Raw genomic sequence first — 108,318 nt, 5'->3', positions numbered from 1 at the left:
CCCTTACTTGCCATATGTTCTAACCTTCATGCACTACTATTTTTACAGCAGTTGTTATATTTACTGATTTAAATACTCAGCACAAAACAGAAAATACAATACATAAAAAGAAAGATGGTAGTCTTCTTTGCAGAAAGGTTTACAGAATTTTAAAGCTGCACAAGAAAAAAATTAAATATAGATAAAGTGTCATATTTCTCAGTCTAATTTGGAGGAGTTGTTTTGTGCTTTTTGATTTCAGTTTCCACTAAGTAAATTAAGGAAAGTCCATTTTTGTGTTAATTTCATTCATAATTAAACTGGGGCATCATGTCACTCCTCATCCCACCAAAATAAATATTTTTTTTCTCAGATTAACTGCTACATTAAAATGCCCTCATGCGTTTGCCTCACACATACAATAAATACGGACCTTGAATTAAAAAATAACATTTATTTACATGATGCTGTGCTCACTTCACTTAACGTTTATATTACAACTTCATTCATTCATTTCATTCATTCATTCATTTATTTGTTCCTTTCATGAAAATTATTGATTGTCCAATATGTTTACATGTTTGTCTTACAATATTGAACATTTTTATGATTAGATTGGAGCAGAATTGAAGAATACAATTCGTATAATTGTCTGCTCCCTTTTAAACATTGCATCATATTTACATTACTCACACCATCACCTGTGCTCAGATTTTACCATATACAGTTCAAATGAACACAGTAATTACTTTCCATTCATTTAGCAGATACATTCCAAACATTCCATTCAACAATCAAGTTTGTACAAACTAATTTGTTTTGCTTTATAAATCCGTTTAAATTGAATAATATTTTGACAACTTTTTAACTGATTCTCCTGGGAGTTCCACATTTTTACCCCTGCCATAGACAAACACTTTTGCTTTAGTGTTGTTCGAGCAATCTGTTGTTTGAGATCAAATTTTCTCCTATGATTTTCATCTCCTGTGGTCAAAATAAAAAGCTTTTCTAAGTCTTCAGGTAAATCTATGTTTCTGGCTTTAAACATAACTAATAAGGTCTGCAATTTGATTACATCTTTAAGTTTTAATAAACCTGACTTAATGAAAAGTTCATTTGTGTGATCTCTAAATTTAGCTTTGTGAATAATTCGAATAGCTCTCTTTTGTAATAGAATTAAGAGCATTATATTAGTTTCATAAGTATTTCCCCACTCTTCAATACAATATGTAAAATAAGGTAAAACTAAAGAGCAACGCAACATGTGCATAAAATGACAGGGTAAATAAATTTGGATTTGTTCAAAACAAAAAGGCTCTTGGCTACTTTATTTTTTACATTAAATATGTGAGATTTCCATGTTAATTTGTCATCAAACATAACCCCCAAAAATTTAAATTCAGACACCTGTTCTATGTTTATGTAGTCAATGGACAAAATCACTTGTTTTTTCTTTATTACCAAACACCATAAACTTTGTTTTTGTTAGATTCAAAGATAGTTTATTGTAGTCAAACCACATTTTGAGTTTTATCATTTCCATTTCAATACTTTTAGCTAAGTTGACTTCTAAATGTCTTATAACAGTGATTTCTGCAGCAATTCATTTTTAACGAATGGGGCATGTAGATTTTCCATGGTCCTCCTGTGCTGTATTGTATTTGATAAACCCATTTTCTGCATGAGTTCAGCCTCGCTGAGTAAACAAAAGCCAGAAGAGTGTGTCAGCAGCGCTCTCTAGCCGCCTTCAGTCCCGGTTCTTCCCCTCCTGCGAAAACAGTTTCGGGGGAAAAAAACAGAAAAGTTTGTTTTGGTTTTTCCTACATCGGACCTAGACTCAGCCAGTCTTCCAGCAGATATAAATTAGGAACGGCTCAGCAATGCCCGTACCACGTAGGATTCTGGGTAGAGCTTTGGCATTTTTCGTGTTGCTTGTGACGTTCGCCGATGCTCATCGATGTAAGTATGTTTGGGATTCTAAAAGTTTGCGAAAACAGCTGTCACAGTTGGATGAAATGATTAAGGCCCTATCAGGTCTCAAATGAGGTCACTTGGGAGGATTTGGCCGCCTTGTTACGGCGTGAATCAAAGCAAGATGAGGTGCTTTAGTAACAAACCGGGGGTTAACTTCTGGGAAATAACGGTTTCGCAATGAGCTCTGTTCAGGCCAATTCATCTGAGAGCAATTAGGCTGGTGGCATGAAAGCACCACCATCGTATGGAGTTAATTCAGTCTCAATAATCAGAAATGCACACAACCGGTTTTACAAATGCACACGCTCCGATTCACAAATGTCATTTTATGCAAACGTGAAAAATAAATTCGGAAATACACACCCTGTGTTTCACAAACACACAGATTGTGTTTCACAAATGCACACTAAATGTTTTACAAATGCACAATAACTCCATACCATCGAGACGAGTCTTCACATTTCAAATTGTTTTCAAAAAAAGTTTGCACAACAGTAATGTGAAGTAAGAAAGTATCTGCATGTGCATCCCAGTCCTGAGCCAAAACACAGCCTCGCAGTTCCTAAGGAGGCACAGGAGGGCCAACTCTGGGTTTGAGGAGACCAAGGCGGGCAACTTGGAAAGGGAGTGCATAGAGGAGCTATGCAACAAGGAGGAGGCCAGGGAGATCTTTGAGAACCAGCCTGAGACGGTGAAAACCTAGTTTACAAAAACCTTCAAGCTGAATCAGTGCTCCAGAGGATTGATTATAGTCTGCTGTTCTTTCTTTTAGGAATACTTCTACCCCAAATATGTTGGTATGTTGGCAAGTTCTACCAGATTTGATGATGTATCTTCTCCATAAACTCATCAAACTGGACCTTATCTTCTAGTGTGTCTGGGTTCCCACCGAGTTGGCATCAGCAATGGGAACTCGGGGTCAGACATCCCATCAAACCTTCGCACCTGTGTTAAGGGTGAGGGGCAGAATCTGAACCAAAAATCATGCTGGTTTGCTGATGTGATGCTTCCTCTTCAACCCGTTTAATTTCCTGTTTCTAACCAGAAATCAGTAACCAGTGCACCCCGTTTCCATGCTACAAGGAGGGTTCAGAGGGCTGTGTTGACGGCCAGGCTTCCTTCACATGCGTGTGTAAACCGGGCTGGAAGGGGCGGCTCTGTGAATATGGTAAATTGTGTTGCCTTTTTAATGTTGTCAAAATGAGATTCTATATGTATGGAAAGGGATTCGTGCAATAGAGGAAAAAAAAAAGGGCCAAAAAGAATTCTGAATTTTTTCTCACAATTGTAACTTTAATTTCACAATTCTGAATTTAATCTCAGAAATATAACTTTAATCTAAGAATTCTGAATTAAGTTTTAGAATTTTTACTTTAATCACAGAATTCCAATTTTCTTCAGAATTTAAACTTTTTGAGAAAAAATTAGGATTTAAAATTAAAATTAAAAAGTTAGAATTATTTTTGCCCTTTATGTTCTTTTTTCTCTCCAAGGCCCTAATCCTCTTCTGTATATGATATCCTGGCAGGAGTGCCTGACCTGCTTTTGCGTTGACTTTGCAGACATTGACGAATGTTCCGATCCAGATTTTCCAGCTGGATGCAAACACAAATGCAACAACATCCCCGGAAGTTTCTACTGCATGTGCGATGAAGGCTACTTCCTGAATGATAAAATCAACTGTGTGGGTAAGATGGCATGGAGTGGTGTAATAAATTCAGTCCCTCATTGAGGGCTCAGATAACTTAATTTTCTCAGCTGTGGAGCAAAACTGAAGACCTTTGAAACTGCGTTTCAAAGACTCGTGACAGATATTTCTGTCCGGATGATTCAGTTTTGCTCCACAGCTGAGAAAACATACTCCGATCACTGCACGCTCCAAAACACAGCCTCTGTCCCCTCAGCTGCTGACCTCCAGCAAACCTAAAATTTGACCTGAGATTACTCGTATGACAACAGAAAGTTGACAATTTCTCTTTTTTTTTTCATTAAAAGTTAATTTCTATCATTTGTAGCTGTTTGTCTGTTGGATCCGTGTCTGTATTCTCGTGCGTCCTACTTTGTGTGGGTAGATCTTTGTTTGTCTTTTAGAGTTCAGTACAAAGTCTTCAAAAACATGCACTCTGTTAGTTTGAGGAAGATGCTAGTCATTTGTCATTTTTTCATATTTCAAGGCTTGAGTTATCACAGATTTTAGGTATTTGGTATTTAAATGAAGCTATAAGTGCATCTACTTGTATTTTTTGCATTCAATTTAATTGTTTTTCTGGTTTGAATCTGTTCTGATACTACAGGTCTTCGTAAACTGTTTACTTATGTCTGATGTGCCTTTTTCCACAAAATAGCTTCATATTTGCAGTCCTAACAGAGGCCCGTTTGTACATACATTGTGTCCCTTGTGTTTCAGACATCAACGAATGTTTGTTGTATCGAAGTATCTGTGAAGAGCCAGCCAAATGCGTCAACACGCCTGGCATGTACGAGTGTCAATGTCCGCCGGGGTTTAAGTATAACTTCACCTCAAAGTCCTGCGATGGTGAGGCTCTACCAAATCCCCCAAACACACCTGAAACAAGGATGCATCCATACAATCCATTGAACGACTTCTGCACCCTTGAAACCCTGCAGACCCATTAACAAGCTCTTTGCATGACAAAATCAGTCCAGCTTGCTTCTGCTGAGAGACATGTAAATCTTGTAATGTGATCAGTGGGCTCCTTATTTCCAAATGTAATCTGCATCATCTTAACACAAGTGAAAGTTAATTGTGAATTCTTGACCCTTTGTTTTCTTGTCTGCTGCAGATGTGAATGAGTGTGAGCGCGTTTTGTGTGATGGGACATGTGTGAACACAGTAGGCAGCTACACGTGCATCTGCGATGGTCGCGCAGGATTGCGCCTGGCGGTGGATGACCGATACTGCGAGACAATTCCCATCTGCGTGGACCTGAACGACTACAAACATCCTGAGATGCTTTACCTGGGGGAGCTGTTTGCGGGTCGTCCCGTCATCTTGCTTCATTTCCGCCTACCTGAAAACACAAAGTAGGATTGCAATGTAGTTCTCTACTTTTTCACTGTGTGCATAGGGATTGGTTTTTGTTTTTTCGCATTCCACATGAGGACACACAAGCTGGTCTAAAACTAAGATCTTCTTCCTGTCTGCTCTCCCCTTCTAGGTTTGCAGCCGAGTTTGACTTCCGGACGTTTGACCCAGAGGGAGTTATTCTGTATGCGGAGTCTTCCAATCATTCATGGTTCATGTTAGGGCTAAGAGGAGGCCGCATTGAAGTACAGTTCAAAAACCACCATGCTTTCAAGGTTACCAGTGGAGGCAAATTCATAAATGATGGGGAGTGGCATGTGGTAAGATGGTTTTTCAGTCTAGGGTACTGCATCTTCAGCTCATTTTCTTCTTTAATAAGTAGAACAGATGGAATGTCCTGTTCTTCTAGGCTTGACTGTGTTTGGTTTGAAGCAAACGTTGTTAGGAGTTACAATGTGGTTGACTTCTTAACACACAGATCTCTGTCGATGAGCTGGAGAACAGCATCAGTGTGAAGATCAGCAATGAAGCTGTGATGAGCATCAACAGTCCAGAGAGTCTCTTTACTTCAGTCAACGGGAAGCTGGAGACCAAAGTCTACATAGCCGGTCTGCCAAACCGCACAAACAATGTCATCAAGCCGGTAAGATGATCGACTCAAAATGAATAAAGAAACTGACTTGGAACTGAAAAGGTCAACTATTGCACCCTCTATGTCAGATCAATCCTCGACTAGATGGCTGTATACGTGGCTGGAACTTTATGAAACAGGGGCCGTCTGGAGTTAAGGAGATCATCCAGGGGAAGCAGAGTAAACACTGCTTTGTGCATGTGGAACGAGGATCTTTCTTCTCTGGAGAAGGACTTGCCCACTTTGACATAGACTACAGTGAGTAAGTTAAGTCATAACTTGTTAAATTCCTGTAGGAAAATTGAAGGGCTCCATACTAAATGTCAAAGACTGACCGGATTCCATATAGGTTTGAAGTCGGTGTCTTTGTTTGGCACAAAGACCAGCTTCATTCCAGGTTCTGTCTGTTGTAACCTACAGTTCCGGCCAAAATTAGAATGCATGCCCTTTTTAGGATCACATCCATTGATTGTATTTGAGAACTGGACAGAATAGTGTGACATCACCCATAGAAGATGAGTGACATTACTTCTGCCTCCAACAAAACTTGAACTCCACTTTAGTTTACATTTTTTCCACAAAATGTCAGTAAGCAGCGAATGAGCTGAGACGGTCTGAGTCAACATTTCTATGGCAACCTCACTGGCCAATTAGGAGTGAGCTTGTTGGAAGTCCACACCCCTACTACCTAATAGCACGCTCAAGAGAATCTGTGAAATGTTTCAAACGTTAGACGTGAGACGACATATTTTACTGAGGCATCTGATTGCGTAGTTCATAACTTGAATAACTTGCACTTAACTTGCACTACAGAAAAAACATTTCGTGGAAAAAAAATAGGTTCAGCAAAGAACATGTTAAAAACAGGTAGTAGAGCAATAATGGTTATTCTGACAAATAGAAGGGATGAATAACAGCTGTTTATTTCTCAGTAGAAGTCTATGGGATTCTAGCTTCTCATAACCAGCAGGTACTTCCAATTTGTAATGCAGGGGGGGGGGTCACTCAGTCCATTTTTCACATACATGACCACATCCCATTCTTTCATAACAAATTGTTGGATCACATTTGAGTTAGTTGTTTTTCAATCTTGGAAAATGAACCTTGAACTCCTAGATCAGGGCTGGCCAACCCTGGTCCTCAAGAACCTGAACCCTGCCTGGTTTCCAGCTCTCCCTGGACTGCTTAATGCTGGCAACCTAAATCGGGTGTGTTCAGTCAATCAGCAACAAGCTGGTCAGGGAGGACTAGAAAACAGGCTAATGAGGACCAGGGTTGCCCAGCCCTCTCCTTGATTTTTGACAGAATTAAAATCTCTGCTCTGACACTCATTCTCGGACTTTGAATTTAGCTTGGTTTTGTTTTTGGACCTTTGGACCTTTGTCCACGTTCATTTTGGGACATTAGCATCCAGGATGATTTAGTGGCCTCTCACAGCGAGGCTTAGAACAAATTCATTTTAAAGCATTCCTGAAAATATTAGCATAAATCCAGAAAGACAAACTACAGTCATTATTTTTGGAGTCATACAGCAACTTTTGTTAAATGTGTTATTTTTCTTTATGTTTTGCCTTAATTTTCAATGACTTATGCAAGGTAATCTATTTTTTGCTCTATAGTAGTGTTAAAGAGAGAGAAATGCAAAAATCACCACAACATCTTAAAGATGAACACCTTCTTACTTCTGTCTGAGTTAAAGCTCAACCTCATTTTTGCATACTTTTTTGTTTTTCTCAAGAGGGAGTTGCTTTAAGAAGGTATTTCGGACAATCTAAAGAGTTTTTAATCAGAAAGTTTTCCTTGATGTCTTCAAATGGATTTTAAAACTAACTGATCAATCAGGTTTAGAGATGGCAAAAAAATCAATTTAATTTTCTAAATGCATGAAGAAAGCTTTACTTTCAATAGATGTTTCTATTGCTTTCCAGGTTCCTTTTCCATGTTAGTCTAACCTCAGTTATTTACCATAAACATTCCTCTAATATATGAAAACGTAAAACCTTCCTTTGGCATCCATCATTTTATCAGGTTTCAGATCCATGTCCCCAATCAATGGACCTCTATATGATTGGATTTGTCCAATTCGGCTGTCATTACAGTGGAAACCACTAATGTGTCCTGAGAGCCGTTTGAATTCCACATTTGTATCATCTATGCTTGGTTTCATGCTGTGAATTTCCATCAGATGATGCAAAGCTGTGATCATATGTGGTTAGATGTCAGATCAATATGTAATCATCAATGAGGGGTTTGATAGGATAACAAAATTGCTTCATATAAACAAGTTTGTACTGAATGGGTTATGTATTTGCAATAAAAGAAAACATTTTGAGTTTTTTTCTATAGGACAGGTGAGTGTGGATGAGCTTTATTTCCTTCTTGACAAATGCTGTGTGCATGTGTTTCACTGTGTTTAAGCAGGTAAATCTGGAAAGTGGAATGTGAATGTAGAGATGCGGATACGTCCATCTAAAAGTACAGGCGTCCTCTTTGCGCTTGTCTACAACAACACAGTCCCCCTGTCAGTTGCAGTGGTAGAGAAAGGAGAAGGAGATGCGGTGGGCTGATTGACACATTTTTAACTTTTCAAATATTTGTTTCTCTAGATATTTTTTCTTATTATTATTATTTTTTTTTTATCTCCAACCTTTAGAATTTACAAGTGTTCTTGGAAGGTGTTTCCGTGGCAACACTGGACTCATTGATGCTGTGCTACCCTGAACGGCTTGGGATTCAGCTCAATGTGACTCCCTCTGAAATCCAACTCTCAGCCAGTTCTTCCACTGTGAGCTACATCAAGTCTGATGTCCTCGAGAAGAAACTGGAAGTCCTCAACATCACCATGCAGAATCCTGTTGGCACATACATTGGAGGGATACCAGGTTAGAGAAAGCAGAATTTTAAGCATTTCTTTGTCTGGACAGATATCTGGAGTGCATAATGTATGTGTATACTCCATGGAATGCACGGTGCCTATGTTGCCTCACAGCAAGAAAGCCCTGGTTAAAATCCGCCTTGGCTTTTTGCGCGGGGACATTTGCATGTGTGGGTTCGGGGTCCCACAGTCTGGTTTTCTTTTAAAAACGTGTTTAATAGGTTGATTGATGACTGAAAAGTGACAAAGTGTTTAGGGTTATTTACCCACGTGGTGACCTGTCAAGGGTGTACCCCACCTTTGCGCTTTGCTATCTTAACCCTTAGTCACAGGCACCCATACGGGGGTTGACCACCACGGGTCGCCACGGGTGCTGCAGGTTTTTGGTTCTCCGGGCCAGTAGAGAATCATGGACATCCCAAGAGAAGTGCAGGTGTGTCTGCAGTTCCCTTGAGGCTCATGTGGCCAACTTAAGGGACATCGTGGAAATGGAATAAACCATTGTCGTATGTGTTTCGTGAAGTATTTGTAATTATAGTGTTAAGTTGCATGCACCAATGACATATGATTGGTGCTGTCATTTTCACCCACAACTTTAAAATTTGGTACGATCTACCTGTTTGCCCCGTACAGATTTGCCCATTTTTTTGCCCTGCAGACACCTCATATCCTGTAAGTGCAGTTGTGAGGGGAGTTGTGACTGAGACATAAGATAAGCTGCAGCAATAAATGTTACCCCTCCCAGGATGAATTAAATTTAGATAATGGAGGGTAAAAGGTGTTGTGGTCCCTGCTTTACATTTAATAGACAAACCCAAATGGAATTTGTTTTTTTTAGCACAGCTGAAGCTAATTTATGCTTTCTGAATAGATCAGAACTTTTCTTAGTCCCTTGCTTGCGCTCTTTTTATAATGGAAATTAAACAAAAAACTTTACACAAAAAACAATAAATTATTGCTGTATTTACTTGCATTTTTAAAAAATAAATATGACTGTCTTCCCTACGTTATTCTAACTGAATATCTTTCTTCCGTTTTGCCATAGGTAACATCCCATTAATAGCCACCCCTGTGTCTGCTTTTTACTACGGCTGCATGGAAATCACAATCAACGACCAGTGGCTGGACTTTGACGAGGCTCACAGGAAACATAACAGCATCAAATCCCACTCCTGCCCTCCTGTCTCCGCCTCGGAGCCTCACCCTATTGTATCACACCTGCACAGATAGGGACCTTAAACAGTAAAAGAATTCAAAGGCGGCGAGCAATCGGTCATTAGGGTAGACGTGTTCTAATATTTTTGTCTTTACTTTTCACATAAACAGCATCACTGCCTTGGATGTGTACCTTCAAAATAAAAGCAGTTTGAAACCTGGACAACAAACAGACCTGTTTGTTGGAGAGAATCTGAGCTGTACAGCACCAACATATGTGTGTTGAGCAACATGTGATTTGTATTTGTAAAAAAATAAACAAGTGGTTGCTTTTGGCCATTCTCTGATGACACCTGGTCCTTGTCCTTGCAGCTGGGTCACACAGTTATCTGAAATCTTTTTATAACTGGGGATGACTTATTTTTACTGTGGCCTTGGGAGTAAAACCTAGGAGGAGAATGCTGAGACGGCAGGCTCGATCCAGTTCTGTTGCATTGTCATATCATCACTGGCTAATGTAGGTCATCAGAAATCTGAACTGCAGTTCTGCTTCTGTTGTCATTTCCCGTGACCACTATTTGTATCTCACAGAAAACAGTCGTAATTATTTAAGTTAAACTTAGTTCTATGTTTTGTGTGTTGAACTGTTGTTTTAATAAAATTCCATCAAAATTGATTCCAGGATTTCTTTTTCCTGCTGCGTTTTGTCTGGTTTGTGTGAAAGACATCCGTTACAACCATTGTTGTCCTTGCACTAGTTAATTGCATTTATGATCCACATTTCACCTCCTTTGATATCCTGCCAAAGTTGAGACATTGTTGTTTTGTTTGGTGAGTGGAGTTAAAGATAAAGAAATAGGAATGGTATCTCTTTCAGTATTTCCCAATCACTGCATGTGTCATCAATTTCTGCTCACCAACACAAATTTAAAGAGAAAGCTGGTCCACCAAAGACATTTGTTTACTTTGTCAAAAGTTTATCATTTACACATTTAGGAGGCATTTTAACGTCTAATTTAAGCTTGCAAACAAAATGGAAATATTCTACATTTTTCTAAAATAAAACAAAAAATTAATTAAAAGCTTTGAATTGTAAACTGAACGGATTGGTTCCGATTTCAACAGTTTCTGTTCCTGCTCAAGCTTGTTCTGGTATTTTCTCCTGAAAAACCTTTAGTCCATTACTTAGTCTGCTCATCAAAGCAGAGAGCAAATAACTTGAGAATGCCTCCTTTATGTCTAATATTACTCTTAATAACTTGAATACCAAACCAGACAAGACAAGGGCTTAAACTGTCAGTGACCTGCAGAGAACAGAACATGATGGATTCCAGGAGAATGAAACAGAAAGAAAACTAAAACGTTTTAAAAAAATATCTGTGGGAGGTTTATGACTGCTGATTATTAATGAACAAAAAGGGTAAATGCAAAAAAGAGAGAAAATTTTACTTTAAAGTGTTAAACACTAGAAATTCAACTAGTTTATGTAGTACACAGTAAATACAGTCAAACAATGTTGGGTCATGTTTATGAAGGAGTTACACCATTTTTTGAGATTTTTTATTTAATGAAGGATGAAGGTTGTTTTTTTTTTTTTTAGATTAATTTGGATCTAAAGACATTTTCTAAAATTTCCGAAACCTCGGACAACAGTGCAAGCAGACATGTCAGCCCAAGCATCTACAATCCATTCACAAACTGTGGCGTAACTCGCCCGGTAAAAGTAGTGGAAGATCATGGACAGCTTTTCATTGAAATTCGCCGGGCAGTTGCTGCGCTCGAGTCAATCTTCCAACACAGGCAACCTCACCTTGTTTGCGCGGAAACTTAGCTGCGTCTTCTTGTCTTGTCGGAGTTTGTTTTCCAGCTTCCTCCACTTCTTGCGAACCATGGATTCATTCATCTTGAATTCTCTCACAGCTGCACCCATGTTCCTCCGCTTACTTTTCAAATTCTGCCTCATAATCGTGTCTCTTTGCAGGCGGCATTTTCAGGATTACCAAAACTATATTGTTCTGCATCATGCACATACCTTCACCTTTGCAATATTGGGTAATGTCTTCTTTCACGTCCTCACTTCCCTCCTTACTGTTCTCATGCTGTCCTCTCCTACGTCCTCTTTACCGAAGTAACACAACAACACATTAGGGCCGCACCACCAAATCATTTTGGAGAAAATTTAAGACATTTAAGTGCGCCTTATGGTCGTGAAAATATGGTTATATAGAAAATATTATAAGAGGCAAAGAGCCACATGCGTGTTAGCCAACCTGCTGCTATCAGGTAATATTACTGATGTTGACATGATAAAATGTTGAACAGGTTTAAAACATTAATAATTTATTAAGTACTAATTATTTGTGTGGATATATATCACACTTTTAGCTAATGGAGTGCCAGTTTGAGTCTTGAACATCACAACCAAAACAAAATCAAATATAAAAAAGTTTTCTTCTGCTGCTTTTGTCTTGGTGGAGTAATACACGATCAATGGTTTTCATTTGTTTTCAAAATGCTGCACCGTTTGGTTGAGTTGAGACTGTGACCGTGTTTTTAGAGTGTTTTTTTAGACTTCATTTGTCAGGCACTCGAGTAATTATTACTTGAGTAAAAGTACTTTTGTTATCACTGTAACTCTGCATCTTAAGAAAAGTTTTTAGATAGATAAATAAAAAATGGGTGATAAATGATGGAAGGGAAGGATCCGGGCGGTCACGCACTGAGTCAGCCACCCAGGAAAGGGGGGGGGGGGCAAGGTGAGCTGCATCCGTCCAAACTCGCGCGTGCACTCCTCAGAGCAACTCCCACTTTCGGAGGCAGCAGCTGAACAGCGCAGTCGTGTCTGTTTCACGGAGGATTAAAGGACCGTCATGGAAGCGGAGTGAGGCGCCTTGCTGGGCTCGGAGAGAACTGTCTCGCGCGCTCCGTTTTCGCAGTAGAGGTGGTGTGGAGGGGGGACGCCTGGCTCGTGACGCTCCGCTGCAGTAACTTCACGCCAACTGCTAACGGTCGCGGGGGGGTGGGGGCTGCTTCACCTGAACGCCGGCGGTGTTCCGCACCGACGCCGAGACCGAAGCGGGACGCAGGAAAGTTTTCAGGGCTTTGCGCCACCTCTGCGGTGTAAGAATGCGGCTGTCACGCACTCTGTCACGGACTGCACTGCTAACCCTGATGGTTGTCCGGTGGTCCCACAGCAGTAAGTCAACATTTTTATGCTAGGTGGCTAACTAGCTCGCGTTAAATTGGAGTTAACGCCGATGATAAATGTCTAAATCACTGACGAGTGGCTAAAAATGCTCTTTTAGGAGCCGTAATTCCATCTTTTCCACCTAATATCCGCTGTTTTCACCTCAGAGGGGGTTGACCTTCCGTCTGGACTCGTGTAGGTGAAACTTTTTTTATGCTCCCTTCTAGTTCTGGTGTCTCCCCAAGAGGCGAACCAGTTTCTGAACAGACAGAGGAGGGCGAACCAAGTGTTCGAGGAGACGAAGCAAGGACACTTGGAAAGGGAGTGTGTGGAGGAGAAGTGCACCAAAGAGGAGGCCAGAGAAGTGTTTGAGAACGACCCGGAGACGGTGAGAAGGAGAAAAAAAAAAGGGGTTTCTTCAATCTGTCAGGACTGCGAGCGCGCGCACTGTCACGAGGGACATCAAAACGCCCCCTTCCTAAATTACATTAAATCAGATAATAACCACATTTATGATCACAAAAGTACTCAAAATAATGCTGATAAAGCATTTATTCCTTTATTATTTTATATTGATTTATTATGTTTCTTTATGACAGTGAGTCAGCAGGATTTCTAATATATATATTTGAATGAAATGAAAACTACCCCCTCAATGCTTAGCACGCTACAACACTCTCACATGTGTTTTGAATTTCCCTGAAATCTGCTGGGCTTATGTTTTTGCCAAATGTGGAAGGACACCTGGATGTCCTCTGCCCCCCTCCCTGGAAGGGTTTACTCCAGCACACAAATCTCCAAACATACAGACCCTTAACTCTGTTTGGAATCTGTCTTCTTCCCTGAGACGGCATGAAGTGAGATTTATATGGTATGTTGTTGGAATACAGGCGTGTTTTCCCTTCACCCTTTTGTTTCTACTTGACATTTGAATAGAATCCAGATTTGGATTTTTTCAGCAGATTACGTTCCCTAAGCGTTTTTTTTACATTAATTTTGTTTTGGAAAAACAAGAGATTTAAATAACTAAAGATTAGGATGGAATCTATAATGGTTATGGTTTTTTTTTAGCAAGCGTTACTAAAGATTTTTACGTCATGTTAGTTTTTTGTCGTTTGACTACTTGAGGTGTAAATCTGAGATTAAGGATTGAAAAAGTGCAAGGAGTTAGTCTGGTGATCATTTGCCTTTCAATGAACCTTTTGGGGATTTTGTTGTGAATTCAGGAGGACTGAAGGTGGAAATCGTTGACCGGTGACTCAGAGATTCTTTGTAAGATTAGTTGAAGCAGAAAGACATTGAAGCTGAAGGACTGAGGGGGGATTAGAGGGACGCTGAGCTCGTCTCAGAGGAAGAAGGGAGGTCAGGTGATCTTTGAATCAGCAACACACACACGCAAAGTACAACGAATGTGTGCTGAAAGTTTGCAAAGCGTGTCACAAAACTGCAGTCTCATTCGTAAGCGGCATAATTTATTCACAAAAGTGCAGCGTGTTGCAGCATCATGACTATGCAGAAGCACACGGGAAGGGAGAATCCATCTCTTTGCTCACTTCACACCTTTCCAGGGCTTCTTATTCAAATATTTTTAAGATAATTAATAATCAGGTTAAACATGTTTAAGTTCGTCTTTTGGTAAATACTGTTTTCAATCTAAAATTGCTACATTTGTATCATCTACAGAAAATATATAAGAGAATCTTTTTAATCGTTGAGTATGTAAAAATCTCTGACCTGAATGTGTATTTGCACTGCAGGAAGGTAGTTTTCTCAGGATTTCCCTGCAGCATTGAGAGAAGAGCAGATAACTCATGCTTTTAAGTTTAATCTTTATTTCAACTATCTCTTGTTTTGATTTTATTCATTATTTCTTCAAAACCTTTCCTTGTTTTTTTGTCATTTCTCCCTAATGTAGGACTACTTCTACCCCAAGTATTTAGGTGAGTTTCCCCTCTGCCTAAAACCTCAACATTTCTACTTAATGCAGTCTGATTCATTAATGACAAATATTTTTGATATTTACGCTTTTGCAATGTTTTTTTTGTCCAGACTGTTTGCAGAAGTATGGTGATCCTGAAAAGAAAAAACAGGATCTGGTGACGTGTGTTCATAGTAAGTTTTTAATGCTTCTCGCATGCCTGACTCCTTCCTAGCATCTTAGTTGGAGTAGTGCTGCACTGCAGCATCATCATCAGCATTGCTCCCATTCTTATACTGGGTTCATGTAAAAAGGAGAAAGGATGTGCATACATTTCCTCTGTAAATGTAGGTCAGTTGGTGTTGCATCAAACACGGCCGTTTTTTTTATGGACGAGGAACTTTGAATGAGTACCACTGCAGCACTCCGCTACAGGGATGCTGCACATTGGTGAATGAGTGGCACACCCCTCGAGTCGTCACATACTCGCAGTCTGCAGCAGGCTTCTGCGTGAGCTCGCTCAGTGGAGGAGTGACGTCAAGAAAAAAAAAAAAAGAAAAAGTCTGATGTGAGTGGAGCGCTGGATTTCTGCTGCATCAGGATACAAGTGACCTGGCCCAACCCGGCTTCTCTGCCATTGGCCGAGTGCTTTCTGATAACGTTTCCATGACTCAGCTGCAGCATCCCGGTGCTTTGGGACTGTCAGCACGCAACGTCTCCTCCTCATTGCCATTCTCACTGCCCATCCTCTGACTCAGTGCAGAATACATCTCAGTGGTTTGGTTTGCCAGTAATTCTGTTTGAAGGATTTGCAGATGCAGCAGATTTGATCACAAAAACACAATCTGTGTCCTCATCTCACTTTTTTTTGTTTTATATATCTGCTTGCTTGTAAGTTACACAACTATAATAGCACTAACTTTCTTTTTATGATGGAAACAACTTCTTTATACTAAGATTTTCTAACCTCTGAGATCTTAACTAGGAAATTCAAAACCGTTTTATTTGTAATGCTGTTATTTTAGTTTAATTTCTCATTTCTGTGAGTCTGGACTCATTCTTCCTAAAAGTGTCAGCTTGTTCCATTTGCTGTGGTTATACAGGGTCTTGCATTTTTGGTTTATCACAAGTAAAACACCAGTAACTGTAAATATAGATTAGGCGTTGATAAGGGTTTCCAAAAATAGGAAAGTGGAAAAAATATAAATCTAGAATTGTTTTGGGGACTGCACTATAACTGAAAGATTATTCTTCTGTCCGTTTTTACAGTTTCTAAACCCTAAAACCATAAAGAAATTTAAATCTATGAGTTATATTTGACAAAGAACATTTTTTTACAACACTGAAAATGAACATTTAGTGTGGTTTCACTGAATGCTGCTTTCTAAACTCCAACTTCTGAGGGTTTTGCCTGGGCTTTTATCACTGCTGCTGGAATGAAGGCTTTAAATTCATAACCTTTTACACACGTTCAGTGTGTGTTTGCGATATTCCATGTAGATCTTGTGCTGTATGGCTCCACGTTTCTCTTTCATTCTTACATCTTTGTTTATCTCGCTCCTTTCGTTTTCTTTCAAGATTGACTTTTTCTGTCATTCTCTGAACTCCTTCAGACATGCCCAGACTCGCTCCGCATTCACGACCAGAAACAGGAAGCTGTTAGGGGAGAAAACATTTCCACTCTGGCTCAAGCTTAAAGAAAAAGTGGGGGCTGAGGGGAAAATATGGAAGATGAATTAAAAAGGAAGGAAAAGCAAAGCTTGGATTGTAGTGTGGTACTGTTGAAAGAAGGGGATGAGAGTGTCTACTGAAGGACAGCTATCCCAGCTTTAGGCTATTTATACTGAAGTGCAAATATGGAAGGCGGAATAGATGCCCTTCAACTATTAAAAAAAAGGCACATACCTACAATTGTGATGGTTAATTATTTGTATTTTACTTCTACTTGAGGGTAGTAACACATCTCCTTTTCTGTTTCCTCTGTCAGATATTCCGGATCAGTGCTCTCCTTCTCCCTGTAGCGCCATAGGAACGGTGCGCTGCGAGGACAAAAAGGGCGACTTCCTCTGTCACTGTTTTACAGGCTGGACAGGAGCAGCTTGTGAGGAAGGTAAGGTCGATGTTGCATAGATGGATGTTTTGTCCCAGAGCTTGACTGACAACAGATTTATTTGACACATTTTTTTGCAGTGTCACACAGAAATATCTGCCTGAATGTCAGCTTTCTGTTCTCGCTCCTGAAAGCAGTTTCATGTTCAAGGATGAAGAGTCATATGACTTCTAGGGCTAAAGTTTGGTAGCCTTTTTCTCATTTAACCATTTTTGATTGATCCGGGATTTATTGTTTAAGGTGAGAATTGCATGAAGAACAGCTTCCCCAAAAAGGAAATAATTTCTCTTTAAAGATCAAAGCACTATCTTGTGTTTGGAAGTGAAAGGTTTGTGCAGAAGTTTGTATAGAAACTGGACCAAAGATGAAGAGTAAATGCGAATTGGACAACACACAGATGTTTTACAAACCCTGAGAGGGACAGGGAAACATTTCAACACTGATTAATCCTTGACACCTTTATGTGAGAAGAAGTTATTCAGCCTGATTCTGGCTCACACACTTCCACTACATGAGCTCCTCACTCCAACTAAAGGAGATAACGCCGTAAATGTGGGAACTATAGTCCAGGTTTAGTCCATGATGAGGGATTTCTTTTACATATAATCCTCAAACTCTAAACTTTGGCGTGAATGAAGGCTTAACCCTGAGCAGCACGGAGATGCTGTTTTCATGCCATTTATTTTAACAGAGCTGTCTTCATGTATGCAGATGTTAATGAGTGCAGCACAGCAAACGGAGGCTGTGACCATGACTGCAACAACACTGTGGGTAGTTACCGCTGCTCTTGTCGCCAAGGTTACAGGCTGGACGGACGCCACATGTGTCGCGGTAAGCCCCACACCACCAACACTTGCAGCTGCAAATGTGGTCAAATCAAAGATTTAGCTGTAGTTAGAGGTGAGAGTTTTTCAACTTTATATTTCAAAATTAGTTACTCTCTTTAAAATCTGTAATTTAATGTTGTTTTTTAAATTAATTAAGATTGTTACTGGGTAATTACTCAAACTGCAGTATCTGTCGGGTTTTCCGCACATAAGTTCAGAGAGAACTGTCTGTGTGTGTTTCAGATGTGGACGAGTGTCAGGACAATGGCGTGTGTGGAACAGCACGGTGTGAGAATACAGAGGGCGGCTTTAACTGCTCGTGCGACATTGGCTACGTGTACGACAACGAAAGCAAAAGCTGCGTCGGTGAGTCCATCCGTCTGACACAATGAAGGAGACAAAAAAAAAAACAACCTCACACTAATGTGCAGCTCCAGCAGAAGTAGGTAGCAGGTCATTTGGCTGCTGATGTTCATCCAAGCTGTAAGACCAAAACTACATTCAACCAGAAAAGTGGTGTATGTGTCGGGGTTTGAAAGGCTTTTAATCTGCGCAGATTAAAGTCAAAATTGAACAAATCCTAATGCTAAAATATTGCTAAATACTGAGTTTTCCCGAAACGCTTTAGGCTTGCATGCATTACACAATTTCTCCACATTTACCAGAATAGATTGGCTTATATAACATGAGGAACTCCCGAAAAAGCATTTTATCTTAAGAACTCTGACAGACGATCCTTTTATGACCATGTAAGGATAGAAAGAACCTACCTCGCTAACAGAGACCACTTGACTCAAGAGTTGTTTGCATTCCTTGACGTTTTTACTGGAAAGAAAAATCAAATTCCTGTTTTTCCTCCAATCTGATGTTATGTTTCATTTTCATTTTATTTTTTTCATTAGATGTGGATGAATGCGAGGCTAGTGTGTGTGCAGGGGAGTGTTTGAACACCCCAGGGAGTTTCCGCTGCTTCTGTGACGGTCGTCTGGGCCTGAAGCTGGGACAGGACCTCAGCAGCTGTAAGGTACGGTGTTGTGTTTCATGCTAACCTCTAGAAGTCCTGTACAGAAATGGATGTTCTTTCAGAAGAGATGATGTCGTTTTTAGTTATCCTTTCATATAATATATCATCAGATTGAGTCTTTGTATTGTAAAGAAGTAGTGCCTTACAGTTTTTTTATTTCTTCTTCAGAATATAACTCGCTGCATGATGCAGTCCCCAAAGAGAAACCCGCGTTCTCTCTATTTGGGCCGCATGTTCAGCGGCGTGCCGGTGGTTCGCCTTCGTTTTCGTCGCAGGGTTCATACCGGGTGAGAATGTTGGATATATATTTTTATGTGGGTCAGTTCTGCATATCCTCAACAAAAATGGTAAAACTGTCTTTCATTTTCTTCTTTTTTGCATAGTTTTCTCTGATTTGCTTCTTTTATCCTTTTTTGGTCAGCCTCTGCTGTTTTTAAAAAGTGCTTGATAAATAAAGTTGACTTGACTTTTTTTTTCTTTCATGCATATCCCTCTTTTCTTATTAGCTTTTCAGCAGAGTTTGACTTCCGCACCTTCGATCGAGAGGGGGTGATCTTCTTTGCAGGCGGTCACCTGAACAGCTCCTGGATTGTGGTAGCAATGCATCGTGGGAGGCTGGAGCTGCAGCTGAAGTACGGCGCGGTCAGCAGAGTCACCAGCAGCGGGCCCGTTGTCAATGACGGGCAGTGGAGGAAGGTCAGAGCGTGCCTTCAGGATTGTCACGAGCTGCCATGTCCGTGCAGATCAACTGACAGGGGTCTGCTTGTCGCAGATCTCAGTGGAGGAGCAGGGGCGGAGCCTCGTCATCAAGATTGACCGGGAGGCCGTGATGAAGATCGCGGTTAACGGGGATCTGTTCACGCTGAAGAAAGGCATGCACGAGCTCAACCTGACCGTTGGAGGAGTCCCCTTCAAAGAGGATCGCCTCGTCAATCAGGTGTTTGTTTGGCTTCTTCTTTTCCCAGAGATGCACCAAAGCGGATGTCAGCTACTCATATTTGAACTTTCATACCCGTTCCTTAATTGTGTAGCTGAATCCACGCCTTGATGGTTGCATGAAAGATTGGCGCTGGCTGACGGGTGAAGACACTTCCATACAGGAAACCATCCAGTCCAACGACAACATGCAGTGTTTCAGCACTGAGGTTCCCGGAGCATTTTACCCTGGAGCCGGCTTCGCTCTCTTCAACATCACCTATGGTGTGTGTTTGTGGTGTTCGCGGGTTGGTGAATAATCAAAGCTTCCAGAGGACCTGTAGAAATTTGTCAGTTTTCTTTCCTGAGGCAGATGGTTGAATCCTAACTTTCTGTTCACCTCATTAACATTATCCTCTTTCATGTTACTTTTTGTGACCGTCTGATTTCCTATTTGCTTCACTTTAGAGTCCCAGAACCTGACAGTTCAGCTGACCCTGCTCCCACTCTCTGGTATCGGCGTTCTGTTTGCCCTTGTTCACCAGGACAAAGTGCCTCTGTCTATTGCTCTGGCAGACTATAACCCTTTAACCGATGAATGGCGAGATGTGAGTACATCATCGCTGACTCGTCTTCAGAACGTCTCTGCACACCTTGATCTTCATCTTCTGCCTGTCTGCAGTTTGTTCTGGTTTCTGTGGGGAACGTGATCGTTGCCAGCTCCCCTGCGCTCCTGTGTGACGGCCAACGTCACGACATCCAAGTGACCATCTCAGGCAACCAGACCTCACTTCTGGTTGATGGCGAAGCTGGAAGGACTGAAGACGTGGAAGTTCCCACTAACCTCTTCTCACATTCCAGCACTTTTATCGGAGGCATCCCAGGTGACCAGCTCTTTCCATCAAAGGCATTCGTACAAATCCAGACACCAGTTAAACAAGGCTGCTTAGTTCATCATTTGAATTTTTGTTGAAATACGAGTACAGTTTTAAAATCTACTCAAATAAAAAGTAAAAGTAAAAATTGCCCTTTATTATTATAAGAAGTTACCCAAGTAGAACGTAGTACATATCTATGTCCTTTACTTTATCTCGCTTCACCTTTTGCAGTCTCAATTCACAGATTTTTTTTTTTTTTGTGCAATTTTGCATGTTTTGCTTTTTCAACAGTGTGTAATCTGCGTCCTGATTGGCCTGAGATCATTGTTAATCAATCTCATCCGTACCGTGTCTCCTGTACAGAATGCGTTCGGCTTGCCAGAGTTGCATAAATCCTAGACTGCGAGCAGATCTTTCTCTTTCTGTAATGTTGTTATTCACCTTTAGGTGTATTCCTTCAGGGGTCGCCACAGCAAATCAGGTTTCATTCGTGTTCTTGTCTGTCTGAGACAAATGTATAAAGTGTGTAGTGAGGCATTTTACAGCCTTAAAACATCTATAATCCTACTTTTGGATTTCACCTATTGCAGGTTGTTTTTAGAACATAACCCCCACAATAAACAATGGAACACTGTAATGTGAGGTCTGGCGTGACAGCAGTGTCCTGTTCCTGTCTCCTCCCCAGATGTGCCTCTGGTGTCCACGGTCGTGTCGGCGCCCTACAGCGGCTGCATGGAGGTCAGTGTGAATGGACGCTCTCTGGACCTGGACCAGGCCATCCACAAACACAATGACATCCGCTCTCACTCCTGCCCCCTGCTGGGCTCTGACCAGTGACGAACCTGCTCTGTGTTCCAGAAGGTTGTCCAGGCAACTGAGGATGGTTTAAAAAAAAATAGAAAACTTTAAACGCTCTGACAAAGGAGGGGGTTTTTGGATTTTAGCTTAAAAAGTAAAACAGTGCAGCTAAAGCCCTGGCACACCATCACTTACTACCCTCACACTGTGATGAAAGTGCTGCTTCTAGGTATTTGCAGGGTTTTTGTTCCAGTTTTCTCAGTGTTGCGGCGCACATCAGACAAACAGCAGCTTATCGCCATCATCAGTAAGACACCTGGACTTCTTGATTAACTGCCCAACTTTTGCAGCCTTGTAAGCCATGAGGGGAGGAGTGCTTTGCTCCACACCGATATGCTTAAATAAAGAGGTGAAGAGCAGGTTTGGGATTTGTGTTGCTTGGATTAGATTTATATTCCAAGCCTGAAGTGCTAACGCTGAGAAAAATGAAAAAAAAAACACAAGAGTTGGACTAACGGTGGACTTAAATGCCCTTAAAATGCTGACTCCTTCCCCATAGCCCCACACTGAGTTGTGGTGTTGGACCTTGCACACAGTTGTAGGTATAAGTGGACTGCAGCGTGTGAAGCCACTGTCTTGGATTTCCCCATTTGCTGCAAAGCACTCAATGTCTGCCTGAAACCTTAAGAAAAACAACCTCATGCCTACAAAACAACTACAAGCCCGAACACGTCCAGACCCCCCCAAACAGGTCAATAATTCCACATGGGTGCAGTGCTGTAGGAGATCAAGCACGTCTTGTTGACGGAAACTGAAACCAACCTCCTTGCAGAGAGCGATGCATTTTCACCTGTGGATTATCAGACAATTCCGTCACCAAAGCCCCACCCCACCGTCCGCTCTTTGAGTCATGGAGACGGTTAAAGCTGCCACACCGATCAACCTGAAGAGGATGGAAGGGCCGCCGAAGCACAGGGCGGGGCCAGAGCACTGCATTACCAAACAAGCTACTGAGAACGACCATGAGTGTGCTGTGAAATGCTGAGTCTGTAAATAACGTGACTGTTCAATGCTTTACACACAACAGAAAGGAGGCACTACCTTCATTCCCTGTGGTTTCATGCACAGTCGATCCAAAGTTGAACTAAAAACGTCTTTCCACCCACACCACAAGTTTCTGTAACGGCAGACGGATGTAAAAAGTGCTGGAGAGTCAGGTGGAGCCATAGCCGGGAGGTCTATAGGAGCCCGTCTTTATCTATCGGTGCTGAGCAACCCACAAAATAAAAGAATGTCAGAGGAGAATGCCAAAAGGGCTCCTTCGTTACTTTTCTGTTTGAATGGATGCCAGAGTATAGAGCTTGATCTTTTATCGTTTTTATTTTTATCCTGTGTTGTATCTTGAACTGTATTATGTTTTTTCCTCTTTTTATTTTTCACTTTAAACTGCCAGTATGTGTTCAATGCTGAGTGAAGTCGCCCTGACTTCCCTCAACAGTGAGACTCCTATTTAAAAAAATAAAAGCTTTTTGTTCATTGTGTGATTTCTCTGCTTTTTTTCCCCCTTGTGTTGGTTTAACTAAACCCTTTTTGTTACCAGCAGTGCAGACAGGAAGTCATGTCAGGCAGAGATGGTTTATTTCTCAATGATTAAATGGAATTGTTTGACATCTTCAAAATTATGCACAGTCGATGAGATAAAACAAGAAGAGATGCACTTAATGACCAATTCCAATTTTTGCTAAAGTGCTAACAGATGGAGATGGTCTGAGCTAAATCCTTGCCAGAGTTGTCATTTTGTTGAGCTTGTTTTCAAAAGAAGCATTTCAAAAGGTGCCAACAGAAAAAAGGATTTTCAGTGGAGTTCTTTTTAATCTCAAATGTTCTCAAAAGCCCTTTACTTCACAACACATGAAGAAAAAAATAAGTTTAAGAGCATCGGCTATACAGAACAGCTAACAAGCATCACCAATAATACAGCGAGTTGACTTAAAGTGCACATGATTTACATCCGCTTTTTCCAGCATCCGTTCCTTACCGACAAGGAGGGTCAAAGGGCAGGGATGCCCGGTTTAGTTTAACCATTACCTATTTAATTCTATGACTTCATGTTCTTTATGATTTCATGGTTATTATACAATTACTGGTATGAAGCCCATTGAGACGATCGTTATTGTAATATTGGGCTATATAAATAAAACTGAATTAATTGATTTACACAAAGCAGAACAGGTTGATTGATGTTGACATTTCATGAAGGCCTTTTTCCTCTAAAGTATACGGCAGGAGCTGCAAGTACACTGTACATGTTTGTATGTGTCAGCATCTGATGTCCAGCTGTAACACATAGACACATGTTGGATAAAAATGAGAGATTCTGATTAATGAGGATCTATTTGAGTTTTTACATCTTGTTTTTGTTGCTGCATTGGTTCCTGAATGTGATCAAATATTGGTTTTCTTATGGAATCAGATGTCATCTGCAGCAGCTTCACTGACTGATAATGGTTGGGCTCGTGTGAATTCTTCTAAATTGTGCCGTATCCGTCCGTCTCGGCCATCAGCAGGCGTACGGTGGGGGTTTCTCAAAGGGGCTGTAGGAGGATCCATACAGAGCCGGAGCGTTGGGGGTCAGCATGTATCCCCCCGGGTCCTGGGTGGCTCCCTGTGCCTGCGGCTGCATGTTTCCCTGGGAGGGCATCTGGCTCTGGTTCTCCTCAGAGGAGCAGGGGGTGGAGCCTCCGTCAGGGTCCATCTGGGGAGTGGCGGGTGGCTGGAAGTTATTGGTGTGCTGACAGGAAGAAAGTGGGTGTTCAGATAATTTAGTGGTTAGAAATTCATTCTTCAGAAAAAGAAAAAACAATCGATTTTATTTGTTTGCTTACTTGCATGGGTATGGGGTAGTTAGGGTAGGCGGGGAGGGCCTGCGGCGTGGGACAGAAGCCTGAGTAGGAGAGCATGTGCTGGTTGGGGTTGTATAGGATGTGAGGAGGAGGTGCTGGACTAGGAGCCAACTGAGGAGGCGGCTTCTCCTTCAAAAAAAAAAGGAGCAAAAAAATTTTTTAAGTAAAAAATAATATATTTTTGTGAAATTAAACGGCAAAAGGTGAACCTTTAAAGGTTGCAACGCTAAAAACTTTTCACCTGATGAATCATTTAGGGCATTTTAGTGTCACTAAGGATATAGTTGCCATGGTAATCATGTCATTGCAAAGACAGTCTATTGTTTGCCAATATTATCTTTTTTTATCACTTGCCAGCCTTGTTATTTATTCCTTACATAAAGGAAAACAGATGTTGGGAAGATCTTGTTCTCCAAAGCCCGGGGCCAGTATAGAGAGGTCACAAGTATAATAGAGGATATTTATGACAGCTGGACCATCAGTGACAGCCTCCCGTGTCATACCGATACCTCCATTTCACGCAGGACTCGTGGATCCTGTAAATTTACCTTTGTCTGATTTTTTTCTCTCTTAACTACACAGATGTTTTTTACTGTAGTTTTGGTTTTCCTTTTGCTTACCATGTCCTTATACGCTCCCAGGATGGCAGCAGTGATGATGCCCAAGAACAAGCTGACCACGTTGAGAACCACAGAGGCCCACAGGAGACGGTACAGGTGGATCACATCCCTGCAGCTGCTGACCCCCTCGTACAGGTAATAGTGTGTGTGGTAGTCTGGTCTGGAAGAAGAAGCTGATGTGTTTGTCATGAGCATGAACTGCACTGAAATGTTTGCAGTAAAGGCCACTATCCCATCTATTCTTTGCTTTTTTTTATAATATTACTTTAAATAATTATTTCATACCAGTGTGGCTACTAATATTACATGTTAAGAAGTCTCAGATCTGAAAGTCTGACCTCTCACAGTTGTACAGGTAGCAGCAGTAACAGGTGTTGCTCTTCACTTGGAGTTTGCAGTGTTCGTTGAGCGTGCCGCATGTCTTCCACAGGAACAGTTTTGAAAAAAAGATTTTTTGATCAGAAAAAAAAACGGTTTAGTTCAACGTGGAACAAAGGGAATGGTCTCTGTCATGTGCAGTAAGGGTTTGTGACCACTAGATGTCGACACTTGTCTTTAGATTTCAACTAAAGAGAAATGCAGACAATGCAACAAATGATACCCACATAGCAGTCTTAGATAAATAAATATAAAAAAAGGATAAGTGTCTATGACAGATAAGTCACTAGGGTTTTAATCACCTCTACACTGTAGCTGTCATAAGCATAGCCACTTCCACTTGTATAATAGCCACAGGTATCCTCTTGCAAAGGCCTAATGTCCTGTAACAGATAAAACATGTTACAATAGAAAAATAAACTTTTTTCAGTTGAAAATTAATTAAAAAACTAATATTTTACGTCCTGTCTGTTTGTTTTATCTAATCTTTCTCTCTGTTTATTGTGCATTGATTTGTTTCTGCTGCCCCACAACCTCATGAACTTTGCTGCTGTGAAGATTTACTGCATGTGTTTTCTTAAAGCTGACCACTGCTCTGCAAGTTCAAACCTGCCTGCACTTTATTCATTTTTAAAAGGTAATCAAACCATTTCAGCCCCAGAAGGCTGAATGTGCAATAAATGTGATTTTTTTTTTTATGATTAGAGAACCATATAAATATATACCGGTATCTGCAGAGGCTTGACAGGACAGCTGATATCAATATTATCCCTGTTTTAAACTCTCTTTAGAATCAGGCATTACCCACACGTGTAGTGACCAATAAGAAGCCAGCAGCTGAATTGGATCTCTGCCGTTCTTTTAATGGACCCATAAATATAGGTGTTGGCACACATGCTATCAACAGCAGCAGTCGTGTGAAAACATGCAGCACCTACCATGAACTCTGATGCAATGACCCCATCCACAATGGCGCTGAGGAAGGATCCAATGATTCCAATACTGATGAAGATTATTGCAGCTACAAGCTTAAAGAGGCGAAGAGGAAAGGATTCATTTTTAAGCATTTACTAATAAAGAATAAGTATATTACAGTTCTTAGAATGCATGTGATGTAAATAAAATGCACATCTTTTATTTATCATAAATCAAGAACCTGTTGACTTGACAAAGTTTGACACTAAAGATTTTGTTTCTGTATTTTATTCAACAAGTTATTTAGATTTTTACTTTTAATCATTTCACTTTCACTATTGATGTTATTTTATAATGCAAATGAGACTATTTAGAATTTGTATTCTCTACTAAGGTACGGAAGAAGGCTGTATAATTCAAAAGTATGGACCTAGATTTTCTTAGGAACCTAACACAAACACACAGGATTTAGAGACTATTCTTGCTTAAAAAAATGAGACAATTAAACAAACTTTACCGATAACCAGTTGTAGTCTAACTTTAACCTAACTAATATGTTTATATGGTTATATAAGTGCAAAGATAGGTTATTTATTATCCACAAGTGCAATACTGCATTCCTCTATGACCACCAGCACAGTCCTTCTGCAACACTGGAATTGACATATTTTACATTTTTTATTTAAAATGTATTTTAATTTCAAAACCTGATTTTTATAGATTCATTTAAACTCTTGGAGATTATTGAAATGTAATTGTGTATACAATGACAATAAAGGAAATTTTGATCCTGACCTAACCTTACAACTCTAAACCTAAAAAGAAATCTTAAACTTAGTTAGGACTGGATTTTTAGAGGCTTTAGAACGTCTGGTTCTGTCCACACTCTCATACTGTGAATGTAAACTTGGCTCCTTGTCTTGATTGCTCACCTCCAGCATCTGGGCTGCAGGACAATAAAGGAAATAAACGGCTTCCTCCTTTGCCAACACAAAGGAGCTTTGCGGCTGATTTACAAGCAGGTACCAGGCTGCAGGACAGAAGGACAGTGTCTCCATGGACAGCCAGGTCAATCTCATTTCCTCAGTTTGACTCATGCGTACAAATTTAGATGGCCCTTTATTTCAATTGCTGATCAATGACTTTAAACTATCAGTGGAAGGTGAACTGTGTAACACACCTCAGCGTCTTCTGCTGTCCTGCAATCCTTTCCTGTCAACACACCCTCTCTGCTCATCAGCTCCAGCTGGACAATCACAGATGTCTGATCATAAACGTTTGTCACTTTGGGGTTCTGTTGCTTCAATCATCCCTGCAGGACCCGAGCATCTGTGCTGAAGCTTTCATTTTCCTTTTGGAGAGACAAGCTGCAGTCCAGAGATTAAGCAATTATCGTGGACGTCATTACAACTGTGTTAATGAAAATGTCCTAAAACTTGAGTCTAACTTTCAATCATCCAAAAGTCAAACTTTGAGTTTATTTTTGAATAAAAATGAAGTTGTCATGGTAAGCAAATATTTTCAAATTAAATTTAAAGCAAAGAACTCTAAAAAATATAGTTTTAGGTTCATCCTAGTAATGGATAAAAGGGAGAAAAGAAAAAATGAATGTTGCATCACGCACTCTCATGACTGATGCAGGAGCTGAGCTGATGAACCAAGAGACCCCAGACACATGCAAAACTAAAAACAAACCCACCCGCCAAAATAAAACAGAAACTAAACACCGCTCTTAACAACAAAGGTAAAGACAAAGACGACTTAATTACAGAACAAGAGAAGATACCAGAATCACAAGATAACACAACTGCTCAACAAATAAAATAATAAGATACAACCCCACACAGATGATGCGTATCGAAAAAGTTACTCTGATTTATTCTACCATGAAAAAAGCCAAAACATACAAGAGATCAGCTTTACTTTGTCAGTCACACAGTAAACAAAGACTGCAATCTCTGTGTTCTTTGGATGCAGATTGTTTAAAACTAAATCTAATTAAAAACTGAAGTCCAAATGTTTGTTTTCTTGTTTATTATCTAAACCCTGAATGTCTTTTTTGAACTTCATTTCCTTTGGGCATTCTATGTTGTCATGATCTTCACCTCCTGTCCAAAAGTACCAGAAGAAGCAGGTATAGTAAAGAAACTACTGTGCAAAGGGGATATGATCAAACTTAACCCTTGTGCTATCTTAGATGACCCCACCCTTACATTGACGTGTTCTCCCTACTATGACAAAGGTGGATAAAGGTGGAAAGATTTCATGTAATCCATGGACACCAGTGAAGATCACAAATCATTGAAGAAAAAAGCTTCAGCGCACTGTCTAGTGGGTCTAAATGACCCAACTCCCAATGTTAAAGTGCCTAGGATAGCACAAGGGTTAATTAATCTGTGAAAACAAATTATTGAAAATAATTATAAGTGGGCTCATTGTCTGTCTGTGTGAAGTCAGTCTATCTTTAGCGTCATAGGTTGTTGATAAAAATGATGATGGAAGTAAGGATTTTGATTTTTTTACTAGACCTTTCGGGCTACTATTTAAATAAAATAAAAATAATAATAAATCCCTCGCTAACCACCTGTGCGACTCATTGAAAGCTGATTGGCTGTGGTGAGGGGATATGCCAACAGGTTTACAATGACAACTTAAGTTAGACTAGAATGATCCATCATCAAGTAGCATATACTGCTCTGAAAAAAAAACTGCAATACACACGTTTTATGGTTACATCAAATACCCACATTAGTTCACTTTTGTGCTTCAAGGATTTTTTTTTTAAATTTCTCTAAAGGTTTGACCTATTTAAAGGGATTTTATAATGTTTAAAGCATCAAATTGTAAGAGAAAGAAATGTAAAATGCTAGAAGGATATAAAAATGTGGTTTGAAAATGACTTGAAGAAGGTGGGAGTGAAGAAAGGATCTTTTTCTGGCTTGCTTTATCTGCTGCTGGTCCAGACTCTCAGTTCATTAGCGGTTCAAATGACTCTGCTTTTACGGCCTGCAAGTGGGAGATGAGGCCAGCAGAAGAGACAATAGAGCCTGACAAGCGCATTACTTCATATTACCTTTGCACCAGCTGCCGGCACATAAAACATCCACATGGGCCAGACTGCAATACCTCCAATCATCCCCAATAATCCTACGCAGTACAGTACAGTAAAAGATTTTACACACACACACTTCATGCTGACTTCCTACTGTTGTAACACAACAATCGCCTCGGTTATGCAAGACAAACATTTTTTTTAACTTAATCTGCACTTTGTAGGATTTTGCTGCACAAAAATTGTTTTTCTTGTTGTTTTCTTGTTTAAGGTCTGTGTTATTGTGTCATGTTTACTTCTTGCAAAAAATACAATTAGATAAACACGATATGTGTCTTTATAACTATATTTTATTTTGTGTTAAAAAAACACACATGTAAGTTTGAAAAAATATATTTACTAAAGAAGACAACTGTTATAGACCTGAACTTTTCCTTCCAGGACCTGGTACTATGACAAACCCAGCTGTGAACTGGATAAAGTGATTGTACAAAATAGATTAGTGTTTCTACTTGTTATGCTTTGTGTGAAACCCAAATGCAGGAAACCTAATTTAAAAAAAAATCAATTAATTAAATAAATTAATAAATAAATCAAAGACACTAAGGCATGAAAAACTCCTACAAACAAATCTATTGACTGGAATTGGAGGTTGTGATGTTTAAATGACCTCAAAAACTTGTAGTCTAGATACTGTCAGAGTAATTATAAATAAGCAGCAGTGAAGTGACTGTTCTATTCTTTTCTATTCTAACCATGCCACCCTGATTAGCTTAACCTGAATCTTCTTCTTCTGAGGCAACAATGTCTACCACACTACCATAGGCAGCCCAGAAAAGCAAAACAGATATAAATATAATAGATACAAATAATGTTTTAACAAAAACAATAAGCAATTAGCAATTTTATAGCTTCAGTAGAGAAACGGATCTGATCGTACAGCTTCTTGGAGGTCCACGCTGACCCCAGCTTGATGCACGGATAATAGGAAGTTCCTGTGCCGTGGCCTGTGGGGTAAAATACAGCCCTGTAAGGGTCCAGCTCTCTGAAGTGCAAGGTGACCATGAGGCTGCAGTGTTAGAGATATGAGCAATAACTGCAGGAGAAAAGAACATGAGCTACATGATGCGTTTCACCATAAAGAAACTCACGGCATCAGAGCAGCGAAGCCTGTTATCAGAGCCGAGGGTAAGAAGGGAAAGGTTTATGGAAGATCGTGAAAAGGAAACATGGCAGTGTACAAGTCTTTTAAGGTGTTTCACTTTGTATTATTGACCACTGAGGGTCAGTGATGAAACATAAAGCCTTAAAACACTCTAGAGACACAGTGAACATTTAAGATATACTACATTTGTTTCTTGTTTTTCCAAAATTTTTACATTCTTATCCAAAGACAAACACTTTAGAGGAATTTCACAAAGTGATCCGAACGTTTTTCTTTTTTTGTCAAAGCTATTGGCTACTTCTTCACTTGTTTTAATTCCTTTTATTTTTCTAAGAAATATTTTATATATATTTGTTTGGCTACATAACACCATCTTTTTAATAATTCAAGTATTAAAGAGACACCTTAGCAGGAGATGAACCTGTGTTGTGTCTACACAAACTGTGACCTTTCAAGCTTGAGCTTTCTGCAATTCAATTCTATTCAATTCAATTTTATTTATATAGCCCAAATTCACAACAACAGTCGTCTCAGTGGGCTTCGTAAGTTTTGTAAGGTAAACATACAATCAAAAAGGATAATAAATGCATAGAATTCAATAGGATAATACTAAAACTTTAACTAAATAGACTAAACTAAACTGGCATCCCTGCCCTTAGACCCTCCATCGCGGTAAGGAAAAACTAAAAAAACTGGAATCCGGAAAAAACAAAGAAACCTCAGGGGTGCCCACATGAAGGAGGGATCCTCCCCCAGGACGGACAGGCGATATACCAGAACTCTTAGAGAAGAATTAGCTTATCTAAATCTACAACTACATTTTTAAAGTCCAGCAAATGATCTTCATCCAGTTGAAGTTGGGGGCCGGAGGACTTCTATCTGTTGATCCAAAAAGTTTAGTTTCATGCCGATTAAACAGTTATTAATAAGTTATGTGTCTGTAAATAATTATTATAAATGAGAGGTGTGTTCCATTCTAAATATCTGGGTGATTTGCATCCTGAGTTTTAACTGAGAGAAGCTTAAGCGACAGGTGTCATTTTGAACCAACACTCGTGTTTGTAAATCGCATTGTTACACATTTAAGAAAGGGAAGTGTTGATTCTGTCGCTATCCACTTCTCTGACCACATCTGCACCTCCGTCTGAGGCTTTTATGAGGGTCAGGGGAACGAAGGGCTGACTGATCCAGGAAGCCAGACAAGCACCTGAGCTCTCAGGTGTCTGTGGCATCGTTGGCATGGTTAGTTGTTCTTTAATGAGCAGCCTCGATGTGCAAGCCAGCTCTCGCGTTACAATGCAAGCCTCTGATGCAGGAGGGGAGAACTAGACACCTGCCTGAGAGCCAGCGTTGAGCCAAAGAGGAGACGCTGTGGGACAGCAGTCACACCATTAAAGTTTGAAAGCAGACAAGAGACGAGGGAGGGATGCCAGGGAGGCAAACGCGATGCAGCAGGTTTTCCTGTTTTCACATGTTTCAAAGCATTCAGTCCACTTGAACCATCAGGTGTGGAAGGTGTAGGGGGATGCTGCTTGAGATCAGGCTTTGACCATGTTACTGCATATGGAAACATGCTGTGCCTCTTTGTGGTGTTAACAGCCACAGTAAAGCTGTTTTTAAGGAGGAATTGGATATAGTACATACGGTACTGTGATCTGATCAGACACAGGACACCATGAAGTCCTCATGAAAAATTTACAACACACAACCTCATGTACCACAGTCATGTGGATGGGGAACAAAGCTCATCCACGCCAAGCGGATTCATGTCTCAATAAAAAAAATGTCTGAAAAAACTGCAGTTAAGAGAAAGATTTACAGTTTTGTGATGTTTTAGAAAAAATATTATGTTTAAAGTGTTATTTAAGCAGACATCCAGGTCATTTTAATTCAGTCACTTAATCAAAATAACCTACCTAAGAAAAGGTGGATCAAACAACATGAGCTTTGAAGCAATTCAACTTCCAGGTTCATTTCTGAGGTTAACATAGAAAAACATCAAGATGAATGTGTTTTTCTTTACCTGTTATGGTTTACTTCTTGCAGCCTATCAATGTAAACTTGCATCAGACCACTTCTGCTCCAATATTACCTTTATTTAAGCATCTACTTGACAGCAAAAATATAATAATTTATTTATTTTTCATTGCTGGAAATCAATTCAGACGTCAAGGGGTTAATATTTATATACCAGTTCAAACTGTTGCATCCAACCTGCATCCAAAGAGGCGTGCAAAGATGTCGGCTAGGCCTGCACAATAAATCGCAAATTTATGGTTACTGCGATATCAAGCTGTGCAACATCCATATCGCAAAATATGGCTCAAATTGCAAACAATGGTTACCGTAAATGTGCTAAAACAATCTTATCGCAGCTTGAAGTATTTTAAAGGATCAAATAAATCCCTTTTTGCATTTGATCAATCGGATGGAGCTGTTTTATGTTAGATGCTTCCCTCCTATGTAGACTAGGGTCATAATATAATTAAGTGATGTTGAATCTTATATAAATTAAACTGTTTCAGTAAAATGGAAATGATGTTTTTGGTTGTTTTGCTATTTGCGAGTTTTCCTCGTGTCATGCAGCCCTAATGTGGCAAGAAGACTTGATGTGATGGTGAGGTCAGGCACTGACCTTCTTTCCTAGAGAAGCCTTGTTCCTGAGCCAAAGCTACCAGTTTCAAATCTCGAGAATCTGATACAGGCTCTGGTTGAACAGGACAGCTCTCAATTGCCTCTCTTTGTGTAAGTGCATTTGATGCAATTTGCATGAGTTTTGCCTGAACAAACTCAATTTTTCACAATGTTTTTCTCTCTCTCTCTGGTCAGCGATTCTTCAGTAGAGGCCGCACATGTGTCCTCTGTTAGCGGATGACAAATCCTTATCTCCCTCTTGTTGCTGAAGAACAGAAATAAATCCCCCCCAACCTCAAATACAGTCACATACACTGACCCGGGCAAATGGACCATGCACACATTACGCCTCCATCCACTAATCTGATTTGCTTATTTGTTCAACAGAGCAGTTTCCCGCAAAACATTTGAACAAATTTGCAATATAATCTTGTTGTTTATGCTATATAAATGTATTTGTCAGTATAGATTTCAGTCCCTTTACTGGGAACAGGTAAACAACAAAAGCTGCAGCTGAAAGACAAAGTGCTTGGCTAAACGTACAACTGTCAGACAATGTGTTTAGTGGAGAGAAACCTGTTTTCCAAAAAAACCCAAGTTTTTTATCTTTGTTTTCTAAATTTATCTCTATTATATCAAAACCAATGTAATCTCATTGACAGAAATAAAAAAAAGAAAATCACATTTCAACACTGCAAAAACAGACTCCCTAGAAATAAATTTGAAAAATTGTCTTTAAATAAGCAGAAAAATAAACCAGTGGGGTAAGAAAAATAAGACTTCTTGTTTTAACAAAAAACAAAATTCTAGTCAATTTGACATTTTTTCCTAAACTAAAGTTATTCAGAAAAACTTTCTTCTTCTTCTTATTGTTATTATTATTATTGTTATTATTTTTATTATTATTATTATTAAGTCATTCTTGCAAGACATAAAATAAGATAATTTTTCCTGAAACAGGGGGCCTTTTTTCTTTCAGTGAATGGGACAAAACTGCACTTTCACAAGCAGTTAAAGCTAGATCTAAAGAGCTTAGAGTGAAAAATGAAATTATTTTATCGTTCCTGTACTGACTCACCATGGGCCTGCGGTTCTCCACCAGGTAGATGCCAACAATACCCAGAAACGCTCCGAAACTGAGCTGCAGTTACAAAGAGACCACGGTTGAGGCCACAAGATAAAAGGTTAGATTTATTTTCTTCTTTCTGGGAGGGGTTAACTCACTGCAATGCCAGGATAATATCCCGAAGCGGGCACGTTGTCTGTGCGGGTGGCTGAGAGCAGACCCACAGTCAGAACCACCAAAGCCAGAACCAGGAGAGCCGTGGTCACCCACAGAGCTGTCCTCTCCCGCCGCACATACAGAGCTGAGAAACACACACACAAGTCTCTTTACACCAGATGCTGCTTTTTTAATGATCTCTCATCACCCCCTTAGCTGGCCTCCACATCCAAATCTCCCACCTGTCATTGGGATGTAACATATAATTTTAACAATTTGATTCACATCATAATTTGTGGTTTATGAGACAAGTCATAGTTGATATTGGTCCATTTTGAATGATCTGATTCATTGACCTGAAGTTGATTCAGGACATCATTAGCCAAAACTTAAACCAGTGTGACTCATAGATAAATACCTAGTACTGAACAGTGCAGCGGAAGTTTTCCAGATTCCTAAAATTTCTTGCAAGATAATCAAGTGTAAATTAAATATTTGCACAAACAAGTAAACAAGACTTAATAACAAATCCATTTAGTTTCCTAAAGTTGAGCCCACTGTTGTTTTTCCATGTCAAAAATAATCCAAAGGGGACATTATTAGAACATTCTGCCACACTGTATGGTCACATGTCTTTGCTAAATTCAAATTGTTTCCACACAGTGGACTGGAATGATGGATTGATCATTTTTTGATGACATCATGTGTGTTGTCCGCTATGATGCACTTGGCTGGTTTATGTTATAGTAAAATAAACCTCAACAAAAACGTTATTTTTCAGTATTTCTCATTTTATTCAATGTATTTAATTTTAAAATGGTTTTGTAACGGTATATGTCAGTTCAAGTAACAACTTGCCTCAGACAGATCCATCTAGTTGGATCCTAGTAATAAAACTGGATTCATTGATTGAGTCGATTCATCGTTTCCCCCCTACCCATCACACATACATAAACTAATCTTGGAAAATTAGCATTAAGTAATTTGTGCACAGTTCTGTGCAGACAGGTTATCTCACTTACCTGGCAGGTTATTGGTTATGCAACCAAAATATGATGCATAACATTTGATTTTTGACTATTTCAAATATTGTTAGTATTAACCTACAGCAACAATTCATAGAAACCAAATTTTTTTCTAATAAACACGCAACATTCATTTTTACTGATTTTATGACTATCAATATTCTCTTCCTTTGTCATTTATTTAAGAAACAAATGGCTTTCAAACAGCTCTTGCTCTTTCTACTACTACTTTACTTTTTTTGGGAACACATCATCCAACTTTTGACTCAACCATCTTTGAAAAGTTCATCGTCATCATCATCACTTAAGAATAATACCTAATCATATCAAGAGTGCAACAGTACCTGCTGTGTCTGTGGCCTCTGTGGCCCCCCGTGGAGTCGTCTGCTGGGCTTCAGGATGCTGCATGTTGACTCTGGCTGGAAGAGGAGGCTGATAAGGTAGGTGGCTGTGTTTTCCTCGTGTTTTACAGGATGTTCTTTGCTCTGCTGCTGATTCAAAACAGCATCTTCATCCTTCAGCCTGAAAACTGTAATCCAGAGGGTTGGGGGAAGATCAAGCGGAGGAGGGGGGGACTTCTTGCAAATTTTGAACACGGCTGACCGTGTGAGCTCAGGAGAACCAACTTTACTTGAAACATGACAGAGAGAGGGAGGGAGGAGGAGGAGGAGAAGAGAAAGAGAGGGAGAGCGAGACCCTCACTTAAGCTTTTCAGAATTTAAAGGAACATTTTTTTTATTTTGAAAATATTTTTATATTTTAGACAACTTTGTTTGACCAAATGGGTTTATACTTGATTTAATTTGCACGGGCAATTACATCCTTTTAGGTGAAGATGCTGCAGGTGTGAGAATATTGAACATGGAAAAACAGCACCCTCTACTGAGCAAAACGCTACACCTTCTCAAATGTGAAATGATAACATTTTTTTATTTTTCATTAAACTATAATCTAAATGTATGAATATACATCATGATAGACATGACTTTAACAGGTTAAATTAAAAATTCTGCTGAATGATGTCGGAAAGCATTTAAAGACCAACTCTGATGGAAATTATGTTTTTGTTGTTTTTAACATGTTCTTGTGCCATTTTTCTTATTTGATTTTATTGATTTATTTCAAGCATTGTAGTCAAAGCAATAAAGAATTTACACATATTTATCAAACTCATTACAGAAATGATGAAATGCATAGATTAAAAAGACAGAAAACAAAACAAAAATGTCACTTAAATCATATATGCTTAATTAAATACAGTGATCATTAACTGAAGTATAAGTAGAGTTTGATTTATTGCTTGAAAAGGAGTGGGAAGAAGCAAGCTTATATAATCCAACCCCTGCTGAGTTCATTCATTTGATAGTTTAACAGTGTTTTTAAATCTGTTTCTGATCAGATAGATTCTCTTCAAGTAACAAAATCCAGTGCCTAGAAATGATTGATGATCTTCAGAAAACATTCATTCATGATTTCAGTAAACAGTAACGATACCGATATGTAATAATAATTTATTATCATTAGAACTCGTGATAACATTAAACTAGTAATTATTGCTACACATTGCAGATCAAGTAAACAAAATCAATGGCTTATTGATTGTAATTGAAACATTTCAGTAATCATTATTGCACATTACAATGTAACACTTAGTGGTTGTAATTAAAAGAGCTTTGATTATTTCACCACAATCAAGTTCACGCATGTAATTGGAATTATTCAAACACCTGTTGATCCTTAAATCCTCTTATCTTCATATCCTGAAATAAGAGTTTCGTTATACCTTTTCTTGAATATTTGAATATTTGAACATTTCTTGAGTTCATTACTTAAACCGTTCCAAAGTTTAGTGCCACACACCGACACACAGAAACTTTTCTTTGTGGTTCTTATCAGTTTGTTCTTGAAGTTCCTACATCCCCTCAGTCTGTAGCCTCCTTCATTTTCTAAGAACTGTTTCTGGATGTTGAATGGTAACGATTTCCCACTGACTCTGTATAAAAGTTGCGCAGTGTAAAACTCAACAAGGTCATACAGTTTTAAAAGTCTTGATTGATAAAATAGATTGTTTGTATGATCAAGATATCCGGCTTTATGTACAATTCTGACGGCTCGTTTTTGAAGTAAAAAGAGAGGATGTAGTGAGCTCTTGTAATTATTCCCCCAAATTTCTATACAGTAGGTGAAATATGGTAATATTAAAGAACAGTACAATAAATATCTACTGTTGTTTCCTAATATATGTTTAGATTTATTTACGATTGAAATACTTTTTGAGACTTTAGTTTGTATGTGTCTGATGTGTGGCTTCCAACTTAGTTTGTCATCGATAAAAAACCCTAAGAATTTGATTTCTGTAACACTTTTGATTAAGACATTATTTATTTCAATTGAGAGCTCTTTATTTGCATTGAAGTTTCCAAAAAACATCACTTTGGTTTTATCTAGGTTCAAAGATAATTTGTTGTAATCCATCCATAATTTTATTTTATTAAACTCTGTGTTTACCACCTTGATAAGTTCCCTATGATTGTCTGTAGAATAGAATATGTTTGTGTCATCAGCAAATAATATGAGTTTCATAAGCTTTGAAACATTGAATATGTCATTTATGTAAATATTGAATAGCAGCGGGCCTAGAATTGATCCTTGTGGGACACCACAACTTATGAGGGAAGATTAAGCTTAAAATTGTATTTCTGTGCATTTCTTCATGCAAATGGTTGCATATCCGGAGCAGACGCAAAATTGCCGTTGGAAAAGGTTGTAGCTGTGACCGTGTAGCTCCATTCTGATGCATCCACTTGTAGACAGATAGGTTGGAAATGCAAAGTATTTATTTTGAGACTTAAAACATCTGCTTGTTTCACATCTGAAGCTGGTGAACTATAATAGAACATTTTAAAGCAAAAGAAAATTCCCAAAACAAAATGAAAGCCATTTAGATGTTCTTTTTCCCAGAGAAGTTACTTTTTTGAAAAGCAGCAAAAACAACAGGTAGGAAAAATAATTTCTCTTTACATTCATTTACACCTTCAGACACAAGACAGCATCTCTGTAGTTAAACTAATAGTGATGTTAATTACAAAGATAAATGTTGAGAAAAATGTGTTCACTAAAGTAAAAAAAAGCAGTTTTCATTAAAGTGGACTTAAGCACTTTGAAAGCATTTGTTAAGTCTTGATCAATTAAATTAGCAATAGATAAGCTTAGTTTAACATTACAGCAAAAACATGGGCAAGAAAAGACTGGAAATATTGCTGTGGATACATTTTAGTGCTGCACTGCTTTTGTAAACAAAGTAAAACATCATTACCAATAAATGTCTCTCCCTTATGAATCGTTTGACTTCAAATGTGCCACATTTAAAAAGAAAAATAAATGATGATTCATGCACTAAAAAACAGAAAGAAATTTGCTAACAATGTTTTGTCGTTTTTTTAATTTTATCTCATGATGCGCAGCAGGTTGAAGACTTGGGCGGCTGCTCCAGGATGGATTCACGCCGCAGATCATTGGGCAAAGCGCCGCCGGGGCCCCAGACTGTCAGCTCTCCATAGATCCCGGTCTCGATCATCTCCTCCTGCCAGGGGATGGCGATGTTCCCTGAAGCAAACTCATCGAAAAACACTGTGTCCACGTCTTCCAGCTGCACGCCCTTCACCGTAGAAAAGGCCCCAACGTCGTCCAGATCTTTGGCGTACACCGTCTTGGAGTCTGGCACAAAGGGAGGTGGCAGGATCCCTGAGGACGCACAACATCAACAATAAACACAAGCAGCTCCAAAACGTTCTGCGCTGCACTGGAGTTCTCCAGAAAGGGTTAGGAGTGGGAGTAAAAGCGAGGTGACCTTTTTCTGACTTTTAAATGTTTAAATTTTGAAATACCCAGCCTTTTTGATATATGACTAATTTTTGTCAGTATTAAAACCATCAATATATTTATTTAAAATGATTTTAAAACCAGGGCTGCACGGTGGTGCAGTGGTTAGCGCTCTTGCCTCACGCAAGAAGGCCCCAGTTCAAGTCCTGGCTGGGGGACCTGAAACAGACCAACAGTGGGGGACCTTTCTGTGTGGAGTTAGCATGTTCTCCCCGTGCATGTGTGGGTTTTCTATGGGGACTCTGGCTTCCTCCCACCGTACAAAAACATACTTCATAGTTTAATTGGTCACTTTAAATTGTCTATAGGTGTGCATGGGTGTGTGATATGTGACCCTGTGACAGACTGGCGAACTGTTCAGGAGGTCCCCTGCCTTCGCCCATAAGTGGCCGGGATAGGCCAGGGACAAAACGGAAGAAAATGAATAAATGAATTTTAAAACCAAAACTTTTTAAAAATGTGTTATATATCATAGAATATATTTTTAATTTTATACTTAACAATGTCAGTTGTACAATAATTGGATAAAGCCTTGATTTTGATGAGCTCTTACTCGCTTTGGATCCCCCACTGGCACACAGGAGTGAGGTCAACCTAACTTTTATTTTTACAAAAAACAAAGGGGCTCACTGACAGCTTAGGTTCAGTTTTTAGGCTTAGTTTTTCTTCTTTGTTATGTTTTTTTTGTTGTTGTCGTTAGAGTGTTTTAATATACATATCTGTAAAAACTGACCTGCATTCAGTTTCCTCCAGTTGATCTGACTGAAGAAGGGGTGCGTCCTCAGCTCGTCACATGACCCGTTCTTAAAGCCAAGCCTTTTGTCGGCCTCTTTGCACAGCAGACCCTCACAGATGGACTTGCCGTTTTCACTGAATTTCTCTGGGTAAGTGACCGGGTCGTTCAGAATCCTCTTCTTTACCACCTTATTCTCCACCTGTTAAAACCCAATTCAGTGATGTCATAGGGTTCACTTGTGCAAAATGTAACAAAATCTGTAAGTGTTCAAACTAAACTTGGCAAGCTGTACGCAATGTTGTCTTACTAGTTTAGCAAAAGTCATGTAAAATGTCTCATAACAGAACACGCTAAAGGCACAATGACCAAAAAAAAGGAGAAAAACACCATAAGAAAATGTCTACCTTCTCTCCTCGGGTCCTGAAGGGCCCTTTAGCAGCCAGAAACTCGTAAAGAGTAACACCCAAAGTAAAATAATCCACACAGTAGTCGTACTCTTCTCCATTCAGGAGCTCTGGAGCCATGAAACCTGAAGGTCAAAGGTCACACCACAGGAAGGTCAACATGCAAACCTCACTTCCAGAGTGGAAAATATTTTAAGATAAAACAAATGAACTCCAGTCTTCTAAATCAATCTTGACAGTAAGAATTTTTCCATTTCAAAACACACAAGATTAAAAGAAACATAACTTTTTGGAGCACAAAAACGTGGTTAAAAACAGTTTTTAAAGTTTTTTTGACAGAAAATCCTGAACACAGGAACACTTTTATTTTGACAACAAATAAAAGCTGATTTATTGCGATCATGAGTTTTCCAAAGCAACAGTACACACATTAAAGTACACAAAACAGAACAATGATTCTTTGTTTTTTATCAATGTTAACATTTGTCAAAGCAGGAGAGAATTGAACTCTACATTTTCCCTAGAAATTGATTCCTTCTTTTAATCATTTGTGAATTAGCAAGAACATGTTTAACATTCCTATAACCCAAAATGAAAAACTTGAAGGACTGCATTCCAAAATCAAGTCAAACATCAAAATGTACCGTAAATTCCGGACTACGAAGCGCACCCGATTACAAGCCGCACCCACCCATATTCACGTGTTTGACTGCTTTTATACGTACACAAGCCGCGTCAGAGTACAAGCCGCGCATGTGATAGTCGATATTGTCATCCTGACAGATCACGCCCAGCATCCCAGAGAGAGTGCAATTCATTAGCACATTGTGGGTGGTGCCACCTTTGCCTCTGGGTCACGTATTTGAGTGTATCGACATCTGACAAACAGCATGGACCTATATTCTGTTCACAAGTCCCTCAGTTATGGTGTTTTTATTTCATTTTTTTTTTTACTTATTGACAATCTAGGTATCTAACATAAAATTACAAACAGTAACCATATAATCAACATTACATCCCTCAGTTATAATGAGGAAATTTACATCCGCGATTCCACATTTCCCATGAGTCTTAGGGGCTAAAGGCGGGGCCAACGCCCGGCTCGCCATTCTGTTGTACGTGTTTAAGAATTAGTAGTAGCAGCAGTGCATGGAGGGGTGAACGGGAAAAGCTCTCCTTCCGCTTGTGTCGCGGCAGCGTTATGGGATTAACAGGACTGGTTAGAAAACACAACGGTAAAATACAGCAGCGGCGACTGAAAAGCGCGCGCCTCAGCGCGATACGCGCGCCTCAGTGCGGCGCGTGCGTCAGAATTCAGAAGCCTCTGCACTCCGCGGACGCCTCTGCGCTCCGCTCCCGCCCCGCGCGCTCCTTGTCTCCCCTTCCTATCTACTCCGACACCTCTGGCCAGGGCAGCTTCAAGGAGGAGCACTTCGTCCCCGTTGCGCCGGTGGATGGAGCAAATCGTTTCTGTGCAAAGCAATCGGACTTAATACTGTACGTTTTGTGTATGAGGGGCGGGTGCGTTGTTACGTGTGGGAGCCATCAGACTACCATTGGCCCCGCAGCTCAATCAGCAGGAGAAGATGTCTCCAGCTCACACGGAGGCTGTGAGTTTTTCAAAGCAAAATTCCGCTTTTACGGTTTCCTTAGAAACCGTAAATGGAGTGTACATTCACTCCATGCGCTGTTCTCTCCGTCACGCAGCAAACCGGCTTTTCCAAACCCGTTGGTGACGGTGGACTTTTTTACGCTGCTTTTAACGATTGCTTTTAACTTGAAAGCTTCATCATAATGTAGCGGCGATCACGTGCACGTTGGGTCTAATGGCCCCAAAGGATTCTGGGATGCGGCCGGGCATGCGTGTTTGTTTTGTTGAACCATGACTGAAGTGTCTAAGACCTGAAGTCAAGTCCATGCTGTTTGGCTGCCAAGAGGTATGTTGAAAAAAATGCCTCGTGCTTGGTGTTAGATAGAGAATTCAAACTATTCACTGAGTTCTAAAGTACGTACATGGCGGCCGCCAATTAAATCCATAAAATAGCCGCGTCCCTGAAAAAGCCGCAGGGCTGTAAGCGCAGGAAAAAAGTAGCGGCTTGTAGTCCGGAAATTACGGTACTCATTATATAATATTAGGAATACAGTTGAGAAAATCAACACAAGTATTCTCATTCTGAAGAAGCTCTGGACATTCTCCAACTTTACTCAATATTAAGCATGTATTTTTTATTTATTTATTTATTTATTGCAAGATTTTTTTAAGTGACCTCACTTTTTGTGATGAACCTAATAGGGGTTTGCATAATAAGATCCCACTAATCAACTATAACCAAGTAAAAGTCAGTTAAACTGTTTTTAATTACCTGGAGTTCCAGCATAGCCCTTGATTTTGAACTGATCGTCAGCAAGCTCCACAGCCAGACCAAGATCAGAAATACGCACGTGACCTGTGAAGACACACAGTGAGTATGATCAGAAAGTTCTGACAGTCTGAAAGCTGATCTCCAACCCCCTGTGCCTCAGGAAACCCTTAACAAGAAGTAGTACACTTGAAGTTTGTTAAGTATACTTGAGTAGAAGTATAGTAAGTATTCTATAGGCCATGTACATTTTGTGTAGGAAGTATACTAACTGAATACTTTTAAGTGTACAATAAATAGATGGTACCAGTACATAATAAACTTCCAGTACTGCCTCACTTTTACTTTAGTACACTTGAATAGACCACTATTGGCTACATACAAAGTCACATGATAACCCAGAGATTCTTTTGATAGTGGAATAAATATTCCCTTATTTCACATCAAGTGTAAAAAAAATCTTTTTAATTAACCCCCTCCCCCTTGGAAAGTTTGTTCTTTTTTAACAAATGTAACATGACAGTGCTAATGTTTCATGTAAAGAAGGATATATAGATAGACAAATGGACAGACAGGCATAAAAACAAAACAAAGATCAATTCAACCTCAACAGGGCAAAAACCAGTGTCCTGCCTGTACCTGTCCCAGCCCGGTAAATGTAGAGCGTCAGGAAGAGTATTCAACAGATCAAAGGAGTAGATAGACATGGAAACATTTACTGATATGATGACAGCGGGGTTTTCTAAGCATTTTAGGGTCTTGGAGGATTATGACACCCCAAACTGTATAGGATTGCCCTCCCCATCTTTGATATTCTACCTGCACCCCATAGTGGGGCTGGCTAAATCTAGGCTACTTTTTTTCATGTTTAATATTGCACATTTTTGTTGAGTAATAAATAAAAAATAAAAGTGAGTCATACTGTACGTCATGTCTACAGTACATCAGGCCCAACACTCATAAAAGCTGCCCTCAGCTCTCACTGCTATGCGGTGGTTCTTTTTCTACATATATTCTTTGTAGATTTCCCTTATTGACAATAACCATAAGATTGTTGGACTGACTGTTATTACGTGTACAACAATGTCCAACAGGGTCAGTTGGAAAGCTTTTGACTGGGTCAAAAAAGCATGAAATATATTGTCTTGTAGAAGTTGTTCTCTGATGTGTATTAATCTAACAATTTGTTTTTAAAAATCCCCTTTTTTGTGATGCTAAGGCTATTTGGACACATTACCAAAAGAGGCATAAATAAATGTGAAGCTTTGGCATTTTTTTCAGCACTTTTAAGGGTAAATCAAATGACTGTCTGACCTTCATTGTCCAGCAGAACATTCTCTGGTTTGAGGTCTCTGTAAATGATCCTCTTCTGATGGAGGTGCTCTAGACCCTGAATGATCTGTGCAGCGTAGTAACAGGCTCGAGGTTCATCAAACCCAGGGTTGTTCTCATCCACATTATAGATGTGATACCTAGAAAAAGGTGAAACTTGGATGACCCAAGAAACAGTTGTGGAAAGAGACAGACATCTGGATTGAATCCAGTTTGAGAGTGAAACGGAAAAATGTGAAAAGGAACTCTAACCTCAGGTCTCCTCCGTTCATTATGGTCATGACCAGACAGAGTTCAGTTTTTGACTGGAAGGCATAGGCCAAAGAGACGATGAACCTGCTGTGAACTCGTGCCAGGATCCTTTTCTCAACCATCGCCCCCTAGAGGTAAGAGAACAACATAGCGTGAGTACACCTTAAACCAGGATGACCACACGTTTACCTCGTGCCACAGATGATCATGCAGACTTCAGTTCTAAGAATACAAATGCATAAAATACTGTCTAACCAATATAGTCTCGAAGTCAGAACCAGCAAACTTTTCTTAACCAAGAAGTTACAGCAAATGATAATGCATTGGTTTGTGCATTTTAAAACTCTTTAACATCTTAGGTTTCTGCTTTATTTGTAAGATTTTTAAAGTGTAACCAGATTTCAGTGGACTACTGTCTAAAGGTTCATAGTCTTTGCAGATCTGTCTACATACTGCTATTCTTACCTCATACCCTTTTCTCTTCTTCAGTCTCTTCTTGTTCAGTTTTTTACAGGCATACAGTTTCCCTGTGGCTCTCATCTGGCAGGCTGACACTTCCCCAAACCCTCCTTTACCCAGCACACGAAAATCCAAGAACCAGTCCTCTCCTATGGGTTGCATTTCAAGCCACTTCCACTGCAGAAACCTCTTTAGATACATGCTCTCCAGGAAGAAGGTGTAGGGCACTTCCTTGAGAAAGTCCATCACGCTGTCCATGGTTTCACTGAAGAGCTCATCCCCGGCTTCTTTGTGTTTCTCCTTTACCTTTGTGATGCCATTTTCTGGCAGAAACGGGCAGTAATGTTTGGCATCGGGCTCCATGTACCGAGACAAGATCTTGCTTGCTTTCTTGGCCCGGTCTTCATCCTCAGCCATGTTGTACTCTTCGATATCCTTCCACAGACGGCTGGGCCCCTTGTACTCATTGATGGAATCAAGGAACTCCTGGAACAGACGTTTGCCGATGGGCTGCTCCACACAGACCGTCTGGAAGCCCAGGTCCAGAGTCTCTCGCAGACCTTCACAAACGGTAATGTGGGGCAGCTTCAGGCGGGAGTGGAACTTCTTGTCACGGTTGGCTGCAGGGTTGGCAGTGCCGTCGAAGCTCCCACGGGCAGAGATGTAGGCGGAGTTGGCCACCACTGTTGTAAGGCCACCAATATCCATGGTGACACAGTGGAGAGGAGGAACAAAGGTGAAGTGAGAGGTGGGAAATACAGTAAATGCTGCAGAAGAGCAGAGGTCTCAAAACCAAAGCAGCAAGGTAGTACCCGCTACAGACTGACAGACAGATCTCAGGGACTTTCTTCAATGAGATGATCGCCAAACCTGAGAGTCCCTTCCCTTTCTCTCATTCACATGCAGGCACACATGCAGATCTGCCTGACTCATCACCTTTCTCCAGAGGGACTTATCCTCAGTCTAATACTTTATCCTGTCCTAACCCATGTGCATGCAAAAAAAGATAAGAGGAGGAACCAAGGAATAAAATGGAAATGCAAAGGACAGGTAGACCAGGTTCCAAAACGTTATAGAAAGCATAACAGGCTTGTGATAGGCAGAAAACAGATAAAAGCAAAGACTAAGACCTAAACTTCTTAAAAAATGGAATGTAGACAAGTATAGTTTGAAGAAAAACTCTATAAAACCACAAAACATTGTTTATGCAATTAGACTAATATTGTAGCTTCCTCATGCTAAGATTAGGAAATTCTGGGGGGGGGGGATCTTTCAATTTAATGTTTCTGAATTTTATCTTAAAAACCGTCTACAAGTTCAAAGTAATACTTCAGTTTGGTGCCATATTTTTATATTTATAATAGTTCTAGCTAAAAGATTTGAGAAAACCTTTTCATCAATCTATGCAAAAGTATCCAGCGTCTATTCCATCTAATAGGATGATGATCGTGATGTTTTTTTAGAGATGTGCTGAGTACAAGGTTTGTGGGTTATCAGCTTATGCAGAACAAGTCTGCAAGCATTTCTTACACACACTCACACACACGTGCAGATCTGAATCACCCACAGCTGACTGATTCACAGCAGTTAGACAGGGTTTCCTCCTGGCAGCCAGACAGTATTCAGTTGAAAAGATTTTGCGCGGTATGCTGTATGATTGGATGAGTAATATTCCATCACATGGATTCAGTCATGAGCTTGTTCCTTCATCTGCTTGCATTTGACTTTTAGTGCAATATAAAAAAAGGAATTTGTACTTTGCTTTTTTTAATTTTCAAGTTTCAAAGTTGATCTTTAAATAAAAGCAGCCACTAAATTTAGACTGGGATTGAAGCTAGACTTTAAAAATTGCTTCATAGATGACATCTTCCTTTTGTATTTACCTCAAAAAGACTTGAAACTCTTAAAAATGGTTCTTAGATGTTTGCGTTAATTTAATAATAAAATCTAAGGTTGCCAGATTAATTTTGAGAAAGTAAAAATAAGGACATTTCACAACAAAACTTATTTTTCACCCAATTTTTAATAAATAAAAAAAAGCTCCAAAGGCACAACAAACAGCTTCAACAACACACATCAGAACATGGAAAAACATGACATATGTATGATGGAACATAATTAGAAATAGAAATGGGAGTGTACAGTCACCCACACACCATTACATTGCACGTCAAAAGTAAAAGTGCTGCCTAAAATCTGTGACGTTCTTGAGCTAATCTTAAATTAGTAGGATTAGAGCTAGAGTATCAGCTGACCCACGCTTCCACTTAGCTGTAACGCCACTCACAGTTGAGTTTGGAACATCTAATTGTGATTCAAGACTGAATTTGTTGCTCAGGTGACCTACATATTACAAATATGTAGAAACCATCTGAGTTTCATTTTTTTTTATCATTTTGGCTCTGTGGTGTATGTTTTAATTGCAGAGGTGAGTTCAAAAGGCACAGAAATTTGACATTCAGGAATAACTAGTGAAGGATTTTTCTTCAATCCAACATAAAAATGATCACAAATGACTGAAGAATCTTTTTTCCCCCCCAGGTCTTTCATGACCCACATTCTCAGTATTTTAGCAGTGTGAAATAGAAAGTATCTTTTGTTGTTTTTTCCCCCCCAAGGAAAGTAAAACATTACTTCCCACAATGCATCCTGGTGCCATAGATGCAGGTAGATGATGCACATTAACCTGGTAATCCATGTGAGAAAATAAGAGTACAAAACCAAAACACTCCTGGAAACAGGAACACCCAACAAGAGCTGCAGTATCAGAGAGGCTTCATCATGACTGTCTGGTGACATAATAATCAGACAGTCAATGTGACAGACTTCACCTGTCATTTCTATCTCGGATTGATTTGTTGGGCTTTTTTTTCGAAACAGTAGGAAGTTGCAAAGAACCTTCAAAATGCTTTAATAAATAGAACGTAGAAAAAAAACTATTAGCAGTTTGCTTTAGATTATTTATTTGAGCGTTCATTGCTTCTATTAATTTTCCCCTTTTATCCCCCTCTGGGGAAAATGCATCTACAAAGTAAACTGCAGATGCTGAAGCAATGACAGGAGATCCTAAATATTGTTGGTCCTTGAACCCACCACCTTCATGTGAAGTGAGCGCAGCTGCCCTGCAACCTTTTTCTCCTATTCTTTCATTCACCGAAATCAGCAAAACAAGCTGAGATGCAACTGAAGGATTGCGATCCTTCACCCTCATCTACAGAACATCCACATTTATATACATGTTTACATAAATAATGACATTCCCTGAACAATTTCAAAAACAACAGTAGTTTACAGCATCTGGAATGCAGTACCAACAGTTTGTCTAACTGAAAGAGCCTTCACCTGTCTGTTGGAGTGTGTGCTTTAAATGGAAATAAATATAGACTATAAAACAAACAAAAGACTATACAACAGTAGGAAATGATTGAGGAATATGTCAGCTCTTAAACTGTAGTCTTATGTTTTTTTTCTTTTGTGACGCAGACGACATTCAGTACAAAGCAAGTAGGATATCTTGTGCTGTCGTCGGCAGCTCCGATAAACTCACGCTGTCCGGGTTTCTGTTACATTCGTGGAACCCATCTATGCGTGGTGACTCTCCACAACAATGGAGCCAACAGCAGACTCAGAGTGGTGACACTGAGGACCAGCAGGTACACCTGAACGACAAAGACACACAGACTCACAACCTATTCTTCACTTTCTGTGTAAACTCCACCATATAGTATTTATTAAAATGAACTTAAAAGTATAAATATGTAAAAATGTACCTGATACCTTTCATGAGACACAAATGCATTAACTGAAAACATCTGTTTTAAAAAAAAAGAAGCGAAAGTAACTCACTAATAAAAATCGTGTTTTGGGTATTTTTTAAAGGTTCTTGTGGCCTTTTTCTCACAATAAAGGATATTTTTAAAGAAAGTTAAGCTTAAAATAGCATTTCTGAGTATTTATTTTTCAAATCGTTGTGAATCAGGAGCAGACGAAAGAATGCTGTTGGATAAAGCTTGTAGGTGATACATAGAAGGCTCTGGGTGGGCCATTAGCTTCCTGCTCCGCTCCATTCTGATGCATCCACTTGTAGACTACCAGATCCATGAACGTCTTTGTTTTCCTCGTCTGAGCTGCTATCTGGCTCAGAACTACCCAGCTGGGTAACTGGATAGCTCCAATATTGCTCGCCATTTTTGTTGTATCATTATTGGTTGGCGGGTGTGAGGGGCTGTAAGCTAGCAGGAGAGCGTTTAAACAGAGAGTTCTCAGTTCCAGGAGTTGGTTGCCTCACCCCAATGGTGCCACCCACAACTCAGAGGCTAATTTCTAATGAACTACAGCCGCTTTATGTCCCAGAAAATGACACAGTTTCTTTTATTTTGGCTAAAGACAGCATAAATATAACTGAAAGGCCACTGGGAACGCTTTGATAATTGATCAAAATATGATTGAAGTGGGGTTTATAGTAAGTGACTTTCAAAGTTTAGTTATGACAACACTAAATCCAGGAAAGTAATGACTGACCTCTCTAGAGATGATGCCTGCTCGGCGGGCCTGGCTGCCCAGAACAAAGGAGAACTCGCTGACCTGAGCCAGACCAGCCGAGACAATCCATCGTATGTGTCTGGAGTTCTGAGGCAAAATGACGGACAGAACCAGTACAGCCATGAGGAACTGGAAGAAAAATAAACAGCCATTAAATCTGAGATCGGGAACATAAACAGAAAAACATTTTTTTTGAAAATTCAAGAAAAAGCTGAACCTTCATGATGACAAGTGTAAGCGTCAGCACTATTAGAAAGGTTAGTTCGTACAACACAAACGTTGGGAATACGTGGAGTCCTGCAGCAACAAACACACAATGATCAGGTGTGGTTGCTCTGTTAACTGTAGCACAAAAAACACAGAGTGTTTTGACTGACCGATGGAGGCAAAGAAGATTATGGCCAGAAAATCTCTAACGGGTTCGATGCACCCCATGACCTCTGATGTGACCATGTGTCCCTGTGAGGACAGCAAAGCTCCGGCCAAGAAGCAGCCAAGTTCCATCGAAACATCCAGAAGCTCTGTTACCTACAGAATTAAAAAAAAACATATTTGGACATGAAACAAAGATTTTTAGAACTGATTCAGAAATTAATTAAATGAGAGAGCATACCGTCAGCATGAAAAACACAAAAGCTGTTATCCCCAGCAGCAGGATCTCCTTGGTGCCTTTGCTCTCTGCGTGGAGTCTCTTGCAGTACTGGCCAATCACGTAAGATCGCAGCAATGAACACAGCAGCAGCACGGCAGCCAGAGACAGCAGCACCTGAGCAAGGAGACCCAGCACTCGCAGACCTCCGTACAAAAAGCTAGATTGGACAGAGGGGGCATTCGTTCCGTCATGCAGAGTTTAAATAAATCCGAACTATACCTTAAGAAGAGAGAATGAAAATAGCTGACCCGTCCAAATCTCCACTCTGCGCCTGGATTAAAGTCGGCATGACAGCAATGAACAGGCCAAGCTGAACATCTTGCATCACTAACATCCCAAGGAGAACGCTGCTGTAATCCAGGTCACCTGTCTCACATGAAAAACAACATGCACCCATTGACTACCTGTTACATCAACAAATGAATGAAAGGGAAATTCAACAAGCACAAAAATGAATTTTTATTTCCCTTAACGTTGGAATACATCCACTAAACCAAACTAGCTTTGTAACACTAATGCCAAAAAAAAGACTTATTTTCAACTTAAGATGTAGGTTTTATTTATTTACGCTTATAAAAGACAAAAGACACATTAATCATAAAAAATGCCACTAAAAAAGCCCTCCTCCATATACCTTCTTTGTCCACCTTGCCTCCTCCTGCTAGAAAGCGGGACACCAGCGGAGTGCTGGACAGAGACAGACAGGTGGAGATAAAAACAGTCTGAGTGGGCTGAATGTGCAGAAACTGCCCCCACAGCAAACCAGCTCCAACCATCAGCAGACTCAAGCAGCACGACCCCTGAACCGACGTCTTCCACACCTGCACACACATGCAACATTATGTGGACCTCTGAGAAGAACGATGATGATGATGATGATGATGATGATGACACACTTCAGCAGCGCAAGCTTAGATGTTACAGCTAAACTTGGAACTCCAGATTTTCCATTTTGATCATGTGATGTTGGATTTATCACAGTTTTGCTCACTTGCTTTCCATTTACAACCTTTTCGATTTACCTTTCGGAGGCGTTCAGGGGAGAACTCCAGTCCCACCACAAACAAAGTGAAGAACACCCCCAACTCCCCCAGAGTCTCCACCTGCACCATAGACTGCAAGACACAGAGAGAAGCATAACACTGAACCTTCTGCTGAAGCGTGAGTCTTTTTTGAGGTGAAATCTCAAACATTTGGTCAAACGTCTCCAAAAACAACAGCAAGAAAAAAAAGATGAAAATTCTAAAGGTGCTTTGTGTTGTTACATTTGTTATTTTGACCAAGACTCACAAAAATCCAGGAAATCCGGATGCATGAATCTACATTTATAATATTTGAATAACTATTGCATGTACTGATGCAGGAGAACCACAAACCCTGATGCTGTTGAGACCCGAAGGACCAAGCAGAACCCCGGAAATGATGTATCCAAACATGGGAGGAAGGCCCACCAGACTGCAAATCCAACCACAGGGGAGTGACAGCATTACCACTGACACCAGGTCCTAAACGCAAATAATGAAAAAAATATTACACAAATGCAAAAAATAAATGTCTATATGCTCTTTTTTTGTTGTGTGAATAAACCAAGTTCAACGCAGAAACAACCAACCTTGATAAAGTGATGGTCGGTTCTTGGCATCGTGGAGTCCCGCGGTTTAGTCAGAACATATTGGTTATTTTGGGAGTCGATGAGCATGCTCAGTCCAAGGTCATCCTCCACCTCTTTCTGTTTGGATGTATTCTTCAGCTTCCCCCCTTTCTCCTCATTTTCCACTCTCAGCACCGCCTCCACATTCACTCCTTTCATCTACAAATACAAAGAGACATGTTGGAAAACATGTCTTCATTATGGAAATTGTGTCGTTAGTGTTTTTATCATGTTCTTGTGTCATTTTTTTGATGATGGAGGACATATATAAAGAAAACTTAGCTCAAAATTGCATTTCTGAATATTTCTTTATTCAAATTGCTGTGAATCAGGAGCAGATGAAAAACAATGCAGTTGGAAAAAGATTGTATTTGTTACAAAGAAAATACTCTGGGCGGACCACAAGCTCCCTGCTCCACTCCATTCTGATGTGTACGTGTAGACAAATAGATCCACCTACGTCTATGTTTTCCTCGCCATTTTTGTTGCACTCGCAATGTTAGATTGGTGGTGTGAGGGGCTGTAAGCTAGCAGGAGACTGTGCAAACAGAGAGCTCTCAGTTATGGTGGTGGTGGTGGTGGGGGGTGCTTGTTGTCCCACCCACAACTCAGAAGTGAATTTCTAAAATATCCTGCTGCTCTGCAGAAAATATGTCCAAGAAAATGACAGTTTTTCTTTTTACTTTGCATAATTTTACTTTGCATAAACTGCATAATTATAGTAATTGAAAGACCACTGGGAAAGCTTTGGAAATAGCTTAAAAGATGGCAGGAGTGGGACTTTAATACTGTACCTGTATTTTTAATCTAACCCCACTTTGCAAAAAAAAAAAAAGGCTTTGGATTGTCACAACACGTGCATTTGTGATTCAAGTCTGCAAGACTGGTTTAAGATCGTCTAACCTGCTTGTTGTTGTCAAAGGCGTGCTCTTCGATCTCCTCCTCCAGTCTGTCTGCTGCTCTCCTGACGTCCTCCAGAATCCCATCCAGGATGGAAAGAGCCTTGTTCTGGGCCAAAGCACTCTTAACGGCCTCCTGCTGGTGTTTTTCTGCAGCCACGAGCTCCACATATTCTTGTTCTTCCTATAGAATGACAACATAGTTAACTCTCGAGTTCTGATGATGTATTCTCCATCAGCAAGTTTTCTTTCTTTTGAAAGACAGACATATTTATTTCTTTTAAGAACTTTTACCCAACTGCAGGATCTCATATACCTTTATGGCTGCCTGCCTGAGAGCCTCCAGCCTCTGTCTGCTGCTCTCCTTGATATTAACCACATCCTTGTAATCTCCCTGCAGCGCCCTCTGCAGGCTTTGCATCGCCTGGAACACCAGGTTTTCACTCTCATTCAGCTCCTTCTGAAACACCTCCAGAGTGTGAATCTTGATGCAAACAAAAAGACAATCGCCTGTTTAAGATTTGATCACTATCAATGTCATGATTCATTCAACAGACATTTTAAAATCAGCAGGACAGAATTTCCCAGTTTGCTACCTGGAAGTGTTTCTCCGGTTCCGAGAGGCTTTGGTCTCGTGCGACAGTGTTGGCGGCAGCGGACAGCTTCTTGACGACCACATTTTTCTTACGAAGGAGACCTACCAGCTGTTTGCAGTTGTTGGCCACCCAGCTCTTTCTCTCTTTCTGGGCGTTTTCTTTGGTCTGATAAACCCGGACGACTCGCTGGGCCACCTGGTCTTTCTGCGGCGCGGCAAGTGCCCCTGCCAGGCCGATAAGGCATAGCAGCCAGCATACACGCTGCATCAAAGCCTCTGCTTTGGTGTTTACCAGCACCAGGGATCTGATGAGCAGCAGGAGAGCTAGAGATCTGGAGAGGGGGGAAGATGGGAAAATGTGAATATATGCAGATAATTGTGTATTTTGATAACCATTATTAGGATCATTTTTGCTCTTTTATTTCTGGAAAATGAATGATAAAAAAAAAATCATAAACTGACGTGTTTGATGTTACAGCCCCCTTTACAAAACACTTATGACAGAACAACTAACCCACTTGGAGGGAATCCACAAATGCTTCCAACATTTTTTTTTATCCCTTTCAAAAGTTATACTGAATAAAAAAGCTAAATTAAAGCTGGCAACGCTTCAGTTTACTCTTAAAATTTTTGTTTAATTTTAGGGTAATGCCTCTTTCATGGCAGGGAAGAAATAAGTCAGCTGACCCATTTTGATTCATCACAAAATGCAATTTTTCAAACATTATTATCACTGGATAAATGTCTGATTTTCTTTAAGGCTGATTTCATTTCCACATGTTTATGTGCGACCAGCACAAAAAACCATGGAAATTCATGTTGGCCACACGTAATGCAGCCAAGATGTGCATTGCCTGCATGTATTATAAGTGTTACCAAGGCTGAATTTTGTTCAAAGTTAAACGCTGCTAGGTGTGTGAGATGTGTTCTCCCCATTTGATCCATCCTGATCCATCCTCTGGAAGAGTGGTGAGCAGAGAAAACAGGAGCCATTTGGTGATTTTACCCTTAACTTTAACCATAATCCTAACCTGAACCCTTCCTCTGGGTCTGTGCGGTCACATATTTCAAAAATAACATGCGAAGTTTCACTTTCTTTATCCTGTAGCTTCTGCACTTCAGCTTGATTTTCTTTGAACACTAATTTGACATTCAGGTCATTATCACTAAAAAGTGCCTTTGGTGTCCTCATGATTATCACTCAGACATGAACAAAATGGAGCAGAATAACTAAACTCTGACTTCTTATCATAAGTGACCAAAGACTTGCACACATATCAGTGAAAAAAAGGGCAAATAAGTACATTTATACACCCCAAAAAAATACTAAAAATAAATGCCAAATAACTTTCTTTACATATTCTTTTAGTACATTGTACCTTTGAGATCATGAGCTTAGCGTTCAAGCTCCCCGGCAGTCTTCCTCCTCTTGGCTGGGCTGCAGACGCTCAGCTGAATCTGTTTGGAATCATTAGTGCCACAGCTCCGACCTGCAAACATGAACGGATACATGATTTTTTTTTAATGACTGACTGGCATTCAAGGATAGTTCAGTGTATGTTAATTATGTGGGAGGAAAAATAGAGACACATTTTTAGAAGCAGTGGAAGCAGAACGACAGTCAAAAACATCCCTGTTTTACCATAAGATCACCTAACTATGTTGTGATTTTAGACTCTTTAGATACTAAAAGGCTAGAAATAAGTAATGGGTCAAATAGAATTGACTAGCTACAGCAATATTAACTACACTTGCACTATTAAATTATAATAAAATGTATTTGGATTTGAAATTGATTTATTTCAATTTAAGCAATCAAAGCAAAAAAATAAACTAAAGAAGAAGACAACCAAATGAGAAACATCTATATATTAAACTTAAAATGATTAGTAATTATTTAATTGGAAAATTTAAAAAATAAAAGTAAAAAAGATACACGTCCAAAAATCCATAAACACATGTAAACTATGGAATTATAATTACTCTTAATCATAAATAGTGATATTAATGCTTATACATTCAATATGTAAAGCATTTAATCCATTAAATGGAAAGTTTCTTAGTTTATTAATAATAATTTGTTTTTCAGATATGTATAATATCCCGATCCCACCTTTTAATTTAAGACATCACATTCTTCCAGAAATGTGTCATCAGACAAAAATTATTACAAATTCCATAAATCAATATTACTACTATGAAAAGTGCGTGGTTGTAACAAAGTGGAGTGATTAATAATTATGAAACGTAAAGATTTTTGCATTAATTATCAATCTTAGTTATTGTCAAACTTGTGATTAACTTTCTTAATGTGTGTATTTTTATTTTTATTTACCGATTTTTATGCAAAGGTTTATAATTTAAGACTGAGTTTCACATTAGATCAGTAAATGTTTAGTTATGTGAGCGTTGCTTTTCAGACCTAAACAAAACTGGCTTTGAAATTCTGACTTGTTATAAAAATGAGTATTTATTCATGTAAATCCTGTGAAATCAAGTCGGTGTGTGAATTTAGCAGTGAGTCTAAACTAAAGTCATATGTTCATCTTTAAAATTCCGTGTTTGAAAGTCCTAAAAAAACAGATTTTAAAGGGACTGACACATTCAAACATTGGTAAAGCGGAGCAAACAATAACACGTCATTCCAGGAAACACCTAGGCGTGTGAAATCCGCTCCACCATGTCCCAAAACAGAAAATATACTAAATAAACGCTGGAGATACCTGCCGAATGGAGTCCTGCTCTCAGCTCGGCCAGTGAAGAAACTTCAGGCGCAGGAGTAGACACGAACAATCGAGATGTTGTAACCGTAGCCTCCACCTCTGACACCCCTCCTACCGTGCCACATAGCTGAAACCAGCGTCTCGCAGGCGTTCCTGTTTTTTTTTTTTTCCTCTTTTAATTTAGCGTCAAACTTGATGCTTACTCTCACATTGATTACAGTTGGCAGTAAAGAAGCCCACGGCGGGTCACTGCGGTGAATTCCCCGCTGAGGGGGGGGGGGGGGGGATCTGAACTTCCAGCGTGGATAAAGCCCTGTTTTCCTCTAGTTAAGTGTGAAAGTAGGTAAGAAAGCCAACATTTGGTGTTAAAGTTCCTCCTCAGAGGAGCTGTCAGACTAGCTTAGGCACTCCCACATAACACAGCGTTACGGCTGCTAACAACATGTAGCTAACGTAGCTGAACAACACAACACCCGTTTTTAGGCTGACGAGTTAAACTGATGCTCGCCTAAACTGGCTTTAAAACTGACGCAATGTTTAATTGTTTTGCGCAAATAATTGTGTCACTGAAGTAAAATGTATATTTCTTTTTATCACATTACTTCCGAAATATCATTTAAACGTGAAAATGGGAGTTGTAGTTTATTAAACCCAACGGTCAACCTTTGACAAATGCTACTCGCCTCGAAACGTTCGAGGTGTATTAACCTTCATGTTAGCCGAGTTAAACTTTTCAATTTAACAAAGAATTAAAACAATCACGTCTCATGTTAATACAGCGATTTGAACAAACTCTGCGCCGATTTTATATTTTCGTTATGTGTGTGTGTTTTTAAACAAAACACGTACAACTTTATTTTGATGGGATATCAACATATAAAGTTAAGAATAAAATATTTACTAAAATTATATATTCTTTAGAAAACTGTTTGGTCGATTGTATCCTTTTTAAAAAAAAAGTTAGGTCAGGTTTAATAACAGCGTTAAACTGCATTTCCCATAAATATATGGTTCTTTTTGCACATGCGCGGTAATATCGGTTCGAATAGTCCAAACAAAAAAGTGCGTATTTATAAAAGTTTCGATGAACGTAGTATCTCAAAGGATACACCGAGATATAGTTCTATAAGATAAAATACATTTTCAAGAGCGTTAATATTTGTCAAAACTTTCACGGGTTTACGTGGTTAAAGTCTTTGTGGCGATAGGTGATCTATGTGCACGACAACCGCGCATGCTCCGTGCAACTTTTTTGTGACATTCCAGGTCGGGTGCGCACGCGGGATTTAAAGTCCCTTCACACAAGATAACTGGGTCAACTTCTGGAAACACATTAAAGACCAGTTCAAGAGTATGAGGACAGTTGTCAACCTAAGATTTTTTTTAATATTCTGAATGTCGGGTTTCTGTAGTTTAACATAAATAAGGTGCTTATTAGAATAATCCTGGGATGCTGTTCAAACAGAATATTGTGTCATAAAGAGTTTATAACTGCGTTATAACCTAAATGTTGTTCTAAAAAAAATGAATGTTTTTTTAACAGCACAGGTTGGAGTTGAGGTTTGACAGTCCCCGTCCTTTTACGCAGGCAGGGGAGAGGACAGCCCTGCTCTCCCCTATTTTCAAAACACAGACCTTCACCACATTTAACCCATGAAAGCTTTGGTGGATCGTAGGAAGCTTGAAGAGCTGTTCAACAGATACAAAGGTAAGTGTTTGGGAAGATATTTGCAGGTGATTGGAACAAAGGAAAAGTTCAAATCAGATGCTCAGGCCTCAATTTTCTGCTGCAGATCCCCAAGATGAGAATAAGATAGGTATCGATGGGATCCAGAAGTTCTGTGATGACCTGGCTCTGGACCCAGCAAGTATCTCCATACTTGTGGTGGCTTGGAAGTTCAGAGCCGCCACTCAGTGTGAGTTCAGCAAGAAGGAGTTCATTGAAGGCATGGTGGACCTGGGGTGAGACGTTCTGCAAATATTTTTAATGAAACATTACATTTCAGAAGTTTTTACGTGTCAACAACTGCACATCATCTATAAAATGAATAAATTAGGGATTTAAATTAACTTTTTTTTTCTCTTTCAGCTGTGATAGCACAAAGACTCTTATAGCCACTCTTCCTAAACTAGAGCAAGAGCTGAAAGAAGCAGGAAAGTTTAAAGACTTCTATCAGTTTACCTTCAGTTTTGCAAAGAACCCAGGCCAGAAAGGTTTAGGTAATCATCAGAATGAGTTTTTTTTATCTACAATATTCTAAATAAGTGTTGAACATTGTTATTTCTCTTTCCAGATCTAGACATGGCTATACCTTATTGGAATCTAGTACTCAAAGGCAGATTTAAGTTCTTGGATCTTTGGAATCGCTTCCTGCTGGTACGTTTATTTATTCAATTCTTTTTTTAGTGTCACTAAATATTTTTGTTTTTGTTTTATTAAAATAATTTTTCTTTTAAATGCAGTGTTATTTTATCAGTTTTTTTCCCTGCTAAATTGATTCAAATCAACAAGGACTAGTTAAAATCCCGTTCTATAGAGTTAGAGCAAAAACCTTTTCAACAGATTAAACAATTTAGAATGACTTCCACAAACAAAGCAGACCTGAGATTTACCTCTGATGTTACTTCATGAAGGAGCACCACAAACGATCGATCGCTAAAGACACGTGGAACCTCCTCCTGGACTTCAGCAACATGATTGAAGAGGATATGTCCAACTATGATGAGGAAGGTGAGCCCGTGGCAGAAGGGGGTTTTCTCGCACTGCAGTAGTGACTCTACAAGTTCCCTGCTCTGTTTCATTTGATGCATCCACTTTCAGATAAATAGATCACTTGAAGTCTTTCTGATCGTCTGGACAGCTCCAATATTGTTCGCCATTTCTGTTGCACCAGTAATGTTAGGTTAGGGGTGTGAGGGGCTGTCAGCGTGTAAACAGAGGTATGATGGTAAAAGGGGGCGGGCTACAGACCGGGCTGCAGACTGGCAGAACTACTGCCGTTCTGCAGAAACTTTGTCATGTCCTAGAAAACAACACAGGCTGATTTTGGCCTAATCATAATTAAAAGACCACTGGAAATGCTTTTACAATAGATTAAAAAAGGATCGCAGTGGTACTTTAAAAAAAAAAATAGGTTAACCAGTTTCATACCTTGAATATTTATCTTAGAAACATGGGACTTGATTGTTAACTATGCAGATAAAGCTAAGAAGCTTCTGTTAATGGAGTTCAAAACATGTCACTTCTTCACAGAAATCCATAGACCCATGGTGGTTCATGTTTATGGGTAATTACACCTCTAAATGCTGCCGGATGTGTCTGTTGCTAACAGTGTTGTTTTTGCTTTCTCTGCAGGGGCCTGGCCTGTCCTCATTGATGATTTTGTGGAGTTCGCCCGTCCAATTGTTACCAGAAATAAACACAAAATGACATAACACTTGAACCTCCTGCAGCGGATAGAGTGTATTCTTTCATTAGTCTTTTTTTGAACAAGGTTTTTAAAACCAAAAACAGACTAAGCTGGTCTTTAAGAGCCCTATTTGGATTCATCTAACTGCATTAGACTGGCGAATAGAAGAAAAGGCTTTTTCTGTTTGAACTCTGGAAATGAAATGTGAAAAATATCGCTCATCACTGGAGTCGTCAGTGAAAGGTGGTTTTGAAGTGCCTTTGTGTATTCAGAACAGGTTTTTATAGAAGCACGTGAACAGGCTAAACCATTGATGCAGGAGTTTGTGGCCTCACGATGTTGCAGCAGGAGCAGGAAGTCCTATTCTGTGTGTTTTTTATTTTATTTTGTAAGTCTAGAGCAGTGCCAAGAATCGAACAGGAATGTTTCCTTTGCCACAATTAGGAATTTGTTGGGTCTTTTTGAAATGAATTATGGCAGAGAAATCTAAATCATAAAGCCTAATTATACATTTCCTTTTTCCCCCGAAAATATGTTAGGAAATAACTCACCTTCATTGAATGAAAGCAAAAATGTCCAGATCAACGTCTCCTCACAGCATAGAGCTGCATGGCTTCTGCGTTTAGCACAGTTACAGTTTGTTCTACATATCATTTTTACGACAGTAGAATAACCAGAAGAACAACCCAGGAACAATGAGTAAAGCCAGACCTGCAGGTTGACTGTCTGTATGAAGACATGTCACATCTGCAAGTACAAACCGCACTGACCTTTACTTTTTCAGTTGCCGTCGTCTTCTTAGCTCCAGGCGTTTTGTAAAAACTGAAGAGCCAATCAGTTTACTTGACAGTTTGTTGTATTTTCGTATTTTAACTATCTAATTTACATACAATAGTATTTAAGATGTTTACACTTGAGGTTGTTGGTTGCTTCATTTGCTTGAAGCCTGTGTTGTTTGTTGAATCATGAGGACTGCTGATGCTGCCATCTAGTGGCGTTTGAGGGTTACAGCACTTCTTGTGCTGCAGGCAGATGTTACTAAAAAAGGCTCGTTACTGAAAGCAGCCAGAAATACTCTTCACTGTATTTAGTATTCACTTGTTGCCTTTGAACCTGCCTAACAGTGTGTTAAAGGCAGGGTTAGGGTTTACAGGAGAGTTCAGTCCTAATCATCCCTCAGTCATCAGTGAGCACAAGTTGAGTTCCAGTATTCTTTGTGTTCCACTCTGCCAAACTATCACCATCTATTTTCATGATGTTGTGGATGGTTGTCAATGTAGCTTTTACCCTTTTTTTTTTCTGCACCCCCTTTTGCTATTAGATTGCATACATGTTTTGTCTGCAATTTCATTGCAAGTTCTTGTAAAGTGCTTCTGACTGTTATTTTATTCTGCTAATTTATCAAATAAAAGCAGTGCACAATATTTGGTGACAAATTTGTTGTGAAAAGCATCCCCTTTGTGTGTTAGGAAGTCATCCTTGGCTGTCATAAAAGTAATATTCTTCACAGGTTTGTTCAGTCAAATGTTAACGCTGCCTTATATCTGCAGTCCAACAAAAGAATATTTACTGGTGAATGTTTAGTCACGTCTGTCACTCAGCAACATAAAAAGGCCATAAATCAAAGGGCATTTCCTTGATTATTTCTTTTGACGTTTAATCTGACTAATAGATGCTCATCAGCACAACTATATCCACCTTTAAACCAGCAGTTCAAGTACTACAAGTCAATTATTTGTGTGTAACTCTGGAGACTGGATATGTTTGGTAACCGTTGTTTCTTATCAAGTTGCATTCTTGCAGCAGATCGTCATCTCCAGCTCATCTAGTAAAGCTTCAACTGCTCGGTGGACCTTTGGGGCTATATTTAGTGCCACATAAATATACAGAAATGAAAAGCAGAATGCAGTCAAAGCTTTGGAGCAAATGCTTGAAGATGTGTCACTTCCTGTTCTTTTTACTGTCACTGGATAGTGGTGGAAATGTTGATGCGGTGAACAAAGAGTGGGAGAAGTTCATTTATACTTGCATTTAAAATAGTTGAATGAAAGTAGGTGGTTTGTGTGTGTGTGTGGGGGGGTGTTAGGTCTGTTGGAATGATGCTGCATTCTTGTTGTCCTCCCCTGGGACAGGTGCTGCATCCTGAGGCTTAAGCACCAGCTGACACATGCACTTTAACCCAGCAGTGTATTAGCATCTCTTCCAGCCCCCCTGCACCCCTCTGCTGCCCCTCAGGCTTGGGACCACTAGGATTGCCTTTTTAGGAGACACCTGATCATAGCTTGAACTCCCTGCCGCCCCCCAACACAAAGAAGCGCCGGCTGATAATGCTTTTCCATTGATGTCTGAGTCTGGCCGCCTTCACCCTGGAGTGTCTGCGAGAACCTTCAGGTGGATGACAGGCTGGTAGGATGGAGAACGTGGAGCTTTGAGGGAAACTTTTCATTTTTTTCCTGCTGTTTCTTTGTGAATGCGAGGGATACAAAAGCCTTTAAGGGTTTCACCACGTATTTAACCAAGACAGACAATCTGTTTTCAATTTAGGAGATCACCTTTTTTTATTCTCCTGAAAAGAAGATAAAATCTAGACAGATGGAGAAGTTTAAGGCAGCTATGATTCTGGGTGCTGCTGGTGATGCGTTGGGCTACAGGAAGGGACTCTGGGGAAGCTGCACATCAGGGAAGAAGATCCAAGAGGAAGTGAGTGCTATGGGGGGACTGGAGGCCCTTAAACTGGATCCAGAGAATTGGCCGCTGAGTGATGCGGTGCTCATGCTCATGACCACAGCCCAAGCTCTCATAACAGGTAAGCTATACAGGAGAAAAGAGGCATGGTACATGGTTACAGCCATCTATTTTTTATTTTAGAGAGAAAGATCACAGTAAAATTGACCTTTTACCCTTTACTTATACTGTATATTAATAGTAAGATGGCCTACATTTTTGCATAATCTAAATAAAGAGATTTTTAATTGTCTAATCACAAACCAAACTAGGCTGATTGGACCTGCTCCGATCTGTCCCTGCAACAAGAGGTCACACAAGTCTCAATATAAAACTTCTGCTACATGGAATCTCCCACTTCTACCAGGAATCTACAGGAAAGAACAGCATGAGACAGATTCTATATGAGAAGCATCTTTTCTGCTTTGCCTTTCAGCAGCAATTCACATAACTTCATGATCCACCGGTGTCAGGGATGGCAGCTGATGTGCCTTAAAGCCACAGACTGTTCTTACTAAAGACAATGAGATGCTTTGAGATTTCAGGCCCCCCTTTATTTATTTATTTTTTTCTGCTACACTCCAGTAGGCAGACACAGAGAGAATCATAAAATCAAGTTAGTTTTTCTTTGCTTCATTCAAAATAAAATAATTTCGGCATTTTTGTTATGTGGGGAAATAAAAACTCTCTACTTTGCCAACTTCTTTGAGAACTGAACATGTGGTTTGCTGATGGCCCTCAAGTTTTGTCTTTAGTCTTTAAGAGTACAAGCATAGAGCTAAAGGGACCGTACACCCGCTTTAGGCATTCTGGTCCTAATCAGACTGAGGCTAAACTTAGATCATCACAACACCCTTTATCTTTCCTCGCATGCCTCTGATGAATGACTCAATCTCTGAATGTGTATTTGTGTGTCTAGATTATTGGTGCCTAGAGGATCTGTACAGAGAGCTGGTGCGTCTTTATGTGGAAGCCATGGTATCTCTTCAAGGCAAAGCTCCCGACTCTACCACAGTGGAAGCTTGCTCTCACCTCAAACCTCACAACTTCCTGCTCGCCTGGCATACACCGTTCAATGAAAAAGGTTGCTGGATGTAAAAGATAAAAACATGCTTTTGTTTAAAAAAAAAATAAAGCTTGGACTTATGTGTCCATGTCCAGGGTCTGGATTCGGGGCAGCAGCCAAAGCCATGTGTGTGGGTATGCGATACTGGCAGCCCGAGCGACTGGAAAACCTGGTGGAGGTCAGCATTGAAACTGGCAGAATGACCCACAACCACCCAACAGGTGACAGTCTGGACAACAGGGAAATTCTCACTGACAAAATAAGGATTTTGCTGTTCAGTGAATGATCCCTACTTGCATTTGGATAGAGTTGATTTAACTAATTAGTCGCAGCTATCAACTGATTGGAGACGAATCTTGTGTTGCTTTTGGCTTCAGGCTTTCTTGGCTCCCTGACAACAGCCTTGTTTGCATCGTACGCAATCCAGGGAAAGCCTGTGGTGAGATGGGGCCGCGAGCTCATGAAGGTAATCCCCCGTGCTGAGGAGTACTGCAGGAAGACCATACGGCACGTGTCAGGTTGGAGCCCTTTGATTTGCTACAGTTTGTACAGAAATGAAGGTTGTCAGATGGGACAGCTGAAGCCACTGACTCTTTTGCACAGAGTATCAGGAGAACTGGTTCTATTTTGTGGCAAAGTGGCAGTTTTACCTTGAAGAACGTGAAATAGACAAGGAGGGAGGGAACCAACCATCATTCCCTGATCACTATGACCCTGAAGAGGCAGATAAAGTAAGATCTTTTTGTCCTGACTTTCATTTAACACACTAAAATGTTTATAAAGCCTTTTCATTTTTAACAGATGTATAAACGCTGGAGCTCCGAGGGCCGTGCTGGCCGCAGAGGTCACGATGCTCCCATGATAGCTTACGACGCCCTTCTGGCAGCAGGGAGTGACTGGGCTGAGCTCTGTAGACGAGCTATGTTTCATGGAGGTAAGGACTACAGAACCTTGAGCCTTAAAGTTGAAAAAGTGCAGCAGTATGCCATCATTTTTACAAAATTTTTGTTGATTTTTTTTTTTTTTTTTTTTAGGTGAAAGTGAAGCCACAGGCCTGATTGCAGGCTGTCTCTATGGTCTCATGTACGGCTTGAGCCAGATTCCCCAAGGCCTGTACAAGGATTTGGACAAAAGAGAACAGCTGGAGGAGCTGGGAGAGGCTTTGTACAAGGCAGCCTCTGCAGAGAAGTGCATTGACAAGTAATCCAGAGCTTTACTGACCTGAACTCTACCAGCTCTCAGTCTATCTGAGCTTAAGTTTACTGCCCCCACAGGCACCAGAGATCTCAAAGGGGGGCTTTTTTCCATCTTTGAATTTTCTGTCTTATCCACAGGCCTGCCATTAACATTAAAGGATTAGAAAAGCATCGCTTACTTTGGGAATGATGCTCCGAAATATCATAATATTGAAACAAATATGCCATAAATACATTTATGTAAAAATTCCCTTTAGTTTTACGTCTGTAATTATTTTAGTGTGCCAAATGTATTGTTTTGTTAACAGCAAAGAATCCATCACAAAACCTTTATAACATAACAGACAACCAGACCATAATTATTGCAAAAAAATGTTTGTTCCTTATAATATTTGTTGGCTCAATGTGTTCTTCAGGATAAACATTTTGTTTTATTTGGGTCCCCACCCCCCCAAAAAAAAAAGAAGCTAATATGCATCAACCTAAAGCATGGAAATTGTGTAATGCATAAAACTGACCAATAATTTATTTGGAGACACTGTCTAATGGCCTATAAAACTATGTTAAAAAAACCTGATTGTTCTAAGTGATTTTTTTGCCTTCAATATTAACTTAAAAACATATTACCAGCCAGCCTTCATCAACTTAAGTATCACACCCTAAAACATTAAATAGTTAAAACATTTTTTAGAAATGTCCTTTTTTTAAATTTCAATACAAAAAAAGGTTCTTGTATGTATGTATGTGTATTCATGTCCTGCTTAATTTAGTGTACACTGGCAAAAAACAAAACAGAGCATGAAACTAACGCATTTATTGTGTTGCAATGTTCTCCTTTAAAATCCCCTGAACTAATCAACTGTAACATCTGATTTTTTTTAATCTAAGCACCCCTTTTCTCCATTTTTCTTAAGTAACAAAATAACTGATAGATTTTTGCTAAGCTCAGAATAAACATCTGTGTAATAAGAATATTTATTAAAAAAAACAAAAACAAGTTTAAGTTGATACTTGAAGAAGGACCCAGAACCTTTGTTTGAAGATACAAAGGTTGGCATGGTCCCAACTTTTTTTTACCGGATGGTGTTGTCATTTTTTAGGAAAAAAGCCACAGGAGCTAAGTTTTGCATGTCCTCTATTCTCTATAGACCAGATTCTTGGAAAAGCAGTTTCAGCCCTGGATCCAGTGTGCTGAGGAGGTTGGTTAGAGACCGCAAATGCCCTTCAGCGCTGCGAGAGGTTCTCCAGAGTCTGCTGCAATACCTGATTCAAGATCTGCCAAAGAGGAGGAGCAGAAACCCGGAGTACACAGCAGCTACAGCTGAGACAGACCCCAGAATCACAGATTGCTCTGAAAGTAAGACGTCAGTGAAAACGATTACATATCAGGCAAGTCACAAAGTGGGAAATGCTGATGAGGCTGTTTCGAATGCCACTGAAAAGTGCTGGATGGATCCAAAAGATAAAAAGCCACAAGAAGAGCATGGAGCAGATGACGTCAGATGTCAGTGCCTCACCACATTCCAGCTGCTCCAAGCCAAATTTTCCAGGTCCTCCCCCAAACCCTACATCAGTCAGCAGAGGGAGGTAGGAACTCTCTGTTTGAGCAGAGGAACACCTGGGCATAAAAACCACAGTCAAAACAGAGGACACAACATACTCACAAAGGACAAATGCAAAAAGGAACAAGGATTTAAGAGACAATGCACTGTGAAAAATATTCTTGCTAAATTTGCAATGGCTGAACAGAAAGAGCAGGAGTTAAAACATTTGAAGAAGCAATCGATTAAACCCAAACTTGTTGGAAGACAGATCACATATTCTTTAATGGAGAAGTTTGAGACTACAGCCACTGTATGTACAAGAACTGACTTTGACGTTACTAAGGGGAGCCGGAGTGAAGTTCTACAAAGTAAAAATGAAAAGAGGACCTTTTTGGGTCGAGAAGAACAAACGGAAGATCAAACCGCCCATTGGAAATCTACGCCAGAGCAATCGGAGATTAAATTAGGTCAGCAGAATTTTAAAAGAAAAGGAAAAGAACAAAGATCTGAGCAACAAGAAGAGGTTTTAAACTCAGAATCCGACGTCAAGTCTCCTTTGAATCCTGTGGAAGAACAGCTTCACACCTCAGGGCAAAGTTTGAAGTGTCAGACATGCCACGTCAAAGTTGAGGGTCAGACGTCAGCAAAAGTCCATGAAGTTCCGACTCTGGTAGTTTCAAACTCAACAAGTGTGAAATACGGATGTCAAGAGTTCATCCCTTTATCTTCTGTGACAGAGTGTCCTTTCCCACAGCCTCACAGGCTGCATCTACAGGAAGAGCTTATGCAGAACTGGCATGCAGCCACCATCATGGCCTGTTGTCCCGTGTGGACCAGGTGTGTGGACTGCTCTCCTGTCCAATTGCTGAAGGAGACTCAATATGAAGCTTCTCTATGCTCCAGTTTTGAAAAGAGAGCAGGAAAAATCCCTGGCGATTTGTGTGGAGAGCTCTCTTCTGATGAGATAGAGAAAAGCAAATTCCCCACAACGGCAGACTTAAAAGTTCTACCAAAGTGTTCCACCCATACCTCTGGTGGAGCCAGGACCAATGGAAGCTCAAACCTTTCTGGAACTGTTATCAGTCAGAGGGGCATGCCCATGTATGTCATCCCACGTACCTTCAGATTTGACGATCACTTTGATTCCTGCTCTCAATCCTCTCCACAACAAGAAACTGTAAATTCTCTGAGGGACAATCCACCATCACAACTTGACTTTTATGTTTTTTCTCATAGTAATACCATAGAAACGCCTAAAAGCTTCAAAGACACTGACCCATGCCGTCCTCAACATGTTCCCCAATATGAGATGGAGAAGAAACCAGCAGATGCTCAAATAGATGATACGGAAGATGCAGAAAACAAGAAAAAAGAATTAAATCTCATGCCTGGGAATGATACAAGACTGCCACAAAGATCGTTTTTTCCAGAAGAGAATAGGGCCGCAGCTGAAGGATGGGAGCTCTCTGCAGTAGCTTTTTCCATTCCTAAACCCGACCAAAACAAAAGGAAAGAAAAACCAAAGTACACGACAATTTGTTACGCTGATTCTTCTATCAAGCAGACACATAAACCCAAAATCATAAGATTTACAGACACCTTTAATTTCTAGGGCAGGCCCATGTCAGTTTTCCAATGACAGAGGAGAAAAGGTTTAAGCTCAAATTTAAACTGATTTAAACTAAATTCAATATTAAAGCAAAACCAAACAATTAAACCAGGACTTTTGTTGTTTTTAACTATAAGACTGTCTAGAATTTGTCCTCAAATTTATTCACCAAAATGAATTTCAAAACTGGTCTTCCTAGGCCAAAAGGAATACAAAGTCATGTTTTGTTTTTGGCCACATAAAGCAAAAATGATTTTACTGTGATGTAACAGTTCTGCAGATAAAAACATTTGGCACGCACGTCCTTTTCCTGTTGAAGGTTTCCTGAAGTAAACTGGAGATAAGTTTATCTTTCAGTCATAATTGACAGACAGAGAGGACAACTGTGAGAGACTACAAGAAAAGTCTGATGATTCTCACAATTAAGATCAGAGAAAACAACATTAGGTTATCATTAACTTTTATATATTAACTAGCATGTGATATGGTGACTAACCACAGTTATTTTAGCTATTTCGACCAATCACAACCTTAACATTTTTACACTCATATTTTTCACGTACAGTATTATGATGAAGATGGACAGCAGCAGTTTTGGGAGCTTTGAATGTTTTGACAACTGTTAATTCAAGAAAACGGTTTTGTTTAATGTGTTAATAAAAAGGGTGTTTTTCTCTCTTCTTTTGTGTATCTTAAGTAGTTTAATAGTTACAATTTCATTTTATGCAGTTTCCAGAAATATGTTTTCAATTGTATTTTTCACAAGTTTAGATATTAAGATTTGATCCACATGACACTGTAATGCCTTCTCGGTAAGCAGTAAATCCCAGCTCACACACTGAAAAATAACAAGAAAACTAAGTGACATGCTTTAGATCTACAATTTTCAATACAATGCTTTGAGAAAAAGCACTTCATTGGCTTTATGGGCTTGTACAAAAGAACTGATCACTGTATGTCCACAGATAAATGTCCACTGGAGATGTGACAATTGTACAAAAAAGATGAGACGCTTTGTGAGAATGGAGAAGTGGGTACAGAAAAGAAATTCTTCCAGACACAACAATTCAGAGTGTGCCAAAGTTGACTTGTTTCACTTTTTATCCCCTCTGCAGATTTTTATACATTTTTTGTATAAGAAAAATGGATTAAAAATAAAACATTAGAAAAACAAAAGACAAAGTTATAAACTTTTCGAAATACAGTCAACAGTATTTCATGTAAAAGTATAAGTAACAACAACAAAAATAGCTGACTGCAAACGTGTTGTCTTTGTAAAGAAAATACTTTCACACTGGGAAAATCACATTACAAAGTTGTACAAAATTGCATTTTTCATGATCTTAACGCTTTCATGTATTTACTATGCTCTTATAGATCAATTCCGCTTTTGTGTGTTTCTGTTTTACTGCAGAATCCTATTTAAAGTTGCCTCTAACAAGCACAGAAGCTATAAAAAAGTGAGAAAGAGTAGAGAAAATGTCACAGTCCTGCCAAACAGTGGCTGGAATGTAATTCAAGTCACTAATCGAGTTGCCCACAGGGAGGATTGCACAACTGCAGAAACGCGAATCTTCATTTGGACTTCCTCTAGTATTTACAGGATAAGAGATTGAGGCCCAAACATGTCTGGAATACGAATCAAAGTAGGTCAGGGATACTTGGCGCCAGATTTTAAATATTATTGTTTAGTCTGATATTTCTTAACACATTTTAAGTATTATATATTTATGGAAGCAACATTATTTTTAGACTATCTACTGATGTTTACTTATAGACAAATGGCTCATTTTTTTCAATCCTGTTAAATGAAAATACTTTTTTGAAATGTTTTCTGTTGTGACGTAAATACAAAAGTATACATTTTAAATCAAACACAATCTCAGCATCAGGGTGTTAGTCAAAAGTGATGCACAAATGGTTAGAATGCTGAAATGGTTAGAAGAGGGTGAGAGTAATTCCTCTTATTTTTTTTAATTAGAGAAATGTGGTACCCAAGGAAATACACTACAGAAATTAAATATTGAAGGCCAGGTTACCTGCTGAAATATAATAAGAAAATTTACCCCAACTGTACTCTTTGTTAAGAACACCCAGAAACAATCAGTCACCTGTTTTGGAATTGTAACATTACTGAACTATTTTTGAAAAAAGGTACACGTTTTATAAATCACAAATTTGACTCACAATTTCAACTGAAATTTGAATATATCATGTTTGGCCTGCACGAAAACGACATAAAATCAAACATAAAATTGGCAATTAACTAATTATAATATTTGGTAGGTTCCATATTCACAGGTCTAAATTTTCTTCATCACAACTTTTTTTCCCTGTCAGAATTAAAATCTTATTATTCACACTATTTTGTACTAGTTTAAACAAAAAAGCCATATGTATATGTGAAAACTGTTTGTCTTTGAACATTTTCAATGTATAATGATCTGGTTTTTTTTATATATCTTTCTTGTAATACCTGTGCCATCCCCTGGCATTCTCATTGTTATGACTATTGTTATTGTCGTGCATATTTGTTCTACGTTTTTTGAGCAATTAAAGATAGAAAGAAATAATAATAATAAAAGAAAAATAGAAAAATAAAACATAAAATAAATACAATAAAAGAAAATGGACAGGCCGTTTGAAATGATTTAATGAGTATGCATGGACAAAATATAATTAACGCATGATTCAGATATTTTTTGGGCCTTCAGAGAAGGCTTTGAAGGCCCACCACTGCTATATAAATAGTGCTAAGGTGTAGGTATTTTATGCATTGCTATCTAAGGAACGTTTTTTTTTTTGGCTCCCTTAGAGGTTGCATTCACCTGTGCTTACGTGGCTGAAATCCAGGGATAGGAACGCCTTTATTTTCATGTTGCGTTTACATGCTGCTGGATTTATAAGTACCAAGAAGGCAAACCCGAGAGAACATATTGTGTCGGCATTTGGAAGATGAAACTAGAGTGTTGTGTTAAATTACAAATTAATGGTACTTTTATTTATTTATTGTTATTATAAGGGAAAAAATGTTGTGTGCTTTTTTTAAATTTTTTATAAGACTGTTTTAAAAAGCAACTCTTGAATGCGCCGGTCACCCCAGCTGCTACCTAACTTGAGAGGCAAACGACTTTACGAGAATCACGTGAAAGCCGCATTAAGTCTCATTGAGGCGGTTGTCCCGCGTGCCATATCTTCCATGAAGAACACCGGCCATGAAGACTGATCGATTCACAACAACCGTTCGGGAGGGAAAAAAAAAAACAGCGTGCGGGGTCTTTGTTGACTTTTTGAAGTTGTCTCTACGGAAACGTTAGCCACACCGGGCGGAGCTGGGAGCCGCAGCAGGTGCTTGTGATATACAGCGATAAACTTCGAGGCACTTTTTCCTCTCCACAGATCATCAGTGGATCGGAAAAGCTGTGGGGTCGACAAACGTTTATCACGTTGTGGATTTGGTCAAACTTGGGAGACGCACAGGAATGTTTTTCCCAACTAGAGCTTCTTGGAAGTTGTGTTTTCCCAGGAAAGATCAGCCTCTTGTTCCGTTTTTTCATCTCGTAAACATGAGTGAGCGTTCAAGAAAACTTACTCCAACTAGGTCTACGGGGCACCTATGAAATAGTAGCATTTAGGAGTTGGATCAAACGCACGGTTGGCGCAAGCTGGAATATTTAAGCAACTTTTCCAGGTCGTTACTGGAGCAGAAGAAACCATGGAGAAAAGCAAGTCGACCAACGGAACCCAGGTTTTAGCCGCGAGCAGAGCTCAGGACAGAGTCGACAGGTAACGTAACCAACCAATGAATGATTTAAACGTCTTAAACTTTATTTAAAGTTTCAAGAACAACATTTTGGCAAGGAGGTATAAAAAGTGGCTTCTTTTTTTTTTTTTTTTTTTTTTTAACAATTTGAGGTTAATTAATCCTCTGGTTAATGTTCAATTCAAGCTAATAAGTGCCATTGTTTTTTATTTTGTATTTTAATTTTATTCGTTTAAAGTATACCGGAAAACTTAACCCACTTCGAGCATCCCAGTGTTTTTATACATTTTATTTAAAAACAAAAAAAGTTGCCAGTGTTATATAAATAGGGTGGTCATGTGACCCTGTAACCAGCTGATGCTAACTTTTATGTGTTTTGTTTGAACAATTACGTAGACTGAGCTATTCGTACTACATTCTAGAATAAGTGTCTGTACTGAAGGGGATGTTCCACTGTATTCAGACTCATAAATGTGAAAAATATAATGTGCAATCTCCACAGGAATGTCATCATGTCTGCCTGTGTGTACATAAGCCAAATGAGCTGGAGTTGAACGTGGAGTAAGGGTGGAGGGCCACTTTAATGATCATGTGTACCCCGGCTATTGTTTTGACAACAACCACAGTCTTTCATGTGAAACACATTGTTGTGATGCGTCGTTTGTTTTCACACGGGGATGGCTGGGAGGCAGGCTGCAGGTTCCATGAAGAGTGTTTCATTTTTGAGCGAATGCCCTTCGCATCCATGATGGGTATCCCCAGGAACTGCTTTCCTGGAGAGATTAACTCCAGGAAGATTAACATGTTACTTAGGCATTAGGCTGAGGCACATAGGACACAGGACACGCCTTCATGACTGTTTCTCCCCCCGCCATGAATTCTGACTCACTTGTCCACACTGGCACTTTACTTTCTGGAATTGGAATCGACCACAGTTATTTTTCCCTTTTTTTTAATAGAGGGGAAGTAACCAACAGGGATCTAAATATTTATCTGGTGAGCATGTTGGAAATGCCAGGAGATTAGCTCTGTGGGGGAAAGAAAACATGAAAAGTCCTTGAAATGATCCAACACGAATTGGCAACAATGGCTGCAAAGACTGATATCGGTCTGTGTGTGACACAAACATAGAAGTAGTCACTTAAAACAGACAACTTAGTCTATCTTTTATGTCTTCTCCAATTCTGAGAGCTGGTTAGGAAAAGGGCTTCATGACTTGACCTCTCATTCTAAAGGTTCCTAGATTTACTGGGTAATGAGAAGTTTAAGAGGTTTTGGGTTGCTGGAAGTCATATCGTCCTTAGCTGGGTTGGGGAAAGGGGAGGGGGGTTGTTGTTAACACTCCACAGCTTGACTGCTCCTTGGGATCAAATCAGTTTGACTTTCACTTGCAAATATTTGGCAGATTGGGTTTTGTGCATCATTTTTAATGAGAGGAAATTGTTTTTCTATTCTGACAATCACTGTTTCTTATACTCCTCGTTGAAACCATCTCTTTTCATTCTGGTTAAGAAACAGACGTTGCTGTCCTCAAACAAATAGTTTGTATCCATCAGGTGGGGGTGGGTGGCAGAATCGGGGCCACTATAGCTTGCCGTCATCAGATAACTGCCCCCCACCTCGCCACACAAAAGGACGTCCTAAAAGAGAAATCAAGTTCAATAGGAAATGTAAATACATGTACAATGAAAGGAAAGGTTTCGTTTGTGTATTTAATCCGCTTTAATCATCCAATTTTGGATGTCTTCAATGGCACAATTCTATCCCAAATGAGAAAATAAATCTATTAGTTGTTGCTTTGAAATCCCACCCCCCCTTCTCCCCTTTCTTTTAATTATCCCCCATCGCTAACATCCCAACCTCTCCTATTTTTCATCCAGTCCAACAAAAAATGTTTACAATTTTGATTAACATAAATAAAATTTAGCCTCAAATACAAAAGAGGTTTATGCAAATATACACCTTGTGTGTCAGAAGATTCCTAACCCCCTATTGTAATAGTAAATTCTTTCCAACACAAGAGGTCTTCAGCTGTTGGACAAAAAAAAAAGGTTATTTCAAATTGTTTTCAATGACATTGTCTTTGTTTTTTGTTTTCAATCTAGACTGGACCCGTACGGTTTTGAGCGTTCAGTGGACTTTGACTATGCGTCCTATGAGGAGCTGATGTCAGAGTATTTGGTGGTGCTCACCCGCCGGTCTATTAAGTGGTCCAAACTCTTGAAGGGCAAAGGAAAGGTGCAGAAGAATGTCAAATGTGCGTGTGAAAACAGCAGAACCTACAGGGCGAATGTGGCGTGCAGCTCCACTGACCGCTTTCTTCCCTTGCTTCAGTGAAACGGTACGTACGGAAGGGGATTCCCAATGAGCACCGGGCTTTGGTCTGGATGGCAGCCAGTGGGGCTCAGGACCAGCTTGAGAAGAACCCTGGTTATTACCAGTCCATGCTGGAAGCTCAGCATGACCCCAAACTAGTGGAGACCATCAGAACAGGTCAGAGCGCTAATCCTAGAGATCAAAGAGGACTCTCTTTTATTTAACTCTGGAGCAACACCGCTGCTTTATCACACAACGGCAATCAAACAAGTGCAGCCAATAGAAAAGGAACAATATTAAAGAAGTTAATATTTGATTTTCTTCTTATCTATAATTCAATTCCTGCGAAACATTATGTTAGGTGGCTGCAGATGACACTTCTATTGTACAACCCCAAACCAGCTTCATTTCATAGCAGACCCACCGATTAATGCTAAAGTTAAGTTACGTTTGCTTCGTATTGCATTGATAGAAACCTAAAAAATGTATGTGAATTTCAAAAGTTTGATCAAAAAAAAAATGAAATTAAACAATGGAGGGCTGATATAAAAGGGTGTATTATATTTAATTACTGATTCTTTTTTTTTAGTTCCTTGTTGTCTTGGATGCTCGGATTCGCATCCAAACATACATCAGGTATGACCGATGTCTGTTTTTATTTATTTTTTAGATCTCCACAGAACATTTCCAGACAACGTGCATTTCCGCAAGACGTCCAACCCGTGTTTGCAGAAAGCTCTGTACAACGTGCTGCTGGCCTATGGTCACCACAACCCAGCTGTGGGTTACTGCCAGGTAACACTCCTCGACTTCAATTTAGACCAAAACAGACTTAATATGTTTCATTCGTGCACAGAAATATCCGTGGAAACGTGCAATAACTCCAGCCTGTTGATGCAAACATCTGCCTTACAAGGCACCATGGGATGCATGCTTTCCACTGAAATCTCAGCTTTTGTGTGTTTCTGAACGGAATTTGAATCTTTGTGTTGTCATTGACTGAAGTTTAAAGCCGATAGTTTCTAAAGGATTTTAAAAACCTGTACTTTATTTGAAATCTTTAAATGCAATCCTAACTTTTTCATTTCCTGAAAGAGCTGTGTGGTGTTCGGTGTAATCGTGAGCTTGTTTGTCTCCAGGGGATGAACTTCATAGCGGGGTATCTCCTGATCATCACAAAAGATGAAGAAAAGTCTTTCTGGCTGATGGATGCATTGCTTGGGAAAATCTTACCAGGTGTGTATGGAGTCAGGTGTTAACGCTTTGGTCTGGGATCAGAAGAAATCTGACTTTAACTATTAGTATCAACACGCTTCCTCGATACAAAAATAACTTGGTTTGGAGAGAAAAAACCCGTCAAACTACCTGCAGTGACACGAGGTTTTTGTGCAGCTCACAGTGTTATGCTTTTACAGATTACTACACTCCAGCCATGCTGGGACTGAAAGCTGACCAGGAGGTTTTGGGGGAACTGGTGAAAGTTAAAACCCCCCGTGTCTGGCAGGTTATGTCTGACCATAATGTCATGTGGACCCTTGTGGTCTCTCGATGGTTCATTTGTCTCTACATAGACATCTTACCTGTAGAGGTGAGTACTTGTTCTGTGTCTTAACGTTGCTTTTTTTGGAAGTATTTTTTCTACTTCTAAAGTTTGGGAAAGCTAATACTAAAAATGCATAATTTTATATATATTATACACTTTTAAAACTGCAAGTTTTTGCCAAAAAGTTTAGTTCTTCTGCCTCACACCACAGCTTGTTTCTGTCTCCCTCTGCTGGTAGGTTTAGGGAACTGAAAGTTTGTAGCTAACTTTTTCTCTCAACCCTTTAGGATTCAGTTTCCACACAAACACTGGCAAATACAAAATAAGGACACTTATCTTGGATTGTATTTTTTTAATGTATTTTTTCAAAAAAGGAATCCCTCCAAATCAGAAAAATTAACTTTAACCCCATTAGACTAAAGCTCTGGTAGCTTTTTTGCACCTCATCCAGTTATTGTGTTCTTGCTCCCACTGAATATCAAAAGGAACTTTTTTGTTTTCCTTTCTGCAGCTGAATAACGCTTAAAGAATAGCTACATAAAGTCATGCTCCCCACTGCATAAACGTTTGTTGGTAAGGTTCAACCCTGTTGTTGTCTTTCTGCAGACAGTTCTGCGCATTTGGGACTGCCTTTTCTACGAGGGCTCTAAAATCCTGTTCCGTGTCGCTCTGACGGTGATCCACCACAACCAGGCTCTGATTGAAAAGGCCCAGTCCCTGCCAGACGTCTGCCAAGCTTTCAAGGAGATTGTCCGCGGACCATTAGTGGACGAGTGTCACACATTCATGCAGGTAAGGAGCAAAAAAAGCCCATTATTCCCCAACAGAATAATAACATTGAAATCCTCGTCCTCAGAAAATCTTCAGTGAACCCGGAAGCCTCTCCAAGGCCACGCTGACCAAACTGCGGACGACGTGTCGAGCTCGAATCGTCGCTGAAGAATCCTGATCTTATAGCAGCCTGTTTGCACATTTAACTTTGGAACCGAGTCACTGTTAACCTCGTCTTAAAATCTTCTCAAGAAAAGTGAAGTATAAGCTGATCATTTCAAATGATTTAAAAATATATTTGACTTCAATGTGGAATCAAGCACTTTAGTCCAGGATGTATTAGATGCCATCAAGGGGAATCAAACGCTAGCTATGAAGAACTTATTCTGTGATCTTCTCTGAGTAACTGAAGAGTTGACAGAGTCATTTTTGAATTTCAAATAGATGCTTAGAAGATGGTCTGTAAATATTCAAGTAGTGCTTTAGCTAAGTGTTTCTTTATAATGTGACTGTGCTAACCTTTACCACTTTACTCCTCTGGAGAGCACTGATTCTAGCTGAGGATTGTGTGATGAAATGCACAGTTGATTAAAAAGAGCAAATGATTCATTCACAAGTCTTAAATTTACATTTTATTCAGTTGGAGTAATCATGATAGAAAACAAGACCAAGCATTTTCTAGAAAAATAAAGGTTCACGTCGCAGTTTTTCCCCCCCAACATTTCTTCTGAAGGAAAAGCATCCGTGCACTGACTGCATGTGGCCTCAACACGGGATTTTAAAGTTGCACTAAAAAAAAAAAAACTTTGAGCAGTTTATACAGACTTTCAAGACTGATCAGCATTTGAAAACGGAAACATCAAAACACGTCAACCAAGTGTGAAACACATGAAAAGTTTTTACAAAAATGAGGCAGTTAAGCTAACATTTCCTGAAATTAGTGAGAAGTAGCTGCTGGAAAACAACCACTTTTCACAGGATTAAAGGCAAAGAGTAACCACTTTCTCTGGGGTTTGGACACTGACTATGACAGACTTTAGCAATTCAACTCCAAACAGGAAAAGATGAAACTTAATGTGCAAAGCTTTTATTTAATCAGGGTGCTTTCCTTAAAAATATAGCATTTTGCTTTTACTGGACATACACAAAAAAGCTAAGGCCAAAAATCGGATTAGCTGATCTTCAATGTGGAGGAATATTCAGAGCTTTCCCTTTTACAACATAATATTCTTTAAGGCTGAAAGTATCCCTGTGGACAAAAGGAAATTCACTCCGCACTAGCTTTTCTGCTTCACTCCCTCTGCCCAGTCAATTTTATTACTGCTAAAAATGGTTTCAGAAAAAAAATGATTTTATGCCATCAATAGAAATGAATCAATATTTAAGATAAATGTGTTTTAAACTCATCCAATCTGTGATCAGAAGTCAGACGAACAAATCTAAGATGAACTGGGCTTTTCCAACCATCCACAAACATTTAGAAAAGAATCATTTGGATGAACTGATGAACTCCTGCATCCACAGCGTTCTCATTCAGGTTCAGTCTGTTCGGTGCAGGACAAAGTGGCCTCATATGGTCTGGTATCCAGCGTGGCTTCTCTTTCGGCCTATTAGGTATGCGATGAGGACAATCAGCACCAGCCCAGCCAGAGCCGCTCCAACGATGATGGGAATCAACATTTGATCCTGGTCTATTTGACACACTTCAGCTGCACACAGACACACAAAGAAGTGTTATCGCCTTAGAACTGTGCCAACATGATAAATGTTCATTACTCTGACTTTGTACATGTCTGCTGTCCATGTGAACAGTTTTGAAGTTTCTTAAAGCTCAAATCTAAGAAAAGGAAGCTCTAACCTGAGGCAAACTGGGTGGATGTGACGCCAAACGGTTGAACCTGTAGTTCAAACATATTGATGGAGAACGTAGACACCACAAAGAGAGTTTGTTCGGCGTTACACATGTAGGAGTGTCCCAGAGAACTCCTCAGGTAATCCAGACTGGTGTTACTGGCTGAGAAGGGAGCTGTGCAGAAGACGAGAACCTCAACCTCAGTTCAAAGTCTAAAACAAAAATGACGCATGTGGAAAAAGACCGGGTAACGTACACATCATGTCAGTCCAGTTCGCTTGCAGAGTTATCCCGCTTAGATGGTACTTGTTGGATGTTGAGTTCTGTGGAAGAGAAGAAGGATTTGTCAGAAGAATAGAAATAGAGTTAAATGTCAAAGATAATTGATGAACGTACCACAGTGAAGAGGAAGCTGAGCACAGTGGTCTCCTCTTGTGCCAAAACCAAGGTGGCATTGGTGCCTCCACACAATCCAGAGGAGCTGGTCAGATTAGGAGTCAGGTTCAGCAGCTCCTGGACAGTCTGAGAGGGAGAAAAGCTGCAGTGATTAATGAACAGCTCTGCACATGTCTTCCGTGGCTCCTCGTTTGTTCAAACTTTCTTTCTGGAGCTTCTTGGTCAAAAGCTTCCATCTCCAGGACCGTAACTGTAGAGGGCTGTGTTGTGAAGAGCATCCAACTTAAACCAAGCCAAATACATAAATATAAATAGAGGAGATGGTTGTGAGGATGTGGATGAGTCACTATGGCAACCCTAAAGAAAAAAGCCCAACTTGAGATGAAACCCCAAGTGTTGCTTATGAAGCAAAACGATAACCCCCTCCCCAAGTTTTTGTGTTTTCTGAAACCATTTCAAAAACACCAAAGACACACAAAAGGTTCATACTTTTAAAAATAAATTGTGGTCACATTATACATTTAAAATCAACACATGCTTCATTTCTAGCAGCTGAGTCAAAGGTCAGCACAAAACAGCTAGACCAGGAGAAACATTTTAAAAGAATTGTTTAAAAAGAACCAAAAAACTTAATTGACATAACTGAAGTCCTTCAGAAAACTTGGGGAACTATTACTCAAAGATTTCAGAGTTGTAGTTCACTTAAGCTCAATTTTAACAAGTGTTGTTGGTTCAGCAGCACAAACTATTCCAATCCAATGACATGACCAAATTCTGAGGTCAAAGTTCCTTCAATCTACATGTTTTATGACCCCTTAAACTATAGAAACTGCTGTGTCTTACCTTATTCTGAGACTGAGAGAAGTAGCTGACATTGAGCTGCACTCCCATTTTGGCCATGAGACACACAGTGCCGCTGGCGTTCTTCACGGAGTAGGAACCCTGTTCGGGAGTTCCTGCTGGAGTTGGTGACGGAGTGGTCGGTGTGGCTGCACTGGTTGTTGTAGTCGGAGCTCCGGTAGTGGTTTGATCAGCCGCACACACACGCTCTGCAATAAAAGACGCGACAAACGTTTGATCGGCTCCTAAAACGCTCAGGAGAGGTTTTGAAAGCGCGTTGGCCAGGAACATACCAGCGGGACTAAAGTCATTTCCAGGCATGTAGGCCTCCAGCTTCATTTCAGAGAAAGTGACGCTGGGTCGAGTTATGGTGATGGTAGTTGGACTCAGGCAGCGGTAGGTGGTGTTGGTCGGTGCCCAAATCCCCACTGAGGCAGACAGCTCAAAATCAACAGGCCCTGGTACACAGGCAAGCATGTAAACATTAGTTTAAGGAAGTGGTTTGTGGTTAAAAAGGCTCTAATTACATTAGCTTGAAATTGAATCAGTTTGTTTAAATGTAATAATCTGATTCCAATGATGAACTATAGTTTCATTATAAAGATAAAATTATGCTGAAACATTTTTTTACACTGTTATCTGCATGATTTAATTATAAAATCATCTTTCACATGACCTGATGCATCCACAGATGCATCCACAGAGCAGTAAGTTGTCCTACTCACCAGAGCTGTTGGCTTCAGGGAAAAGTGAAGCGTCGCTCAGGTTGTACCGCAGAAACAGGGTGTCCACGCTGTAGAGACTTCCGTTGGTGGAAAAGTTCATGCCAAAATAGTGGCCAGGTCCAAACTTGGCCATCAGCCCCGGGGTGCTGCCGTTTGAGCCACATGAGCTGTTTGCTGAATCGACTGTGGTGGAGTTTGGCAGAAAGACCGACACCGTCCTCTGAAAGGTACGACGGAGAACCAGAGTTCACAAGAAGAGACTGACCTGGGTTTACCTGAACAACTACGCTCACTGGTTCCATTATTTGTTTAGAGTACACTGCTGGAAAGCCCTTTTTGTTTCTTTTGAAATGCTGCCACATTTATAAGGAACAATCATCATTGTCTCACATAGGCTTTGTCCGGATTCTTTCACTACTCAGAGTTTTTTATATTTGCATGTTGCCGGGGTGTCCAAATCTACAATTTAAAAATAAATAAATAAAAATCAGGGGCCCAGGAAATTTCCCATAAGTTTCCTAGTAAAACTAGTGAGCATAGATGATAACCTGACTGGCAAATACAGACCACAATGCATTGCGTTTGAACGATTTATTATTTTACAAGAAAAAAGTGCATGAATGTATTTTTCTAGAAATAATTCAAGTTAATCATCAGAACACAGTGGAGCAAGTGGGAGTGGGAGCAAGTGGATAAATAGTCTCATGAGGCTTTTACTTTGGCAGAGTGACATTAGGCATAGAGAGAATGTGTCCGAATTTTGCTCAAATCCAGGGCACCATGTAGACGTTAGGGAGTAGTGAGGGAGTCCAGACAAAATCCATTAAAATAAATACATCTTTACTGGAAATAGATAGTCTACTTCAATCTCACTGAACACTTGTGGTTTTAACCAATATAAAAATTGTTAGCTTTAGTTCTGGTTGTACCATTTACAAATTAAAAAAAAGTGTGTGTATGTGTGTGTGTGTGTGTGAGGGAGGGGGGGGGGTGTATAATTTGAACAAGCGACAGTTTCCCCATATGAAAGAAACTGTATGCTCCTTTAATTACATCCTTAGAGAAAGTGCACTTACCGTGTCGTTGGTGGTGTTGTATGTGATGGAAAATACTGCAGAGAACTCTGCTTTAATACAGGTGGAGTTTCCCTCCTTCACTTCAAGGGTAACAACTGCTTGAGTGTCAGCTATAAAAGACATTAAAGAAAGCAAACTCAGTAAAGTTAACATGTACCATTTTTTCATGTTAACCAGACTGTAACATCTAACCTAGGGCCGGGTATCACCAATCATTTCCAGAATCGATTTGACTTGATTCAGCAAAGACTGGATCTATTTGATTCACAATTTTCTTTCAATTCACTCCATTCAATTTCAGTTGATTCAGTTTTGAATTTACATGGCTGAAACATTTAGACATATTTGTATAGAAATAAAATCATTAATCTATATATGATATTCCTATTAATCTGATACAGTTCACATACTAAAATATTTATTAGTCAAATAATAAACCAATGAGATTCTTAAGACCATACAGAGTTACATGGTTTCTCAAACGGAGAAGCTCCAACAAAATCATTAACATTGTAAAGGCTCTAAACTAAATAATATTATACAATAAATGATCTGCCTCTCCCGGAGGGCGTTTCAGTTTGACCACTAGGTGGAGCTATAGCTTTCTGCTTTATTCCAGATTATTTGAACAAAAAATTAAAAAAAAACTGCTTTACCAGCGGTCCCTAATCCCCGGGCCACGGACTGGTACCGGTCCGTGGGTCATTTGGTGCCAGGCCGCACAGAAAGAATAAATGACTTACATGACTTCCGTTTTATTTATTTCGGAATCTGAAAGATGTTTTATTTTGAAAGATCGCCCAATTCTCTGTTACATCCGTCTATGTCACTCTTGACGCAGGCCAAGGCGCTCTTCTCCTTCACGTGATAGGTTACCACTAAAATAAAACCCAGGAGCTGGTAAAATGAGTAAAAACAAACGTATTTTGAAGGTTTCTTTGCCAAGGGGGAAAGACCCAGCCAGGACAAAGAAGAGGAGCCTTCGACCTCCCAAAAAAAAAAAAAAAGAAAGCTACTTTTAATAGACAGTCCATGAGTGTGGGAAGGGGAGAGCATGATAGCACCTGTGCGACCTACAATGTCATGCGTGTCAAAATAAAAGCTCAGAGTTCATCTTGTCAGGTCTCTGTTCCTGCTTCATCATAGCGTTGCTACACTGATCGTCCGCCACACCGTAAAGACCGGTCCGTGAAAACTTTGTGTGACGTCATACCAATCAATAATAGGGTTGGGGACCACTGCTTTAGACTACAAATAGTTACGTTTAAAAAAAATGTTTCCCTAAAAGGGTTTGGACAATTCATGGCTGACTATATAAAGCTGTTCATTTAGTCAGCAATGCATGTTTAGGTCGACCGAGCGTTAGCATTAGCCGTCCTATGGGAAATTCTATTATACGTTAGCATTAAGCTAGCAGACTTAATGCTGTTATACGTTAGGTCACCAGAAAAGATAAAAGATCGATCTTGACTTTGATGGATTGATTATTGATTTATTAAGCTTGGATCCATTCAGATCGGTTAATCGATTTTTTTTTAAATCAACCCAGCCCTAATCTAACGCATAAACAACAACATGTTTTTGCTCATCGACCTTTTTCCCAGTACTAGGGGCTGAATGAAATGAGGGAAGCTCGCAGTTTGAGATATTAGTGATCAATATTGCGACAATGATATAACTTGCTGTACATGAACATATAGAAAAACAACCAAAAACATAATTTCCATTTCACTGCAACAGTTGAATGTAAATAAGAGTCAACATAACTCCAAATGGCCCTCGTCTCCGTTGGAGGCCAGCATCTAACATAAAAGGGCTCCATCCCATTGGTCAATGATGTAAAGGAGTCCATCCAATTAGTCAAATCATAAAGGGATTTATTTGATTGGTTAAATACTTCAAGCTGTCATAAGATTGTTTTACCCCGTTTAAGATGACCATTGATCGCAGTTTTTGGCAACTTTTGCAATATGCATATTGCACAGCTTGATTGAGATAACAATAAGTTTGCGTTATTGTGCAGGCCTACCCAGTACTGTCTGGAGATGGCAGAAACACAGTACAGAACAAGACAGAAAATCTCTACTGTTCTTCTCTGCTTTAGATCAAGAACAAAGCCAGTTCTCCGCTCATCATCTAAATCATGCAAATGAAAGTCTGAGAAGATCAGCTTGAAGAAACGACGGAAAGCTTCTGCTAAACATGAACCTGGCAGCGTTCACGCTTACACTGCATGCTATTAATACCAGTAGAAAAGTGCCAAACCCACTGTTGCAAGTCTGCATGCGTGTGAGTGGCTAGCAAACAAATGTATGTGAGACTTATAGATACATCACAAGTTACTGTTAGAAAAAGAAAGATGTTACCTATTTCCTAACTCATTTATGCAATAGAAGACTTTTCATTGTTTGCGCCATGTTTCCCAAAATCTCAGATAGCTGTTTATTAAAGGGAAATGACTCCATCCAAAAATGGATTTAAAAAAAACCCCAACAAAGAATCTGAAAAAATATGTGAAACAAAACAGTTTGCTGGCTAGTATTACTAAGAGAGGTTTTCTTTTTAAGAGTTTGGCCTTTGGGCACAGTCAGCTGCTCACCATACTACTGGTGATTTCATTCATTACTTGTCACGCAGCGGTCTTATGCCATTCTTCGCAATTTTATTGTTCTGCTTTTTTAATCCTCCACACTGAAATGTAAGACAGGCTGTGATCCACCTGTAAACACAGTATGATTTACACATCACTACAATCAGGCTATCGGGTCAAAGCAGTTGTGTGTTCAAAGCATCACACTGCAGATAGCAAAGCAAACATCAGATAAGAGTGTTCTAGATCTACACGGCCATGATGGGAAACACTGGTGGCAGCATAAAAGAAATGGACGAGGATGATACATTTTTACTACAAAAATGGTTAGATTTAGACATTTTGTAGTGATATCCTTCATCGGGATTAGATTCTGGAGCTTTGAATGATTACAGCACTCATGCTCTGCTCTAGAGGGCCCCTCTATGCAGCACAAAAGCATCATGGGAGTCATGTGAAGCTCTCAAACACAAATCAACAACGAATGTGTTGGTCCACAAGAAACAAAACGCAGAGCTATACAGTAGGACGATTAAAAAAAATAAATGCTATATTATGCCACATTATTTTGGGTTTTTACCTTTTATCATAGATATTAGAGAATTTAAAAAAAGGAGTTTTAAAATAAAACACTTATCAAATTGCTTGATTAATTTGGAAGGACTGAGGTCAAGAGACTTAAAAAGGAAAAATAATGAAGCAGTTATAGTTGAGAAAAACCACAAGAAATTGGATGGTTTTCCTTTTCTCAACTAAAAATATACACTAAAATTGATGAGTGCATCCACATAATTCCAAGCTACTAAACTAGGTAGTACTTTTAACCAAGCGTGTTTATTTTAAATATATATAAATCATGTTCATGACCTTGAATAAAGTGTTTTATGACAATTTAAAGGGAAAGGAAGTGGCGCTTTAACAAAGAAATGTGTCGATTAATGATTTGAAACATGTACAAAAATCGCGTTTCTTAAATTTCGCCTATATTTTTTTTCTTAACATTTTTTAATTCATACCATGACAAACTAGTATTTAAATGAGATGGGGCTGCTGTTTCTTATATAACAGTGACTGTGGCGTTAAATCAACTTAACGCAGCGCGTTATGACTGAACTTCCCACTGTTAGCTCACCATTTCTGATTCATTCTGGGCATTTTAATGGTCATATTGGGTGTTTGGTAACGTTATACATCGAATTTTAGGGTTTTTGAGTGCGATATATGTTTGGATAAATGGGAAAACTGTGACATCATCACAGCCAACAAACGGGTTCGGTGTGTTAGCATAAGAGGCTCTAAACAACAACGCACTTACCTAAAACTGCTGAACAGACGATGAAGAGTGCGACGAAGGATGGAAAAGACTTCATTTTGGGGTAAAAAAAAAAAAAACAATAAGAGAGAACAAGAAAAAATCCCTGATGGAGGGTTAGAGTCGCACAGCTGAAGGCGCAGGTGGGTCTGGCTGCACTTGACTTGACCCAACAGATGCCTGGCTAAAAAGTACCGCCTAGCTCACTTAGCTAACGTTGCTAATCTGATTCTCGTTCGTTCCCGGCAGTCCGCGTTTACATCCGCACAGTAAGGTGGTGATGAGGGTAGGAACCAATAATCGGAGTGAATTGTCGCTCACCGCCGCACCATCTCATCTGAAAACACCAACAAGTCTATCATGTGAACGGGAAGAATTTAGAGCAGCCCAGTCACGTGGGACCCCCCCCTCCCTTCCCCTGTTCCGTGAACTGCGCTCGTCTGATCTGCAAGGAAAACACACAACGCGACACACACACACACACGGTTAATGTAATAAACAGCAGTTTCTTCACGAAACAGCCCCAAAACTAAATATATCTACCGCTTTGTGTGAGTCATCATAAAATGTGTGGTATAATAATGGCTTCTCATACAAGTGTCATGAACCTCGAGATAAAAAGTCACAAAAGTGGATTTTTTTTGTGGTTAGCTAGTATGAGTTGGTGCACCTTGTGTGTGGTGAGCTGACACACTTCACAGGACCATGCAACCCCCCCTGAAAGGAGTCTTAGCATGTTCCTGCGACATTTTTGCTAATTGCACTGCAGATTCTGCAGTGTTCCACGGGGCCATGCTTTGTCATGTTCACTTGTTAAATACAAAATGTGCGAGTCAATAAGAGGGACTCAAAGTGGAACCATGACGTCACAGTGAGCAGAGGTAAGTAAAGAACCTGGGGGAATGAAAAAGAAATGGGTAAATGTTGAGGTTCTCTGTGGGAGTGACAAAGATGGATGACCAAAGTTTAACCAATCATTCTAACAATTTACCACACATTTGTATGATAACAGCACAAACAGGTCAAGAGAAACTCATGTTTACACTTTTCTTTTATAAAAAAAAAAAAAAAAAACTTGGTAACTTGCTCACAAATTATTCACCCAATCATTAAATATTCATTTATTCAGGTTCACTTTTTGCACCCTTACATAGAATACAATCTGATCTACAAAACCATCAGCATGTGAACTGGGGACATTCAAACTGTTTGGTCAAAACATCAAAGATACCAACAAAAAGAAAAAAATTATCCGCCCTTTCTTGCTTTTCATTGAGTAACGGCTTTGAAACAAACTGCTTTGGCCAAATTCATCTACCCTAGAGTCTTTCTTTTGCTTCTTGTTCTTCTCGGCTCCTCCGCCGCATCAAACAACAAATCCAGTCAAAAAAACCTACATATCCATTCAGAAAGAGAAAGCCTCAAACAAAAGACTGAGATGAAACAAACAAAAAATATTAAAAGTCAGGACAAAGTAGGTATGGTAGGAAAAACTAAAAGAAAATGAATAATGGAAAAAAAAACCCCAATACCAATACAAGAAAACAAAGAGACAGGAAAAGTGCTAGTCTTTCAGTTGAATTTGCATTAGCATATTTGTGAGCCACATATACCAACGATTCACACTCTTCCAGCGCGGCCTCAAGAGTTCTAAAAAGACATAGCAGAATGGAACAGCAGCACGGCCAAGTCTCTCTCATCTCTGTGGAGCACCATGCCTGCCTGCATCTGGACATTCGTGTCCAGGATTGTAGAGGAAGAAAAAGACGGGCGCCAGAAGATTTGGGTGGCTCTGAGGGGGGGGCTGTGTTGCCAGCTGTACGTTTGGGGCGGAGAAAAGCGTCGTGCAGCCGCACGCCTTCAGGCAACATAGTGATACTGGTTAGGAGTCTCCTTGTCGCGCTCCATGTAGTCTCTGTCGATGAGCGACTCGATCCGCTTCTTCAGATCTCCAGGCTGTGAAGAGTTAGCGAGATGCCGATGAGTTGGAAGTGTGAGACGGGAAGCAGACATGAACATATGTGGGAAAAACGCGTCACCTTGACGGGGAACTTCAGCTGGTTGTAGAGTTCTGATACTAGCAAGTTGTGACTGAGGGTTTTCCTCATCTTCATGATCCGCACAACAGCCGCATCAATCTGATACTGCCTGTCCTGAAAAACACGCTCTGTGGTGTTTACTTGTTCCTCCACCTGCAAGAAGAAAGCGGTAAAAAATAAATGAAAGCCACTCGCTAGAAGTGAAAGACTGTGGTAAGCATAAAGGGAAAAAAAGAAAGCTTAGAAAAGCCAGGAAGGAGGAACCTTTCATGAAAAAACAAACAAAAAAGGAAATGTGCTTTTTACCGTTTCTTTCATTTGAATCTGGTTAATCTTGATGCGGAACAGTTTGTGTTTGAAATCGCTGTTGAAATTGAAGCGATCGCCATCTTCCACATCTTTTCCTCGAGGGTTCTTGTTGAGGACACGTGCTTTCCCACAAGCCAAGGACTGCAGTGTGCGCTTCAGCTCTCCCTCCTCTGCGCAGAACAGAGAACAAAAAGGGGTGTGAAGCAGCGGAGCCTTCATACAGCCCAATGACAGCGCTGCATGTTGAAGAAAACATGTGGAACCTATGCCAGTGGCAGCGCGGATCTCCTCCACGCTGAATTCTTCTCCCTCGTTAAACATGAGCAACACCAGCGTCTGGAACAGGGAGACCTGCAGCTCCTTCTTTCCCTGCAGGATCAGGAGGGAGTGTGAGCGCAGAGTAGCCTCTGAGTGCAGAAGCGGATCCAGCCACAGTCTTACCTCTTTGAACTCTGCCTTTAGCACAGCATGGCCAAGTGTGGGCTGCCACTGCAGTTTCCTCCCACTGTGCTTGCCCAGGTAAAACAGCTTGAACACCTCCTGGAGTTTTACCATCTACCAAAACATGTGGTAAAGATTTGTGGCTCCATGCTTTCCTCAACCGCTTGAATTATGTCTTCCAGGGGCTTTAATCTTACCTCTGCGGGCAGGTGGACCTCCATAGGTGTGTATGAAGGCCAGTAGCCCATAGTCAGGATGTTGACAGTAAGTTCTATGTTGCTCGGCTCACTCTGGTTCTGCATGTGCTGGGATTGAATATCACAACCATTTGATCGGTGCTGCAGCTTCAGTCATGCATTTATTCCACACATCAGTTTTGTTAGATACCTGTTTGAACTGGATCATGATGTCTTTTGACAGCTCCATGTCCTTAAACATGCCCTCTAACTTGCTGGTAAATGCAGCGCCGCATTCTGCAGGAAGTCAAAACCACGACTTTAGCACAGCAGGCAAGTTCTTATGACAACCCACACGTCCTAAGATCTAACAAAGGGGGGTGTTTGTACACAGATATAGTTTGGGGCAAGTACTGGCCTCAAACAACGAGAGAAATAACACACAAAGCCACAAAATCTTTGAAATATAAGCTCCTTGTGTAGACCTAAAGATTCGGATTGACATGCATTTCCTGAAACATTCTACGAGCGAATTTAAAGGTCAAGACGGGGTGGCAGACTCACCGTGTTTGAGTTTGGAGAGCATGGACTTCTCAGCATCAACAGAGGCACTCTTCCCCACCAGTAGACGCTTGGCTAAATCCTTTTTGTAAAAAGCTTCAAACACATCTTTACCTGTGGGGATCACATGGACAACAATGGCATCAAAACAATATACCATTGAGTGTTAGTCATACAACAGCACAGAGACACACTATAAAAAAACACACTATAGACAACAACAAAAGAACAGTTTAATAAAAGAGCTTATTTGGGACATAGAAAATGTGCTGGGCGGGTCACAATCTCCCTGCTCTGCTCCATTCTGATGCATCCGCTTGTAGACAAATAGATCCACGTACGTCCTTGTTTTTCTCGTCCTGAGCTGGCATCTGGCTCAAAATCGTACGGCTGGGATAGCTCGGATATTGCCCGCCATTTTTGTTCCACTGGTAATGTTAGGCTGAGGGTGTGAGGGGCCGTAAGCCAGTTTAATAAACTGTTTAATGCAGTTTAATGTTTAATAAACTGATGGGGGAAGTAGAGGGGGGGGCATACTCCACACCAATGGTTCCACCCACACATCAGAGGTGAATTTCTAATCAACTCCTGCTGCTCTGCCGAAACTCTGTTCGAGAAAACAACACAGGTTTATTTGATTTTGGCTTAAAAGACCACTGGGAACGCTTTTACAATAGACCAGAAGATGATCAGAGTGGGATTTTAAACCTTGTTAGCAAAGTTTGTCACATGTCAGTGTTTTCCACATCAATCAATTAAATTTGATTGATGATCTCTTAAACCATAATTGGTGACAAACATTAAAAAACAAACTCAGGATATGTGCTTTGCCACCACTTTGGAAGACTTGCTGACCGTGTATGAAGCGGAAGATGATCATGATCTTGTCCAGGATTCTCTCCAGCTCCTCCTCTGTCGCCTCCTTGTTTCCAGCTCTTAACTTAGAATCTACATATTTAGCTTAATGAAAATAAAGAAACAATAGATGTCATGACATTGTAGAACTATCATAGAACTGGGTAAAATTTCCATCCTCATGCATTTGTGATTAGCAATGACTGATGTCATGTTTGGATGTCCTACCAATCAGCTCAGCAGGCTTGTTGGGCCTCTTGTTGATGAAGGTTTCAAAGGCCTCCTTCATGGCGTTGATGAAACCCTCGTTCCGTCCAAAGCAGCTCTGAGCCACGTTGTCCATCTTGTCCTTGAAGTCCAGCAGGTCTTGAACCATGTCTTTATCTTTCTCCGGAGTGCAGACAATCTCTCCACCGAAAGACTTCGATTGAAGAGAATAGAGTGTTAAGACAGGAGTCTGACTTCATTGCTGTTCCGTTTTGTGTTCCTTATGTGTGTGTGGTCAGAACCTTGATGTAATCCCTCCAGAACTGCAGCAGAGTGGGAAGTCCGCCCTTCACCTTGCTGAAGAGCTGATAAAGAAGGGCCAGCTCGGTAACACGGTTCTCGTCGAGCAGGTTGCTTAGGCCTGGATGAGGACGTGGAACACAAGACAAAAATCATCACAAAGTCGACACTAGATCTTTATTAAAAAATATGTCAATCCAGCACATTGCTTAATTCAGAAAAAAAAGAGCCAAATACATTTAGCTGAAAAATTGGAAAGAGTGTGATATTCTGGAAGATGAAACATTTGTGTTTCACAGAACTGTTCTTTAGGACAAAAAATGACAATCATTACAAAAATGACACAACTCCAAAGAAAGTCTAAAATCTCTACAGTATTAAAGCATCTCACACAACAAAATGCCTTCCATCCACGCTTACCTTTTTGTAAAATTGCAGTCATGTGTTCTCCTAAAAGTTGTTTCTCAACACAGCAAATAAGAGGTTTTCTGTGGAGGGAAAAAAACATGAAAGAGAAAATAACAGTTTGAAATGTAAACTAACAGCCATGATTTTATAGATTCTCAATCCTTTGTTGTTGTTTTTTTTTTTTTTGAAGAAAGTCATCCTACTTATGATTCTGCAGTTCTGCAATTCACTTCCAGCTAAAGAAAACCAACACTATTCTATAATGTTCTTAATTCATTTTGGCAAACTACAAAAAAAGGGTTGTTGGTTCTTCCTTCTTTCTTTCTCTGCTGCAGCAATGAACCGTTTTAGTTCCTCTGTGAAACTTCCAGACCTGAAACATCTTTTATCATTTTAAAACAGAGTACAAAAAAAAGAAAATTTAACAGATAAAAAGGTAAAGCTGATGCATTACTGTGACAAAAATACCTTAATTGTAAAACTGATCACTGTACAAATATCTAAATAGGTTTATTTGACCATACTCCTCACATAGAGTTGCTGTTGTTGGAGAGAAACTCTCACAAACGACTTATCTCAGAAATATGATGAATAGAATAAGCAGCTGCTTTTAAATACACACTTGCGCTTCTTGAAGTGTTTAAAACGCATTTTTAAGGAGTACTTTCAGTTCACGGGTTGAATACTCTGATAATCTAAATCTTACTGAGTGCTCTGGTCGAGATAGCTCAGGATTCGATCGTTTTCTTCCTCCAAACGACGAGCCACGTGGTGTAAATACTCGGGTACCTGGAGACACACGCATTGCATCTTGGTTGGAAAAATACAACAAAAAGAGAAGTAGCAATGTGTTCCACTGGCGGCCTCACTCACATCCCTCTCCTGCATTAGCCGCTGTCCCTCCGCTGCGTAGAGTCGATCGGTTTCAGCCAAGAATCGTTCCTCGAACGAGTCTTTATAGACCTAAAACGAAGCAAAGGCTGTTAGTTTGTTCGCACAAATGGCACTGCTGTCTACATGGTGCACGTGTTCTCAAATACCTGGAGATCTGACAGCATGCCGAGGAGACTCCGGAGCAGGCTGCGATCCACAGTTTCTCCATTACGCTCCAGTTCAATCTGCTCCAAAATGGCTTCTACGGTTCGTTTCTGAACTGCACTGTCGCTCACAATGTGAGTGCGAAAAAGTTCTAGCCCGGTATCCCTGGAGAACACACACACAACATCAGCTGTGAAAGATCATCCTAAAGAAATACAAAGAAAGTCTCATAAACTGGAAGTTTACCAGATGGACGGGAGGAGAGAGTTCTGAAGGACATAAGTACGATCCAAGAAGAGAAATATACTTCTGATCATTATCTGGGAAGAAAACAGCCTGTTAGAACTGTTCCTCCAAAGGGAATTGTGACAAACCTGTCGAAACCGTCAAAGGTCTCACTCACAGTCTGCCTGCAGTGGTCCTGCCAGCAGCGATTCATTCGTTTCAGGAAAGAAAGGTTGTCCAAAGAATCTGTGAGTTCCAGGTCAAGAAGAAACTTTTCTGCAGTTTTACTAAAATACCATTAAGAAAAGAAAAAAAAACATTTGCCACAAACAAAAGAAAACCTCCCCAAGTAAAAAAAAAAAAAAAAGAAGCATTTTTTCCTGTCTGTTTAGATGCAATCTACTAAAGTCTAACTTCTGCGGTGAGGATCCCAGATAAACGTGACATGTATGTTGGGCTGCACTAATCATTCAGTTCCATCTACAATACCAATATCTGAGTTGGTAGGAGCTTTGATTGATTGATTACTTTTCTAACAGCCTTCTCGGGGAAGGTGTTGTTAACCAGTGCCGGTGCAAAACACCAAGAAAAATGTCTGATTCTGCTGAACTGTGTTGATTCTATCAAATCAATCAATAATATCCATCAGTAAGAAAGTGCTCCATTTGCCATTTCTATTACCATGGTAACACCTTTTTTTGTTTGACAAACTCAAAAGCACCAAATAGACCACATTTCAAAACCTCATTTTACAATTTCAGTCCAAACTCAGTTTCAACGATTCAGAATTTGTGAGCTCAACTATTGATTTATGATGGATCATCAATTGACTGATTCCCCCTTTAAACTAGAGTTGATTGTTGTAGTTGCAGAAAAGCATCCCCGTCGATGAACTAAAAGAATAATCACACATGACACCCAAGGAAAACTAACAAAATGTTTCTTTAGGTGTGTCTAAGCACAGAAAGGATATTCTCTAAACTGGTGGATCTGGGCCTTCACATGATCCTCGCAGACCTGACGCAGCTGCTTGTACAAGGTAGGAGAGACTTTATAGGAACACAGGTTCTCCACAGCCTTCAAGGGATCAGAAAAGAACAGAAACATTACAGATGTATCAAGTTAAAAATAATAAAAAGGTTTGCTTTTGTTGTAGTAAAGACAAAATATTGTTGACGTTTTTTTTAAAGTTATGATTTGTTCAGAAAATTAAATCTGCATTGAAAACTGTTTTCCACGGAATCTTTCCCTTCAGACAAAATTTATAATAAAAACAGAAAAACTTAACAGGTGCAAAAATGAAAAGAGAAGTTTTGCAATTATGTCACCTTTCTTTTTATTAATCTCTAACGTGTTAGCTTTAAGGCTCATTATCACAGCAAGTCTTTGAAAGCAACAGCTGATCATTCCTTTTCTTTTAATTTATTATTTTTTAAACTCTGGATCAACCCATCTGGATTTAACTGTTAGTTACACTTGGAGGTTATTTTTTAAGAGATCTACAGCACTTGCATTTTTTTTTTTTTTTTTTTTTTTTTACAATACATAAAATCATGTAGCAGTTTATTTTATTTAAAGCATTGATCCATTCAGTGTTTCAGTTTACAGGTTGACTCTTAAACGGTAAATAACCGTTCTACACAAAACGGATCCAATTATGAATCAGAAAACTGTCCAAATTTGGGCAAAGATTTCGTAAAGCTGAGTGATGTGAACACAAGCTAAATGTAAGTGGAGCTTGGTGCTGAAAAATACGTACCTGATAGAGCTCTTCCAGATTGTACTTAATTGAAGTGCTGTTTTGGATAGCACTCACAGCGTCTCGAAGCTTCAGCCATGTATCCTCGGTGTAGTTCTCTGCTAGTTTGGGCCGGTCTGAAACAAAAACATTTCAATATTTAAGTCTCAAAAATTGAATACATTCATTTCTACAAAAACATGTACACACTCAGTGTCTCACATACATAAAATAAAGCTGAAGCTTTCTGAAAATTGCATGTTATTGTACTTTGTTCCTCATATGGGTGACAATAGTTTAAAACAAAAAGTCCATGTATGTCTAACATTCTTATTACTTATGCATGTTATTTAATGAGGCGTATTATTTAAACAGCCTGATAATTCTATACAAACATATTCCAATTTTTAATTTATAGGAAAGAAAAATCTAATCCGAATGTGAAGACTACAGTTTCATCTTTCTTCACTAAATTGTAGCTTAAGACTGAATAAATGTATATCCAATATGTTCAAATTGACACGCGTGTTCCTCACAAACACGCAAAAAAGTGATCAGGTCACAGCTTGTGTGACTCAACATCTTCACTAGACATGTAACCTTTACAGTATCATGATCCTATACTGAATGTTGGCCAGTCATGTTCCTTGGCTTGTGCCCATTGGTTATTCCACTGAAGGAAAACAAACCTGATGCATGACATTACCTTTAAAATTTTTTATCACCAACTTCTTTGAAGCTCCCGTTTTGCCCGATGCTAGAGCGGCTGTCCTGGCCATCCCGTTGGTGCTGAGCTCCGTTAAAGCGGAGAAGCTGGCCCTCTTGTTCTGTCGTGTGTCCTCTGCCATTATCTGATTAGCACTTTGGCTTAACGTAGTATGGTTCAAGTGTTTTGCTAAATTAGTGCTGGATTGGCCTGTTAACCCACTAACAACAATACTGACTTTTTTGTTGAGCAAACTCTTTTTGGTTATATGCACAGAAGGCAGTATTCTATTTTAAACTAAAGTACATACTTAGAGCGACGTACAAAGAGTAAGTTAATCAGAAAACATAACTATAGCCAGCTAGGAGGTAAACACACAGTTAGCTAACGGTGTGTTACCAAAACTCCACTTGAGCGACCAGTTTTCGTCCAAATCACAACACTTTAGCTTTAAACGCTAGTCTACGTCAGTGATAACTACGTCCATATTTTAACAAAATCGTTTACTAAGTTTGACAAAAGTAAAACAAAATCTAATCGCGGCATAATTACCGTGCATTTAACAGAATAATGTGTGTGCTGCTCTATTTACCATTTAGCTAGCTAGCACAACAAAATGGCTTTTCTCGAACAGTTGAGCTGGGCAGGTGCATCTTGGGTGAAAAGCAGCCAAGCTGCGTTCAAGAGCACAACTTCTGTCTTGTTATTATTATTATTATTACGTTTTTTATCATTACAGACATATTCAAACATGCCAAATTACTTCCCTGCCAGTACGTTCCCCCCCCCCTCACTGAGATCCTTCCCTGCAAGTAAGTGCAAGGCGGAGGAAAAAACAAAACTTAAAAATCTTAACGTCCTGAAAAATGAATTTAAATGACTTAAATCAATTTTTTAAAACTTGAATGCGTATTTAATCAACCAGTTTATAAACATTCAACATTATTATAATGTTTATTTATTGTTAATCTATTGTTAATCGAAATTAAATTACAGAGGAGGTCAATTTCTCAAAGCTACGCCTACAGTACAAGCAAAACGGTTTGTTTTTTTTCTGCGCGTGTTTAGTTTGATCTAAAATGGTTGATTTAAAAAGTATTTTCTTGATTCTAAATTTCAAGATGCTATTCAACTAAAACTAAAATATACAAAAATTTGAAGCAGAAAATAAAACGTTTTTTTCTTGCTAAATCACTGTCGCGCTTGTGTGTGATCTTGAACGCAGCTCTAAATCACCTGCAACCAGAGAGGGGGGGTTCTAGTGCAAATGGGCGGTGTTTCCCCGTGGATAAGGAAGACGTAACACTAAGCAAACATATTCTTTCTGTGGATGCAGTTAAATCGAGCACCATGACTGTAACCACGTTTAACCATAAAAACATGGCACGGTGACAGTCTCCGATTCAGTAAGCGTCGCTCGTGGGTCGTGCTCCGTCGTCAGCAGCGGTAAGTACGGTGGCTGCTGCTAACGCCGACAACTAGTCTGTGGCAAACCGGGCAGGGAGTTGGTCGGTAGCGCCTCTGGAGAGTGGAGCCCGATTGGAAATCCTCTGTCTTTCTTTGCGGGGACACCCTTACGGCATCTCGTTTAGATGCACGAACAGCTTTTTGTGTTTTAGACTGGTATTAATTCATAGTTAGCTGTAATTAGCTAGCTAACATTAGCTTTGCCTGTTAAGCTAATGGGAGCTTTTTAAAGTAGTCCAGGGAAACCCAACGTGGAAAATTCTGTCTTTTGATTAGCAGAAAAATCTCGACCCAAAACATAACTTTTAGATGCAATTTGTTTTTGGTGCTATGACATTTTGCTAATGCCAGTCCTCAATAAAAGAGGAGGTCATGAAAGTAAACAAACATTATCGTGTAATGTCAGTCAGTTAGCCAAGTTACAGTCTGACAGGAAATCCCTACATTTGAAACGAGGATTCAGCTTTAAAAAAGGGAAGTGACAACAGAAGACAGGTTAAAGTTGTACTGCTTGACCGTCGGGATCGTACAAATACACGTCAGTTAAAAATAATAAAACTTCAGTTAAAAACAAAAAAACAAAAACAGTGCTGGTCATAAAATGAAAACACGTGCTATCATATGACAAATGAAGCTAGTTGATGATTTGTAGACCTGTGAATCAAGCAGCTACAAGGACAAAAACGGATCCATTTTTGTTTCAAAGCAGCACAAAAATAAAACGGGAAAGCTAATAATAATATTGCATAATAATTTCAAATACTTTTGTTCAGTTTGTCTCATTTATAGTTTAATTATCTTCCATTTGATTTGGATTTGTGTGATTTATTCTAAGCTTGTGTACAATTATTCAAGATATCGCACAATATTACAAAATTGTTATGTATACAATGCCATACAATTACATATTAATACATATAATACAGATGCATAATTATTGCATCATTTGTTATCTGTTCAAATATTTAGACTACCGCTACTTGAATATCATTACATATTACCTGAATATCAAAATTATTCCTTTACTTGTTTCACGGTCCCTTTCCTTATAGCTCATATGTTGACAGTAGCCTCTCCTTCTATTTTGCTTTAAAATATTCAGTGTCTGGGCATTTATGACATAATACTGGGATGTAATTTTTGTTGGATGTATGTGATGTTGATTGGTTATTTTAATTGTAGTGTCGATGCCGTGGCTGAGATGAGTGTGAAGGCCTTCGAGCTCGTCCCGGCTGTGGAGCGAGACCTCCTCATGGGCGACAAAGCCCGCATCAACATCGAGTGTATTGAATGTTGTGGCAAGCACCTGTACGTCGGCACCAACGACTGCTTCATTCACCACTTTCTCCTCGACGAGGTCGCCTCGCCCATGGGGAAGCTGAGCTACTCAGCTCAGAAGCTTCTGAACAAATACTTGGGCCTGAAGAAACCGGTGGCTGAGCTGCGGGCTGCTTCTGCTTTGGAGCGCCTGATCGTGCTTTGTGATGGGATGGTATTTCTTGTAGACATGGTGACTCTGGAGAGCGTGCCCTCAGCGGCAGGAGGCGGAGTGAAGATCAGAGGAGTGATTGCCTTCTGCGTAAACGAGAACCCGGTGAACGGGGATCCGTTCTGCGTGGAAATGGCCATACTCTCCTCAAAGAGGCGAACCGTGCAGATTTACATGGTGCACAAGGACAGGGTGCAGCTGGTCAAGGAGGTGTCCACTCCGGAGCAGCCCTGCGCCCTCAGTCTGGATGGTTACTTCTTATGTCTGGCCCTCACCACACAATACATGATTCTGAACTACAACACAGGAGCCTCTCAGGACCTGTTCCCCTACAACAGTGAGGAGAGGAGGCCCATCGTGAAGAGGATCAGCAGGGAGGAGTTCCTCCTGGCTGCACCCGGGGGTCTCGGTAAGTTGCTACACGAGCATTTTTAGGAGAAGATGCTTGATTGACACGCAGCTTAACGTCAAATCGCGTCTCCGCTTTGTGACTTCCAGGAATGTTTGCCAATGCAGAGGGGGTATCTCAGCGGGCTCCGGTCAGCTGGTCAGAGAGCGTGATTGCTGCGGCTGTGAGTTTTCCCTACGTGGTGGCTCTGGATGAGAATTTCATCACCATCCACAGCATGCTGGACCAACAGCTAAAGCAGACTCTGTCGTTCAGGGACGGACACATACTGCAAGACTTTGAAGGTGCGCTTTCTTACGGGCTTTCTCTTTCGCATTTCTCATCAGTTTAATTTATTGAAAGAAACCATGACGACCAAGGCGATGTCAGAGTAGTTCTCAGAAGTTAGAAGGTTTGAAACCTTACTTTCAATTGTTGGTGTCTGTTCACTAAAGCGCAGCAGTGTTTCCGCAGTGTGCACTTCTTGTCCTTGAGACATATATGCTGTTCCTAGAAGGAGAGTGCACCTGACTCCATGAAAGACGCCATAATACCACCACACACACATCCACGTCTGTGCTAAGGCACTGTTTTGTGAAAAGTACAAAAACCCACAGAAAATGAAATGATGGCAGCAACTTGCAGGCATGGTTGAAATCCAGACTTGGAAGTGAATACTTTAGTTTTATTTTCATAAAAATCTCATTACATTTTGACAAAATATTGAGGCCGTTTAGCCATTTTCTTCAAAAAACCGTTAACCTTTCTGAAGAAGAATCAGGAATTACTGTACTCTTTTGTGAATCTTTCTGCCTTTCAATGAGAATAAAGATTTTAGTAAAAGATGTTTTTTTTTCTTTTTGTATAAGTTTTAGCAGGATCAGTGTTAGGTGTTAATGGCAGGAGGGAGGACATTAGTCAAGTTTTTTTCTTTAATAATTCGGAGCAGCTTATTTCCGTGCTGAGTTTGTGAGTCGTATATAACAAGAGTCGACCTTCTGTGGTAGCAGACCCATTGCACGCTACATGTCTCCGACTGACTGGTGATTGTTTTGAAAATAAAGCAGACATGTCTAATCACTACGCTGCAGCAGAACGATCCTCTTCAGCAAATGAAATTCCTGACGTTGTGACTTCAGTGTTACTCATTTGGGTTATTCTAATAGTTTATTTCTAAGAGAAACCAGAAATTTTGCTGTCTTAAATAATTTTAAGGCTCAAATGTGGCTCTGAAAGCTCTGTATGAAATCAGCATTTAGTTGAAAATATTATCAGAACAACTGGAATTTTGGTTAAAAGTTTTTTTCAGGGAAACCTGAAAATACGAATCAATAAACACTGGCCTCTTGAAATGAGGTGTTTAAATATGACAGTAAGTATGACCGCTCTCAGCTTCTTTAGCCTGAAGTTTTGCTTTTGTTTGCATGGAAGTGAATGAAGAGGCTGGAATTGATTTTAACTGCAGTGTCAATCAGGAGTAAGGGAGGTATTGGTTTTACTTGTTTATCTTCCTATTTAGTAGAATACAGTTTAAAAAGTTTTACACTTTAAATGTAATCTTTTAAAATTTTTAATAACAACACATCAACAATTTTTTCCTCATTAAATCCCTCTCTGATCATCTTTTGATTTCTAAAGCATTCCCAGTGGTCTTATGATTTAATTATGATTATGCAGTTTTTAGCCAAAATATAAAGAACCTGTGTCGTTTTCTAAGACATAGTTTCTGCTGAGCGGCAGTAATTCCTTAGAAAGTCACCCCAAGTTTTGGGTGGGAATGATGGCACTTAGTAAGCCCGCCCTAACTTCCCGTCACCCATCTAACACCCATCCAACACGCTCTCCTGTTAGTTTACAGCCGCTCACAACCCCAATCTAACATCACCGGTGCAACAATATCAGAGTTTTGAGCCGGGTTCCAGCTCAGATGAGGAAAAGAAAGACATGCATGGATCTGTTTGTCTACAAGTGGACGCATCAGAATTGAACGGAGCACAGTTTGTGGCGTGCTGACTGTAGCTTTTACGCAACAGCTACACGCTTTTTCAAACGACATTTTTTTGTCTGCTCCTGATTCACATAAATTTAAATAGACAAATACAGATAAATACAACTTTATGCCTAATTTTCCTTATATATGTCTTCCATCATTAGAAAAATGCTTGTTAAAAATATGTTAAAAATATCCAAAACATAATTTTCATCAGCGTGTGTCTTTAAATGCTATCGGGATAGACGTCTACATTTTTTTTGTTTGTTAAGAATGCTTGTCATTCAGAAGATTGCTTTAGCAGGAGGAACTTATTGGGGGCTCTGTGTTTTTAGGGAAGGTCATTCTGGCCTCCACAAAGGCGGTGTACGTCCTGGTGCCTCTGCCTTTGGAGAGACAGATCCAGGATCTGCTGGCCAGTCACCGGGTGGAGGAGGCGCTCATGCTCATGGAGGGCGCACAGAGAAACATTCCCAAAGACAAATTTCAGGTAAACAGCAGCCCATCAATGTTTTTACATGGACTAAAGCAGTGTTTTGTTTTGTTTTTAAACTTTTTTTTGATTTAAGGTACATTCTTTTTTTTTTTTTATTTGATTAAAAATCACAAGGCACACCACTGAATGAAAATGTAAGAAAAAAGAATTTATGTTGTTTGTATGAACAATATATAGAAATTTTTGAACTGTCATCAAATAAATGAAAAAAAGTATTTAAGAGCTTTTATATTCCTAACTACTCAGTGTGAAACCTGGGCGTGTTTGAATGAACACAAAGCTGCTTTCCTGGATATGGTCAATGTTTTTTAGACCAATAGGGTGAACTCGAATCATTTACTACGCCAGTTGAAAAACACTGGACTAAAGCGAGATGAAAAAATGCTATTGGAGGTTTTGAGATCTTTTAAATATTTTAGGAACTAATGTTTATTTTCTTTCTTTAGGTTTTGCACAGAAGAATCCTCCAGCGAGCGGGGTTCATACAGTTCGGCAAGCTTCAGTTTCAGGAAGCCAAAGACCATTTTAGGTTTGTTCCATTCACTTAAATCTGTTGTTTTGTGACTAAACTGAGAGTTTTTGTCTTTGACACCAAGAGTCGAATTTTTTTCACTGTGAGAGTCAAAGAGCCACACCACACACAGACCTGCCAAGACGTACACACACAAACACACAATTAAAGCCGTATTATTTTCCATAAACACTCCTCTCCTTACAATACAACAGCAAGCATTGCACTTGTGTTTATTTCAAGGAAAGTGTCCACCCTCAATACACACATCAAATGGAGCTTAGCCAGAGTTAAGAGAGTCAACCCTGGAGGTCAGATACCCCCTCCACAGACACATCTCATACACACACACACACACTATCTCTCTATCTCACTCTTTTCTCTGCCTCTCTCTGACACACACAGCTACTCAGTGACGGGCAGTGAGGTTGATGGCTGGTGAGGCACCGACTCCTCTGAAGTCAGATTTACGATGATAAACATCTGGACAGAGCATCCTTCTGGTGTCTGAGTAATACATATTCACAATAAACACATTAATACAATGTGCCGGGAGCAGCATTAAAACACACAAACAGCCAAATTACTTTTATTATTATTTTTTTATTTATACCCTCTGATGGATTTGAGTTTGGTTTAAGAGGGAAAAAACTATGAAATGAGGCACAGTAAATAGAAAATATGATGAGACGCAAAGAGCCGCATGCTTATTGGCCGAGAGCCGCGTGTTTGCCCCCCCTGGTCTATGTTTTACCTTAATGATGTCAGTGGTTTATAATGTAGAAAAGAATTTTATGTCATATTAGAATAAGGAACTATTGTTTATCTAACTTTTTCTGGAACACATGAAGCTGTAATTGGAGAATAAAGAATACTGTTGAGTCAATAAAGCTTCGTTTTGAACTGGAACATTTTGGGATATGGTCTTCACAGCCTGATATTCTTCATTTATAGTCTTTATTATATAGAAATCACGTGTCTGGTATTTATTTACCCAGGTTCCTTTGGTTTTTTTTACTACTATAACTGCATTCAAAACCATGTAAAAAGAAATTCAGCTGTCAAGTGAACCTGTGTTGAGAACCTTAGTAGTACATATTTGTTTTGAAGAGTTTTTTTCATGTTTTGATTGAAGGCTTGTATTTGCTTTTTTCTCATTTTCTCTCTCGACTGTGTGGTGTTTGATGTCGTCCGACGTGGTCAAAGCTCAGACTCTCCTTGCCTTCAGGTTTCTGATCTTTCATCAACCTGCAATGTTTTTGTCTTTAGGAAGGGTGAACTGGATGTGCGGGAGCTGATCTCTCTCTACCCGTTGCTGCTACCCGCTTCTTCCTCCTTCACCCGCTTTCACCCTCCTCTCCACGAGTTCGCCGACCTCAACCATCTTGCACAGGGCGACCAGGAGAAAGTTCTACAGTGCAAGAGGTTCCTCATCAGTTATCTGAAAGAGGTAGGCGGATCAGACCCAGATGGATCCGAGCAGCTTTTGATCTGGTAGGTAACTAGTTTTCCTTCCCTGTGGATGAAGGTACGGAGCACCGAGGTGGTGAATGGCTGTCGGGAGGATGTGGACACAGCCCTGTTGAAGCTCTACGCTGAACAGGACCATGACAGCCTCTTGGACCTCCTAGCTTCAGAGAACGCATGCGTGCTTGCAGACAGTGTTCCGTGCCTGGAGAAATATCACAAGTGTGTACTTTTCTGAAACCTTTTAAATGAAGGGACATATTCTAGCTTTACAAAATCTTTTTTCCTATTCTGTGTTTCAAACAGGGCTGCAGAATTTATTTAGATATGTATGAGATTGATCTCCCTTCAAGGAAAACCTTCGTTTTTTTTTTAATTTCAGATATTTTGCGCTCGGACTACTTTATCATTATAACGGTCAAGACTCCGCAGCACTACAGGTTCTGATCTTTACATTTTTCTTTGTTCTCTTTCCAGTCCTGTGTATGAAAGTGTTGAATGGATTGTCTCTTTTTATTTCTGTTAGGTGTGGACTCGTGTGGTTAATGGAGACTTGCAGGACTCCACCAGATCAGACCTTTTTGACTACATTGTGGACTTCCTGTGCTGCTGTTCCAATCTGGACCTGGTTTGGAAGTATGCGGACTGGGCACTGCAGAAAGATTCCACTGTAGGTTACCAAAAAATCTAACTCTGCTGTCTAACTGTTGATGCAAGGCAAGCCACAGCTTTTCTTTTCTTTTTTTAGATGTGATACAGATCTGTCTCCTCTCCAATTTACAGAATTGATCATCAAATATGTGTGAACTTTATTTTGAAATCTCAACATTTCAAAGAAATATAGAGATTATGTCGGTCTGCTCACAATAATTGTTTGGAACCTGCATGCATGAAAGCCGAAAGTTCATTTTTAAACTGTAATCTTTTTTGTGTATCTCAAATTAGAATTGATTAACCTGTTTTTGTTTTTTATCATAGAAAGGTGTCCACATCTTTATAAGGAGACCGTTGAGCACAGATCAGTCAGAACTAAACCCTGACAAAGTCATTACCTACCTGGGGAAGAACAAGCAGGCGCTGCTTCTCTACCTGGAGCATCTGGTGCTGGAGAAGAAGATACAGGTACTGTTCAGAAAAAACTGAACTTATTTTAGTCTCGTTCCAAAAAAAACAACATAATATCTATTAGTTCCAGAGGCTGGAACCGTAGGAAGATAAAATGAAAATGTGTTTGTTTGGTAAGGAAACATTAATGACCCACTCTGATGACAAGGATGTTTTTAACATGTTCATGTGGCATTTTCCTGATGATGTAGAATATAAATTAAGAAGATTAATCTTAATATTGAATTTAGAGTATTCCTTTATCAAATCGTTGTGAATCAGGGGCAGATGAAATCGTTATTGTGGCAAGTCGGGAGCTCCCTGAAAGGTCTCTACATCTGGCTCCAAACTGAACGTCTGGATCGCTCTGATGTTGCTCACCAGTTTAGTTTTGACACCGGTAATGTTAGGTTGGGGTTGTAAGGGGCTGTAAGCTTGTGGGACAGTGTACACAGAGGAGCAACGGGAAGTGGGGGCGGGGTTCCTCTCCACCAATCGTCCCGCCCACAATTCAGGAGAGAATTTCGAATGAACCTCTGCAGAAAGTATGTCCTAGAAAACTATGCAGGTTTTTATTTTTTATTTTTGCCAAAAACAGCCTAATTATAATCAAAAGACCACTGGGAACGCTTTTACAATAGATCAGTAGATGATTGGAGTGGGACTTTTAAGTTTGTCAACCTTAAGTTTAGCTTTCTTCAGCGTAGAAGTTCTGAAGAATCATTCTCCATTGGGTTAAAGGAAAAATCTTTTTGTCTTCTGTTTTTTTCTCCACGGTTGTAGAAGGAGAAGTTCCACACTCACCTCGCCGTGTTGTACCTGGAGAGGGTTTTATCGTTGCTGTCAGACTCATCAGCAGATGCAGAACCATTGACCAAAGCAAGAGAGAGACTGCAAGCGTTCCTCAGGGAGTCCAACTTGTATCGTGTACAGTTTCTTTTAGGTGAGACGTTGACGCCACCTAAAACTCACACCACATTCTGACATTTGGGTTTAAAACTCTGTGTTTTGTGGTCTGCTTTGTTCAGGAAAAATTGAGGACTGTGAACAATTGCTGCTAGAGCGTGCAACACTACATGGAAAACTAGAGGAGCACGACAAAGCCCTGCACATTCTGGTGCACAAGCTCAGAGACTTTCCCTCCGCTGAGGCCTTTTGCGTGTGGGCCTCTTCTGGTCGCGATCCTGCGTACCGGCAGCGGCTGTTTCACCTGCTCCTGGAGGAGTATTTAGGAGGAGAACCTCGAGTCGGAGGAGGCGGCGAGCTGGAAATGGCAGCGGTAGACGTCTTAAATAGGCACGGCGAGGTGTTTGACGCTGTCAGGGTGTTGCGGGTGCTTCCTGAAAGCTGGTCGCTGCAGCTGCTGCGGCCCTTTCTAAACCGCGCCATCAGAGCCAGTATGCACGCCCGCCACACCTCTCAAATCGCTGTGGGCCTAGCACATTCAGAAAACGTTCAGCTGCTGCACGACCGGGTAAGAAGCTCTTTAAACCAACACAATGTTGGACACATCTCCTCATGTAGGATGATGGATCACGAAGGGTTGTAATAGGTGCTTCTTTGCTTCATTGCTCTTTCTGTGCTCATTTGTTTTTTTCTTTTTAGTTGAAAGAGCGCAAGAAACCGATCTTTGTCTCAGAAAAGAAGGGATGCCACCTCTGCCACAACACCTTTAAGGAGCCAGATGTGGTGTGTCTGCCTGGAGGAGTCCCCGTTCACACTCACTGTGTCGCTCAGAGAATAAAAGACTCTCCCACAAAGAGACACTTGACTAATAGCAGCAATCATACGTGAGACCAGGCATGTCCCGCCGTCGTCTGGTCAGTGACGGGAGGCACAGATGCACTAAGACTATTGACAGCTGTTGGCCATAGAAGAGCCAGAAGCACATCTGTTTTTATTGAGGGATTTGCTGTGGAGCCGAAAAGTAAAACGCAGGGAGAGCCGGTCCAGAGTCGATGGCAGAAACTGGTTATACCATGTATTTATTTGTGTGCTGGCACTCGTACCGCTGCGAGTTTAAGCTCGGTAGAATTCTCAGCCCGTCCCATCTTATGCTCTCACGGTTAATTCACAGATTTACGAACCCCTTTTAAATGACAGCGATGACGTTTAAAACCTGCTGCGAATATTTGTCTAAGCATGCGTTGTTTTCCACAGCTCTGCTCCAATCAACTTGCTTTGTACAAATACTGTTCTACCTTTCATATCACATGTGATTTCAATGTGAACACCCTGCAGATGTCGATAAAGAAATTTTTGCCTTAAAATCAAATGCTAATCTTAAAGCAACATTTTATTCTTAAGTCTTTTCTGTTGTAAGAGTTTACATTGAATTTGCAGTAAAACGTCTTTAATTCTGCTGATGATTAACAGAAAAACAATTTTCCTCTCAGACCAATTCATAATACCTAACAAAATCATGCTAAATTTATCATTTAACATCACGTTAAATGTTATGTTGTCCAGTTGATATGTGAAATCTCTCTGAAAATGCTATAAATGTTACCAGACTTCCTCTAGTTTGTCTTCATTTCAGGGAAATTTCTGCTTTTGTGTTCTGTTGTAAATCCGTTTCATGTTTTGACCAGAGTACATCCAACGACGACAAACTGAAAATTATATTTTAATGTAAATTTAGGCTTATGTTTGGACTTTGGTGGTGGTGGACAGCTTTGATGTCCACCACTGCAAACAGTCAAAGGACGGAATAGTTTTATTAAAATGAAATGGAGTGAGAAACATAGCTTCAATAGTTGTAGATCCATCTACTTGATCGTGTCGGCAAAAATTCTTAACCCATTGATCCAAATTGTCATCAATGTTATCCTTAATATAGCATCTTCTTGAAAGCATAAACTTGTGTGAATTAAATTCTGTAATCTTCCACCATGACTCCAACAGCAGTTCAGGTTACACTGCAAGAGAAAAGTGAACATTTATAGTGATCTGCTATTACAAAGTATAAAAGGCTATCATATATATTGTATGGCTTTTTTTCCCCTCCAAATCATTCCAAAAGAAGAATTTAAAAATATATATTCCGAAATGGATTTCACCTAAATCTTAGTAAGCAATGACATCTTTTTACAACTCAAGAATGCAACAGTTCTTTACTAATTCTCTTTAAAATTTTGTGTTAAATAGCTGCAAGAAAGTATTTCACACAATGGCACTAATATTCAACCTGTTAAATAAATGGGATTTGATGCAGATTGATAGCATTCAATCTCTATATTCTTGCGGTGAAAAGATCCTGGTTGAATTCCCAGCTGGGACCTTTCTGTAGGGAGTTAGCATGTGTGGGTATTCTCCTGGATCTCCGGCTTCCTCCCACAATCCAAACACACCCTTCATAGGGTAATTGAGGATTCTAAGGTTTCCCTTAAAAAGTCTGTGTGTATGTGTGGTTGTGTGGCCTGGAACAGATTGATGAGCTATCCAGGGTGAACCCCACCTTCGGACCCAACAGTAGTTGGGTTGGCTTCAGTGACCCCATGACCCTGGAAGGGATTCAGAAGATGGATGGTATTCTTTAGTGTGACTTCTTATCATGAATATGCATTTAAAATAGTAAAGAACGTTTTAAAATGCTGAGCTGACATTTACACAAAATCAGTATGAAAGGTCAATAACACTGGAATAGCTGATTAAATGCAAAATTGTATCCTAATTACAGATTACTGAACACATAAAGACATTGCATTGCTGTGGAACTGAGAGTGAGGTAATTTCAAAATAACAAATAAATAAGTCAATAATAATAAATAATGATAATAAATCAATAATAAATAAAAAATAATGAATCAATAATAAAAAATCAATAATAAGTACAAAGGTTAACAATAGATTTACCCTAAAAAAAACAAAAATAAAGAAAAACAATAGATTTACAGTACTGATTGAGTAGTGATCAATTTGGTGTAACACAGATTGTATGGTGCCGGGTTTCAAGCGAAGTCTGGTCAGTCTTATTAAAATGTGTTTCCACAAAATGTTTTGAACATAGCCAGACTGTATTGCTAGTTGGTGACCACAGTGATCCATCTGGTTTAGCTCTTCTGATAGCTAAGGCCCACTTTTTCCTTAAGTCTGAATCCATTGGAAACCTGCAAAAAAAGTTCAGTCACTGAGTCAGAAATGTATAAATCTATATTCCTATAATAACCAAGTCCTAGTATACTGTATATAGGCTTGTCTATGTATATAGGTTTAACAAAATAAAGTTTACATTCATGTCGACAGCAAATTATACGTACATCTTGCAGCATGTTAAAAACAGCCCTGCAGCATCATGTATGTCCACATGTGTACTATTAATGAAGCCCCTGCAGCATTAAAAGAAAAAAATTGTAGTACTTACCTGTGAAATGTTTTGGCTTCCTCCTTTGTGGACTAATTTCTCAGATTTTGGCAGTTGAAACCCGCATAATGAACTGGCATTTTGCAAAAATGTGTTCACATGCATGCACTGCAGCAGTGACTTGACCTCACCAAGATGGCGGTGCTCTCCTCCCATGAGGGACCACGTGATGTCTCCTCTAGCGATATAACTCATTGGTTGCAGACCCTTGGTCAACTAAACTCAGACTTGAAGTTTTAAAGTAACTTTATCAACAAAAACAAAGCTGGAATTGAAGTCCTCCCTATGTCTGTATATGAAATTGTTTATGACGTGAACAATTCAGACTGTTTGTCAACTGACATTTCAGATGTAAATGCTAACAGTCTAGAAATGCTTCTAACATTTATTTTTACTGGTTTGTTTCATAATAGTATTTTTGCTCTTTCTGCAATTATATCTATAAATATTGATTATTGTTCAAAAAGGTTTGTAATAACTTTAATTACAGAACCTTAGATGACAAAAACTTGACAAAAAACAACAAAAGTAATGAATCATAACTATGTAGAGCTCAGTCAGTCAGCTTCATGCAAATCAGTCTCTCAAGGCTAAACAAAAGCTGGCGTCTCGCAGATGTAATGACGCTTTGCGGCGCAAATTATGTCATTACAGGATTCATTGGAGATGTTTTTTGTTGGTAGAATGGCGACGCAGTCCTGCCCTGACTTATTAGTGTCCACGAAGCGATGGACAACAGCTAAGTCTCCGTTGATATTGAGGCAGTCCCTACAAGCTTCTTCCCATTTCTGGGCTGTTCCAGACAGCAAGAAGCAGCGGGAAGAATGTTCAGTCCAGCTCCTCCGGGCTGGACTGCAGTGTGTCCTTTTTACACCACTGCCAGATTAAGGACAGCTTGCTGGAGGACAAAACTGAGAGCAGCTTTATGTTTTTGTCCTTCAGTTGGTTGAAAGTGTGCAGCTGCTCTGTTTTTTCCTTCAGGGTGTTGTTCAAGAGGACCTCCAAGAGCAGCATGCCGGACAGTGGCATTCAGCTGCAGCTTCAAAAAAGTGGATTCTTGCAGGAGTTTGTTGTTTGTCTCCTTTGTTAAATGTATAATCAATTAATAAATAAATTGAAGTAAAAAAAGATGAGAAATAAATTAAGTATATAACTCCAATTAGTTGCTAAATTTAGTCTCTTAAGGGCATCAAAAAAGTTTGGCCTGCTTCCCTCTTGGATGCCGCCTTCTTACTTTTGGACGCCTTTGTCATTCCTGAGGGGAAAAAAAAGGTTTGATTTTCTTTTTATTTTAAAGTCATACTTCAACATTACAGACAAAAGTTCTCTTTAAACAATATTCCTTTGGAATGCTTCCAGTAATGCCAAATTAAGCGATTTCTCACCAAATTGGGCGCTTTTGATTCTTACTTTGCAGGCAAAAATGGCTTTGACATAATTTGGGTGGGCTTGGGTCAGTTCAGTGGTTTTTAGTTCCTACTGAAATACGTTTCAACCAGGAAAGTGCGGTCAAGAGATTTATACTAATCCGTTTTATAAATGCAGTTCAAATATCTATCTGACAGGCTGGAGATGACGGCGGGTACTCA

The 108,318-nt window shown here is 39.8% G+C and overlaps 11 protein-coding genes and 1 long non-coding RNA gene across 22 annotated transcripts; 7 read left to right on the top strand and 5 right to left on the bottom strand.

The window, feature by feature from the left end:
- Positions 1-1,686: 1,686 nt before the first annotated feature.
- Positions 1,687-10,336, top strand: pros1 (protein S). Of its 2 annotated transcripts, none has more exons than XM_011490330.3 (14): positions 1,687-1,938; positions 2,487-2,644; positions 2,726-2,750; positions 2,826-2,909; positions 2,999-3,121; positions 3,516-3,641; positions 4,361-4,489; positions 4,758-4,998; positions 5,133-5,319; positions 5,478-5,642; positions 5,720-5,888; positions 8,049-8,188; positions 8,284-8,512; positions 9,551-10,336. In XM_011490330.3, exons 1-14 carry the CDS (start codon positions 1,860-1,862, stop codon positions 9,733-9,735), a joined length of 2,040 nt encoding a protein of 679 aa, XP_011488632.1. In that variant the 5' UTR covers positions 1,687-1,859; the 3' UTR covers positions 9,736-10,336. The 2 variants fall into 2 exon arrangements, with proteins under 2 accessions (XP_011488632.1, XP_004067116.1); XM_004067068.4 differs by having other exon boundaries at positions 1,688-1,938; positions 8,052-8,188.
- Positions 10,337-12,442: 2,106 nt separating this feature from the next.
- On the top strand, positions 12,443-22,856 carry gas6 (growth arrest specific 6). Its single transcript, XM_023953391.1, has 15 exons — positions 12,443-12,856; positions 13,075-13,235; positions 14,763-14,787; positions 14,897-14,959; positions 16,753-16,875; positions 17,587-17,706; positions 17,946-18,068; positions 18,605-18,726; positions 18,895-19,013; positions 19,233-19,422; positions 19,499-19,663; positions 19,758-19,926; positions 20,110-20,249; positions 20,324-20,525; positions 21,205-22,856. The coding sequence occupies exons 1-15, from the start codon at positions 12,787-12,789 to the stop codon at positions 21,354-21,356; spliced, it is 1,944 nt and encodes a 647-aa protein (XP_023809159.1). The 5' UTR covers positions 12,443-12,786; the 3' UTR covers positions 21,357-22,856.
- On the bottom strand, positions 22,096-35,862 carry tmem255b (transmembrane protein 255B). The gene is made up of 9 exons (XM_011490340.3): positions 35,576-35,862; positions 34,209-34,351; positions 34,063-34,125; positions 26,157-26,246; positions 25,521-25,601; positions 25,179-25,261; positions 24,841-25,000; positions 24,203-24,349; positions 22,096-24,108 (listed from the first exon to the last, which is right to left on the bottom strand). The coding sequence occupies exons 1-9, from the start codon at positions 35,637-35,639 to the stop codon at positions 23,878-23,880; spliced, it is 1,062 nt and encodes a 353-aa protein (XP_011488642.1). The 5' UTR covers positions 35,640-35,862; the 3' UTR covers positions 22,096-23,877.
- A 2,189-nt stretch (positions 35,863-38,051) lies between these two features.
- On the bottom strand, positions 38,052-45,487 carry grk1 (G protein-coupled receptor kinase 1). The gene is given in 7 exon segments (NM_001201490.1): positions 38,052-38,975; positions 39,847-40,048; positions 40,254-40,378; positions 42,617-42,700; positions 43,928-44,085; positions 44,198-44,325; positions 44,663-45,487. Coding segments are annotated over 7 exon segments (1,692 nt in total). The 5' UTR covers positions 45,365-45,487; the 3' UTR covers positions 38,052-38,682.
- Positions 45,488-46,660: 1,173 nt separating this feature from the next.
- On the bottom strand, positions 46,661-55,884 carry tmco3 (transmembrane and coiled-coil domains 3). Of its 2 annotated transcripts, XM_004067154.4 has the most exons (15): positions 55,719-55,884; positions 54,375-54,485; positions 52,997-53,327; positions 52,717-52,884; positions 52,405-52,584; positions 51,463-51,660; positions 51,227-51,355; positions 50,873-50,965; positions 50,485-50,671; positions 50,099-50,216; positions 49,812-50,007; positions 49,576-49,726; positions 49,416-49,495; positions 49,178-49,327; positions 46,661-48,315 (listed from the first exon to the last, which is right to left on the bottom strand). In XM_004067154.4, the coding sequence occupies exons 3-15, from the start codon at positions 53,261-53,263 to the stop codon at positions 48,220-48,222; spliced, it is 2,013 nt and encodes a 670-aa protein (XP_004067202.1). In that variant the 5' UTR covers positions 53,264-53,327; positions 54,375-54,485; positions 55,719-55,884; the 3' UTR covers positions 46,661-48,219. The 2 variants fall into 2 exon arrangements, with proteins under 2 accessions (XP_004067202.1, XP_011488648.1); XM_011490346.3 differs by lacking the exon at positions 49,416-49,495 and having other exon boundaries at positions 48,207-48,315.
- Positions 48,198-51,451, top strand: LOC110017382. 2 transcript variants are annotated; one of them, XR_002292758.1, is made up of 3 exons: positions 48,198-48,309; positions 50,882-51,011; positions 51,214-51,451. It is a non-coding gene; the product is annotated as an uncharacterized LOC110017382 (long non-coding RNA). The 2 variants fall into 2 exon arrangements; XR_002292757.1 differs by lacking the exon at positions 48,198-48,309 and having other exon boundaries at positions 50,627-51,011.
- LOC101175226 (DCN1-like protein 1) lies at positions 55,880-59,161 on the top strand. Of its 7 annotated transcripts, none has more exons than XM_011490351.3 (7): positions 55,880-56,061; positions 57,262-57,426; positions 57,512-57,680; positions 57,808-57,938; positions 58,013-58,095; positions 58,353-58,449; positions 59,074-59,161. In XM_011490351.3, exons 2-7 carry the CDS (start codon positions 57,372-57,374, stop codon positions 59,151-59,153), a joined length of 615 nt encoding a protein of 204 aa, XP_011488653.1. In that variant the 5' UTR covers positions 55,880-56,061; positions 57,262-57,371; the 3' UTR covers positions 59,154-59,161. The 7 variants fall into 7 exon arrangements, with proteins under 7 accessions (XP_011488653.1, XP_004067203.1, XP_011488690.1 ...); XM_004067155.4 differs by having other exon boundaries at positions 55,887-56,057; XM_011490388.3 differs by having other exon boundaries at positions 55,954-56,061; positions 57,307-57,426.
- Positions 59,162-61,318: 2,157 nt separating this feature from the next.
- On the top strand, positions 61,319-67,948 carry adprhl1 (ADP-ribosylhydrolase like 1). Of its 2 annotated transcripts, XM_011490397.3 has the most exons (8): positions 61,319-61,934; positions 62,772-62,936; positions 63,014-63,139; positions 63,296-63,436; positions 63,522-63,649; positions 63,720-63,852; positions 63,953-64,118; positions 65,263-67,948. In XM_011490397.3, exons 1-8 carry the CDS (start codon positions 61,721-61,723, stop codon positions 67,268-67,270), a joined length of 3,081 nt encoding a protein of 1,026 aa, XP_011488699.1. In that variant the 5' UTR covers positions 61,319-61,720; the 3' UTR covers positions 67,271-67,948. The 2 variants fall into 2 exon arrangements, with proteins under 2 accessions (XP_011488699.1, XP_004067117.1); XM_004067069.4 differs by lacking the exon at positions 65,263-67,948 and having other exon boundaries at positions 61,339-61,934; positions 63,953-64,686.
- A 2,453-nt stretch (positions 67,949-70,401) lies between these two features.
- On the top strand, positions 70,402-76,528 carry grtp1 (growth hormone regulated TBC protein 1). The gene is made up of 8 exons (XM_023953389.1): positions 70,402-71,053; positions 73,136-73,287; positions 73,365-73,523; positions 74,017-74,141; positions 74,486-74,582; positions 74,762-74,934; positions 75,496-75,681; positions 75,746-76,528. The coding sequence occupies exons 1-8, from the start codon at positions 70,983-70,985 to the stop codon at positions 75,836-75,838; spliced, it is 1,056 nt and encodes a 351-aa protein (XP_023809157.1). The 5' UTR covers positions 70,402-70,982; the 3' UTR covers positions 75,839-76,528.
- On the bottom strand, positions 76,280-84,850 carry lamp1 (lysosomal associated membrane protein 1). Its single transcript, XM_004067070.3, has 9 exons — positions 84,455-84,850; positions 80,550-80,659; positions 79,474-79,693; positions 79,042-79,206; positions 78,752-78,957; positions 77,909-78,034; positions 77,769-77,835; positions 77,519-77,686; positions 76,280-77,369 (listed from the first exon to the last, which is right to left on the bottom strand). Exons 1-9 carry the CDS (start codon positions 84,507-84,509, stop codon positions 77,230-77,232), a joined length of 1,257 nt encoding a protein of 418 aa, XP_004067118.1. The 5' UTR covers positions 84,510-84,850; the 3' UTR covers positions 76,280-77,229.
- Positions 84,851-85,548: 698 nt separating this feature from the next.
- LOC101154851 (cullin-4A) lies at positions 85,549-94,105 on the bottom strand. The gene is made up of 20 exons (XM_004067071.4): positions 93,455-94,105; positions 92,770-92,885; positions 91,984-92,087; positions 91,189-91,258; positions 91,032-91,105; positions 90,788-90,950; positions 90,621-90,710; positions 90,454-90,536; positions 89,760-89,827; positions 89,342-89,460; positions 89,061-89,253; positions 88,833-88,937; positions 87,981-88,091; positions 87,628-87,713; positions 87,438-87,545; positions 87,241-87,354; positions 87,063-87,168; positions 86,797-86,969; positions 86,491-86,643; positions 85,549-86,407 (listed from the first exon to the last, which is right to left on the bottom strand). The coding sequence occupies exons 1-20, from the start codon at positions 93,594-93,596 to the stop codon at positions 86,312-86,314; spliced, it is 2,274 nt and encodes a 757-aa protein (XP_004067119.1). The 5' UTR covers positions 93,597-94,105; the 3' UTR covers positions 85,549-86,311.
- Positions 94,106-94,688: 583 nt separating this feature from the next.
- Positions 94,689-104,884, top strand: tgfbrap1 (transforming growth factor beta receptor associated protein 1). The gene is made up of 13 exons (XM_011490419.3): positions 94,689-94,900; positions 96,104-96,819; positions 96,909-97,103; positions 99,124-99,278; positions 99,731-99,813; positions 101,065-101,245; positions 101,324-101,484; positions 101,645-101,702; positions 101,789-101,932; positions 102,241-102,384; positions 103,150-103,309; positions 103,395-103,840; positions 103,972-104,884. The coding sequence occupies exons 2-13, from the start codon at positions 96,123-96,125 to the stop codon at positions 104,158-104,160; spliced, it is 2,613 nt and encodes an 870-aa protein (XP_011488721.1). The 5' UTR covers positions 94,689-94,900; positions 96,104-96,122; the 3' UTR covers positions 104,161-104,884.
- Positions 104,885-108,318: the final 3,434 nt, after the last annotated feature.

Source organism: Oryzias latipes, chromosome 3, assembly GCF_002234675.1.
Source record: "Oryzias latipes chromosome 3, ASM223467v1".
Taxonomy (NCBI): Eukaryota; Metazoa; Chordata; class Actinopteri; order Beloniformes; family Adrianichthyidae; genus Oryzias; species Oryzias latipes.
Note: the sequence above shows the minus strand (reverse complement) of the source record. Positions and strands in the feature narration are given on the sequence as shown.

Coding starts and splice junctions, on each gene's coding strand:
- lamp1 (XM_004067070.3), bottom strand. CDS start 84,509: ATGAAGTCTTTTCCATCCTTCGTCGCACTCTTCATCGTCTGTTCAGCA. Junction 79,694..80,549: donor ACAACACCACCAACGACACG/GTAAGTGCACTT, acceptor CGTACCTTTCAG/AGGACGGTGTCGGTCTTTCT. Junction 77,370..77,518: donor ATCCACCCAGTTTGCCTCAG/GTTAGAGCTTCC, acceptor GTCTGTGTGCAG/CTGAAGTGTGTCAAATAGAC.
- adprhl1 (XM_011490397.3), top strand. CDS start 61,721: ATGGAGAAGTTTAAGGCAGCTATGATTCTGGGTGCTGCTGGTGATGCG. Junction 63,437..63,521: donor GACCATACGGCACGTGTCAG/GTTGGAGCCCTT, acceptor TCTTTTGCACAG/AGTATCAGGAGAACTGGTTC. Junction 63,650..63,719: donor ACCCTGAAGAGGCAGATAAA/GTAAGATCTTTT, acceptor CATTTTTAACAG/ATGTATAAACGCTGGAGCTC.
- LOC101154851 (XM_004067071.4), bottom strand. CDS start 93,596: ATGGCAGAGGACACACGACAGAACAAGAGGGCCAGCTTCTCCGCTTTA. Junction 91,259..91,983: donor CAGATCCACCAGTTTAGAGA/ATATCCTTTCTG, acceptor CCTGGAACTCAC/AGATTCTTTGGACAACCTTT. Junction 86,970..87,062: donor CCGCGCTGCCACTGGCATAG/GTTCCACATGTT, acceptor TGTTCTGCGCAG/AGGAGGGAGAGCTGAAGCGC.
- pros1 (XM_011490330.3), top strand. CDS start 1,860: ATGCCCGTACCACGTAGGATTCTGGGTAGAGCTTTGGCATTTTTCGTG. Junction 2,645..2,725: donor TTGAGAACCAGCCTGAGACG/GTGAAAACCTAG, acceptor TCTTTCTTTTAG/GAATACTTCTACCCCAAATA. Junction 8,513..9,550: donor ATACATTGGAGGGATACCAG/GTTAGAGAAAGC, acceptor GTTTTGCCATAG/GTAACATCCCATTAATAGCC.
- LOC101175226 (XM_011490351.3), top strand. CDS start 57,372: ATGAAAGCTTTGGTGGATCGTAGGAAGCTTGAAGAGCTGTTCAACAGA. Junction 57,939..58,012: donor CCCAGGCCAGAAAGGTTTAG/GTAATCATCAGA, acceptor TTCTCTTTCCAG/ATCTAGACATGGCTATACCT. Junction 58,450..59,073: donor GTCCAACTATGATGAGGAAG/GTGAGCCCGTGG, acceptor CTTTCTCTGCAG/GGGCCTGGCCTGTCCTCATT.
- gas6 (XM_023953391.1), top strand. CDS start 12,787: ATGCGGCTGTCACGCACTCTGTCACGGACTGCACTGCTAACCCTGATG. Junction 12,857..13,074: donor TGTCCGGTGGTCCCACAGCA/GTAAGTCAACAT, acceptor GCTCCCTTCTAG/TTCTGGTGTCTCCCCAAGAG. Junction 16,876..17,586: donor AGGAGCAGCTTGTGAGGAAG/GTAAGGTCGATG, acceptor TCATGTATGCAG/ATGTTAATGAGTGCAGCACA.
- tmem255b (XM_011490340.3), bottom strand. CDS start 35,639: ATGCAGCATCCTGAAGCCCAGCAGACGACTCCACGGGGGGCCACAGAG. Junction 24,350..24,840: donor TGGGAGCGTATAAGGACATG/GTAAGCAAAAGG, acceptor TTTTTTTTGAAG/GAGAAGCCGCCTCCTCAGTT. Junction 24,109..24,202: donor ACTACCCCATACCCATGCAA/GTAAGCAAACAA, acceptor TCTTCCTGTCAG/CACACCAATAACTTCCAGCC.
- grtp1 (XM_023953389.1), top strand. CDS start 70,983: ATGGAGAAAAGCAAGTCGACCAACGGAACCCAGGTTTTAGCCGCGAGC. Junction 74,583..74,761: donor GCTTGGGAAAATCTTACCAG/GTGTGTATGGAG, acceptor ATGCTTTTACAG/ATTACTACACTCCAGCCATG. Junction 74,935..75,495: donor TAGACATCTTACCTGTAGAG/GTGAGTACTTGT, acceptor GTCTTTCTGCAG/ACAGTTCTGCGCATTTGGGA.
- tgfbrap1 (XM_011490419.3), top strand. CDS start 96,123: ATGAGTGTGAAGGCCTTCGAGCTCGTCCCGGCTGTGGAGCGAGACCTC. Junction 97,104..99,123: donor CATACTGCAAGACTTTGAAG/GTGCGCTTTCTT, acceptor CTGTGTTTTTAG/GGAAGGTCATTCTGGCCTCC. Junction 99,279..99,730: donor TTCCCAAAGACAAATTTCAG/GTAAACAGCAGC, acceptor TTCTTTCTTTAG/GTTTTGCACAGAAGAATCCT.
- tmco3 (XM_004067154.4), bottom strand. CDS start 53,263: ATGCAGCGTGTATGCTGGCTGCTATGCCTTATCGGCCTGGCAGGGGCA. Junction 50,008..50,098: donor CAGAGTGGAGATTTGGACGG/GTCAGCTATTTT, acceptor TGTCCAATCTAG/CTTTTTGTACGGAGGTCTGC. Junction 48,316..49,177: donor CAGGCATCATCTCTAGAGAG/GTCAGTCATTAC, acceptor TTTGTCGTTCAG/GTGTACCTGCTGGTCCTCAG.